Genomic DNA, 141,076 nt, shown 5'->3' with positions numbered 1-141,076 from the left:
TTTTCATGAATGATTTTGAGGAGATTCTTTTTCCATTGGTATGAGGTTTTGAACCAAGTGAGATATTTCTATGGATAAGTTCCTGCATTTGTTTCAATATTGAAGAAGTATAGGAGATCCATGACTGGTACTTCTATAGCATGATAACAAACTGTGGAGAGACACCATAGAAACCATAATTCACTTTCAATTTGTGGATGGGTAGGGAAAAGGTGATAAATTAAGTACCAAGGGTAATCTGGATAAAAGAAATTGGATGGATGGATAGTGAGAAAGTCTGTTGGATAGTTGCCAAATAATGAAACATCATATTTTTGGCAAAATTGTCGACCTGTTTGGTTATGAGATTTGTGGGAAGGTCTGGTGGTGAGGGAGGTTGCATAGGGTTTTTTGAGGACGAAGAGACCATGAAGATTATAGGAAGATTAACTGTTGAGGTGAGGAGGACAATAGGTTAGTGTTTTGGTTGTGGCTTTGACAGTCTGGATAAGAAATCTGGGATGAGATTTCTCGTTCCTTTTATATGCTGAACTTCAAAATCATATCTCCTAAACCATGATTTTAACCTTAATAATTGAGGTTCTGGTAAGGTCTTTTGGTTGGACTTAAGGATTTTTAGAAATGAAGAATTATCCATCCGGACCGAGAAGTATTGACCAATCAGGAAAAACTCAAACTTTTTTATCCCATATTTGACTGCCAGAATCTCTTTATATGTTGAATGGTAATGCTTTTCTGATGGAGAAAATTATCATGACGCATAACCACACAGTTGTTCCTTATTATTGAGATTTTCAAGAAGAACGGCCCCCCACGCATGATCGGATGCGTTAGTCTGTAGGGTAAGATTTCCTGTAGATGGAATCGTGAGGGGTGGAGGATTGTGAGCCAATTCTTTTAGTCTCTGGATAGCTATAGTCTGTTCTGTTCCCCAAGGGGGAGGGTCCTTTTTGAGCATTTTGGAAAGATGACATGTGTAACTGGATAGGTGTGGTATGGCTTCCCTGACATAGTTGAGTATCCCAAGAAATTTTTGTATTTGCTTTACAGAGAGATTCTCATCTGGAAAGTAATCAAGTTCTTTTGTCAAGGAACTCTATCTCTTGCTGGTCAATAATACTTTTTTTCTCTGACAGCATGATTCCATACTTTTGGATGATAGCAAGAAATTGTTTCAGGAGTTGATGATGTTCCTCAGCTGTCTCTGAGAATAGGAGAATGTCATCAATGTAGATAAGGGAGGAGTAAAGGATAGGCCTAAAGATTTCTATCATTATTTTTTGGAACTGAGAATGAGCTTTTTTTAGCCCAAAAGGCATGACTGTCCATTGATATTGGGCGTTTGCGATACAAAAAGCTGTTTTGTATCTTTCTGATGGATGGATACCCAATTGCCAAAATCCAGCCTTGAGGTTAAATTTTGAATAGAATTGGGCCTTTTGAATTTGGACTTTTAGGTTCGAAATGCGAGGAAGAGGAAATTTGTTGTCTTGTAAAAAATGATTCAAAGGCTTGTAATCAATAACAAGTCTCTTTTTCCCCCTTAACTTTTCAGATCTTTTTTCCACATAAAAGGCTTGACAGGCTCATTGTGAGGTTGTGGGCTCAATAAGGCATTGTTGTAGCAAAGTCAAGCATTCTGATTTGGCAAGGGCTAGATATGTAGGAGACATTCCTAGATGGGTGGCCTTTGTTGGGCTGATGTCTTCATTGAGCTTGAAAGAGAGGCTGATATAGAACTGGGGATTTTTCCACAAGGGTAGAGGGTGTTGGAAATGTGAATGGGATTCTGGACAAAAAGGAAGGAATTTTTCTTTATATTACAGAAATTGTGGTTCTCTGTTTGTTATAGTGAACAAATTAGAGGTATCTGTGTATGGACGAAATTGCCTCTTGAACTTTATTATATTGGGAAGAATCTGAAGCCTTTGAGCTTAATGATAAACATCAAAACCTATTAAGAGGTTTTTGTTTGGGAGATCTGAGCCAATGATGTGCGTCCATACCACGCAATCAGGAAAAAATTGTATCCCGATTTTTTACTTTGTGATCAAAGTAGTCTTGAAAGTTTGGCCATTTGCTGCTCTGAGGAACTGAGTATGAGATTTTCAGTATTCTGATGGGAGGACTTCAGAGTTCATCATGCTTCTTTGAGCTCCAGTGTCAAAGAAAACTATAAATGGAACAGGTTTTGCATACTTTGAAGGCAAGACTTATATAGGAACATAAGGAACTGGAGGAATTTTAGTAGCAAGCTGAGATAACTCAGGAGTTGGAAATGGAGAAAAAGGGTATTGTATCACATTTTTCAGAATGTCTTTTTCTTCTTTTGATGAGAGACTGATCATCAGAATTGGAATTTCATTATCCTCAGAATCTGAAGAGGACTCTTCTGAAGACTCAGTAGAGTCTTGATATTCTCTTTCTATTCTAAAGAGACTCTCTGGAGTAAGATCGTCTTGTTCTGATAAGAGAGACTCAATATCTTCTTCAAATGATTCTAGTAGAGACATAGACATGCTGACTTACTGTATCATCCTTGCTGACTTTTCCGGAATTTGAGGGCAATCTTTAGCGTAATGCCCCTTCTTTCGGTAGATGTAGCATCTGTTTGATTTATGGCCTTGATTCCCCTTTTTCGGGAAGTATCTGAATCTTTTTACAGGTGGTCCTTTTCCTCTGAATTCTTTGCTGCTGATGCGAGGGTATTTTTGGAAATGGTGTCTGATTTTCTTCTTGTGACTGGAGCAGACACAATCAGAGGCCTTGCATTTAATTTTGAGGTGGCTTTTGTTACAGGCCTTTTGAACAATCAAGTCTTGTTGAGACAGTCTTCTGAACAATTCTTGCTGGTCACATAATCTCTTGATAGAGGAGAGAGTGAACTGCCAGATTTCTCAAGAGTAATGGAGGTGATTGGTTTCTTTGTCGCGGCGATCATGTTGTTGACTTCTGGTTATGTCTCATCTGGTAATGAGGTGATGAAAGTATATTTCAATGTATCATCACCGTTGTGCCCTCCAATGACATAATATAACTTGGACATGGCAGAATAATGTCTTTCTAGATCCTTGATCTTCAACGAATAACATTTTCGATCAAAGTATTCCTATTTTTGCTGTCGTATAATTAGATCATAACTTCTGAGGAACTGATTATGGAGGACTGTGACCACAGCTGATGGAGTTGGCAAAGTCATAAATTGGAGTCTGGTATACTCAGGCTGTGACTGGAACCAATCCCTTAAACTTCCTGTGAATCTCATAACAAATTCAGCAAGAACCTTTTTAAGTGTGGCACCATCAAAATTCATTTGAAGATCAATCCATGCCAAAAATTCAGAAAGCTTATCTCTCCATTTTGATGGAGGCAAATCATCAAAGGTGAACCAAGGTCCCATGCTAGTTGTCAGTTTTGACCTCGGGTATGAAGCTCCATTAGGAACAAAATATGATTGTGCATTCTCCGGGCCATCTTCAGGCTCCACTACTTCTGGAATGGGTTCAGTAGTAGAGGTATTCATGAGAATTTATGTGATATCAGCCATCTCAGAAGTATTTGAGGAAGAATCAGAATCATACGGGCTGATGAGTGATTGGTCTGGCAATTTATTTTCTTTAGAAACTGTCTTTTGTTGGGTTATGGAGCCTTTTGGGTATAGATGTGAGAAAGTACCAAAGGGTTGGTAAAGAGTTCCTTCTTGTTCTGGCTGTGGGAGGAAAGGAAATGAAGAATAGTATGAGGGGGCAATTGCAGAAGATGTAGAGGCTGGTGATGTAATGGAAGGGATTGTAGAAGATTGATCTTTTCTAAGGTCATGTTCAATTTGATCAATCTGTCTCTTGAGCCTTGTAATTTCTTTTTCCTTCTGGATGAAAGCTGGTGTAATCGGTTGAGGAACTCAAAGCTCTCTATCCAAGGCTTGATATTTGGCGGTTAGAGAAGAATATAGTTGGAGTACTTCTTGAGAGAAAGTGTCCAACTTCTGGTCCAACTTATGAGCCAAATGAAGAGCCTGATCCAATTTTCCATCTATCTTCTTTAGATAAGAATTTTGAACTATGGAGTTAGAGGTTTGCCAATTTAGGACTTCTTCTGGTGGAGTGAGAGGCTTTATGGATCCTGATGGAGTAATCCTTGAGGGGAGGATCTCCGATCTTTTATTTACGGATTTCCCTAGGGGAGGGAAATCTTCAGGCTGGAAGATGAAACAACTTTGGATTGCCTAGGGTGGTTGAACTTCTGATAAATCATAATGAATCTCCTGTCTGCAAGTAGTAGAAGGCTTTTGCCAAAAACAATTCCCTTTTGGGCCAAGAGCACCTTCATCTCATCAAAGGTGATGTCAAGGACAGCCTTTCCTTCTTGTGCAAGAAGTTCTAAGGCTTCCTTATACATAGGAAGAGGGGCTTTACTCTGATTTTCCTTTTGTTTCTTGTGGATGCCAATCCAAGGACCGTCTGGATCTCGGTCATCTGGCCTTGGTTCCATGATTGAACATGGAGTTTTTGGAGACATGACTCTTGGAGTTTTCTTAGAGTGTTGAAAACATGATTCAGCAAAATCGAGATCATCTCTGTAGGTGCATCCTGATTCACACATTTCTAGGTCGAAGCATCCCTTAATCCTGGCAGTATAGATATGATGTCCAGAGGACTGAAAAGAGTGAATATAGATCTTTTCTCTAGGTCTAGACACAGGCTGTATCATCGATGCTTGGAAGATAGAAGGAGCAGAAGAAGATTCTTCCATTTTTGTGAAAATCGTTTTCACAGTACCATCCTTTTGGTTGACAAAAAGAGGGTCAGTAGCCTGAACAAGCTTGGCCTGAGATGCCTGGAGTTTCTCATAATTGGTCACCCATTCAGTTGGGATTAACTTCTGCAGATCATTTCTTTCCAGCTGCCTTGGGGCCTGGACTATTGTAGGTATTTGACCAGAGTCCGCCATAATAAACAAAGCATCAGAAGAGGCTTGGAAGCCTGGGATTTGTAGATTAAAGGCATGGTCCTGTAATCTGTAGACAATCTGATGGTGCAGGATCGCAGAAAGAGCATCGGTCACTTGATTTGCTCCAGTGATCTGGACTTGGACCTTGAGTGCAGTTGACAAATAGGGATCATTAATAGATAAGTTAGAGTTGGGGAAGAAAGTCAGAACAACACTTTCAGTGTTAAGTGTTGTGACTACAGTCCCGATTACTGCATGCTCGTATCTGAGATACCTGGTATCCAAAAGCGACATACGGGCCGTAACAGGTAAACCTATCCTGCCATGATATGAGAGGACTAGTCTAACAGCTCCAAGATGGAGATGTGTGTATCCTTGTTTCTTCCATTGTTCTATAAAGGAAATGGGAATCTCAAGAGTAACATACTGCTCCTGAGTGGTAGAAGTAAGAGAACATTGTGAAAGAGAGGAAGATTGAACATACTCCTTAACGGATAAGGGTTGTTTGTGGATGATTTGGTTGAAGGTTTTTCTGACAAAGTTCTGTTTCTTGAAAATGTTATAGGGGTTGATAATGGGTACAAGAGTATTTTCTATTTCTTGGGATACTCAACTATGTTAGGGAAGCCATACCACACCTATCGAGTTACACATGTCATCTTTCCAAAATGCTCAAAAAGGACCCTCCCCTTGGGGAACAGAACAGACTACAGCTGTCCAGAGACTAAAAGAATTGGCTCACAATCCTCCACCCCTCACCATTCCATCTATAGAAAATCTTATCCTACAGACTGACGCATCCGATCATGCGTGGGGGCTGTTCTTCTTGAAAATCTCAATAACAAGGAACAACTGTGTGGTTATGCATCAAGACAATTTTTTCCATCAGAAAAGCATTATCATTCAACATATAAAGAGATTCTGGTAATCAAATACGGGATAGAAAAGTTTGAGTTTTTCCTAATTGGTCAACACTTCTCGGTCCGGATGGATAATTCTTCATTTTTAAAAATCCTTAAGTCCAACCAAAAGACCTTACCAGAACCTCAATTATTGAGGTTAAAATCATGGTTTAGCAGATATGATTTTGAAGTTCAGCATATAAAAGGAACGAGAAATCTCATCCCATATTTCTTATCCAGACTGTCAAAGCCACAACCAAAACACCAACCTATTGTCCTCCTCACCTCAACAGTTAATCTTCCTATAATCTTCATGGCCTCTCCATCCTCAAAAAACCCTCTGCAACCTCCCTTACCACCAGACCTTCCCATAAATCTCACAACCAAATAGGTCGACAATTTTGCCAAAAATATGATGTTTCATTATTTGGCAACTATCCAACAGACTTCGTCACTACCCATCCAACCCAATTTCTTTTATCCAGATTACCCTTGGTGCTTAATTTATCACCTCTCCCCTACACATCCACAAATTGAAAGTGAATTATGGTTTCTATGGTGTCTTTCCACAGTTTGTTATCATGCTATAGAAGTACCAGTCATGGATCTCCTATACTTCTTCAATATTGAAACAAATGCAGGAACATATCTATGAAAATATCTCACTTGGTTCAAAACCCCATACCAATGGAAAAAGGATCTCCTCAAAATCATTCATGAAAATAAATTTTTCAGAGATAATGACTTCAAGGCTTCAGGATATCATGCCATCTATATTCTTCATAGGCCTTACTTTAAGCTCTCAGAAGACACTTATGCCACCCAAAACATCTGTCATTATTGGAGAACAATTGAAATGCCCTTACATCTTGCTCCTCCACCAATAACAAGGGATTTAAAGCTCACTCTACAACTAAGAAATGATTTAGGAAGGACCGATGTTTCTACACCACTTGTCTGCACTTACAATGGATATCTATGGATTGAACACTCCATTATTGAACAATCCACTTTTCCTATACTACCAACCCCACTAGATGATCCGAGTCTGACCACTGAACAACAAGATGTCATTATGCAAGATTCTCAACCTATGGATGATGATAGTGGTTCGTGAGCTGGCGATGACAGTGGATCGTGAGCTGGCAATGATAGTGGTTCGTGAGCTGGCCATAAAGACTATCTTTCTCCTTAATAATTCACAATGTAATAAAAATATGAGATTTCAATTTCATCTTTTTCGGTGTATTATTTTTACTTTTCTGCATGTGATATGTATTATTAGAGATAGGTCTTATCCTTTTGTCAATGAGAAATCTCATCTTTTCTTTTTAGGAAAACATGTGTAAAAGATAAGATTCCCACCTTATCTTTTCTGTCTTGTTGTATTTAGACTTCTCTATATAAAGAAAAGTCGAGACTAATGGAAGGAGGCAAGTTTTCCTTTCATCTATCAATAAAATATTCTTCTTACTTCTCATGGCTTTCTAAATTCTTCATCTCTTCTTCTTGATCCATTGACATGGTAAATTTATTCTTTGCGATCCGTTCTTCTATAATTCAAAAGGATAATTCATAAAGAATCCAAAAGAAAGAGGCCTCTCATGGCAAAGGTGCCTCTATATATATATATATATATATATTCTCTGAAAATGTATAATAAAAAATTAATAATAATATTCTAGAAGATGAGCTTTGTTGAAGGGTAATTGAAAGCGTATGTTGTGTGGCACTGTAATATAAAAGAAAGGGAAACTCATGTTGTCTCAAAAAAAGAAATATATGATTCTAATTCTAGAGACAAATGCTTATCAATAAATTTTCTTGGACAGCAAATTTCCATTAATTGCAGAATTTGGCATGCAGCTTCCTTTTGGCAAAGAAATAAACACGGTTGAGTGTTCCTTTTAAACAATACGGAAACATATCATAGAAAGAAAAGTTAGACAGTGACCCAAATTGTTTTTGCAAATTAGCTAAGCTAAAATGGGATTTTAAAATTCGTTTGGAAGTTGGAAAATTCTTTTGAGAGGGAAAAGAAAAGGAGAGTCACATGGAACAATCTCTTTCATTAAATATTTCATAATCTTTCCCCACTCTGGAGCCGGACATTTGTGGGCCAAAATTTATGTGATCTTGCCGTGTATATGGTGGATCAGATAAGTTCCTAAATTGGTCCACGTGTTTTTGTGTTTGAAGTTCTCAATTTAGTCATTTTCTTTTCTTTGTTTTCTTTTCTCTCTGGTTGCTTGCATGCCTCTGCTTGTAACTTTGCTTCGTCCAAATGCATAGCAATCAAGCAATTAGCTGTATATTTATATATATATATAAGAATTACTTTTCCTTTTCCCTTTCCACACTTCTTTAGCTGTAAATTTGAAAAACTCTTAAGAAGTATATTAATTCCATTCTGTTGGGTTCTTACATTTGGAACTAATCGTACGTCTATATCTTAGAATTATTTGACTGTCAATATCTTGGGTTCATTCGCACATTTAAATTAAATGCATTTTCTTCGATTAAACACATATTATATACCACAACATGGAGGCTTTGTCCATTCCCCAACCATATATGGATTGATGATGTTCTTTTTCTATTTTTCTTTGGTTGGAGAGTTGTGCGGGGAAGTCAGAGTTTCTCATTTATGGGTGCATTTTCTCATGTTTCACTTGGTTTGCCGAGTTATGATGAAAATGTAAATGTAAATGTTCATGATGGTTGAAACGTAACATATCTTTTTCCTTTTTTAACAAAACAAAATTGCTGACTGAATTTATATAGGGATTTAAATTGGCAATTCCACGTTCTTGATTATATTTAAGCTGTATTCTTTTTTTCTAAAAAATTGTTATATTAGTAAGTGATTGGAATAAATCTTATCACTCGTCCAAATTCTTAAGAAACAATTAGGATGTGACCTAATTTATGAGGAAGTATTGAGATTATTCTCTTTTCAAGAATTTATTATTTTTATGATTGTGAATATAAATTATTGATTATTTCATACTATATATTATACGGACAATTGAATTTTAATGAATAAAATTTTTTTAAAGAAAAAACCTTTAAAATAAAGAAAGAAAGAATGAGGTAGTGGGTTTTGAGGGCCCAAATCTAATTCGTCTGAAGAATTGCATGAAAAACTCCAATTTTGTTTAACAGTTTGAAAGTTGAGGATTGGGCTAAGATTTTATGGCCTATTTCCAGGTGTCTCAATTCTCAACTAACTAAAGCCTCATACTACTGATTCTTATGTCAACTTGGTCTAGCTGAAGAATATGAAAATAAAAAGATTGGAATGCATTGTGGTCTCCATAATATAGCCTAAGCCTTCATGTCAAAAGGGGAAAAAAAGAGAAGGACAATGGGTTTGATCGCGCCCACTTCTTCGCGGGAGATTCAAAAGTTTTGAACAAGAATACATCGTAGATGCATCATTTTCCAGAAAGCATTGAAAGGTAACCATCTTTTCAGTGCCCAGGTAAATCCATGCATGCTGTTGTAATGATCAAAACCCACACTTTCATGTAATATATAATTAACTCATCCCAGCGTCTAAATCAAACTTGATCAAAAACTGATATCAAAACCCACGATTCCACTACTAACTAAGCCTTTCTTAATTACAGAACACCATGAAAAGTAGAGCCCGCAAATTGAGTTGGTGGGTGATAATCAAATCATATCAAAATACGTATAATATTTCACCACTTTCATATTGAAGTATTTATTGGATTTCGTTATAAAAAATTTATTAAATTAGAGTAAATTACTTTTTTTATAGATATTATAAAATTTATTACATATGTTCGTACATAATATGATAAAATAAAAATAAAAATAATATTACATTATAAAAGTGATGAAAAATTTAAATTTTTTTATTTTAAAAAGACAGTTAATATGAAATAAAAAATTTCTATGCATGAATTGTAATTAAAAGGAAAAGAAAAGAAATAACTTGATCTTTAAATATATTTAAAAAAATTGACTGTTCTTTTATCTTTATAATTTTAATAAGAGTTCTAAATTTAATTCCTTCTTTGTAATGCTTATTGGCATGCACAGTGTCAAGTTTTGGCACATCACTAGAATCCTTGTAAGAATCACAACTAATGGTCATATACACATTTATCAATTATTATTCTGACTTCTTGCCTTTTCCAATTTACCCAATTGTAATATGGAGGGATAATAAATAGATCCTTATTATTATCTATTTTACTGTTAGACCCGTTGATTGTAGAGAAAAGGGTCAATCATTTTTAGTCCACTCTTTTCTTATGAGTTTTCTTTTTCTTCCTTTTCTGCTCAATGGAAGAAAATAACAGATGATGGTAATGGTAGCATAAAGAGAGCCAGCCATTAATGTTGCAACTAAATGTAAACTTAGGATTCCTGTCATAAATTTGGAAGAATGCTTATGTTTATATAAACTAAAATTAATATGAACATTTATAGGACTATTAAAAATAAATTAGTTAAATATAACTATAAATTTATATAAACTATAAAATTTAACTTTTCTTTATATATATATAAGAAAAAGTATCAAAAAAGTAAATGATTATGAATTATTTTATAAATTGAAAATTTTCATTATTTGAGGATTATAAACTTTTGTAACACAATTGTAGAAATATATATTTTTTAAATTTCTTCACTTGTATTTAATTATATTTGGAGATTGAATAGAATATATGAGTAAAACAATAATCATTAATAAATTGATTATAATAATAAAAAAGTCTAGTGATGTGGAAGTCATTTTATACGAATAAAATATGAATAACTACATAAGTAGAATTCTGAAATTGTTGCATTTTTACAATTGGCTTCAATCTCAACTTTAATTTAATTAAATCTCTCGATTTTAAAAATTATTATTTAATCCCTTCAATAATAGACGTTATGCGTATGTATTTTACGTCATCTAAAAATGTATAAATTTGAATAAAATAATAATATGTTTAAAATATAAAATAATGGCTAAATACAAAAATGACCCTTAAACTTGTTTCATTTTTGCAATTGGCCCTTCAAACTCAATTTTGATTCAATTAGACTTTTCAACTTTATAGGTTGTTATTTTTAACTTCTTCAATCACAAATGTTATGTACATTTATTTTACGCCATCTAAAAAAAGCATAAGTTCAAATAAAATAATATACATTAAAAATGTAAAATAAGTAAACAAAATAAAAAAGAAAGAGTAAAATAATAAATTTTAGTTCTTAAATAAAACTTGTCATTTTTGATATTTGTTAAACATTTCCTTATTATGGTTACTGGTGTGGACATAGCCTGTAACAATGAAAGAAGTACTTGATAGTAGAAAAGTTGAAGGATTACAACAGTTTATTTTAGTCAATTGAAAAAATATTTTTTTATTTAATTTAATAAAATTAATAAAATAATTTTAGACTAATGGAACATATTTTTTACAAGAGGTTAATCCAAAGAGCTTAATTTCCACCTATGAATGGTTTAAATATAACAACTCGTGAAGTTCATATGCCCAATTAAATCAAAGTTGAGTCTAGGGTAGGACAAGTTTAATAGTTCAATTATATATTTTACACCATAAGTAATGTCATTAGTGAGAATATTAATTTTTTATCACTACCATTAGTGGAGTGATTAAAAATATCAACCCATTAAATTGAGAAGTCCAATTGAATCAAAATTGAGTTCAAAGTGCCAATTATAAAAATGGAACAAGTTCAGGAGGTTATTTATGTATTCAATCATAAAATATTTATGTGAATTAGATATTATAATTAATGTAGTAGTTTATTAATCATGAGTCATTAGATACATATACAAATTTTTAAATTAAAATATGAAATTGAGTTTTTCTATGAAATCAAATAAAAAATATATTTTTTATATAATTCTTATGAAAGAGAGTAAGAAAAAGAATTTGGAGTAATTAAATAATTGAAAGAAAAATTATAGAAGTCTTTTATAAAAACTAGATTAAATTTATAATTATAAGAAGTGGATTAAAAATCTTAGAATAATTTTTATGATGATAGGATGAGAAAAATAATTTAAAATAATTAAATGGTTGAGTGTAAAATTATAAATTTTTTAATGCTAATTAATATATATCTTTCTAGAATAGTTAATGCACTTCTTTAATACTCATACAATTATTATATTTTTAGTAGTTTTTTTCATATGAATTGTTAAACTCGTCATAATTTTTAAAAAATATAAATTTAAAACCATAAAAAATTCATGCAAAGAGAGAGAAAATAAGTTACAACTTTACTTTCATATATATATATATATATAGATTATTAGATTTGTTTTTAATTCTTTCATTTTTTTTCTATTTTAGTGTTTGAATTATTCTTTTATTCAATAACTCTATCAATTTATATATACACGATATTTATTTCAGATGTTGGATTTAGCTGTTGTTTTTCACTGAGTGAAACAACAATTGATAGTTTCAATCAATTGTTGATTATATTAACTCTATTTTAGAGCTTTTTTTATCAGCACATAGCTGGTTTTTCTTTTATTTGGATACTATTATTCTTATTAAAATTTATTAATAATAGTTTATTTTAAGCTAAGCTCATATAATAAAAAATTTATATTTTATAATAAATAATTATTATTTTAAAATTATTCTTAATAGTTAAATAGTTATAATTATTATTAAAATTTAACTTTAAATTTATACTTTTAAAATAATTTTTATAAATATTTTTAATAATAGATACAATTGAACTAAAAAATTAATTATAATATTTTTAATTATTATAAGTTATTTTTATTAATTTGTATCATTGAATATAATATAATAAAATAAAACATATTTAACGATAAATTATTACTTTCAATTGTCATTTATTAGCCACCAGCTACTAACTGCATTGATCAGTCAAACCAAACATATCCATATTATGGTATTTCTTAGAGATTTTAACTTGTAATAATCTAACTCATTTTACACATAAAATAACTTAAATATCTTTATTTATCATTACTTACAATTTTTTTATTTTTTTCTTAATTTCTCTTTTGCCTTTTATCTATTTTCTATTACATCTTCTTATAGCATTAAATAAAATGTTGGATTAATATTTTAGTTTTATTCATTTTTTAAATATTAATCATCATCTTTTTATTTTTAAAAATTAATTTTTTAGAACATTTAATAATTTTCTCTTTATTCTCTTATTGTTCTGAGGTAAAAGAATATGTTTTATTTTTATTTTTTGAGGTGAATGCACACAAATAAAAGAATAAGTAAATGATATTTATTTTTTTAATTTTTATTTGAATAAATGAGAAAAATAAAACAATTATATATTTTTTAATATCTTGAGAAACAAATGAAATTTTAAGAAAATAATGTTGAAAATAGATAAAAAATAAAAAAGAAAAAGAAAAGATAATATTATTTTTAAGAAAAATATTTAAGTCAATTTACTATTTAAAATAAGTCAAACATGTACTTTAACTTGTAAAATCGGCTAAAGACATTGTATTGAACATTTTTAGTTGATTCAAATAACTAATTGTATTAAAAAATAATTTAGATACTAAAATAGAAAAAACAGAAAAATTAAAACACTAAATTTGTATTTTTTTTCTATTTTAATTTGAAGTTTGGGCTTATAATTTAGACTTATTTATTGTAAAAATAAAGTTTGTTATAGTTTTAGTTATTCTATTCGAAATAATACGGAATGGTATATGATAAGATTTTCAGTATTAAAAATCAATGAGATTCAAAATTCTACTAACTAATTTCAGCATCGTAGGTTAAAAAGATGCCTAACGATCCATAAATATTTTCGATTATGAATAATTTCGATTTGATTTCTCAATATGATTTGAGATTCCTAAAACCCATGCTTAACCCTAATAGAAAGTCATATATTTCGGTAACAGTTTTAGGTTTCTAGTGAACCAATCTATTACAATTAAGTATGAAATGTGAAAAAATGTGTGGGTATTGCATCAAAATCAACTTTAATAATTGCTATATGTATACATGTCATTATGTGCATGATATAATCAGCATTCAAATATAAACCAAGAAAAGAAAAGGGTAATCCATTGTTTCAATTCAAAGGCCATGATTTTCTTAAGACAACACGGTACCAATGTCATTACATGATTTACAGATCCAGAAATCCTTTCCAGTTCTGGAAGACTAAGCGGAAAGCATTGAAACAAATGTAAACTGTGCTCATAGTCGAGCAAAATCTCCGCTAACAGTTTTTGACCTTCCAATCAAATCTTCCATTTCTTACATAAATTTTCTATGAACAATCATTTATGATTATTTTGTTCTTGGAAAATTTATATATATAGTTGAAAAATAAAATCTTAAACTCGATATTTGAATATTATGCTACTTTAGATTGGTCAAGATTCAAACCGTCACTCCCATGATTTTATGAATAATTATAAAGCAACCCTTCCACTGCTAGCTACTTATATATATATATATGTATGGTGGGTATGCTGTCCCCTTCGTGCATTGATAATTCAGTGTTTACCTTTAAAAATAAAAATAAAAATATTTCCTTTCACCTATTCAATTAATTATAAGTTTGAGTGTTTCTTGATAGTTGATATAAATAAATAAATGTAATTCATGTTAAGACAAATGGGTGGCCTTTCCATTTTTTATTTTTGAAAAGAAACTAGTTCATTAAGAAGCAAAATGTTAATTACGACATGAAATTATGTTTACATTTTTTAAACATAAAAATTCTGCATTTTATTGGCAAACTTAATAAAAAAACTGGTATTGCAATTGCCACCTTTTTGGATCATTTTAAAACAATTTCATAAACATAATGCCACCAATAACAATCTTATGTGGATCATGATAAATTTATTTAGAGTCGAGGAACACTTTTGTTTAAATAGCATAATGTGTTTCACATGCAGGCTTATGATACTCTTCAAAGCAAATTGTTTAATAGGGGTTTGAAATTTCTAGAAATTGCTTCACAAGTTCTCCCACCATATAACTTCATCAACTGAAGCTACAGTCTCTGATTTGCTTTTTTTTTTTTTTTCTAGAAAGAAAAAAGTACGTTATTATATTCTAGACCTATGGACTTGGGTCAATAAACACATTTAGGCTAGCTTTAATGTACTCTTTTTTTGAAAAAAAAAATAAAATGAAAGTCAAACCAATCATGGTTTGCTCCATTATCTTTTTAATATGTTCCCGTTTATGACCTCTTTACTCTTGGTTTTCTTCAGTTTTTTCAGTGACTTCACCGTTATGTTCTTTGAACCAAATATTGCTAAAGAGTTGAAAGGAAAATCAAAGGAATTGAATAAATAAATTAAAAACCACAAAATAAAATGTGAGGTGTAGTAGCCATACATATATATGTGACTTTTCAATTGAATAGATGAAGATAAATGGTTGAAATGAAAGTAAAGGACGGTAGGAAATTCAAGACATGCATAAGGATTTTTAACTAAAAGCATGAAAAAAGAAAATCGATTAAAGATTTCTATAAACAGAGAAATTTGATTAAAGATAAATCGTTTCATGCATAATAAAAGTTTTCATTTAATGGTAGACATGTCACCTGTCAACCCTTTGTGAAGTCAGTCTGCTTTTATATTATTTATATTAACCAAATTAAGTTTGATTATTCTGGTCTAATAAGCTCGTTTACATGAGCAAATTAAATTAAATATATCTTCTTACTAAATGTAGCCTGTAGGTGGCTGTAAAGCTGGTGCATGTGGGGAGACCGGAGTCTGGAGTCTTGTTCAATATTTTTTTAACGAGTTCTTTGTTCGCCAAAGGGCAAAACATCTTTCTTTGCCTGGCTCCTGCTTTGCAGGCAACTTCCTGATTCTAAGAATGATAATTTATTAATCAAAAGCATAAGGACATTGCAATTAAGCTTTGATGACTCATCATCACAACACGACACTACTCGCAAAACGTCTGACTTATTCAAATCCAACATAAACACTTCCAAACATGGCTAGATAAGATATGATCATATGCAAGAGGATTTGTTAAAGAAATTTTCTCCAATTGTATAATCATGTATTTCTTATTTTGTACATGGAACTGTAAATCATATGTGAAATTAATTAACTCTTTTCTCTGTAGAAAACTTTCTTCAAAGTGGAAAGTCCCCTTTCAGATAAATCAAAATGGCCTTTTGAGGTCCTTCAAATCTGAAGAATCAATACACTCCAGTCTCTCTCTATAAGGATTCAGCAGCTTCAACAGTTCAGTTGCTTTCTCCTTTGTTCTCTCACCACAACCAACTTGCAGCAGCAGCAATAGCTTCTGAAAAGCACCCACTTGAAGCGCTTCAGGAAGAACATTTCCCTCCTTCCTCTTCTCATTCTTGCAAAGCTTCCACAGTATGGAGACAGAAAATTCTGTTGCCAATTCTGAAACTCTGTGTATCTTTTTGACAAGAACTGGGATTGTTAGAGAATGATCATAAGCTTTCTCTCTCCCCTGATCACTGCAACAGATTCCATCGAGAACGCCTAGCGCCTTTTCGCAAATGCTCTTTTCGGTATCTACAAGCATTTCCATCAGAAGTGAGACTATACCCATATCTACAAAACTTGAAATGACTCTGGCATTTGTAGGAGTTGACATGGCCATGTTGTAAATGATCACCAATGAAGCTTTTGTAGCAGTAGGGCAAATGGGTTCCTTAATCAGCTTAAACAATGCTTCTGCACCTCCTTCAATACCTGATAAAGCCTCCACTTTCCTTTGGTCCAACGAAACAAGTTCTTTAAGCACCAAAACTGCGTTTCTTCTTCCAGACAAAACTCCGCCCTTCAGGAACCACACTAAGCAATTCATAGATGCAGACGATCCAAGGTAGCCCTTAGCCTCAACATCAAGAGGAAACATTAATGTCAAACATGACAAAATTTCCTCCAATACCGCAGCGTTTTCGCTGAAAGATGATGCTCTTGAAAAGACTTCAAAAGCAGCTGATAATACACTAGCTGTACCATTACTCAAAATGCATCTCTTGTTTCTTTCACTTTCCTTCAACAACGTCTTGATCTTCGCCACCAAATTTCTGCACCCAACTCGATCACCTTGATTACAAGAAGCTGTAATCCTTGACTGAATCTCCAAAGCCTCCACAGAACTTACAGGGATTCTAGGTGTAGGAATCCTTTCAATCCCAAAAGACTTATTGTCCACACACCAATCTTGAATCATTTTACGTATGGTATGATTCGGTATAGGATCAAGACTCCTCAAAACCTGAGCTGTAATAGGACAGGTAACATTCCCACCCTCGATCCACTTCTCAATACTCTGGCGATCATAAGTAATCCCAGTTGATAGAGTCACCGGATCTTTCATCAAATCCAACGATATTGGGCAGCGAAAATGATTGGGTATGGCTAGCTCCATATCGCCATTTTCAACCTCTAGCCGCTCCTTCCTGGCACGGTAGGCCGCCCTTCTCTTCCTCCATGTAGACATCATTGTATCAAACAACCTTAAGAAATCAAGAAAGAGTTTATTATATGTTGTTGGTTTTTCTTGTTTATAAGTATGTGATATTTTGTAGTTGAAGAATTGAATTGGTATGAATATTGGGATAGTGTGTGTATATATATATATATATAGAGAGAGAGAGAGAGAGAGAATGACTTATGTGATGGTGAACGCGGCTGTTCAACATTCAAAACAAAAGAACGAGTATAGTTTGACAAGTAAGGAAGTTAGAAGAGATTAATAATAATAATAATAATAATAATAATAATGTAAAAGGCGTGGAGGTGTTTTGTTGATTGGAGTTTTGAAGATTTGACCATTGAAGTTTGAAATGTTGCAGGAAATTGAAGGGAGAGAGAGAGAGAGAGAGAGAGAGAGAGAGAGAGAGAGAGAGAGGTGGTGATTTTAGAAATTGCAATGAATAAAAAAGAGAATCAAAACTTTGACACTTGGAAATTAAAGCCTAAGGGCCCGTCAACGTACGGGTCGGTGTGGACTCACTGACCATCCGCATGTGAGATACGGGTTCTATTTCTTTTGTTTTGTTCTATTTTATTCAATACCTATATTTTTCATCTTTTTACAAATTGATATAAAATTGATCGAAAGGTTTATAATTTCAATTCAATAAATATTTAATTGTAATTTTAATTTATATAATCATTGAATTAAATATTTTAATTTAATTTAATTTAATTTAATTTAATAGAAAAATAAAATAAATATCTACATCATATTAAAATATTTATTAATATATTTTCTTAATTCTTAATGATAAATTTAATTAATCAAAGTAAATAAAAAATGAGTACAAACATGCAGGATATATATGGTTTGGGTTGATATTTATTTATGCCTTTCGCATGATCGCATGACAACCTGACGCGTTCCAAAGGCATATGTTGCGTTTTGATAAGAAAGTGGGAATGTATTTATTATTTTTGTGTAACGTTAACGCGGGGTTTACTTGGCATTTTTAAGTTCTCAATAATTAGAGCACTAGGATAAGCATATAAAAGAGACACGTCATCATCATCATCATAATCTTTGGTTTTTGAACACGCCTAATTCTTGCATTCACATAATGCCATATCCTAAACTTCACTTTCTTTTCTTTTCTTTTAGCTATTTCAATAAATAATATTATGAAATTGTAACGGTAACTTAAAATGATAAAGCCAATTACACTAAATATATATATATATATATATCAAATTTTTATGCACAAGTTGAAAGAAAATAGTAATTCGTTTTAAAAAAAGTATAATATTTTAATATATAAATACTTTACGTAAGTTGACATCTCATTTTCATACTATAAAAAAAATGATTTGAACAAGTATGAAAATGACTACAAATAATCAACGTATCAATTTCTTCTATACATACAAAAAAAGATATGCAATTTAGGAAACACTCTATTAATAAATTATTAGTCTAACATTTTAAAATATTTCTATTCCAAATTTTCAATATATACTTAATAGCGATTGAATTTGTTTAAAGTGTAATTTAATAATGCGTTGACAAATTTTTATTATTATTTCAAGAAATTTATAAAAGAATTACTAAAATTAAATATTTAAAATACTACTACTTTTTATAAATTCAAGATTCCTTCCAAATTTTATTACTTTTTATTTAAATGATTTATAATGATTTTATCCTAAATCATGTAGAAAAGTTTAAACCTTTCTACATGAATATAGAGGGGAAGTTATTCAGTAAGCTAGTATGAGAGTTCATGATAATGTGTGGGGCTTAGTTGGGATTATTATTGGGCATTAAAATATAAATTTATATTTAATAAATTATTTTTGAAATTTTCTTATCAGATTTTTTTGAGATAAATATTAATTTTCAAAATTGAGAAAATTGAAAGAATATTCTTTTATCTAAAAACACTTTTACCAAATGTAATTCCAAGTATGAATGTAGCAGAGTATTGAACACAGGCTGTTCCTTATTGACTAAAATCCAAATAAAAACTTGGTCCGATTTGAGTGCCTGCCTGCCTGGCAAATAGCTGAAGGGCAATAAAGCTGTTTAGAAAAAAATAAAAATAAAATTCAATGCCTTATATACGAGAGATAAAATAATTGAAGGGTATAATATTTAATATGATGATTGACCAAACGACTAACCAAAGAATAGCTCATTGAACCCAAGTCCAATAAGAGTTGCTAGTTCAGCCTTTCAGGTTTCAAACAGACTTGACCCAAATTTAATTCAATTAACTACACAAAAGTATTTGGTTTAGCAAAATTTATTCGGTGAGAATTTAGGATTTGTTTTAGTTATGTTGATTAATCCAATTGATAGCACCTGGCTAATATATATTAATTGATTGTTGATAACTGGTAATTAGATTATTTAATAAAATTTTATTAATAGTTGTTGTTAGTACATTGAATAATTATTATAAATGTATAATTTAATTTTAATTTATTTTATCAATATTACTATATCTAATGATACAATTTGATAAAATAATTTATAATAATTAATAATATTATAATTAATTTTATTTAGCTCAGTTGTATTATTATTAAAAATTTTAAAATATATATATATTAAAATTGAAATCTCATTAGTAAAAATTTCTAATTTCAAATACTATAATTATAAATATAACAGTTATTTAAATATTAAGTATAAATTTTAAAATAATAATTTTTTATCAATTAATTATAAAAAATTAATTATATGATGTAAAATTAAAATAAGTTATCAGCACTCAATTTTAATAATAATTATATTACTAAATAAATAATAAAATTAAATTAGCTATTAAGCAATCAGAAAAATTATAAAATAGAATTATATAATTAGCAACTGATTGAACATTAATCAATTATCAATTGCAGATTATTTAAGTCTTATCAAATAATTTTTTTTTAATGAGAAATATTTACCAGCTGCTCGAAACCTCTAAACTAAACAGCCCTTTAATATCAACTATTGACAGCTTATTAAACTAAAATACCAATTAATATGATCAATTCCTTCAGAGATTTTGGCCAATTGATAATATTATTGTTATATACAATATAAAATTATCCTATTTCTTAATTATTAAAATTATCTAATTTCAATTTTATAATTTTATCTATATTTTATTTTTATTTATAATATATTTGATAATTTTATCTCTATTTTTTCATTTGAATTTACATGTTTATTTTAACTTATCAATTTTAATTAGCATTTAGAATTAATTTATATAAAGTATATATAAATAAGGAAAAAGAATTACTAAACATGCATATAAAGACATCTTTTATATTATAGTATTTTCTATGGTTGTATATTTAATTCGTATTTTTTTATATAAATATTTACTTTTAAAATATTTTTTATATTTATTATTAGTATTGTAGTTTAAATATAAATTATATCCATATTAGTCATTTTGCATATTAAGAATAATGATTTAAAAATATTTATAAAATACTTATACGAAAGGGGTCTATATCTTCATAATAATGAATTATGGAAAACTAAGGAAAATTTTGGTTTTATTTCAGTACGTGAGTTAAACATATACATAGTATTTGGTTAAAATTCATAAATTTTATAAAATTTATTTATAAATCTAAAATTTATATACATTAAATGAAATAAAAGTTAATTTAGTATTTCATATAACCAAATTTATATGAAATTTGTTACAATTAAATTAAATTATAATAAAATAGAGAAAATTTTCAAATGAATTTCACGTTAGTAAGTCAATATACATTCTATTTTACTAAAATATATCTCTCAACTTTATTAATTTCATTTTTTTTCATGTTATTTTTTCAAATAAAATGAATTCTTTTAAGGATTTCAACCAAATATAACAATAGTATTGAGCTCGACATTTCGAGATCGAGATCTTTTATATTTAAATGTGTTAATTTATTTTCTATTATATACATAATAATAATTTATTTATTTCTTTTAATACATTATTATTATACTAACATGTTAACTATATATATTTTAAAAAAATAAAAAATAAAAAGTTTGATTCAATAATTTTGGCATCTTTATAGCAATTGAATATTTTGACACATTTTATTTTCATTACTTGGTCATGATACATTATTTCTGCAAAAATTCAGTCTCCCTCTTGTTCTCTTTTTCTTGCAATAAATTCATTGGAAAATCTGATATGTATAGTGGGAATGTTATAACTCTAAAACCGAAGGATGTACCAAATACCAATTTGAAGAAACCATAATCCCTCTTTGATTTGTGTAAATATATGTCTCAAGATTAAATCAAATTTAATATCAAGATTCTCTATAGAACTTTTTCTTTTTGGATCAACTTAATTGCATTACAGTAAAGAATTATTTTTAGAATCATAGAGATTAGTGCCAAATTGAGTGATCATTTTGCAGCATTAGTTTTATTTTTCTTCAAGCCTTACCCTTTTTTGAAGCAACTTTTATTTATGTAATAGAATAGAATAGTAACTTCTAAAAAAATAGAATAAATAGAAATAAAATAATTATTTTAAATAGATCTTATTATACTTTTTAATTTAAGACTATAATAATTAATTTTAAATAAAATTATATTTAAATAGCATACATGTTATATTGGGCTATGTGTCCCTTCCTATGTGGAGAAACCCATAACTATGTGTTATTTGGCTCAAAGTTAATAACTTCCAAAAGAAACTTATTTGTTGACTTTTGATGAGCAACTCACGAGTAAAAGTGGGCAGCAAAAAGGGTTTTGATTTTGCTGAGTGAAAAAAAAAGGTGAGATCAATAAGTTTTTGAGAGGAAAAACAGAAAGTTCAAGGGCAGCCCCTATTCACAACACACACTCTTAAAGATTATCTACAATCGAAGCTCATCCGTGGTTCGATTTTGCTCAAATTTTAACTGCACGTCTAGGTCATCAGGAGCTTCAATTTGGACGGCTTGATTGTCATTTCGTGCTTCGGATAGTGAGATATGACTGCTGGACAAAACTCTATATTTTGGTGATATCTTTCACTTCTCTCTCTTTCATATGTTGCTAATTATGGTTGTCTATTGTTGGGTAATTTGAGTACCCATTTGAGATTTGGAATTGGGTTTGTGTAATCTTCCTTTTATCATAATAAGAGCAATTGGGTGGACTCCTAATCGTCTCGTGACTTTTACTCTTCACATCGAAGGGGTTTTTCTATGTAAAATCCTTGTGTCTTTGCTTGACTGTTTCTATTGTCCAATTGATTATCTTGTTGTGATTATCTTACTGGGATTGTGATTATCTTGCTGGGATTGCGATTATACTTGTTGCGGTGATATTGTTGGAGAATTCTGATTTTGGAAGATAAACATTATACTGGGCATTTGTATTTGTGTTTATTGATAAACAAACTAGTAGCAGGGAGGAGTATTATCCCAACATTCTAGTATCAGAGCCGCGGTATTTTTAGTTGTTTTCTCTATGGATTCTAGCAATATAAACACTAGTAGAATGATTAGTTTGAACGGTACTAACTATCATCTTTGGAAAAGGAAGATGAAAGATTTGTTATATGTAAAAAGTTGGCATTTACCTGTGTTTAGTACTGAGAAACCAGAAGGTAAAACTGATGAGCAATGACAATTTGAGCATAAATAAGTTTGTGAGTGTCACGACCCCACCCGTGGGCCCGTGACCGGCACTAGGGAATGGGTAGGCTTAAGGCCACCGAAACCCGTAGTAAGCCTGACACTCACTGATTTAAACAAATCTCAACTCAAATTTATATTATTAAAACCATAAATTATCTTAATAGTTACACTTTACAAAATTACTTCGGTCTACCAGAAAATACTAGGCGAGACCCGAAGCTCAGAAAATTTACAACTGATACATATACTAATTACTACTGCGGAGAATCTAAGATTTACCATTTTACATACCAAATCAAATACTTCACCCGATGATGAAGGAGTCGGGTTACTGAATAAGAGTCGCGAGAGAACTAACAGTCACGAATCTGAAAAACAATAAATGGAGACTGTCAGTCTCGAGAGTGAGTTAAAATCATACATCTAAAACAGTTTCAAATATCTCAATGTCACATTCATTTAATTTTAAAATAATTAATAAATCACGCGAACCATACGTGTCATGTTAAAACATATGTGTCATGCCATGCTTAAACAAAATTTATTCCACATGCAACGGGATGATTACTTCAGAACTCTAATCCCAACTCTAAAATCTCGATTATTTCAACACTTATGTCTCAACTAACCTCAACTCTATCATCTCAAACCTCTCATTCCAATAGGACTGGCGCCCAGAGAGCAAAGCTCGACCAGGGACCTTACCTCCAGTCCGGTCACTTAACTCTCAGCCTTAGCCTTTTGGCTCTCTTATCCAATAAGACTGGCGCCCCGAGAGCAAAGCTCGACCAGGGACCTTACCTCCAGTCTGGTCACTTAAGTATCCAAATAAGAAATCTAATAGCCATTCGACTCTCTTAATCTAATAAGACTGGCGCCCCGAGAGCAAAGCTCGACCAGGGACCTTACCTCCAGTCTGGTCACTTAAATATCCAAATAAGCCGGCGCCCCGAGAGCAATGCTCGACCAGGGACCTTTACTCCGGCAACCACACTCTACTAAGCCCAGAGAGCGATGCTCGACTGGCAGGTAGTCCTAATCTTTCTTTCTCAAAATTTTTACCTCTTTACCTTTTTCTTATCTCTCTCATATTATATCGGACACTCATCCAACTCCCATGTTCTACCGTCCCATCCCGAGTCATCATGCAATATTAAAATTGGTAATAAAGGAAAAACATATTTAAATAGTAACTAAAAGCATCATGCAAATGATAATAATAATAATTGAATGAAAATTGAAATTGCAAATAAATATTCTCAGAGCAAATCAAATTTTATGCATGACACGTGCGTAAACGATATATGACTTTAACTCACAGGAATTAGGGCGACCTCCTAGCTCAGCTTAGGTGTCTCGGTAGGAGAGCCGGTCCGCTCGGCCGACTCGCCTCCGGCCCGCCGGAGTCCGATCGACGATCCGAACACACCATCGGACTCACAACGACAGCGCTGATGACGATCCCCGCTTTCGATTTTCCGATCTGACACCCGACCATCCGGAGAAATTTGCGGACGATCTCGACCGTCGATTCACAAACGAAGCCCGATCGCCACGAAACCGGTGCCATCGCGAAGCTTGAGCTGAGGAGAGTCGGGATACATCCTCCGATCGTCCCTCCTCCGCCGGATCTCGCCGGAAAAGCTGAAAAACGCCGGCTGCCACCATTTTCTCTCTCCACCGGATCTTCCGTTTTCGGCCACCACTGGCGTCGCCGCTGCTACCAAAGAAAGCTCTCGTCGAGAGGAGCCGATCGCCACCCAACTCGGCCGCCAACAACGCCGGAAACACGCCTGGAAGCTGCTGCCACACGCGCGATTCCCGCCGCCGCTGGAGCTGCTGCTGCCATCGCCGCTGCGCTCGCCAGCGCACGCCGCTCCGTCGGCCAACGCTCCACGCCTTCGACGGTCGCCGCCGACGCCTGCAACTTCCCCTTCTCTCTCTTCCCGACGCCGCACTCTCTCTCTCTCTCCTCCTTTCTTCTTCCCCGACTTCTTTTTCTTTCAATATCGACATTAGGCCCCCGAACTTTTCCTTATTACAATTTGGTCCCTCAACTTCCTTAATTACTTACAATTTCATCCTGCAGAATTTAAATTTGACCCCCAAACTTCTTTTTAGCCTATCAATTAAGCCCTTAACTATTTAATTTGGGCCAAATTAGAATTACTGAAAATACACAATTACAAAAATACCCCTGACCGACATATTTATTTACGAAAATACCAAACTCACAAATTTCCATTAAAACCCCATAAAAATAAAATTATACTTTCAATCCTTATTCCAAAATAAATTTCCAATTTAGTCCTAACACACAATTAAATTAAATAATCAATTTTTCCAAAATTCTTTTATAAACACATCCTTTACAATTCTACCATAATTTTCCAATATATAATTTTACTTATATAAATATGCATTTGGAAAATTTGAATAACCAAAATATAATCATTTTAAATTAAACCCAATAATAATGAGGCTAAAATTAACTTAAATAAAAACTCATTATTAAATATATAAAAATTCCGGGTGTTACATTCTCCCCCCTTAAAAAAAAATTAGACCTCGAATTTTAAAAGAAAAGGGCTACACTCTAAGACCCGAAACTAATTAGGAACCTCTCATCTCCAACCCTAAACTTTTCCCGGCAGAAACTAACTAAACCACAAGACTCATCGACAAAACCCTTAAACAAAACTGGCGAACTGAAAATCCATGATCCTCACTTACTACTCCCTCGGAAACCAAATCTTCACTTGCTTCCACACACTAAGGGTCCAACACGAGCAAAGATCGAAAATACACTTCCTCAAATTTCAAACTTACAAACAACTGGATTTAACCTCGGAGAACATTACTAATACTTGGCGTAAGTCCAACTTACATGCCACCTCACCAACTGCCGACAAAACCAAGGGTCTCCACACAAGAAGGGCCAATTCGATCCCGCCAAAAATCCACTCACCAAGTTTCCTTCCCAATGACGCGCCCCCGCACGCATGTGAAAAATCCTTAACATCTACATCACATCATCCTCGACATAACATCCATCCGATCGCATCAACCGACACAACCATGCCATCCCTGACACAAGATTCCTCCTTGACTGAAATCCAAAAGCGTCCTTTATTATCTAACATGGGGCCTATGACTCCACAAACTTACTCTCACGAACTCACCGTCATCCAGAGAATTCTCAAGCTAACACTATTTACTTTGAAAAATTTACTTATTTATTTACTTTATAATCATCAACGATAAAAACTTTATTATCTTGAAAATACTTTTACAAAATCGTAAAATCTCTAGCCATTTTTCTTTATATAAAATTCTACAATATCGCGCCAGGGTGATGATGCCCCCTATCACCAAGGGTTGCGAATGCACGAATGTATGATGCATGTCCTAAAATGAATTTATGCATGCCTAACGTTGAAATGCCATAATGCATTCTTACGGGCGCATATTGTATTTTAAAACACTTGTTCTACTTAGAAAAATAAATAATGTTCGCTTAAGTTTCTCTCGGATTCGAGCGTCCGAAAATACCGCCACCTTTCTTAAGCTTCTTACAATCACCAAAACTCAACCATAGAGCTCGACATCTACTCGACTTCCCGTGCACTACTTTCGGTAGCTACTCAGTAAGACGATGCACGATGCGATGACGAGGCGAGCTCATGACATGACTGCAACCACGCTCTATACTAAAACAGATCGCGGTGCCCACTATCGGAAACAACAAGACAAACTTGATCCTAACTCAGCATTGCGGGAAAAATCTTAACTTAGGTCGAAGGAAATCTAAACCTAAGCTCGATACCAACTTTGTCACGACCCCACTAGTGGGCCGTGGCCGACTAGGGAATGGGTAGGCTTAAGGCCACCGAAACCCGTAGTAAGCCCCGACACTCACTGATTTAAACAAATCTCAACTCAAATTTATATTATTAAAACCATAAATTATCTTAATAGTTACACTTTACAAAATTACTTGATTCTACCCGGAAAATACTAGGGCGAGACCCGGGAAGCTCGGAAAATTTACAAACGATACATATACTAATTACTACTCATGGAGAATCTAAGATTTACCATTTTACATACCAAATCAAATACTTCACCCGATGATGAAGGAGTTCTTGAATAAGAGTCGCGAGAGAACTAAGAATACGAATCCGAAAAACAATAAATGGAGACCGGTCTAGAGTGAGTTAAAATCATACATCTAAAAACAGTTTCAAATATCTCAATGTCACATTCATTTAATTTTAAAATAATTAATAAATCACGCGAACCATACGTGTCATGTTAAAACATATGTGTCATGCCATGCTTAAACAAAATTTATTCCACATGCAACGGGATGATTACTTCAGAACTCTAATCCCAACTCTAAAATCTCGATTATTTCAACACTTATGTCTCAACTAACCTCAACTCTATCATCTCAAACCTCTCATTCCAATAGGATCGGCGCCCCAGAGAGCAAAGCTCGACCAGGGACCTTACCTCCGATCCGGTCACTTAACTCTCGGCCTTAGCCTTTTGGCTCTCTTATCCAATAAGACTGGCGCCCCGAGAGCAAAGCTCGACCAGGGACCTTACCTCCAGTCTGGTCACTTAAGTATCCAAATAAGAAATCTAATAGCCATTCGACTCTCTTAATCTAATAAGACTGGCGCCCCGAGAGCAAAGCTCGACCAGGGACCTTACCTCCAGTCTGGTCACTTAAATATCCAAATAAGCCGGCGCCCCGAGAGCAATGCTCGACCAGGGACCTTTACTCCGGCAACCACACTCTACTAAGCCCAGAGAGCGATGCTCGACCAGGGCAGGTCCTAATCTTTCTTTCTCAAAATTTTTACCTCTTTACCTTTTTCTTATCTCTCCTACATTATATTGGACACTCATCCAACTCCTATGTTCTACTGCCGTCCCATCCTGAGTCATCATGCAATATTAAAATTGGTAATAAAGGAAAAACATATTTAAATAGTAACTAAAAGCATCATGCAAATGATAATAATAATAATTGAATGAAAAATTGAAATTGCAAATAAATATTCTCAGTAGCAAATCAAATTTTATGCATGACACGTGCGTAAACGATATATGACTTTAACTCACGGGCGACCTCCTAGCTCGGCCTTAGGTGTCTCGGTAGAGCGAGCCGGCAGACAGATCATCAAGACGCCGGCCGGCCGACTCGCTTCCACGGGAGTCCGATCGACGATCCGAACACACCATCGGACTCACAATGACGCTGATGACGATCCCGCTTTCGATTTTCCGATCCGACACCCGACCATCCGGGAGAAATTTGCGGACGATCTCGACCGTCGATTCACAAACGAAGCCCGATCGCCACGAAACCGGTGCCATCGCGAAGCTTGAGCCGAGAGAGTCGGGATACATCCTCCGATCGTCCTCCTCCGCCGGATCTCGCCGGAAGAAAACGCCGCCACCATTTTCTCTCTCACCGGATCTTGGTTTCGGCCACGCTACTAAAAGAAAGCTCTCGTCGAGAGAGCCGATCGCCACCCAACTCGGCCGCCAACAACGCCGAACACGCCTGAAGCCGCCGCCACACGCGATTCCCGCCATGGGCTGCCGCCATCGCCGGCTGCCAACAAGACGCCGCCTCCGTCGCCAACGCTCCACGCCCGGCCACGCCTGCAACTTCCCTTCTCTCTCTTCCGACGCCGACTCTCTCTCTCTCCTCCTTTCTTCTTCCCCGACTTCTTTTTCTTTCAATATCGACATTAGGCCCCCGAACTTTTCCTTATTACAATTTGGTCCCTCAACTTCCTTAATTACTTACAATTTCATCCTGCAGAATTTAAATTTGACCCCCAAACTTCTTTTTAGCCTATCAATTAAGCCCTTAACTATTTAATTTGGGCCAAATTAGAATTCGAAAATACACAATTACAAAAATACCCCCGACCGACATATTTATTTACGAAAATACCAAACTCACAAATTTCCATTAAAACCCCATAAAAATAAAATTATACTTTCAATCCTTATTCCAAAATAAATTTCCAATTTAGTCCTAACACACAATTAAATTAAATAATCAATTTTTCCAAAATTCTTTTATAAACACATCCTTTACAATTCTACCATAATTTTCCAATATATAATTTTACTTATATAAATATGCATTTGGAAAAATTTGAATAACCAAAATATAATCATTTTAAATTAAACCCAATAATAATGAGGCTAAAATTAACTTAAATAAAAACTCATTATTAAATATATAAAAATTCCGGGTGTTACAGTGAGTTTATTTGTCAATGGGTTGATGATAATGTTCTTAACCACATTAATGATGAAGTTCATGCAAAGTCTCTTTGGCAAAAACTTGAATCCCTTTATGTAACCAAGTCTGGCAATAATAAATTGTACTTGATCAAGTAGTTAATGGGGTTGAAGTACAGGGAAAGCAAGGCATTGTCTGATCAGTTGAATGATTTTCATGGCATTATCCAGCAATTGTCTGCCATGGAAATAAAATTTGATGATGAAATTTAAGGGCTTTAGTTGCTTGGCACTCTTCCTCATTCATGGGACACTTTCAAAATGACACTTTGTAATTCAGCACCACATGGCAAAGTCAATTTGGATTTTGCTATGGTTGGTATCTTGAATGAGGAGATGAGAAAGAAATCTCATAGTGTATCACCTTCTTTCGAAGAAGCTTATGTTGCTGAAAATAAGGGGAGAGGTAAAAATAAAGGTCCTAGTGGCAGAGATAAGAGTAGGAGCAAGTCCCATAGGAGATACAAAAATTTGAAATGTCATTATTATGATAAAACATGTTATATTCAAAAGTACTGCTACAAGTGGAAAAGAAAGAACAAGGGTGGCAATGGCAAGCAAGATCAGAAAGATCAAGATAATGATGATCGAGCTGCAACCGCAACAGTTGATGATCTTATCATTGTACATGATGAGAGTTTTGTGAACCTAGCCAAATTTGAGACAAGTTGGGTGATTGATAGTGGAGCCTCACTTCACGTGACATCAAGGAATGAATTATTCACGTCTTATACGCCAAGTGGCTGTAGGGTATTGAAGATGGGTAATGATGGTTTGGCTTAAGTTATTGGTATTGGAGATGTTTGCTTGGTGACTGACATTGGAGCGAAGTTAGTGCTTAAGAATGTTCGACATGTCCCAGATATTCGATTGAACTTGATCTCCACCGGCAAGCTCGATGATGAAGGCTTTTGTAGTACCTTTCATAGTGGTCATTGGAGACTCACTAAAGGTAAATTGGTGCTAGCTCGTGGGAAGAAGCAAACAAGCCTGTATTTGTTGCAAGCCACAATTTCCACAGATAGTGTTAATGTAGCAGATGATGATCTAACAAAGTTATGGCATAAAAGACTTGGCCATATGAGTGAAAAAGGGTTAAGTTGTATGGTCAAGAGGAATGCACTACCTGATTTGAAGAGTGAAAAATTGAACAAGTGTCCATATTGTTTCACTGGAAAATAAAATAGAGTCTCTTTCAAGAGACACCCTCCATTGAGAAAATCAAGTTTGCTTGACCTTGTTCATTCTGATGTCTGTGGTCTTTTGAAAGTTAAAACTTTTAGTGATACACTTTACTTTGTAACCTTTATTGATGATTGTTCAAGAAAGTTATGGGTGTATGCTTTGAAAACCAAAGATGAGATACTTGATGTGTTCAAGCAATTTCAAGCTTTGGTTGAAAGGCAAACCAGTAAGAAGTTAAAGTGTCTCCGTTCTGATAATGGTGGTGAGTACATTGGACCGTTGGATGACTACTGCAAGTCATTGGGTATTAGACATCAGAGAACATCCAAGAAAACTCCATAGTGAAATGACGTGGCAGAAAGAATGAACAGAACTTTGTTAGAGAGAATGAGATGCATGCTTTCCGAGGCAAAGTTACCGAGACACTTTTGGGATGAAGCTTTATTTGCTGTTGTTCATGTGATTAATATGTCTCTTTATGTTTCTTTAGATGGTGATGTTCCAAACAAGGTTTGGTTCGGCAAGGAGGTTTCGTATAATCACTTACGTATCTTAGGGTGTAAGGCATTTGTGCATGTTCTGAATAATGAAAGATCAAAGTTGGATTCTAAGACTCGCCAATGCATTTTTATGGGTTATGGTAAAGACCAGTTTGGCTACAGGTTTTATGATCTTGTAGAGAAGGAATTAATTCATAGCAGGGATGTAGTATTTGTTGAAGATTAAACTATTGAAGATATTCGAAAGGCTCAAAAGACTACATCTCATAATGGCTATGATCTAGTTGATTTGGATGTACCTCCTTTGAGTTCTGCACCTACACTAGCTGAGGAGGTGCAAGGTAATGGCAATGAAGCTAATGTTACCGAGGTACATGATCCTGTTAATGATGATAATGATGATGCTATTGAGATTGATCATTATGGCTCTCCTAAAGTTCAACCAGATCCTGTGATACGGTCTACCAGAGACCGAAACCCTTCTATAAGGTACTCTTTTTCTGATTATGTTCTCCTAACTGACGGGGGAGAACTTGAGTCTTTTGGTAAAGCTATGGATAGTGATGGCAAGCAGTGTTGGATTGATGTAATGGAAGATGAAATGAAATCATTGTATGATAATCACACATTTAATCTCGTGAAGCTACCAAAGGGAAAGAAAGCTTTGAGGAATCGATGGGTTTACAAGCAAAAGCAAGATGAGAATACAAAGAAACCACAATACGAAGCTAGACTTGTTGTTAAAGGTTGGAATTAAAGGAAAGGAGTAGACTTTGAAGAGATTTTTGCACCGGTTGTTAAAATGTCTTCCATTACAGTTGTTTTGGGTCTTGCTGCTAGTCTTGATTTAGAAATTGAGCAGTTGGATATGAAGACCGTCTTCCTTTATAGTGACCTTGAAGAAGACATTTACACGGAACAACTAAAGGGCTTCAAAGTCAATGGCAAAGAAGATTATGTGTGCAAATTGAAGAAGAGCTTGTATGGCCTAAAACAAGCTCCGAGACAATGATATCGCAAGTTTGACTCCTTTATGGGGGTGCAAGGCTACAAGAAGACTTCTTGTGATCATTGTATTTTCTTGAAAAAAGTTTTCTGATAATGACTTTATCATTTTTCTACTTTATGTTGATGACATGCTTATTGTTGGGCAAAATATGGCTAGAATTGTCAGTTTGAAGCAACAGTTGCGTAAGACTTTCTTTACTAAGGAACTCGGGCCAGCAAAACACATTTTACGCATGCGGATCATCCCTGATCGAGGGGCTCAAAGGTTGTGATTGTCACAAGAAGCATATGTCTAGAAAGTGCTTTAGAGGTTTAGTATGGAGAAAGCAAAACCTGTGAGTACTCCTCTTGCTTTATATTTTAAGTTGAGTACTCAATAGAGTCCTTCCACCACTGAAGAGAAGGAAATTATGCAGTATGTCCCTTATGCCTCCGCCATGGGCAACTTAATGTATGCAATGGTTTGCACGAGGCCTGATATAGCTCATGCAGTTGGTTTAGTTAGTGGATTTCTCTCTAATCAGGGAAAAGAGCATTGGAATGCATTTAAGTGGATTATGAGATACCTATGAGGCACTACAGATATGAAGCTTTATTTTGGAAGTGACAAGGCTATGCTTGTTGGCTATTCATATTATGATATGGCGGGTGATATTAGCTCTAGGAAGTCTACTTCGGGTTATATTATCACTTTAGCATGGGGAGCAGTATCTTGGCCTTCTAGGTTGCAAAAATGCGTGGCATTGTCTACTACTGAGTTAGAGTTCATTGCAACGTCAAAGGCATGTAAGGAATTGCTTTGGATGAAGCGATTTATTTGTCAACTTGGATTTACACAAAAGAGGTATGTGTTGTATTGTGACAGTTAAAGTGTAATTCATCTTGCTAAGAATTCCACTTCTCATGCTAAGTCTAAGCATATTGATATGAGGTATCATTAGATACGTGATGTTCTTGATTCTAAGTTTCTTGAGCTTGAAAAGGTTCACATTGATGATAATGGTTCTGACATTGATGACTAAAGCATTGCTAATGGGCAAGTTTGAGAATTGTCGTTTGCTTGCTGAAATGGCAACCACCTCTACATAGTCGAGATGGGGAGATTTTTTTGGACTATGGGTCCCTTCCTATGTGGAGAAACTCATAGCTATATGTTATTTAGCTCAAAGTTAATAGCTTCAGAAAGAAGCTTGGTTATTAACTTTTGGTGAGCAACTCACGTGGGTGAGTAAAAGTGGGCAGCAAAAAGGGTTTTGATTTTGCTAAGTGAAAAAAAAAGGTGAGATTAGTAAGTTTTTGAGAGGAAAAACATAAAGTTCAAGTGCAGCCCCTATTCACAGCACACAGTCTTGGAGATCATCTTCGATCGAAGCTCATCCGTTGTCCAATTTTGCTCAAATTTTGACTGCATGTCTGGGTCATCAAGGGCTTCAATTTGGACGACTTGATTGTCATATCGTGCTTCGGATAGTGAGATATGGCTGCTGGAGGAAACTCTGTATTTTGGTGATATATTTCATTTCTCTCTTTTTCATATGTTGCTAATTATGGTTGTCTATTGTTGGATAATTTAAGTACCCATTTGATACTTAGAATTGGGTTTGTGTAACCTTTCTTTTATCATAATAAAAATAATTGGGTGGACTTCTAATTGTCGTGTAACTTTTACTCTTCACATCGAAGGGGTTTTCTACATAAAATCCTTGTGTCTTTACTTGACTGTTTATATTGTCCAATTGATTATCTTGTTGTGATTATCTTGCTGGACTTGTGATTATACTTGTTGCGGTGGTATTGTTGGAGAATTCTGGTATTGGGAGATAAACATTATACTGGGCATTTGTATTTGTGTTTGTTGATAAACAAACTAGTGGCATGAAGGAGTATTATTCCAACATGTTAAAGATGTATGTAGCATTGGTGACAAGGGACAACTCTCGATAGATAGTGGTGATAGTGAGTGATAAATAATATAAAATAATTTTAAATGATTAAGATATACAATTAAAGAAATATATATTTCTAAAATATAAAATAATTATTTTTTAATTTGTCATGAAATAAGTATTTTATAAGTTCTATGAATAATAATTTAATTGAATAATTATTATTTAGTTAAATTTGAAGCAGAGTTTAAAATAGATATTTAACGGTATAGTTTTTTACTTAATTAAGTTTGTTATTAATTCTTTTTAGATATTCTAAATTGATAGGAAATATTTGTAATTTGTATTTTATTTTCATGCATATTCTTATTTTTAAATTTTTATATAAAATTTCATTTAGCTTTTTTAATTTATAGAAAGGCCAAATAAACTATAAAATACACAATAAAAATAAATTTTATTATTTAAAAAAAGATAGATATCTACTTCACGTGATGGGAAAGAGATCACCTGATGATCATGTCTAGTTACTTCACATGCCCATGCAAAAACATATCGTTGACATTATTTTAATTATTACTTAGATATTTGTCAATATAATTCTTTTGGCAAAAAGTATATAAAACATTTGAATTTTCAATCAAAATGTAATTAAACTTCAAAATAGCTGAATTATATTCTTAAAATTTGAAAATTCTTAAAGCTAACTATATTTATTTTACCTTGTAATGGCATAAAGCCTCAACTAGTTTTAGGCACACTAAAAGATCGCTTTCCGACTTTCTCTTTTACATATGAATAATTTAGTGAGATTAAATCATATATATATATATATAGATTGTTCCAATTTATTTGCGATATCATAATCATAATAAAATAATAATAATCTTATTTCTAAAAAAAATTATAATAATACTGGTTCATTTTTCTTTCCCCTTTTTAATTTTCAGAAATAAAAAAAAATTACCATAATTGTCCTAGAGTTCGACAAGAGTTGTTGATTTTGGAATATGGCCTATAATGTTGGAGGCATACTTATGTTACCATGAGACGAGTATGGAAATATATCAGAAGGCTTTAGATTAAAAGCATGAAAGCTCTTCATTAGGCAAAACATGGAGAATGGGCTCTCTTTCCTACAATTTTCAAATGAATTTCATGGTTGCTATGCAAAATCAATTATGCAATGAAGCATTATTTACACGTAACAAGGAAAAGGTAGGGTATTCAAGTCACAAATCTATATTAAATTTTTTAGTTATTTAAGTATAAAATAATTAAAATATATGGTATTTATTTACCATTTAAATGTAATACACCAAGTAGTTAAAATATAAATTTTTTGGAAAGGAATTGACACAAAAAAATAATAATTTAAATGACCCTATAAAGTAACTTGGTCAAGTATAATATGTTATAAATATTTCTATTCTTCATTCTATAATAAGCGTCATTCTAACAAAAACTATTTATTTAAATTAAATATTATTACTAATTGCCTCTTTTCTAATTTTTTATAATTCATTATGACAGGAAACACTAATAGGATAAAAAAGAAAAAGTTAATAGAGAGAAAGACATTATGAGATTTTTTTGAATAAAAAGTGCTTTAATTATTTTAAATTAATTTCTATTATTTAATTATATTTTAAATTAATTTATATTATTTATTTATTTCTTAGTTTTTATATGTTATACTAGATATATCAGAGATATTAAGTATGAAAAATTATCCATATAATTATAATTTATATAATTAAGTAGAATTTATATGTAAAATCATTGATAATTTAAATTAATAGAAAAATATATAAAATTAATAGATTAATTAAACTAGTATGACTTAGTTACCTATAAATTTAATGAAAAAACTTTATAAGCATACTCTAGCAAATACCATCAACTTTAATGAAATTATTCTGAAAAGGAGAAAAACAAAAACTTGATGAAATTATCTTTAATCAACGAAATTAAATTTCAGTAGAGACCTTAAATAGGCATTGAAATTCTCTTCCAAAAAAGAAAGAAAAAAGTATTAGGGTGGTATTGTACACGCGCAGCGACCGGAACCAAAACTTCCAGTATGAGTGAAGAAACGCCATTATCCTTCGCCCCGCCTGCAAACCCTAATTAATCTCCATCATTTCTCCATTACTATCGTCCATGAAATTCCCTCCTCTCATCATTAAGTACTCACATTTCATCAGCGTCTAGGGTTTTCAAATCCCCAAATTTAATTTTTTTCCTAAGAAACAAATAATGTCTCTCCCTCCTATAGATTGTATATACGTCAGAGAAGATTATATTCGCGAATGGAAAAGCGGTAGCTCTAGCTTTCGCGTCCCTGACCCCGTCCCTATGCTTCGATTCCTTTACGAGCTCTGCTGGACCATGGTAATTTTAAATATACCTATCTTTTTTTTTTTTTCAAGTCCACTTTGTTGTTTGTTTGATTTTGTTGAAAAATTTTAGGTTCGAGGAGAACTGCCGTATCTGAAGTGTAAAGCGGCTTTAGAGTCTGTAGAATATACAGAGAGTGTGTCTGCTAGAGTGTTGGCTTCCACTTTTGCTGATATTGTTACGCAGATGGCTCAGGATGTCAGTATTTTTTTCTGGAATGGTTTAGTTTTTATTATTATTATTATTATTATTAGTAGTAGTAGTATTATTAGTATTAATTTTTTGTCCTTATGTTACTGTTCTTGCAGCTTACAATGCCTGGAGAATACCGAGCTCGGCTCATAAAGTTGGTTAGTATCCATAAGTTCAAATAAAGATCTGATTTTGATTTGCGGTTGTTAAATGTGTTTTTGATTAGGTTATATATGCTGGTTTGATGATATATAGCAAGTTTTAATGATGATACAAATTATGAACTATTGATAGAACTCATAATATTGAAGGATTAGAATTTCAACTTTTGCTAATTATATTAGTATGACTCTACTTATTGTTGATTGGAAGCATTTGAAATGCCAATGTCATGGGTATTTGCTACTTTGTGAATTAGCTGGTTTTCTTAAATTCAATGTTTCCTACAGGATGTAATAGTATTCTTTCGTAATTTAGTCAGTCTTCTCTGTTATAATATTTGTTTGATTTTCGTAATATGCTTATGTTTATTACTATATCCATTTGCTTCTTTATAGGCAAAGTGGCTGGTGGAATCTTCACTTGTCCCATTGAGGTTTTTTCAAGAGCGTTGCGAGGTAAGTTCTTGTTTATTTAAGAGGGTTTAGCATTTTTCTTCTGCTCATACTTCTTTTGTCTCTTGAGAAATAAATGTTACATTTTGCTGTTCTTACTGTTCAGGAGGAATTTCTCTGGGAGGCTGAGATGATAAAGATAAAAGCGCAGGATTTAAAGGGGAAAGAGGTACTTGAATTTCACAATTATTACTAATATTAACACCTGGGATGTCATTCTCACCTGGACTCCTGCGATAGATATCAAGTTGGCAAACTTCTTTTATGGTCTTTATTTAATTTAAATCCTTATTTGTCTATGAATATCCATTAAGATTGATTTTGATTCACCATATGTTGGGGGAATATAGACTCTAATTAGGAGTTTACCATGTTTTCTAGACTCTTATGTTCCCCCAAGTAGGACTAAAAAATCACAGAGTTTAGTGAGTAGTACTCATTGTTTCATGTGCAGCATTAAAATTGTAAATTGGCTTTTCTTGTCATGTCAGCTGACATTATGATACTTCTATTTAAAAAAATTCTGATGTTCCCTTCCTGCAATGATTTTGATATACTGTTGATGTTGGTTTCAGGTCAGAGTAAACACTCGTCTACTTTATCAGCAAACAAAATTTAATCTTGTCAGAGAAGAAAGTGAGGGCTATGCCAAACTGGTATTGTATTCCTCTGTTCTAATCTTTTCTCTCTGCTTTAGTTCCTCTGTTTTAATATCATCTCTGTTTGAATATTTTCTTTTCAAGTGATTAACCATCCTTTTTGTGGGTATACTTTTTAAGTGTCAGATAGCATCTAATTTTGTGTGATTGTTGGAAGGCATTTATGTATTTTCTCTCATGTCACATGTTTATTTAATTTGGAGGCTTTTTTGTTTTTTCTCTCACCTCTTTGAAGCATTGGGAGTTATTGACTAGAAGCTTGCTTTCTTGAACTTATACCTACAAACCAAACATAGTTTGCCAAGTAAAAGCATTATTTTCCAATTGATGGGCTTCTATCTTCTTGCAGCCTATATATAAAGTAAATAATTACATGAAGAATTTTGATTAAAAAAGCATTATATACCTGGCAAATTTTGGTACTTTGGTTTGCCAATTTTACGTCATTTCTAGTTTCTTGGAGGTTACAATTTATGTACCGTTTCTTTATGGAAAACTTCTTGTTTAAAGACTAATTATCTATTGCCAGGCTTGGGGTTGTAAGTTTTTGAGGCAATATACATAAACTCTCAAAAATCAAACACATAGCCAAAACACTCTAGATTCCTACCTAATCTTTGATTCAACCTCCTCTTTTACTCTTGAGACTCCAGGATCTGCATAATATGTTGACAACTTGAGGGTTTCAAAACAATCATATCATCATATATCTTTTTTTTCTTCTAATTCTAGAGTCCCTACAGTGCTTAGTTTAAGTTGAAGTTCACTTTCAGCTTTTCTTTTTCTTTTTTCTTTTAAAATAGAAACTATACGATGCTATTATTAAAAGCTATTCCTTGGGCTTTTGATTTTATAAATATTAATTTTTAATTTTTTTCATAAATTAATAAAAAAATTAATTTAATTCTTTTTAAATGGCTCCTGCTTATATGTTATTTTGGCTATTAATAATGTAATTAAGAAAAAAAATATATTGAGTACCTCATGTGAAATAATTAATAATTAATAATTATATTAATGTTTTATATATTACCAATTAAATAAATTATGTATCTAAGTAATAGTGTTGGATGCATCCAAGAGTATAAATGGAAAATATTTTCCTAATTGAAAAAAACATTTTCAAGAAAAATAACTTTACTACAAATGCTTTCCACTCATTTGTATTTTTATTTTTATTTCTGTCTATAAAGCAGTACTAAAATAGCAACATGTTGCTGCATGTCAAATTTCATCATGCAATATATTTTGATCTTTCTTGTTGTTCTATAAAATTCTGTTCACATAATGTATTTGGTTTTGGAATTATGTGTACTAAGGGTTTCATATAGATTTGCTTTTTATCAGCATTTTGATGCAACAAACAAAACATTGTAATAGGATTTCACTGCACGGGGCCAATTGAATTTATTTTTGTGCAGGTTACCCTTCTATGTCAAGGCTATGACAATGTAAATTCAAATGCATCAGCAGCAACAATAGGCATCATTAAGGTTTTAAGTTGAACTTAAATGTCTGTCCAGCTTGTGTTAGGTCATATTAATTTCACATTCTCTTCTGATTAATGCAATTTCTGCAGTCATTAATTGGGCATTTTGATTTAGATCCAAACCGTGTTTTTGATATTGTAAGTTGTCTCTCTCTTTCATAATTCCTTATGTGCTGTAGTTTTTAAGTATTTGATGATCTGAGACTAAGTGTGGGTTGCCATTGTTTCCAATTATTAGGTTTTGGAGTGTTTTGAACTTCAGCCTGACAACAACATTTTTTTGGACCTGATCCCTATCTTTCCCAAGGTGTGCAATATTTTGGTTGAGGTTGGATGAGTTGTTTGCTGAGCAACAAAGTTATAGAAAACCATTTATTGCTCTTAACTTATTCCTTGTTTGCAGTCTCATGCCTCACAAATTCTTGGTTTCAAGTTCCAATATTATCAGAGATTGGAAGTAAATAGTCCTGTACCGTTTGGGCTCTATAAGCTTACTGCTTTGCTGGTGAAGGAAGAGTTCATTGACCTTGATAGCATGTGAGAGTGGTCTTTTCAAGCTTTTATTTTCATAGTAATTCTTTTTATTGTAAATTGCTAAAAACCATGCTGACAGTTGTCAAAATTCTCACATAACTTATCTCTTCGTCAAAAGTGAATACATAGTCCCTGATTTTTAGAGAAATATACACTTTAGACCTTCATGTTTTAAGATGAATCAACATTTTAGTCCTTTGACGCTTGAGGGAATAAAAGCTATTATGTTTGAAATGTGAGGGACTAAAATGATATTTTCATTGGAGAACAGTCAGGGACTATGGAAGTTAGTAATCAAGTGTGAATTTCGTCCAATGTCAGGGTTTCTTTTGTAATTCACCCTTCTTTTTTGCTGTGTGGAATTGTGTGCTGCAGTTTCTGTTATAGCATTTCCATTTGATGTTTCAATAAGTTTTGACTGTCACAGTATTTTAACTAAATAGATAAGTTGCGTTAAGTGAACTTATGGATTAGGCCTGATCTGAATGTTTAAAACCTTAACTGATTGTTATTAATTTGGATTTGTAATCATCACTGAAATTTTACATTTGAGAGATTCGTTTTTTTTATGGCTGTGAAGTAATATACTCTTGCAGTGAACTATGAATCTTTGCAATGTGAACTTTGATAAATTTTATGTTACAATCCATTTATCTCTTTTAATGCCATTCTCATAATTTTTAAATCAAACTACTTTTTCAGTTACTATCTGTACTAGGCAGGTTGTAATAACTTGGTCATTAATGAATGAATGATGCCATCAGGTAGTTCTGTATGAGATGGAAAACCTAGTACCTAAGGGGATTTCTTTACAAGGTGAAGTACCACATAATTTAAGGGCATTTACATATCCAAAATGTGTTTTGCAACTAGCCAAAATCTCAAAAAGACAAGCTGCATTATCGAACATGTATAGCGAGAATATTTTCTCCAAATGGTCTTCTTGCTTAGTTTGTTCTCTTCTCTTCTTTCCCTCAAATTTTAGTTCTTATACAGGCGAAGAATTTATCGGTAGAAATCTATGAAAACTAATACAGTTGGGAATATAAGGTGTCTTCTTCTTAATAATTTCAAGTAAAAAGGTGAATGTTAACATGTTGAGGTTTTCAAATCTTAGTGGATGCCAGTGAAAAAGCTATCTGAACCCTTTTAATTGAAGCGTGTACTAGAGTAAGCAGACTATTTTTATACTGCTTAATGGGTGAACTAATGGACACAGAATGATGCGATCCAAATTTGTTACCATCCTAAACGATTTGGAAGGACTTTCCCTTTCTTTTTTTGGGCATACACATTCTTATAATTGTCTTTAAGATTTTCCACTTCTCTCTTGACTTTAACTCACATAGATCAAAATTTCATACTTTGGCAGCTATTCTCATCTACTTCCTAGGGATGATGAGGCCTTTGAGCATTATGTTGCTTTTTCTTCCAAGCGCTTGGATGAGGTATAATATACTGTAATGCCATACTTGCTATAGCTTTTGTTGTCCTTAGTTAGTATTTTTTAAGTTTGGGTATGAATATTTTGGTGATCTGGATGTTTATCCAGAATTCTTGCATAGAAGTGCTTGTGGGTTAACCTATTATAATTCTCCAGGCAAACAAAATCGGAAAAATAAATCTGGCTGCTACTGGGAAGGACCTCATGGAGGATGAGAAACAAGGAGATGTTACAGTAGATCTTTTTGCCGCTTTGGATATGGAAACTGATGCTGTAGCTGAAAGGTTATCAGAGCTTGAAAACAGTCAGACTCTGGGCCTGCTTACTGGTTTTCTTTCTGTGGATGACTGGTAGGTGTAATGTTAAAAGTTTTCTTTTTCAAAACTGCTGAGGAAGTTTCCATTGGTTTGCTTATGGTTTGAGTTGGAGCAATTTCACTTGTTTTCTGCTTAGATTCTGATTAAGAATTCAGCAATCTCCTGGTATCAGTTTCTTGCATGTTTCATATGTTACAAGATGATTTTAAATTTCAAATTTTTTTTAGACACAATGGATGTCTAAGTTTGTTCAAGGCATAGTTGGTTTAAAATGATAAGTGAGAATTTAAGACACATATATTCAAGATGCAAATTGTTCTCTTGATTCTATGCTAAACTCAATTGATATTTGCACACTATTAGAGGACCTGCGGGACAGGTTAAGAAGGCTAATAGGTTCATCGGTATTGACTGATATTCATTGGTCTAAACAAAAATATGTATCCAAGCAATGCTGGAATAATTTATCAACTTTTGCCTTCTAAGTTTTCCTCGTGCAACCATTTGACTGGTAAAATGGACTTATTATCCAAGTTTGTACAAATAATCGTAATGAATGTTCATATGATTGATTGTTGTTTACATTAGCAATTTTCTTCATGCCAACATTGATTGGCCCAGTTAATTACAATGAGATGTTTATTTTCCCAGTATGATGCTCTATGCTACATATCTTTTCTCAGGTTTCATGCTCACATATTGTTTGATCGTCTCTCTCTGCTAAACCCCGTGGGACATGTGCAAATATGTAAAGGGTTATTTAGGTAAATTGGTCATTGTTCAATTCACTATTTATCCATCTGTCTAGTGTGTAAATGGCGTCTCATGGCTACATCGAATTCATGAATCATGCTAAGATCATGGTGCCACTTTTTTTTGTGGTTATCCAACTTCAGATGTCAGCCCCAGAAATGAATTTTCTTCATTATTATTCTTGCAAGTGCAATATCATCACTATTAAAGGATGTATGGGTGCTATCATTTTGTAATGCTGCCATTCATATGCTCAGGCTCATTGAGAAGTCAATCTCAGCAGCTTATGATATCATTCATCAGACTCACGTCCAAAATTTGGAGTCTTCTTCAGGAGTTGGCTGTAGTTCTATGGACACCAGCATTGCACTTGCCCATAGGTCCGTCATTGATCTACCCAAGGAGCTTTTTCAGATGCTAACGACTGTTGGACCTTATCTCTATCGTGATACAATATTGCTGCAGAAGGTACATAATTTTAATAAATTTGTTAAATAAACTTCTTTTTTGAGATACGAGTTTAAGACTTCTCTTATTTTAATCTTCCGTTTCTTCATGGTTAGGTTTGTAGGGTATTGAGGGGTTACTACTTGTTTGCACTCGAGCTTATTGGTGGCATTGATGGAGGTACAAGTAAGGAATCTGTTTCTATGGGAAATCCTCGTGTTCACCTGAGAGAAGCTAAGTCAAGGGTAGAGGAAGCATTGGGGACATGTCTACTTCCTTCTCTGCAGTTAATACCTGCAAACCCAGCAGTTGGGCAGGAGATATGGGAAGTGATGAGTCTCCTTCCATATGAGGTTGGTCTTGCATCGATTTGGCCGAGTACTTTAGTTTTTTTCTTCTTTTCTAGGTAGACTTGCTTGGCAATCTGGCTTGATGAATACTATGTGTCTAGGTGCGGTATCGTTTATATGGTGAATGGGAGAAAGATGATGAACAGAATCCAATGGTTTTGGCTGCAAGGCAAACAGCAAAAGTATGTAAAATATGCATCCTATCTGCTGTTCATGTTGCAAGCTTTATGCCTTTAGAGCACTGTTTCCTACTCTACTCATTAACTTGATAATCTTTGTTACTCGGGCTCATCTTTCAGCTGGACACCAGAAGGATACTGAAGAGGCTTGCAAAGGAAAATTTGAAGCAGCTGGGACGGATGGTTGCAAAACTTGCTCATGCAAATCCAATGACTGTACTTCGAACTATTGTTCACCAGGTGCTGTCTGTGACACAGCAATGATTATTCTTCTTATTTTTATATTTTATTGCTCTGGCTTTCATGGGGAAGGGACATTAATTTTCTTGAAATATGGTATACAGATTGAGGCATATAGGGATATGATTGCCCCCGTTGTAGATGCTTTCAAGTATTTGACACAGGTGAGGAACCTGTTTTCCAATTCACAACAAATTTCTTCTTCTTTATTTTATTTGTGTTTTAAAATAGCGTTGTATTACTTGTATTCTCTCTGCCACTTGAAGTTTTTCTTACCTTCCCCATGAAATTCCAGTTCATTTAAGTTGATGCCTGTTTCTCCATTACAAAATCGAATTTGTACTTTGGCTTAAATAGTGCTGGTCTCTAAGATGGAAATACCCTTGTGAAATTGTCCTTTTGGGTCTGAGAGTATGTAGAAGTTGGAGGAAAACTAGCCAAATTTAATATTGTATTAGTATTCTAGAAAGATCAATTTGAATCTGGGAAAATCTTTCACTTACTAAATTAGAAAGATTTTCTTATCAATTTTAGTACATTAAGGGCTTCTCAATTTTGGCTCCTGTAGATTACTGTGTGTTTAAGATAAGGTATTTTTTAAGACTTGTCTGATCTAGAACAAAATTGTTTAATGATACTGCTATGATGTTAAGTTGCAGGATGTGATTTGGTTTTGTGATGCTTGCAATAGATAACATCTTAGGTCTTTGTGGAAGTTTGCCAGTCATAGTTGTCCTTTTTATTTTATTATGGTTGAAATTCTTGGCATGCAGCTTATTTTGATAGAATTTGGAATTCTTTGGAATAGGCTGCTTGAGTCTTTGCATCTTATTTGTTAATGTCGTTCTTTGAATGCCTGATTTTACTTACAGCTTGAGTATGACATCTTGGAATATGTTGTGATTGAGCGCCTGGCTCAAGGAGGTCGTGATAAGCTGAAGGATGATGGGCTTAATTTGTCAGATTGGCTTCAATCATTGGCTTCATTTTGGGGTCACCTGTATGTGAAATTATCGTATTTTCTGAACTCTGCATTCTTTATCTCACATTATTACTTTTGTTTGGAGATGTCGATGTATTAAACTCATTGCGCTTTTAATAAGTCTACTAGATCTGCTCTTATTAACTCGCATTATTAGAAGTAGTTTGAAAGTTAAAATGATACAATTGATCTGCACAGGGAGGTCTCAATTTCAGTTGTCTCTTACCTTCATCACATGCTCTCTGATAAATTTTATTTGCGCTGAATTTGTTGGCATTCTATGGCGCATGTGGTTGCTGGTTTCCTGATTGCTTTCCAACCTATGTCTGCTTATTAAGTAACTTTTCTGGGTAGTTTTTTCCTAAAACCATTGATATGAAATGCATGGAGTCAATATTTTGATAATTGATTGATTCTATTAAGGATTTTAGATATTTCTTGGGATGGTTTACTTCAGTTTCCGGGATGCAGATTTAGCCCAGCAAAAGCAGGATAACTGGAGCTGAGGTGTGGGGGGACATGCTGATTTTTCTGAGTCCCATTTTGCAAGGCCATATTAGTTCGACAATTTGGTTTGGCAATTGAATGGGCTTCAATCAGAGAACTTTATGGAATTTCATAACAGATTGAATGACTGGTTGACTCTGTGGAAATGATACCTGAGGTGGAGGGTTGGTTGGAATTGCAATATTCATTGTTGTCACTGACAGCATTCTGTTTTCAAGTTTGGTATCTACTGGGTTTAAAGTTGGGGTTTTCAGCTTGGCCAGCTAGATGAATGATTATTACAAAATCATATGTTCCTTTTCCTCATGAAAGTAGAAATTTCTGCGAAGGGGTGTCATTAGGCAGGATTGCGTTATATAAGTTTTACATAGATCCTATATCTTCTTTTTACTCTGAAGTCTTTCATGCTGGTTACTTTATAGTTGAGAGAGGTACATCTCGAAATATTCAATTGAGGTTGAAATCATTACCGGGTAGATGGTTGATTATTTGTGATTGAAAGGAGAAAGATTTTGTTTTACCATGTGACTTGGGAGGTCGATGTCATATACTATTATGGTAAAGTGGCTAGAACAAGCATGTTAAATATGAAGCAGAACAAGTGGGTGGGAATTTTAGAATGAGGGTTGATAGTGGAAGCAGGAGAAACGCTTTGAATTGATCAGTGTTTGTGATAGAGGTATGATCTACTATTGGTGGAGCTTTGCCATTTGATTGTATTTTTTGACTCATACGAAATGATATGAAATGGTATCCTTGAAACTTTTTGGCTGTGTGAAGAGCTTAGTTTTAGGCTGGAAGGTCAGTTTAGATGTCGGTTGTTTCTGGGTTTAATAAACTTTTGCCAGCTTGCTCTTTCATATCGGTTCTTTCAGTTAGTGTCTTTGATCTTATGTATGGGTGGAATGATACAAGATATGTATGTTTTATCGGATCTGATGTTACTATACTATCTCCATCAGATGGCACTCTTCTATCATGAGATGTGGTCTAAACAAAATGAGAGGTCAATAAGCAATTCATTTTGGTTGTAGCTGCATTAGCTTGTTGTCATGGTGGCTTTTGGGTACTTCAAGGTGCATTGGGTTCTTCCTATATGGAGATCCATCGGCAGCCATTGTGCAATGCCATAGATAACTTGCAATCTGTGGAAATAAATCAAATTCTGTGGAGGTGACACTTGCAATTGTTGTCAAAGCTCTCATGGTCGCCAGGGCTGTTCAGTTGTACATTCATTGGCGTAGTTTTCATTGGAGTCCAAAAACTTTTTGGTTTGTGTTTATTTAATTTCTTTCTTTTTGTTTTTTCCTTTCAACTTTTTTTTCTTTGCATAAGTTATCATGCCATGCACATGTAGTGGACCATATGCGTTCAACATAGAAAACACATGTAATGTATGTGAAGTGACATCTGATACCAATAGATGCTTTGTTTAGAAGTGTCTGGAGGGGAAAAATATTTTATTATTCATCTTTGCTTAAATGATCTGGAATGTTTACTTATTCTTTGGTGTGTTTGTGCGAGTAGTTTCCTTATTCATAGGTGTAACTGTCAAGGAAGGTTCATTGAGTGGGTTTGCCTGGCTAGCTGATTCAGTTTTGCATTGACTTGATATGCTGATATGGACAAGCTGACAATGGCTGATGAGATTTTCGAGAACATAGCAGGAAACAACATGTTTGCACTGCGAGTTTAGGTAGAACTGAGCTATGAGGATTTTGGGATTACTGTTATGAAAGTGATAAGTCATGAGAAGCTGCAAATAGTGCCCATTGATGATAAGTTACAAAAGGATTTGTCAATGTGGTTGGCCTTCTCCATGCGGATCTAAGCTGTAAAATGTCCCCTCTTAATCTCGTAGAGGTTGATGGAAAATTTGGTATAAACAGAAAAGAGGTGGTTGTTTAACTTACCTGAGTTAATTTGTGGCTGAGGTTTTTGTTCATGAGTGAGGTGTCGAGGAAGAGTGACTCCTGCAGTAATTTTGGTTCTTTGACTTCTTAGCAACAATAAGTTGAAGAAATACATCTTATGGCAGGGATTATTGCACGGTTTTACTCTTTTGTGCTCTGGTGGTGATCTGTGGTAATAATTCACTTGTTGTTCAAGTGTTAGTGCTTTTATGGTGGCAGGTGGCCTGGGTCATATAAAGTTTGTTTTTTCCAATTTATCGCTGGGTAATTTTTTCCTCAAGCCGCACTTCCTTTTTTTCTTCTTCGTCCCTTCTTTTTCCTAGTCTGTTCCTTTCTTCAGTCAGAACAGATATCTACTAAACGTTTTATTATCAATGTTTCTGACACTGGCTATCTTTTCCAAAGCTAAATTGCTGAAGTAAAATTTTTGCTGCTCTTGGTCACAGGTGTTTGTTTTGGTTGCATTATCTTTTTCTTCATCCAAAGTTAAGAGTTATAATTTCCAAACTTTTCTCCTCGCTTCTTGCTATCGTTCGAGAATTCTGCTTTTGATTGATATCTATTTCTGGTCCCTTACAACTCCTAATTATGTCTTCTTTATTCCTTCTCTGGCATATGTCCTCTCCAATAAAAGAACTGGAGTTCTTTTTATTATGTACCATGTAATGAGTTGAGCAATTCTGATGAGTGAAACACGCAAGAAGGTGAAGATGGTGTATTGATATTGGTGAGACGTGCCGGGTATCTTCATTATGGTTGTTGGCCACCGAAACTGATTGTGAATACTTATCCATGAGCAGATAATGTCAAATCGCCTGGGAATGCATGAGCTTTGTTAAACATGGTGAATATTATCAAGGAAGACATTTTTTGGTCACCATGCTGTAAGGGAGATCTTTAGTTCAGGTGTGCAGCCAGCAAAAAATTGGTGAGGCAACCATGGAATTTACAAATGTGAACACTAGGGGAGGAGTGAAGGGTGTGGTTGAGTAACGGTTGATGGATCACTTTTGGTTTGGTTATTACTTCCATTTTTGTCAATGGTTGTACTTGTTAAAATTTCTTTTTGTTTTAGGTTTGGATTCTTGATGAGATTTTAATTTAGTATTACTGAATTCCTTACATTAAGGTTTATCTACACCTAATGGATTATTAACAAACTTATCCTTGTCCTCACGGTGGGCCATTTGCAGTTTCAACTTGTATTTTCTGTAATATGTTCCCACCTTTTTTGATTGGCTACATTTTTAGACAAAATATGACGGTACTGTAACGTGCACTTTGTTGTAATCTGAATTCCTCGACTTGTCAGATTTGATTAGCATATGCTGGATAAACTGAATATTGCGAAATGAAACTTAACTTTAATGGGATCTGCATATCCCCACTCTCTTAATTTGCTTGGCCAAGAGCCTTCATAAACTAGAAAATGTGCCATCATAAACTAGAAAATGTGTCATGAGGATGGATGTATTATTTTCTTACGTTGATGTAAAGCATTGGATTTGGGATTACTGAGAGAGCATCCTAGTCTGCTGCCTGGTTAATGAATCTGGCAAGACCTACCTTAAACCATTAAGATTTTTTCTTTTGGTTACAATCCTTAAAGATTGTAAATGCTTTTGTGCTTTTCCACCCTTTTGGAAAAGTTTTCAGAGTACTAGGTACCAACTCTTCCTGGTTATCAAGCATCATCACCTGTTTTATGTAAGCGGTGTTGTTTGTTTTGTAAACCAATAATCTGCTTGCTTATTCCTGGTTATTTATATATTGAGTTTACCCAGTTTGAAAATCCCATTGCTTTTGCTATCTTTCTTCTCTCTGTGGAAGTTATCATCAACGTGGTTGCTTTCATTTATTGACTTGTTTGATTCCTTTGTTCAAGGCATGTATGGGATTGCATTCTGTTACATTTTCTTTGTAGTTTTAAGTGGAATATTGAGCTTGAAAAGTCTTTGTTTAAGTTTAAGAATTACATTTTGGCTTTATTGTTTACTTTGCGAAACTTTATGAAGATTTTGCTTGCTTCAGGTGCAAGAAGTATCCATCTATGGAACTGAGAGGCCTTTTTCAGTATCTTGTCAACCAGCTTAAAAAGGGTCAGGGAATTGAGCTTGTACTTCTACAGGTAGTATTCAAATGTGGATATCATGTTGTTTTTAGCTTCTGACTGGAGTCACAAGTGAGTAATTAATGACTAATATTTATTATTCATCAGGAGCTTGTTCATCAAATGGCTAATGTTCAGTACACGGAGAACCTTACAGAGGAACAATTAGATGCGATGGCAGGGAGTGAGACACTCCGTTATCAGGCTACTTCTTTTGGAGTTACACGAAATAACAAGGTCTTGAGATTCTCTTTTCTTTTTTCTTTAACACTGTTTTGAGTAACAATATTATACTGTGATTCAGTTAATTGATTATTTAAATGGAGACACCTGCATCCTGCCTAGTTAGCTGCCTGATACTAATTTCTCTATATCTAAACTTGTATTTGAACCAAAGATTACTGGACCTATGGATCTTCTTTCAGATAAACAATAGTCTTTGAAGATATGGCAACCTACTGAATCATATGATTTGAAGTGTTCAATTGCCATGCTCACATTCCGGTATCTCCATTCAAGATTGGTATTTTAGTGCGAAGTGTGGAGTCAAGTAACTGTGGACACTACGCTAAACTGTGGACGTTTATCTAAGGCTTGCTATGTACAAGTATTAAAAAGGCTGCAAATGATATCTCTCTTACCTTTCTACCCTAACCCACCTATATACTCTTACAACTGATTCACACCAACTGACATGAATGCTATGAGATTAAGCTATGCAGCCATTGGTTGCTAGATTTCTGTACATTATCTCTTTCCTATTCATCCTTTATTTGTTCTTCCTATAGTTCGAACTATCGAATCTCTATTCAGTTGACTATTCACAAACTGTAGCATTGGTTGCTGCTGCCAAGAAAATTATTGGGATGCTGATCCCTTTGGCATGAGTTCTGAGAATTGAGATGTCAGCTCTTGTTATGGTGCTTGAGTACTTGAGTTCTAAATTTCAGATCAATATATGCAGGCTTTAATCAAATCTACTAACAGGCTAAGGGACTCCTTGCTTCCTAAGGATGAACCGAGGCTGGCGATTCCTCTTTTGTTACTTATTGCTCAACACCGTTCTGTGTAAGCTATTCTAATCTTCCATGAAACTACTTGAAGTAATTAAGACTTTCTTCTCAAGATTTTCTGCTTATGCTTTGGCTGTTTGACGTTTTGGTCATTGGTATGGATGAACAATGAATTTTTTCAAACATCTAGCTGTTAAAGAATTGGTGTTACCTACAATGTAATTGCGTTAATGGCCTTAACAAGGTGTAACAGTCCTTTTTACCTGTTTGCTTATGTTGGGACCTTTTTTCTTCCCCTAATGCTTTCCTCTTTTTTTGGATATTGTTAAAGAGGCTTTGTTAGTATTTCTGTTCTTCTCGCTCTCCGTTTTGTTTCCTCATGTGATAATTTGTTTATATAGACATGACCCTGTGTTACCAATATTTCTTTGACTTAATTTATCCCTCCATGCATCAGACCATGTTAATAGCAGTGAGGAAACGAGTGACTTACAATTTTTTTCTTTTTCAATTTGGCCCAATAATATCTTTTACTTTTCTGTGAGCTATTCTTCTTTCCAGACACTTGGCATGATAATTTAGCACTTGCTTTTGTATATTTAGTATCTTCGGTTGAGATTCTATTTGAATCTTTTCCTGCAGGGTTGTCATTAGTGCAGGGGCACCTTACATTAAAATGGTTAGTGAGCAGTTCGATAGATGCCATGGAACTCTTCTTCAATATGTAGAATTCCTTTGCAGTGCAGTTACACCAGCCACTGGTTATGCGAAGCTGATTCCATCTCTCGATGATCTTGTTCACCTTTACCACCTTGATCCAGAGGTCTCTGCCACTCTTCTCTCTGATTTTGCAGTGTGTGGACACAACAAGACATAATTATTTGTATTTGTGTTATGCTTACCGTCCATTTGCTTCATAAATTTTACTTACTGTTAGCAATGTCTTCGAAGTTTACTTTGAACTTTCGATTGATGCCACAGTTAAAATGTGTATTGTAGTTATCAGTGTGCTTCACTGTAATTTACTCTATTACTTTGCACATTGTAGGTTGCTTTTTTAATTTACCGCCCTGTGATGAGGCTCTTCAAGTGTGTGGGAAATTCTGATGTTTTCTGGCCCCTGGATGACAATGATGCTGTGAGCACTGTAGATTCTGAACAAACAGAAAGTTCTGGCAATGTGATTCTGGATCTTGGCTCTTCTCAGAAGCCTATAATGTAATTTTGTTGCCAGATTTCCCTTCATACGCTATTATTGGGAGGAATAATTAGAAGAGTGACAATGGTTATATGTAAACTCTATGCAGGTGGTCAGATCTTCTTGAGACTGTGAAGACAATGTTGCCATCAAAAGCCTGGAATAGCCTGTCACCTGATCTCTATGCAACATTTTGGGGCCTCACGTTGTATGATCTGTATGTTCCTAGAGATCGTTATGAGTCTGAAATTGCGAAGCAGCATGCAGCTCTTAAAGCATTGGAAGAGCTTTCTGATAATTCAAGTTCTGCAATCAGCAAAAGGAAGAAAGACAAGGAAAGGATCCAAGAATCTTTAGATCGTTTGACTAGTGAACTCCATAAGCATGAAGAAAATGTTGCTTCAGTTCGCAGACGACTTTCTCGTGAAAAGGATAAATGGTTGAGTTCCTGCCCCGATACTCTGAAAATCAACATGGAGTTTCTTCAGCGCTGTATTTTCCCACGTTGTACTTTCAGTATGCCGGATGCTGTTTATTGTGCTATGTTTGTGCATACTCTGCATTCGCTGGGGACCCCATTTTTCAACACAGTAAACCACATTGATGTTCTGATATGCAAAACTTTGCAGCCTATGATTTGCTGTTGCACTGAATATGAAGCAGGTAGACTTGGGAAATTTTTGCACGAGACATTAAAGATTGCTTACTACTGGAAGGTAATTTATTCCTTTACCCTGTGACTGCTGTTTTCTGTTTATGTATTCTTTTAGAAATACCTCTTCATCAGAAAGTATATTTCAATTCCGATAAGAGTATGTATCAACATTGAACTGAGCGTTCTCTCATTTTTATCCGTCTATACCACATTTCGTACTTTTCAATTGTTGATACTAAGCAATGGCTTATCTCCAGAGTGATGAATCAATTTATGAACGTGAGTGTGGGAACATGCCAGGCTTTGCTGTGTATTATAGATTTCCAAACAGCCAACGCGTTACATATGGCCAGTTCATTAAGGTGAGTTCTCAGGCATTAAATGTTTTAACATCGATTTCTGTTAATTTCTATTTCCTAAGTTCAAGAACTCTTCGAGATCTTGCAAGCTGAATGGGAACTTTTAGGTGGTTCTGATCTCTTCCTTGCATCTAGTTATATAAATGCTGTTTAGTTCTGTATCATGATTGTTGATTACTCAGCTTGAAATGTAACTAATATCTGTATTTAAGCATTTTGTAAGCTCTGGAAACCTAGTTACTTTTTCTTACCTTTCTTAACCCGTAACCTTGTTAAGTTTTGTCAAAATGGCTGCACTTTTTGGATATGGACTTCACGTGGTGAACCACCTTCTTGTTTCATTGAGCTAAACACCTTACTTATTTTCTTTACAGTTTATCTGGGCTTTATGATCCCCTCCTCTTGTTCATCCATACTCTTATTTTGTTTCTCCATCTTTTCTCTCCTGTTTTAATCTTCCATTTGAGTGCATATGCAAAGTCATTTGTGCCTGTTCATACTGTTTCTTAGATTTGCTATCTTCTTCCAGTGAGTTATGCCTGAAGATTGAATTTTTTTATTGGGTGATTATTGAATGTTTCTTCTTTCAGCTTAAAGTACGTACTTTTCTGCTTTATTGAATTATTAGTTGAGGGTGCATGGCAGATATCCATTCTCTGCTTTATTTCTCTTCTCAAAGACTGACCCATGATCATTTCAATTTGGTTAGTTTGAATACGGATACTTTGTTGTCTTATTGTTGGATAGATGAATTTTGCTGTTAAATCATTTAATATGAGTCCAGTTCCTTAGTTTCATCTCTTTATTAGTGTCTTTTGCTTGTTTCTGTTGTTAATTTTGCAAGAAATCATATTGTTGTCCGTATTGTACATGTATCATGAAGTAATACATTCGTGTATGTAAATTTGACCGTCTGTGTTTTCTGGGTCTCATCATTGTTTGAGTGCTGTTCTTCCGATAGGTACACTGGAAATGGAGTCAAAGAATCTCACGGTTGCTGATTCAGTGCTTGGAATCAACTGAATACATGGAAATTCGGAATGCACTTATTTTGTTGACAAAGATTTCTGGTGTTTTTCCAGTTACTAAAAGGAGTGGGATTAACCTTGAAAAGAGGGTAAGCGATGTCAGGAAAAGTTGGCTTTTATTTATATATTATTACAGCCTAATCTGTACATTCGTTCCCTTCTTCCTCTATGTGTTAGGTAGCCAGAATTAAAAGTGATGAAAGAGAGGATCTTAAGGTGTTGGCAACTAGTGTTGCTTCAGCTTTGGCTGCTAGAAAGGTTTGTAGTTGCTGCGGTAGTACATTTACTTTTATTACTATTAGTTTCTTTCTTTTCTTTTTTTTTTCCTTCACATATGTTGCATGGGTATGTTAATAATTGGACTTGGTTTTATAACTTATTGCATATGTTCTTTCTCATGTAATTCTTGTATGCATTAATTTGAAGATCATAAAATGTTCTACCTAGACTCATTATTATAAAATATTGAAGTACAACTTCAATTAATAATAAATATTAAATGGAAAATAAAATTGTTAATTAAGTAAATACATTTTCTTGAAGTATTGGTTTCAGTTGATATGTTGATAAATCGGATTTATATTGTGAATATAAAATAGAAAAGTTTGATAAAAGCACAAAGGAAAACAATACTTTTTTTTTTTTCACATCCTTAACTAAATAGATTGAAATGATGCTTTGCTATAATTTCAAATTAGCTACTCAAATTATTTTTAGCAGTTCCTTTTGGTATTATTTTAATCGTTTCCTTTTGCATTACCTAGGTTTTATTTTTAGTAGTTTTTTTTCAATAGGTTTTAATAGAATTCTCTCTTCTTTTTTTTATTAGAACTTCTATTCTACCAAAGAAAACCAACAATAGGAATGCCATCTTTATTTGCTATTACATTTTCCGCTTTTTTGTTTTTCTTTATACAATTCAATGATTTAGCATGTAAAATGTAAAATGTTTTTCATTTAATAATTTTTTTTTATCTTATAATCAATGTTGAAAATCTTAATAGAGTTGGACTTTTACCGTTAAGACCTGTACTTAACGAATTATTAATATTATCTCTTAATAAATTTAATTAATAGTGACCAAATTAAACAATCGGTAAGACCATTTCAGTAAATTTGTCTGTCCCCATCCCTTTTGCACTTTTATATATATAGTGATAAATGTTAAAGGTTCTTCTTCTCTGCAGCCTTCTTGGGTCACAGATGAAGAATTTGGTATGGGATATCTTGACATAAGGCCTCCAGCTGCTTCAAAGTCTGTGTCTGGTAATATATCTGTTGGCCAGAATAGTTCTGGCCTTAATGCCTCTCAGGGCGAATCAGCTGGCGGACGAGCTGTTAGCACTACAACTCAACATGGAGATGTTGGGAATTCGGCCAAAGAACATATTTCTAGAGCAAAACCTGCAGATAAACAAGAAAGTGTGTCATATGTGAAATCTGATTCAGTAAACCAAAAAGTAAAAGGTGGATCACTGGTGATTCAGTCAGACCTTCAGTCATCTGCTGCTTTAGTTACTGGACAAGCTGGAGCATCAAGATCAGCAGAGAATCAAAAGCAAATGAGTGAATCGCCAATTATAATACCAGATGCCCCAAAAAACTCTGCAGAGTCTGAGGTATTTGGTTGATCATGTGCAATATTTTATTGTTTTGGTTGACTGGACTTGCAAATAGATTGACATCCGTAAAATAGATAGCCTTTTGATTACCAAACATTCACCATTGAAGACCACCGATAGAGGCTCCTAAAAATACAACAATAAAAAATAAGAGGGAACATCTGCTTAATGCTTCTTTCTTATTTACTTCAATTTGGTTCCTTATTTTTCAATTGAGACGGATTCTTTTTTTTTTTTTTTTTGAAAAGCTTGTAACTCAGCAATTATCTCATATGGAATCTAATGTCATTCAGTTTACGCATCACAAAGGGAGTTGGGTTGAGCTCCAAACATGCATGTGCATTTAAGTATGCCGTCACTTGGAGATATTTAAGGCTGGAAGAAAATATTTCTCTCTTGAAGCTATCTCTGCATTCTTTTATAATTCTTACAGCTAATATTTGAAGAGATCCTCTCATTATTCATCATTCTGTAGTTAGGTAGCTTTGGATTTTTATCCTTACAGCGCCTGGATGTAGATAGCCTTTTGGAGGTGTCAAAAGATGCGATAAATGTTTACTGCTTTGAGAGAATCATTATGTGGTACTTATTGTTAGTGTTGTTTCCCTTATTTTTGTTGGCAGTCAAAAGCTTCAGGCAAACGGGCAATGCCTGCTGGATCAGTCAAAACGCCAAGACAAGATGTTGCAAAAGATGACTTAAAATCAGGAAAAACAGTGGGCAGAGTTCCTGTTGCATCCTCCAGTGACAAAGATATGCCTTCCCATTTATCAGAAAGCAGGCTGGGAAATGGTACCAATGTTTCTTCCACAGGCACTTCCAATGGTAATGCCTTTCCAGCATCAACTAAAGGCTTCAATTCATCTACACGAACCTCTGATGGTCATGGTAGTGAACTAAAGGCAGATGGAGCAGCCAAATCAGTGGTAAAAGATGATGCAACTGAAGTTGGTGATGTCCAGAAGCCCCCTTCTCGAGTTGTTCATTCTCCAAGGCACGATGGTTCCTTCGCATCATCATCAAAGTCTAGTGATAAGTTACAAAAGAGAGCAAGCCCTGGGGATGATCCCGACAGATTAAGCAAACGCCGAAAAGGTGATACTGAATTGAGAGATTTAGATGGTGATATTCGATTCTCTGATAGAGAGAGGCCTATGGATTCTCGGTTAGTTGATCTTGACAAAATTGGAAGTGATGAACGTGTACATAGGAGCATGGATAAACCTTTAGATAGGTCAAAAGATAAAGGTATGGAGAGATATGACAGGGACCATAGAGAAAGATCAGAGCGACCTGATAAATCTCGTGGAGATGATATTTTAGTTGAAAGACCAAGGGATAGGTCAATGGAGCGATATGGAAGAGAGCGCTCAGTTGAGAGAGGGCAAGAGAGAGGAGGTGCTGATAGGAGTTTCGACAGATTCTCTGACAAAACAAAAGATGAAAGAAACAAGGATAAAGTACGCTATGGTGATACATCTGTAGAAAAATTGCACGATGATCGATTTTATGGGCAAAACTTGCCTCCACCACCACCCTTGCCTCCTCATGTGGTTCCCCAGTCTGTTACTGCTAGTAGAAGAGATGAAGATGCTGATAGAAGGATTGGATCTGCCCGGCATTCTCTAAGGCTATCTCCAAGGCACGATGAGAAAGAAAGAAGACGCTCAGAAGAAAATTCTTTGGTTTCACAAGATGATGTAAAACGCGGAAGAGATGATAATTTTCGTGATAGGAAGCGAGATGAACGAGAGGGATTGGCAATGAAGGTATGTATTAGCTTTTGGCTTCTGTTTATATTTTGAATTATTTTCCATAATTTGACACGTGATAAGGTTTTTGTCAGATGTCTAATGCTCATTATTACCACTCTATTCTCTCCTCATCTCGTGGATTTACAGGGAGGGTAGTTTGATTACTTGCTAGTTTTGTGTTAGCTTTAATTCAATTGGTGTTAAACCCATAAAGCAAAGAAGTGATATGTTAATTTTAATGGTATCCTTGATTGTTCTTGTTATTGGCTTGTGAAATGTCTAAATGTAGATGGAATAAGAGGTCAAATGTGCCAGATGAGATGCCTAGATAGGGCCACAATGTCCATCATGCCATTCTGTCTGAGATAGCCTCTGCTGCATCTTAAAGTTTGCACACAGAGAAAGCTTGTTGATGTTTGGTTTCTTCTACTTTCTTGTTTGTGTTTCTGAAAAGAGAAATCTGAAATGGGCTGCAGTTGCTAGATTTGATGAGTGAACTTTTTCTGGCACCATAGTAGCCAAATATCTATTATGGGATTAAAAAAAGTGTTTTTTTTGGCTTATCCTTGACCTGCAATGAACAGGTGGAGGACAGGGAGAGGGACAGAGAGAGAGAAAAAGTCCCTTTGAAAGATGACATAGATGTTGGTGCAGCCTCTAAAAGACGGAAACTTAAAAGAGAGCATATGCCATCAGGGGAAGCGGGCGAGTATTCTCCAGTTGCTCCACCACCTCCACCTCTAGCTATCAGCATGTCACAATCGTACGACGGAAGAGAAAGGGGAGATAGAGGAGCCTTGATTCAGCGTGCAGGTTACTTGGAGGAACCTCCAATGCGAATTCATGGTAAAGAAGTAGCTGGCAAGATGACTCGTCGTGATGCTGATCCGTATCCTCAAAACCAATTTTTAGGAATGCATTCATGATCTAGGCACTTCCATCATATATTCCTAATTATGAATATCCCATGCGGTTACTGTTAAACTGTCTTCATGAGTAATGGTCTATTTTCCCGGTTTGCTGCATATGGTATGAGATATTGTTTGAAGAATAATGTCTAGCACGCAGTCAGTTGTTTCGCAAACCTCACTGCCTGAGTTAGGCAATTATTCAAATTCTTAACAATGAAGGAAAATCTAGATATTAGCACCAGATTAATGCTGTCTTCTAAATGATACAAGATATTTTTGAATACATTGTGCTTAATGGGAAAGTATGGCTGATAATGTTTATCCTTGTTGAGAGGAGTCGGGTTAAGTCTCATATTACTGCACTATGCAAATGTAAATTTATAAATTTTATGTTTTCTCAATAAATTTTTTTGTAAGTCATTACATATATGTTAGAAATGATTTTTAGAAATTGTAAGTCCTTAATCAGGAAATAGGATGTATGACCGAGAATGGGATGATGATAAGAGGCAAAGAGGAGCAGAACAGAAGCGGAGGCACAGGAAATAGTGTCATGGACGGCGGATGATGATCAACAGCTGAGACTTAGTGCGATGGACAATGGAGTGAGACTTGCTGATTAATTAAATTCATCAAAACGGGAACTTGAATTCTCATTGATATTTCTCTTTCCTGCTGACTTGTAAGAGACTAGCTCTTTATATTTCTTCTTTTTAGGTTTTTACTAGAATCTTTGATGAAATGGAAAATGAGATTGACATCCATTTTGTATAATTGTGAGTACTGTATCATATTTATTAGATATTTTTTCCCTTTCAAGTCGAAATGAAAAATGTAAATACAAATTTTGTACATGGTTGGTTAGTTGCTATTTTAGTCGTAGTTTTCGAAGGCACGATTTGTGCTAACCCTGCTTCTTCGGGTATTGGATTATAGATTAAATATAAGAGAATTGGCCAAGTCGAAATGATGCTATATAAATGATTATGCTCATTTAAATTTTGAAGATTATCCTGTGCATCCTGTCGCCCTTTAAATGATTAAATAAATTGTCATATTCTTCTCATAAAACATAGTATATAATGTATCATTGTTAGTCCAATTAAAAACCAAAAGAACGTATTAAACCTCTATTAGTAACACCGAAAGCAACCAAAATGAATTGAATCTCCCTCCATGTCCTAGGTGTTGATATTTTTTAACTGAATCAGCTAATTCCCCTGGTCTTGCGGCAATAAAATATATTCAATTAGCCAACATTGATCACAATCCCCATGGATAACGAGGATCACTTGCACACCATCCATTGCAATTTTGCCTGTAATTATTGGGCTGACAAAAAGGATTCAAAGCAGGAGGAATATATACCTCTACTTGCCATTGATTGATATCTTTTTCTTTATTTCCTTTCTCAAAATCCTCTTCTCTATGCCCATCTTCATAGGCATTGCTAAGGCCAATATAGCATTTGCAGAAATTATAGTTACAAGGACAGCGAGAAAGGTTCAGTGAGGCATCAAGTAACACTTCCCAGTTGTCATTTTCTTCTTCTTCTAATTGAACCAATGGTGCCATCATCTCTCCCTGTTCCTCATTAAGATTTTCTTCAAATTTCACCCACTTGTAATTAATGCTTGCTGCTAAGTTATCTTTTGTTACAAGTTGCTTCTCCTTTTCATCATCTTCACTTGAACTTAATGATTTGCTAGTCCCAACCCATGATGATGGTGTAGTAGCAGAGGATGATGATGATGACTCCGTTAGCTGCCACATGCCATTCAAGAAAGTCTCGAGAGCTCGAATTTGTATATCTGGAATTCTCTCAATAAAAGGGTATTCATAAGAGCCACACAGCCCTTTTTCCCTGCACCATTCGTAGAATTTACATAGCTCCTCAGCTTGCGATGCTGCTTTCTTGTAAATACCGAAGGACAAGATACAGCTCCTATATGGCAATTGTATCAAGTTATCCAAAACCAAGACTACTTCTCTTCTAAATGTGGAGTAACAAAGAAAACTATCCCGAATAATATGTTTCATTGCAGATTGCACAATGAAGCTTCTTGCAGCTGCTCCAGTTGGCCTACAATCCATCACTCGATCTATTAGGCTCTGAAGTTGTGGTAGAACTTCAAGCAACCTGCCCACTTCTTTTATTTGATCATACAGGCTGTTAATCATGTTCACTTCTTCTTCCTCGGAATTGGCTTCCTCGTCTTTTACCTTTCTGTCCAAGGAAAAGCAAGCAAGCGCTTCGTCGAGTAACTGAGCATATGACCTAATAAATAAGGTATAATCTTCAGGATTAGACGATGAATTATCGCGAAATTGACATGGGTAGAGAGCGATCAAACCGTTTGATCTAGCCCATAAAAGTTCAGCTCGAAAAGGACTATGCTCAGGTAAGGACCTAAGCAAGCGATGGAGAAGGAGGAGGCATTTGAGGGCAACTTTCCAGCAACGAGTTCTACCGAAACGGCGAGTGAAGCAAAGAGAAAAAGTGTGAAACGAAGTGGGAGATATTGAAAAGATCTTCAAGAGCTGATGAATGTATTTTTCGGGCAATGGCAAGTCATCAGGAGAAGTTGCTTTGATAATAATAAGATCAAGATCACAAAACCCTCCAAATGTGGCTATTTTTGCATATCTCACAGAGCTTCGCTCTTTTAGAGCACAAAAAACTCGCCTGAATCGTCTGCTCATGTTTAGATATTGAGAGAGAGAATGAGAATGGATACGGAGTTATAGGAAACGAAGGGATTATAGGCATAGAAAACAACGAGTATGCAATGAACTGGTAGTTTTTTGGCTTTTGCAAGTTTATAGCTGTACTGTCACGGCTTTTACATAGTTTATTAATCAAGTTTCTTTGGAATGGTCGAACTTACAATTTCTATGGAACATTGCTCTTCTTTTTTCCTTAGTAATACAAAAACTAAAGACTCACAGGAAAATGGGAAAAACTAGGACTCCAAGTCTCCGATCTTCCTAATTGCCAAATTGATCTATTTCCAATCTTGTTATTTGAGAATTATGATTCTACAAACTATGAGGCTAAATAACAAGAAACCTATTATTCTTTCCTCTCTATCTCTTATCTTTGCATACATTTGGTTTAAATTTGACAGTAATCTAACAGAAAATTTAACAGTTTGTGTAAATATAAGACTATGGCATTGGTCAACCCCACCATTGAATATACAATAAGGGAATATCAACTTTCTGATAGCAGGTAGTGTTACAGTATCATCAGCTAATATATTTTTTTGTTTTATTATTGTTATACTAAAGGGATTATTTTTCTTTTACACCAAACACACTTGTCTCTACCATATAAGACCCCGACTCCATAGTAGAGGATTCATTTAAATTATGAAAAGAAAATATGTATATATATATATATATATATAGAGAGAGAGAGAGAGAGAGAGAGAGAGAGCTCAGTAAACAACTATATTATCGAACTCATCTGATTTGAATTCGATTATACAAGTGTGCACATAATCAATTCAATCAAAAAATCAAACCGAACTAAAACAAGGAAACTGAATAATTGAAATCTCCTAAAGATCGAACTGAACTTTGAAGATGAACCAAGCTGAACTTGGTTTACTGTTTTTAGTTTTATTTAATTAGATTAAGTAGTAATCATTATATATATTTGTTATATTTATTGTAAGAATATGCTCATATTTAACATAAATATTAATAAAAATAGTTAATTGTTATAAATTAATTAAATAATATAAAAACCCTCTAAAGTATCAAATTTCATACCACATATATATATAATATTTAAATAATAGATATTAAAATTTTGGTTAGTTTGTTTTCTTATTATTTTTTTAGCGAAAACTAAAATAAAATTAAATTTATTCAAAGGTGGTTTAGTATAAATATTGAATAACAACCGATAATTTATCAGTTCTCAATAGTTATCTTAAGGTATTTTATTCATCTTTTTATACAATAGCTAGAAGTTGTTAGGATATCCAACAACTTTAATTTCATCAATACTTCTTAGTTTTAAAATGAATAAATTAAATTAATTTTTTTATTATTTACTTATTTTTTAATTTTAATTTATAAAATCTTAATCTAAATTATTTATAAATAAATAATAATGTAAAGTATTTTATATATTTTTAAAAAATTAATTTAATATTGAAATAAAATATTTTTATTTTTAATAAGACTCTTTAAAAAAAAATAAATGTGACGCTTTAATAAAATAAAAAATAATTAAATTAATATCTATATCAATCATTAAATATATAAATAACAATAACTATAAATATTTTATTAAATATAATAATTAATCAATTCTCAACTATCGTTATCAGCTGCCAATTATCAACAACAGCGGCAAAAAAGGATTTCAGTTTAATAGTTTTTAATTGTAATTTATATTTATAATTGGCAGCCATTAAATGAGTTGGCATTTGAATAGCATATCCAGTTCTCTATCAATGTTGAAGAGATGTGGGAGTTTGAGTTTCCCGGCCACCGCGAGGTAATTATAGCTCTAAATTTTCTTGGTGGTACAATTTTCAAACCCCTAAAGAAAGAAGAAAAATGAAAGAAATTAAAATCATTCTATTTATTATAAGAAATTTGGAGGAAATATAGAAAATGTTGTTGAAGAATTGAAATGTTTAAAAATAATAATTATTTTTTATTAAACTTATATAATTAACTTAATTTGATTGAAAAAACAAAAAAGAAATTAACTTTTAATAAAGACGAAAGGAAAAAGTGTATAATGAGTCAACATAAAACCCATTTAATAGTATCAATATATAAATTGCTAGTTTTTCAAATTAAGAATTCAAATATAAGGGCTAATAGAAAGAAAGAAAAAAAAGGGTATTATTTTTGCACTTATACATTTGTCGGCTTTGTTTGAATATATTAATTATTTTTAGATTAATAAATTTGAAGGTCTTCATTATTCATAAATGTAGTCAACTTGGCATAATTCATCAAGTTTCCATATACTTTTGAAAATTAAAATCCATAGAATCTCTTTTTCTTTTATTGTTTAACAATCTAACATTATAGGGAATTTACTTAGAATACTTTAGAGTATGATTTTCATTTCCAAATTCTGGTTGGTAAAATGTTAATTGGATCAAACTTAATTAGCATGAGAATTCAAAGTTGACCTCTTGATTTAGAATCAGTTCTTAGTTTATTAAAAGTTACGTTAGTGAGATTTATTATTGCTTAGTCCGGTCGCTCGCAATTTATTGCTAGCTTAACTTGTAATTTGAATTTTAAATTATTTTTTCGATCCGAATTATATTTATATTTTATAAATTTTATTTATAAAATAAAATTTTTCATTATGACACTAAAAAATAAAAATAATGAAGTTGAAATTTGAGAGATCAATTTGATATTTGCCTTTTTTTTTTTTTTCCGTCCGGATCAGATTCATCAGTATATTTTAATATCAATTGTATAATAAAGTTAAAAGATCTTATTAAAAAACAAAAGTATAAAACGAAATAAATTTTAAGAAACATTAGGGTAAAATACTGTTGATTCCTTTTCATCATGAATGAACACTTCAGAAAAGAAAAAGAAAATACAATTCTTCTTCTTATTGGTAAATTGAATTCACTGTTCAATTCTTCTTATTGGAAGATTGGAAAATACAATCTTCCTAAAACCAAATGGAAAAGCAAGATTCATATTTAGCAATCTTTTTCTACAGGTCAGGAATAGTTTTATACTTAATTGCACTCAATTAACCATCAAAAAGGTAAATGCTAAGAAAAAAAGGAATTGTTGCTAAATATCTATATGTATAATCAACGTCAGATTAAAAAAACAAAAAAAGAGCCATCACAGATTAACAAGTCAACAAGTCATTGCGTCAACGCACCACGCCCCTACCACCACCAGGAGCAGCCATTAAAATACCTTACAACAGCTCACAATTCACACCATAACTAACAAATCAAGAAACCAGAAACCTGAACAAATGTCTCTCTTCTATCTCATCTTTGCTCTTCTTCTCTGCACAAACCCTTTACCTTCTCTTCAACAAAACAACAGCCTCACTTCTTTTTCCTCATCAAACACTTCATGGCTCCCAAATCAGAACCAGATTCTCCTCTCCCCTAACTCAACCTTCGCTGCCGGTTTTCGCCCACTTCCCCGTTCTCCAAATCTCTTCACTTTCTCTATTTGGTACTACAAGTTGCCAGACAAAACCATTGTTTGGTCAGCTAATAAAGACTCCACTCCACTTTCTAGCAGCGCTTCTTTAGTCATTTCCTCCACTGGCGAGCTCCGTTTAACTAATGGTTCTTCAGGAACAAACCTGTGGCCTGGCAATCAGACTACCGCAAACTCAAACTCTACTTCACTTTTTCTACAGGAAATTGGAAATCTCGTTTATGGCAACTGGGACAGCTTTGATTATCCAACCCATACCTTCTTGCCGACTCAGAACATAACAGGACGTACTAAACTTGTCTCAAACAACGGTAAGTTTAGTTTTTCGGATTCCAAAAACTTGGTCTTTGATCTTGATTCTGAAATTTATTATACAGCCACTAGTCAATTTTTACAACTAAGGACAGATGGTAGTGTGGCTCAAGCAAATGGCTTTTCAATCATTTCTGCTGATTTTAATCCTAATCAGACTAGTGATCCCAAGCTTCGGAGATTGACTCTTGATGATGATGGTGTTCTAAGAGTGTACAGTTCTGATCAAAGTCAGGATCAATGGTTTATTGTTTGGCAAGCAGTACAAGAGGTCTGTAAAGTTCATGGGACTTGCGGGCCTAATGCTATCTGCATGCCTGAGGACTCGAATTCTAGATCTTGTGCCTGTCCACCAGGATTCAGGAAAAATTCTACAAATTCTGACGCCTGTGACAGGAAAATTCCGCTTTCCGGTAACACAAAGTTTCTTCGGCTTGATTATGTCAATTTCACTGGTGGGTTAGATCAGTCGAGTTTGAGAGTCGGGAATCTCTCAGTTTGTCAATCACGTTGTTTGAACGACCGGAAATGTCAAGGTTTTATGTTCAAGTATGACGGCCAAGGGTACTGTGTGCTTCAGCTTGAAAAGATGCCATATGGTTATTGGTCTCCAGGCACAGAAACTGCATTCTTTTTGCGTGTGGATATTAAGGAATCAGATGAGTCTAATTTCACTGGCATGACCAGTGTGCTAGAGACAACATGCCCTGTTCGAATCAGCCTTCCTTTCCCACCTGAAGAATCCAATACTACAACAAGAAACATTGCAATTATATGCACATTATTTGCCGCCGAATTGATTTCTGGGATTTTGTTCTTTTGGGCATTTCTAAAGAAGTATATCAAGTATAGAGACATGGCTAGGACTTTAGGCCTGGAATTCCTCCCCGCAGGAGGGCCTAAGAGGTTCACGTATGCGGAACTCAAAGTTGCAACAAATGACTTCTCTAATGCTAATGCTATTGGGAAAGGTGGATTTGGTGACGTTTATAGAGGAGAGCTGACCGATAAGCGCATTGTTGCAGTCAAGTGCTTGAAAAATGTCACTGGTGGTGATGCTGAGTTCTGGGCAGAGGTTACTATTATAGCCAGGATGCACCATCTCAATTTGGTCAGATTATGGGGCTTTTGTGCTGAGAAAGGGCAAAGGATTTTAGTTTACGAGTATGTGCCTAATGGTTCCCTTGATAAGTACCTTTTTCCTGCGGGTCAACTTGCATCATCAGGATCTGAGATGGAAATGGGTCCGCTGGCTATTGACGGGCCGAAACCCATACTTGATTGGGGAATCCGATACCGGATTGCACTTGGTGTGGCAAGAGCAATTGCATACTTGCATGAGGAGTGTTTGGAGTGGGTTTTGCATTGCGATATCAAACCTGAAAATATACTTTTGGGCGATGATTTTTGTCCAAAAATATCGGATTTTGGGTTAGCCAAGTTGAGGAAAAAAGAAGACATGGTAAGTATGTCTCGGATCCGGGGCACTCGCGGGTACATGGCGCCAGAATGGGTCAAGATGGATCCTATTACTCCGAAAGCCGATGTGTACAGTTTCGGAATGGTGTTGTTAGAAATTGTCACAGGGTCGAGAAATTTTGAGATGCAAGGTTCTATAATGGACAGTGAAGACTGGTACTTCCCTAGGTGGGCATTTGACAAGGTGTTCAAGGAAATGAAGGTAGATGACATTTTGGACCGTAAAATTAAGCATTGCTATGATGCTAGACTGCATTTTGACATGGTGGATCGTATGGTGAAGACTGCAATGTGGTGCCTTCAAGATCGGCCGGAGGCCAGGCCGTCCATGGGGAAGGTTGCCAAGATGTTGGAAGGCACTGTGGAGATGACTGAACCAAAGAAGCCTACCATCTTCTTCTTAGGGGATGAATAAATAACTTGTCTAAGCTTCATGTTTGTCACTTTCATTTTGTGTTTCTTGTGCTTTCATGTCTTTTTTGTTTGTGTATGTACATCATTAGGACGATAAGGGAAAGGGTAAAAGGCTTTTTTACTGCTCCTTTTATTTGTCAAATAAAGCCAAAGTTAAAATCTAAAAATTTATTAGTTGTTTACCTCTATCTTATAGATGTTATTATTAATTTATAGACAAAATTTAACAAATTTTCTCAATATATTATAATTATTTGAACATTTAAAAATAACAAAATATTTAAAATATTTTTCTGATTTTATTAATGCAAGTACATATACAATTTATGAATTTTATATAAAATTAAAACTTGATATACTATATTTTAGCATTAAAAATTATTATATAATTAGTAAACTAATTTATTAATTAATATAATAATAATATAATTAAAAAATTATTTTCTATAACTAGATCATCGTTTAATAAAAAGAGTAACTTTCTCATTGATATAAAACATATTGTCAAAACATATATATAAAAAAAATATGTCTTAATTTATTAATTATATATATAACTAATATACTACATATTAGAATTAGAAATTATTATATAATTAAAAATAATTTATTATAATTAAAATTATATTTAATTAAAAAATTATTCATTCGTTAGTAATTCAGTATAAAAATTATTAAATTGCAAGTTGTATATATTAAAATAGTGACATATAAGAAAATTTAATGTTTCAACATTTATGTATGTGTATAGATTGTCCAATAAAATAAATGCCATCAAGTATAGTAATTATAATGTTTGAATTGGACTTCACTTTTTCAGACAAAGACTTTGAATTTCATAGAATGCATTTTTGGAATTAGAATTTCATCTACATATTATTTAAATGCCTTAGGTCACTATTGTATTTCCCTTTAACCTATGATTATTGTGGGTGGTCCACCTATAATGGGCATTTATTTTCCCCGTTTTCTTTTCTACACTTTTCATTCTTTATCATTTTAAATATTTACTTTTTATCTTATACTTTCTGATATTAAAATTTAAATTCTTGTAATTCCAGGAAGAACAATTATGAAATTGAGTAGGAAATTTTTGTACAATATACTTCTTATAATTAGTATATTTGATGAATCAAAAAAATTAGTAACTATTATTATTAATTTATCAAATATAAAAATATAAAATTAATGTATTAAAAATAAATTGCATATAAATTTAATATTATAAATTACTATATAATAGAAAATTTATTATAAAAATGCAAGCTAAATATCAAACTCTAAAATAATTCTATAATAATTACATTTTCTTTTAATTTAAAATATAATTTTTATTTTATTTTATTTTTCGATAATAAATAGATAGATATTATTTTATACAATAACTTTTATAAAAATTATACATGATAATTTCTAAATTTTTTTGAATTTACTATTAAGGATAAGTATTATATACAATTACAAACACTTATATTTTCTTTAAAATTTATATATTGTTCTATTTATATAGAAACTTATTTTGAATTTTTATCTTTTAGAATTTAAAAATTAAAATTTTAAATAAAATTTCATTTCAACAGAATATATAAATTTTAATTTTGAAATTAATTTTACAAAATTGTACAGTTCTAATAATGTAAGAGATAATAATACTTAAATGATTAGTACTTTTCTATTATTATTGAATAAGTAAATTATTAATTATCTAAGAAGAATAATTTTATAAAAAAATTTAATTAATAACCAAATTTATAAAATTATAAATATAAAACATATGACTGTATTTATATTTAATATTATAAATATATTGATAAATATTTTTGATGTAATTAATATATCAATTAATAAGCTATTTTTAATTAACAAATATAATAGAAAATATTGTTTTAATTATATTTTTATGTTTATTAATAAGTTAGTCTTTTAATTATAATTTTAACCGATAACAAAATTTAAAGTTTTTATTAAATTTATTTTATAATAAAATAAGTAATGAATATAAAGAGTGGCAAGTAATTGTGAGGAGGTGGATGATGGATGATTAGTTTTTCTTAATCTTAGGAAAAAGGAAAATTTAAAGTTACAGCGTAACGCAGATTGATAAAAACTGAATTTGGAAAAAGAAGATTCTCTCACCAGTCACAGCTCAGCCTCAAAAATCACCACTTTGGTTACCATAAACCTTACTATATAAATACCCATTTCTTATGAATACTTTAAAAGAAGAAAAAAAATAAAATAAAAAGAAACACTGGACCTTTCTCTTATATCAATTGATCCACCATGGCGTTGAGATCTTCAGGTAGGAAACTCTCGTTCGAAGTCCTAAACGAAAGTGAAAGCAGCTCTATTTATGGGCTTCACTACAAATCAAATACGGATCCGATTGATACAGCTGACAATAAAGTTAATCGTAAAAAGAAAAAACACAAGAAAAAGAAACATCATTCTTCCTCTATTATACCTGAAGAGCATCCGATCCATGAAAACAGCTTCTTCCCCGATTCAAATTCCATTCCCAATACCACCATTGAAAACGGAAGCCTGTATTTGGAGAATATTACAACAAGCACCAGTAGTTTTATCGGAGGAGGAGGAGGGAGTGTTGTCTGTACGGTAAGTGATGTTCCGGAAATTGCGAGTGTATTGAGGCAGAGAAATGTTAGTAATGGCGGAGGAGGAGGAGGAGGAGAAGAGTTGGCTTCTTCATCGGAGAAGGCGAAGGAGAGTGGAGTGGAGGTGAATTCACCGGAGGAGAAGCAATGGAGGAGTGAGGGCATTAACGGATTTCAAATTCCAAAGTTGGAACCAGCGGAATCTCTGGATTGGAATCGTCTCATGGCTGCTGTGGATCCTAATTGTAAGTAAACCTAAGTTTTCTTATGTGATGATTAATTTGATCTATACAGACTTGTTAGTTATGCTATTTTAATATTGGCTTTATTGTTTAGTTGAGAATTCACCAGGGAAGTATTTTATGGAGGAGATGCGTAAAGGAAATGCATTAAGGAGCACAACAACTCTTGGCAGTGAGAAAGAAAGGGAGAGAGTTTATGATACTATCTTTCGTTTGCCTTGGAGATGTGAACTGGTATTCTCAGCTTTATACTGATTGTTAATTCGTTATGTTATAGTTATACTATGATGTTTGATTAATTGCAGTGCTAATTTTGCAGCTTATAGATGTCGGCTTTTTTGTGTGCTTGGATTCATTTCTATCGCTGTTAACTATCATGCCAACTAGAATTCTCATCACCATTTGGAGGTTTCTCAATACAAGGTCACTGCTAGACTCTTTCAGACTGCTTCTACTTTTCCGTTGTTCGTTTTGTGGATGAATTTAAGAGCCAAATTTGTAGCATATTGTGTCAAAGCGTATGTCTCCTTTTGTGCAAGCAGGTTCACCTTTCTGCTAATTGATTCTTCTTTTACTAGACTTGAGGTTTAAAAAAAGAAATTATGGCTGTTGGTATGTGATAGCAACAACATGTCCTTGTAGGTTTGACTTTTACAACGTTTCTGACTTAGTGGTGTGTCTTTTGAGATGGACTATGTGCCAGAAAATGTCTGTGGTTTTCTAGTGAAAACGTGATTTGGGATTGAGAGTATGTTACCTTGAATATGGATTCAAATCCCATATTTGTTGGATTGGAATCATTGGGCGCTTTTGGAATTTAAATTGCAAGTCTATACAATGGTGTCATTTTGGACTTGGTTAGCTGGTTCAAATATTTAATGTCTTCTCTGGATTCTATCTGTTGTGGAAGTAATAGTGGTTAAGATCTGTTTCCTTTATCATACTTGTAAACTTATCCTATCCACAAACACATGCATTGGGTTCTTCTTGTTCTATTTATATTACAGATTTGTGGTAGCTTGCAGTTGCAATAATGATAAAATAACCTAACCATGTTTGTGGCAGGCAGTTCAAGAAGCCTTCTGCATCAGAGCTCTCTGATATTGGTTGCTTTATAGTGTTGACTTCCGGTGTTGCACTTTTGGAGCACACAGGTACAGGAAAATATACATTCTTGTGATATTTTTGTCATTTGTATATCCAATTTTTACAACTAGTATTCTTAAGGCAGAATAGGATTTGGATGCTGAGTTCTGATTATTGTGTTATCTTTAATGCTTTCATTTTCTCAGATATCAGCTTAATATATCACATGATTCGTGGTCAAGGAACAATCAAACTCTATGTAGTTTACAATGTTCTGGAGGTAAGCATGCAAAGTAACTGATATGAGAATTGTTAAAATTCAACTTGACATTGATAGTTCTGATGAACATTATGTCATGGCTGGTTCTGTAAACTTCCCTCTCGAGTTGTACTTATTGGATATGTTGATCTTGATTTTCGTGCTGAAACTTATGCAGATATTTGATAAACTATGCCAAAGTTTTGGTGGGGATGTGTTGCAGACTCTATTTAACTCTGCAGAAGGTCTAGCTAGTTGTTCAAAAGAAAATATGAGATTCTGGATGTGGAGATTTATCTCTGATCAGGCTTTAGCTATGGCCTTTTCCAATATCCTTAATATTGCATTGATTTTATTGGTGTCATTATTTTGTCACTCTCATTTTGTTTCCTTGACAATCCTTACTTCTTCATTCATTCATTTTATTAGCTCAGGCAATCACTTTGTCGACTTGTATTGTTGCTCATAATAATGCCTTGATGGCTTTGCTGGTATCCAACAACTTTGCTGAGATAAAAAGTAATGTCTTCAAACGTTTCAGCAAGGATAATATCCACAGTCTTGTGTATTCTGGTGAGTTTGCAATCTTGTACCTCTCATTTACAGTTCTCTAAATGATGAATGAATCTGTTCTCTGTCGTCAATTTGTTGGATAGGGCCTTCGCTGCCAGTTTTAGTCAATATTTTAAATTCATGGGAATGGAGATATGTTGGTGTGACATCTGGTATGGTGATTACTGTTGGCAGATGCTTCCCTCGGTCAACGACTCCATTAGCTAATCTTTTCTTTTTTCAAAAGGAAATAATAAACAAAGTATGCAAATTGCTGAGACTCTTGTGAAGATCTTAAATTATTTTCAACACAGTTCTGGAATTTTTCTAGTTCACTATTAATCTACCAAACTTTGATTTACCATGTACCATCAACACAAACGCTGCTGGATCTATGCATGTCTGCTATTATACAACTATAGAAGATTTTCAGAGATGCACATTTTACTGCTGTCGGATCTGGAAATTATTTTGGAACAGGATTCTTAGTCATAGAACTGCATTTGCCACCCATGATGATTTATATGCTTTGAGTATCACGTTGACGCAATAGTAATTATCTACTGCATCATTTTCCTTTGGCTGATTATGCTTAGAAAGCTAAGATGCCTTTCATTGTCAAGGGTTCATATGTCAATGACTTAATGCAAGTGAGACCTAATTGAAAATTATTATTACATGTATCTTTTTGCTCTGAAAGAGTTAATTCTTACATTGCTACCTCGTCTCCTTCATTTGGAGTTTAGTGTTTTCAAGGCATACAGGGTTTATCCAATAGTTGTAGAGAATTTTATCAAACTAAAATTAAAGGAAGTTGATAATTGATATAGAGGCCCTGTATTATGTTTGGAGTGAATGCATATTTCAGTCTACAGCAGGTTAATTTACGCTTTAATCATCAGATTTGCTGATTTCATAAACAGGCACATCTTTATTCAAGTATATGATATTAATGACCAAGTACATCAAAAAAAATGTCTTAAAACGTTATGACTGACATAGGTCTTGCATTTTCTTGCTTCCATTTGTGTATGGAACTGATTCCAGGTTTGCATTTGCCATGAAAAGATAAAGGAACTAGTTGCAAATCCATCATGTCCTTCATGGCATATGACTTCAAAACTTTCCATTATTTCTGTTAGTATGGCTAGGAATTCATGGAGATGCAGCTAGAGCATTTCAATTTGTTGCACTTTTTTCTCTGGTGCAATTATGTAGTTCATTCTGTCTAACATACTCATATGCCATTGCTTATCACCAGATTCAGTAGAGAGATTCCACATTTCAGCATTTCTCTTATTTGTCTTGGCTCAAAACATTCTGGAGGCTGAGGGTCCTTGGTTTGAGAGTTTTCTTTCTGTAAGTTAAGTCGAAATATTTTTTTACATGCATCATGCTCTAAAAGGAGGAACGGAAGATAGAATTATTCCTCACATGTTTCACTTATATTCTTATATTTCTTATTTAAATTCTGTAGAATGCTCTGATGGTTTTCTTCTGTGAGATGTTAATTGATATCATAAAGCATTCATTTCTTGCCAAATTCAATGACATAAGGCCCATTGCATACTCTGAATTTCTTGAAGAGCTTTGCAACCAGGTAAGTCCATGTACAATGTTTCCCTAACCTCATTTCCTTCCTTTTTAGAGTATTATCCTTATATAGAGCCATTCTATTCTAACTCCCTTATTAATATTCTGTCTACTTTTTAGAGACACAAACTTTGTCCTTCGTTCTGTTTTTCTTCCTTTATGTGAATATCGTAGCTGACCTTTTTTAATCGGGTTATATGTTTATTGCAGACTTTGAATATTCAAACCGAGGACAAGAAAAAACATCTCACTTTCATTCCTCTGGCACCAGCTTGTGTGGTAATACTTATTAAAAGCTTCTATACTTGCTGTTTATTGAGGCACTTGAAATGCTTAGATGAGTAGGACTTGCTGTGATTCCAGCAGTTCTAGACTTGATGTGCTGTTAATAAGGAGAATATGGCAGTCTTATTAGTGCTCTATGATTTCTCTGTTTTGGAGGAAAGGTCCCTGTTCATATATATATATATATATATATCTCAAAATGCTCTATATTACATTAGAAATGTCATTGGTTTACAATGTGCTAGCTGTATGCTCATCAACTAGGGGGTCTAAAATGTTTTCTGGATTATGCTTGCTTAATTTGTTGGCTTGTATTTAGAAGATTTTAAAACCCATTCTGAATGGGTTTCAGGTTATACGAGTACTAACTCCAGTGTATGCTGCTCACCTTCCCTATAGTCCTTTTTCATGGAGGTTCTTTTGGATCCTCCTCTTGTCTGCCATGACCTACGTAATGCTAACAAGTTTAAAGGTGATGATTGGCATGGGACTACAAAAGCATGCGACCTGGTATGTGAATAGGTGCCGAAAGAGAAAAAATCATCTTCACAGTGACTAATGGTACAAATAGCAAAAGCAGAATCACTTCATAAACATCCGGCATTGTTCATCTTGCTTCTGAAGATCATTTTCAGCTGGAGGAAACCTCAGCTCGGAACATCTGCAAGAAGTCTTTCTCCTGCAGTTGGACATGTAACGAAGTGCAAAACATCTTCGGACTGCTTAAGCTAGAGGTACTGACTGTCTAGCCCGTTAATTGAGTTCCGTGGGGGGTTTTCCCTGCAATTTTGTTACAAAGAAAGATCATTTTGTTATTGATACAGAGGGTACAATGATTAACCTAAATCTACGATGTATAGTTCTCTTCTCCAAATGCTTATAAGGTAAAAATCATTTTGTTCAGATGTATGGGACAAAAAAGAAAAGGATAGTTACTCAGTTTTATGTTTATACGGAAAATTATGCTTGCAATGATTTCCGAAGTGCAGATTTAGATCAGAACCAATTAGTTTAATTGAACTTGAGATTTTATTACTTCCAGGTCCAGGGAAACCGGCTAGTAGTCTGGTAACCTCATGGTCAATTGTGTATTTGTTCGTGTTCTGCAAAGTATTTTTATTTAAGTTACTATTGTTATTTTTTGGAGCCTAGTTAACGAATTTTTTGTTACAGTACTTAACAAATTAGCAACATAGAGATTGTTGAAAGAAATTACTGGTGTAAAGCTATCTTACAATTTTTATTTTTTTTTAAAAGTGAAAAATTGGAGAAAAGCTTTTCTGTATTTCTGAAAAAAAAAAAAAAAAAAAAAAAAAAAAAAGAATAAGGTAGCATTTCATTTTCTTCTTTAATTTGCTCAGGTGTGGCACAGATGGAGACAGATGCGGACATTCGTTGAATTTCTCAAATCAAAGTCAAATTATTATTTATTCCCCTTGGACTTCTTTCTGTTTTTGAGAAGAAACTCTCCCATTCTATAAAGATAGTTCCCTTTTGTTTTTTAAGTTAAAAAAAAAAATTTAGTTGAATAACTAATGGTGCTTTATTTATTAATATAAATATCATCATTTAAAATCAAATTTTAACTTTATTATTTCAAAATTATAGATTTTTATTGAATATGTTTATGAGTTTCAATGTTATTTGAATCTCAACAATAATAAATTATAGAGTAACAATGGATGAGTTGAAATAAGATTAGTATGAATAATTTACATTTAAAATGTCTGATAATAGTATTTCAATGAAAAATAGTAAAACTAGTGGCATCAACTTCTTAAAAAACTCGTGGAAATTAAAAGTTGACTATTTTCTTTAGCTGAAAGAAGTATTCACATTTAGGCTTTAGTGGCATTTTGGTAATAACCTCACCAATTCTATCATGCTTTTTATATTCTATTTTCACTTTATTTTAATCATCATGGGATCAGATTTCATTTGATCATCTAATGGTTGTTATTTCTAAACCAAAATCATGATGAAAGAATATAAAATGCTACTTAAAAAATAGCAAGATATTCCGTGGACCATACAATGAGGCACTTTTTGTTTTAAATTCTAATGCTTATACTGAGAAATTGTTTTCAATTAGATGGAAACACTTCAATTCATAATTTTGCGGCTCAGCTTAGCTTAATAAGCTAGATTTGATATCCGCATTATGCAATGTGTTGTGTATTTAATACACGCATATAGTTTTTTTTTTAAATATTCATCTTCTATTTATATTAAAAACAGTCAATTTTAATGATATGAACAATATATAAACTACTTACCCAATTCAAATTATTGACAATAATTTGTACGTGGGTCATTGTTATAACAGATTTAAATGTCTTATCTTTTTATCAATTTTTATTAGGTAAACATTAAATATGATAGTATTTTTCTTCTAATTTTACTGATTTATTTTAAGAAACGAATAAAAAATAATTGTTTTTTTTTTAATTATATAAGAAGAGAGCCTCAAAGTTGAGATCTTGTACATTGAAAATGAAAGGTTAATTTTTCTTTTCTTTTTCTGTAAACAAAAAAAAAATGCCTTCGTCCCATAAAAAGTTCAAAACAAATGAAAGACATAGAATAAGATATGTGATTATGTTAAACTGATAACTAATTGTTCATGAAAGAAATATATCAGACAGCAGGTATAATGCCAAAACTCATAAATGCTCGGCAAATGTCAGTAGTGCAACGATTAAAACATGAACCAATTTAGTCAATAGATACATGTAAGCAATTACAAACTCAAGCAAAATATTTTGAAAAAAAAAAATGGCTTTTTATATGTCTCTATATTAAATTATAAATAATTAACATTCTATTTTAATTTATCTTAAAATATATATATTCAATAATACTTTCTATTTTTCGCTCTAATTGATTTTTTATTTATAAAATAAAAAAAAATAAACAAGGAGAAAAATATGACTTTAAAAAATTTAAAATATATATATATATATATATATATATATATATTATAATATGCTTGAAAGCTAGCCATTTAAGAATTACTTTTTCTCTCCTTAATTTTAAAAGAGAAAATATGATTCTTAAATTATTTTTAAAAATATATATATAAAATAAAATATATTAAAATATTAATTTATATATATATATTTATAATAAAAAAATAGTAATTTAAGAACTTGCTAGGATCCTCTTAGAAACTTGAATTCCTCAGTAAAACCTATGCCCAAAAAAGTAAAAGCAAAATGTATTTTAAGTTCTAGAATTTATATTTATATTTATATTTTTATTTCATTAAAGTCTTATATTTTTATTTTTATTTTTATTGAAAATCTAATAGTTCTTAATCACAACAAAAATAAAAATATAAAGGCTCAACAATATAAATAAAAATCTCATATATAAAAAGTGCTAAATAAAAAAAATAAAATCTAAAAACTTAATAAAATAAAATTAAAATATTTACAGACTTGATAATAGATTATGCCGAAAATAAAGATATGACCACATGATGTGGCATGCATGACATATCATGAAACCCAATCTTTGCAAGCTATCGTGGAACCACCCTTCACTTTCTCTTCTCTTTATGTACTTCACATCTCACTCTCTCTCTCTCTCTCTTTCTCTTTGGTTAATGGAGACTGAATAATTTGCAGTACAAATTTGATTTTCTTTTATTAAACTTTAGTACATCTAATGTATAGATTGATTGTTAATGGCTTATAAATGGAAGATGAGTCCTTCTAAATATCATCAAATTGTTTTTATGTTATTAATAACTTTTTGCAGTAAGAATATTTATACAATGAACACTCATATAATATAATAATTTTAAATGTGTTAGCTTTTATTTATTTGTTTTGCTTTGAGTGGTCAATTTGTATTTTTAGAATGTCTCTCTCTCTTTCTCTCTCTCTCTCTCTCTCTATATATATATATATATATATATATATATATATATATATATATATATATATATATATATGTTCCTGAGTTTATATCAATTAGTCAATTTAACATTTTATGAAATTTATTTTTTTTAATATCTAAATACTTTTAATTTTTAATTTAATCTAACATGCACTCAAACTTTATTTTTTTGTAATATTTAAACACCTTTATATAACACATATATATGTATTAAATGAAAACACATGTCAAAAAAGTATTAAAATATTACAAGAAAAGCAACTTTAGGTTCCGTCATATTAGATTGAAAATTAAAGAGTTAAACAGACTAATACTATGTTTGATTTAAGTCCATAAAAGAATTCATTTAATTTAAAAAAAATATATGAAAGAAAAGATAAAATAGAAATGATAAAGTTGAAAAATAATATTTTAATGCTATAAAATGTATTGATTTATTAATATAGAATTCATTTGAAATTTTATATGTTTTATTAAAATTTAATTTAGCTATATAATCAATTCCATATAAATTTGATTATGTAGAATATTAAATTAACTTTCACTCAATTTAAAATATATAAATTTTAAATTTATAAATAAATTTCATAAACTTTATAGAGTTCAACTGTAAATGATTAAAATGCAAAACCACCCATATGCATTTGGCTTTTTAGGATTAATGAAATTTGTTTTATTAGTGTAATGATTTCTTATGATCTCTTATCTGGAAAAAAAAAAAAAGGAAAAGTTAAAGAGTTGTCCATTAAAAATATTTTTTTTTGTGGTAAATATTTATATTTTCTATCTACAATATTAAAATTAAAATTAAAATTAAACTTTTTCTTAACTTAAAATTAGAAAAAGAAGATAAACATAAGGAAATAACCATTTAAAGAAATCAACAAATGATAAGAGATAATGTCAAGACATGTAACAATCATTTCTGGATTTGCTTTTCTTATTATTATTATTATTATTATTATTATTCTGTTAATTAAATCTTGAGAAATTTCGGAGTAAATATAGGGGTATTTTGTGCTATAAATTCTTTTATATCTTTTCTACTAAAGATGGAAGTCTTTTCTAGAGCACACTCTTTTTTCTTATAATGTTTTTTTTTTTCTTGTTTCTTTATAAAGATCTTCATTATGTCCCCATAAAGTCAAAAATATCCCTGTAGTTGCTTCTATCCTTTTGGCAATTTTCAATTCAAAGGACATTGAAGACATTTACCTCCCATGATTAAGGGTAAATTATGATTTGCAATCTGTAAAGTGCTGACATATTGGAGAAACTTGTGGCCCTAAAAAAACAAAATCTTATTTGTCAAACAGCAAAGATTTTTTTATATATAATATATTGGAGCAGCTTTTTTATTTTATTATTTTAATAATTAGGCTAAACTATAACTTAATTAAATGATCTAACATTATATTTCTTTGTTCCTTCCTTTTGTTACATCAAAATGTTTAAATAGAAGAGGAATGATATTTTTTTCATACTACAAAATATATATATTTAAATTTCATAAAAAAAAAGGTACATTTATAATGAGAACAAGAATGTTAGTTAGATTTTATAATTTTTAAAATATTCAAACATAGAGTTGGATTCACACTGATAAATATTTACTATTCTAATGACTTTTTATATAATTGATATTTTTAGTTGACAGAAATATTATTATTTATTTACTAATTTGCACTCTAAAAAATGATTTTTAATTAGATATATAATTATTATATATTAATTAAAAAAATTAAATACTATGGATCTCACACTTTTTATTAGTTTTATTTTATATATAAAAAAAATGAACTTCACAGAAAGATATAGAAAGTTAAAATTTGCCAGTTTAGGAATGGTGAATTAGTGCCAAATTGAGTTTGATTTTTATTCATAATTAATTGACTGGCTTACCTTAAGTGGCTCATGCCAATGCATGAGAAAGCTCACAATTTCATTAGCTTACAAAGACTGCCATATATGCGGAATTTATGTTTAATTTGTGAAAAACCTAATTTTGATAACTAATATATTTTTATTTTTCATTTCTAAAATAATTAACAGAGATATACATTCACATTCCCGCCGTTGGTAGGCCACTTCTTTATGCTGAGTACTGAAACACTTCTGCTTCCTCAGACATTTCTCTTTCTCTTTCCTTTTCTTCTTTTTTTTTTTTTTTTTTTCATATTGAAACTTTCCTTATATCATTCCTTCATCAATATTTGAAACCCTTCTCTTCTCTCCCTTTCTCGTTTCTGTTATTCAGAATTTCTGCTTTTCTTTATTCACTAATTTAATTGAACAACTCATCGTTACACCAAGAACAGCTTTCATCTCAAATCAAGAAATGGTATGATCCTTTTCCTTTTTAGTCTATTATTTGAATCAATTACTGTGAATGAATGGTTGATTCTTTGTATGTGTTTTGAGTTTAATTTACACACTAAATACTCAAATTGTAAAAAAGAAAAAGAAATTGTATAACATCAGATATGTACTTTGTTTTTTATTGATAAGTTTTTATAAATTTGAGGTGTGTAGTTGTTGAATTGGGTGCAGGTGGGATGCAAGTATTACATAAAGAAGAAAGAAGATTGGTTAAGTGCATTACTAGAAAGCAAGTTCTTTGATTCTTGTGATCATCATCAAGAACTGAGAAAGAATGAGAAAAACGTCTTCTGTATGGATTGTAATCTTGAGTTTTGCAGGCATTGTGTGAAAGCTCACTGCCTTCACAGACAACTTCAGATCTGCAAGTATGTTTATCATGATGTTGTTCGCCTTCAAGACATTCAGAAGCATCTTGATTGCTCTAAAATCCAGGTTTTTCTCATAAACTAGTTCGAGATCTTAAATATGTCTACAAATTTGTATTAATTTGTTCTAATTTGAGATCTTAATTACATACAAGTGTTGGTGAATGTAAATGATTCTACTAGTACGTAATTCAGATACTCTCTGTTGATGAGCATTAAATCCTAAATCTGTGCATTCATCTACCTAATTGATTGGAGTAAAATTCCTCTTGGTTTAATAAGTTTTTTCTAATTAGTTGCATTCTTGTTAATTACTAATGCTGATGATGGGTCGATCATCATGGTTTCTGAAAGTGTTTTTTTTTTTTTCCTTCTTTTCAATAGACATACAAGATCAATGGAGAAAAGGCTGTACACTTGAACCCCCGGCCGCAAGCGAAAGATGCAAAACCATCAACCAAAGCAAAATTTGGTGCTGCTTGTGAAGCATGTGGAAGATATCTTCAAGACTTGCCTAATCGCTTTTGCTCCATTGCATGCAAGGTACTAAAGATTTAAAGATAAATTGTTACCCTTGTTGTTGTCAAATTGCAAAGAAACGACAGTCGATTATGTAAATATTTCAGGTTGCAGCAGTTTCAGTGAAGCCAAAAGAAGAAAATCATAATAGAACGATCACATTCTCAATTCAAGAATTCCCTCATCTTACTTGGAGAGAAAACTACAATCAAGAAAGACAGCATTCGAGTGAGAATTACGAATCATCCTCGCTTTCTTTGACTGATACGTCTGAGGAAACAACTCGTGGATGGACGAGGACGATGAGTTCAGCACTGAAGCCAAGAAGACAATTGCGCAAAAGGAAAGGAATCCCTCGAAGAGCTCCTCTTTGTTAATCCCAAAATTTAACAAATATTATACAATTTTGGCTCCAAATGAAATTTTAATAAGAAAAACCACAGCAGCTATAATAATAATCTTTTGCTTTTGATGAACATTTTCTGAGAGGTTGTACAGAATGAGTTGGTGAAGTATAGAAAATGGATCTTCGTGTATCTATCTTGATGGAATCTGATGAGTTTTTTAAATTAATCTTGATATGTTTTTCTTTTTTTCTAATTTTCTGCACCTCTTCCATACTATCCTTCACTTTCTTGATTAAATGAATCTTGGTTTCTTAGTGTGCTGGCATATGTGATGTCTTTTCTATCCTGTTTCTTGTTAAATTAAAAAAAAAAAAGAATGAGAGTTTACAGTGAGTTAAAGCTGCTCACAGTTGATCTGAATTCCTTTCATTCTCAATCTGTTAGGCCGTCAATAGATTGCGAGGCATGTCGCAATCTTTGTCAGATAGGGAGCTGTGGTGGGAGTCACATTTTGGTATTTTTCTTTGTTAGTTGTAAGATTGGGACCCTCTTCTCCATGCGTTATGGCAAAAATGTTTTGTTAATACTGTTTTCTTATGAATGTGGCAGACATAAAAATAAAATTAAAAATTAAAAAGCCGCCAAAAAAGTTGGTTTTTGGGGATTGTATAGGAGTTATTATTTTCAAAGAATCCTGTGATTAAACAATAGTGTGAATAGTTTAAATACAGAGCATATAGCAGATGCATGATTTTCATGTTATTTCTTATTATTGCGTATTTAGTCTGACAGTACATATATAAAAATTTTACATTCATTTGTACCTCAAAAGAAATGAATTGTAAGATTATGTCCAAACCATTGTGTTTCTTTTAATTCTCATGTTATGTTATTATATAACAAAAGTTACATGCTTTTAAGAGATTAAGGTGCTCTTTTTTTTTTCTTCTCTTATTTTTGGTGGTAGGCCAATTAGATTAGTTGTTGTTGTCATTGCTCGGCTCGAGTGCATCTTTTTGTTTTTCTTTAACATTCTTTTTAGACTTACTTTTATGTTGTTCTGAAAAAATAATTAAAGTTAAATATCCATTCTTTTGACAATTCAGAGGGTAAATTTATGTTGCCATTAGATAACTTCATATAATAATAATAAAAAAATATTAAATCAATAAATTTCGACACATATTAATATATTATTATATTGAGCGTAATATATGAGAAATAATACATTCCAAATATTTTAAATTTCACATGTCTCCTATGATCAGCATCTATTATTTCTATCCCAATTCTTCTTTGTATATAAATGCTTACTTTCGCAATGCAATTTTGACTTTATTCCTCGTAACAATTAAAAATATTCACATTCTTTTTTCTTTCCTCTATTGTGATTTGCAGCTAATTAATAGTTTCGTCTGTCAGGCCATAAATAATATATAAATGGAATAAAATTTTAGAAACGTGAAAATGATGAAGTGGCATGTGTTTGTGTTTTGAGTTTGGATTGAAAGGATAAATTAAAAGAAACGACTGCCTATAGACTCAACACTTCGGTCACCTCAAAGAGCGACACTGCCACTTATTGAAAGCCCATGTAGACCCAACCTAAGTCTGGAATCATAGCCAACGATGACTCAAACTTTTGTGGGTTTAAGTAGCAAATTGCCCCCCAACTTCCAACAGAGTTTCAAATTGCTTCAGAATTAATATTATGGTCCAATTATTCTGTTTATTTGCAAAAATGGCCTCTAATCAGCCTTCCAATTACTCGCATGCATGTTTAATAATAAAAATTTACAATATTCATTATTTAATGAAATTGAAAATAAAAAAATTAAATAAAGAACAAGAAAATAAGGATCTATTTGCCTTTTTTTCTTCCTTAATCTCTTTGACCTTCATCCATAAGTAAAACTCTAAGAATGTCAGGCTAAACGTGATTAATTAGCTGCTTAAATTGTATTTTCTAATTATAAAAGATTCAGTAGGACCCAAAAGAGAGCGAGAGAGAGGAGAGATGTACGTCGAAATGAGTTCGATAAATTAAATCGCGCGAGTTTGGGATGGATTGTTACAGCTACTACTAGATGATGATGGCGCCATTCAACAATGCATAATCGATGATGACGAGTTTGGCCATTTCACTCAAAATCATTCAAATATCTAAATTCAAATCAAAGTTGTGCTTCGGTCTTAATCTCATTGCTATTTGTATTTTTTCTTCAGTCAATTTTCTAATTTCAAATCAAAGTTGTTTTTCAGTCTTTAACTCTATTTTTATTTGTGTTTCTTCTTCACCTTATTGTTGTTTCTTTTTATTATTTCTATCGCTGCTAATGATTCATTTTTGTTATTTTTACTGTCGTTGATTTTTGTTATATTTTATCGTTGTCGTCGTTGTTGTTGTACGGTTCAGTGGATAGAAGAGTTAGGCGGTTTTTACAAAGATGAAGTTTGTGACAATGACATTATATTGTGACTTTTTCTACGGACAAGTTAGAGACGAAGCAAAGAGTAATTAAAGAAGATGGAGGAAGATGATGGAGTTGTGATGGTGTGGTGGAAATATGATATGAGAAAAGAAAATTAATGATTGCAGTAGAATTAAGCTGACGATAGATGAAGAGCAAGCGATGAAGATGGAGATAACAGTGTTTGTGATGACGATATTCTTTCTCTCTCTCTTTTTTTTTTCAATTTTTTTTTAATTCTGTAATATTTTTAATGAAATTTTATACCTATTTTATATTTAATTTTTTTATTTTCTTTCTATACTTTTGAAACATGAATCAAATTATTTATAATCCAAACCTTTTATGGGTTTGTATAGTAATAATCTTTCTTTAAAAAAAAGAGGGAAAGATTACATATGAAAAATACAAGAAATTGAAATTAGTATTGTTATATATTCTTTTAAAGTTGAACTGAAAAGAATTTTTGTTTTATACTTGTTATCAAACCTAATGCTTAGCATTTAAAATTGCCAATTTTAACACTATATTTTAATATTAATTTTAATTTTATCCTTCAGTAAAATTATCTCTCAAATTTACTAACGTGGCATGAATTCTGACGACAGTATGAAATAATTGAGTCAATATTGGGGTTGTTGACTCATCTCATCTCATTACTAAAATATTTTTGTGTAAGCATATAATTAAATTGTTCTTTTCTTGACTTTGAATTTTTATTCAGTCCTCCTTTTTTTATTTTTTAAAATTCAAACCACATCTATAAATTTGCTTGATAATTTTATCATATGCTAAAATTAAAATTAAGGTTAAAATTAAAAATTAAAAAATTTGTGCTAGATTTAATAAGAAAATGTGCAGTACATGATATTTTTAATATGGCTTACTTGCCCATAACTATATGTGAGATCTACTTTATAAATTTTGGGTGAATCAACCAATTTATTTGATGTGTGAAGCAATTGGGTCAAAGATTTTTATTTTAGGGTGATTTGAACCCAATGTAACAAGTGTAGAGGGCAACCAAGTCTGTGCACATGTAGGCAAATCAATTTGTAATATATTTTTACCATCCTAAAATATACTTGACTTTCAATTTACATATAAATTAAAAAGATTTCTATAGTTATATTTTTATCAAAATATTGTTCAGCGTAATAAACTATTCGCACTAATTTAATTAAATTTGTCAAGTCGTCTATTTGCTATCTAATTTATAATTATAGCAATGCAAATTAAAAATACAGTATTACACTGAAAAATTAAGAATATAGATTTAAAATATATAATTTCAGAAATTATATTAATAAATGAATTACATTCTTAATCATTAGTTATTTAACTAATAACTAAAAAACAAATACAAAAAATTTTCAAAAAGGCATAAGTAAATAAAAAGTAAAATAATTTAGCATGATCAATCTAGGCCTAGCTGGATTAGTAAGGATTCTTGCCTTTGGAGATAGAGGTCTCGAGTTTGAAACCTTCCATCATTTTCTGTGGAGTTTAATTTTTTACGGAATAAAAATTAGAAAATATGCAATTTATAATAATCAGCCTAAAACATTCTTTATCCCTCTAATACTGATAATTAATGTTAATCATATCTAACGTGACGATCACATAATAAAAAATACCACATAAGTGAAATACAAAAATAATTCAACTCATATAACACACGCCATTAAAATTTTAATGAAGTCAGAAATGGATCAAAATACTTATACTCGGTCAAATTGATCGCTCTTATTAAAAGGGAAAAGTCAAACTTGCAGCAACATGCAAAAATTTGAGTTTTTGGTGACGTTGGACCTTTTATTCCCGTCAAATTCAACACAGGTTATTGTGTAGTATTTTGAGATTATTTATGAGTTTACAATTTAATATATCTTTGGAGAAAAAGAAATGGGAATTATAAGCCTAAATAAATAGCAGAAGCATTGCCAAATAGAAATGGGAATTATTCGTTTCGAGGTGAAGACAAGGAGTCGAAAGCAGCAAGAATATAAATAGGAGCGGACAAGGTTAAACTTGAGTTCAGGCTTTTCGGCTGGGCAGGCTAACAACGTATAGGAGTAGGAGTCCAAATTGTCAAATATATATGGGAATGCAAGAATATACATTCCAGCTGATTAGCTTAAGCTTGCACGTTTTCATGAGCTTGGATTTGCCTATCTCATCCAGGCCCAGCTGGTACGAGTGTTGTTGCCACCGACAAAGCCAGGTCAGATTCATCATATTCTATCTATTACTATTATTGAACATTTTATCTTCTGGATAATATGTCATTGCTTGCAATTATAATGTATTTGTTAGCTAATAAAGAGTATCTGCAAATCGTTATGCCTCAGAGGGAATTGTGTTTCTAACCTTACAAAAGCCTGGTAACTAGATACAAACTGCTTCTATAAACAAATATAACAACGGGCATTCGTGCCAAAGCTTTTTAAATAAATTAGCATCCTATAACCTGAGATCTTGCAGGATCTCAGATAGAACCTGCAGACACCTGTTAATAAAATTGTGATACATTAAACTGTTCAAAGTTTTAAAATGCTATAAGAGCCGTCTTTGAAGGAGCGAATAAAATCTGCTGCATGAAACACAAGATGGGAATCATTGAGGCCCAATATCATGCCTCCTGCCAAATCTGTTTTTCTCGGCGGATATGCATCTTGCAGACGACTTCTTCATCCTGCAATTACACATACGACATAGAAACAAAGTAGGAGGAGAAGCATCATCCTTAATGCTGTTACACCTAGTATGCTGCCAAACATGGCAAGCATCACAGGCCACCATTCTTTCCCCATCATCATCCTTTGCCCCACACTTACAATCCACAGTCCAATCATTATCCCCACCCTGATATCTCAACTTTGTATCTAAGTCCAGACCAGACCCCCTCACCCAAACCTTCATACCATCCTCCAGCCCACACTTGAGCAAATCTTGGCCCTCCTCTCTTGCCACTAATCCCCCAATTTCTATATCATTGACTACAAAATTGTCCATTACACAATATGTGTCCCTTAATGCACATTGCACTGTCAATTTAAGCTCAAAAACTGTTGCACATTCCGGAGCCATCACTGGTTCACCTGGTGGCAGTGGCCAAGTTAGCTCATTTGCCAATTCATCATAACTTGGCCTTACCTGGCAAATTAGCGTCAGTAATGCATCCTCATTACTGCTCTTATATTGCCACTCCTTAAAAAAATGCTTACAGTCTAAGATCACTCTAGCAGCTATAGCAACAGCATGATAATCAGGGTAGCCCAATAAAACATTCTTGTACAAGAAGAGTAAATCTTTTCGAACATTTAGTCCTAGTTTTAAAGTTGAAATATCAGTGTGTGATTGTGCTTTCTTTTCGAGTGTAGCTCCATCAGAAATATCTTCAAGTGAAAATTCTAACAACTTGCTAACTGGCTTGTTTGCACGAACAATAACTTGATTTCCCACAATAACCTTATCAATATGCTTAAGAACAAAATCAATCAAACCAGTGTCACCAATATGTTGTCTAACTGCGTCTCTTAAGTCTTGGCGAAGCATCCTAGCTCCATGTATTTGCAAAATTTGAAAAATCACTTCCACTACCCGCTCAAGTCTTCTTTCAGGCCATCTGGCATCCAGTTTAGCAACAAAAGAAGCAAGTGACTTATAATCACTTGGATAGCTGGGCAAAGAAGCTTTGGGTTGATTGGTTGTTTGATCTCTTGATGATTTGGATGAAAATGAAGCCAATGCAAGGGCTGTTTTCCTTTGAATAAGAGGTTTAGACTCGAAAGCAAGCATAAAATAAAGCAAGTCACTAATAGTAACCAACTGGGTCTCACTAATATCACTATAAGTTTGAACAATTTGTCCAATCAATTTTCCTTGTTTTCTTTTACTAAAATCAGTAGTAATCTTACTAAGCTCTAATGAACTAAGAATTTCAATAGCTCTATTGTATTCGTGCTTTCTAACTCCAAAACTTCCACGACATAGCTTATAGCCCCATTTACCAAACCAAGAACGCCCATATGCAACTCCATTAAGCAATCTCAAGTCCATAGATCCCTTCTTTGACAAATCATGCACTGAAATGTCACTGTAACACCAATCAAAATGTTAAAATTAAAAAATGAACTCTATACTTTAGCCAGGGCTATGAATTATCAAGTTCAAGCCACAGTAGGAGCCCAATTAACCAAAATAGAAAAAAGAGAGAAAGAGAGAACGGGAAGTCTGATTGTGAAGGTAACTAATTAAAGAAAAATTTTACTGTACCGGGTTTTGAGACATGCACAGAGATGATCCCAGAGGCTCATGAGGTCTTCTCCGTTGAGATAATTTGAATTAGATTCAATCTCGATGCAGAGCAAATGACCAAAACCATTGCAGTGAATAACACCGTGTAATAAATGGTTTTCTTGCTTAAGTGAATCTTTCTTTAAAGGCTTGTTCCATTTATCATCATCAGGAACTATTAGATGATAGTTTCTTTTAGAAACAAAATGGTGACTCCATCCTATTAAAAAGAAATTAAAAATCAATACCCCCCAAATCCTGATAATAATAAAAGGCAATCGCAGGAAATTCATAATAGAATGAAGAAATCATTTTTATATGTTACCAACGAATCTACAGAAGTCGCAGAGAGGCTGATGCTGAGAAGAGGAAGAGTTATTGATGAATTCTTCGACGATGTACAGAGGGAAAACTACGCCGCTTGATTCATTGACAAGTAAAGTGCACCAAACAGGATTGGTTCCACCAAGTTTATAATCTTCAGAGTCTGAGCACCGTTTTAGAAACTCTTTGATGTTGTCGCGAAAAGAACGGGAAAAGTCCATACTGGAATCATCGATGGAGGAGAAGCGAGAAGTGCAGATGATCTTCTTTGGAGTTCGTTTTCTTTTCTTGCAAGCTTCAAATACGGTTATCGCCATTTTGGTAGTGAGAGGAGAGTGAAAGAAGAAAAACTATTCAAGAAAAAGAAGAGAAGTAGAAAAGGGGGATTACACGACTAGTCCTTCCTATTTTATAGGCGGGAGAACTTACATGGGTTGGGTTGGGTTGGGTTGAGAGCAGTGGTATATTTGTAATTGTAAGAGGAAAGGAAAAGTAACTAACTTGATTGTTGTTGCTTATTGCGGTTCTCTCTCTCACGTTTTTTGAAGATTGTTGTGGGCTCATATTTGGCATCTTTTTTTTTTTTTTGAACATAGGCATTTCTTCTGTTTGGTTGCTGGGAAAACCCTCAAGGATGTTTGTGAATTTTACTTTTCCTTTCTTAATGTCCACTTCTGATCGTTCCACCTAATTTGGGAACAATATATCCTGGTTCAGTGAATGACATGTAATTTAAACATATGTGGGTGAGGTACACGAGTATGAACTAACTCAAGTGAAGCGTCTGACTTGGTTTGATATAAGCAGCAGGGAAAAAATCATTAATTACATAGCAGTAACCATCGCCTATGAAGACCTTTACAAATTTCATCAGCATAACAAAACCATTAGACCAAATAATATTGGAGAAAACTTCTTGTAAGAGGAGAGATTACATATTATGTCATTGCTTGTATTGTAATGCATTTTTTAACAAAAATGGTACATGCAATTAGTAGGCGCTGCCTGAGAAAGAATAGTGTCTCCAACTTTGCATAAGCCAGGTAAGTGGTTACAGACTCTGCCTCCGGCCATTTATGGACGGAAACAAGAGGAGTTTATGCTTAGTTGGAAAAGAATCAGATATCTATAACCTGCTTTTTATTAGAATATAGAGAGCTCTTCATTTGCATTTCTCCAATGTCTTGTGATGTATGAGTAGTCAACGGTAGTGAACAAAATGTGAGGTTACAATCCATTCTTCTGATCTGCTAGCTTACATACTGTATCAGCCACTCCATTGTCTGTCAAAGTAAATATTGTGAACAGACTAATCAAAACTAATTTAACAATTACATCTACAAGCACATGCTATAGGAATTGTTGTAAAACTTTCCAAAAACTTTTTCAGGAGATGATAGAATGATATAAATTAATGGCATGGCTTTTTGTCTTTTACCTTTATGCATTCATGCAAGTCATTTTCTTTTGTTCTGATATGAACCTGCAAAAACGCTGGACTAATTAAGATCTTAAAGCACACTCTAATGCGAGGATCGAGTCCAAACAATAATGTCTTCTTTGTAATGCTTTTTCAGCTCTGTTTTAAAGCTACTGATCACTGGCTTTAAAGGCTTTGGCAATGTGAATGCTTACCTCAATGACCCGTTGGTAAGATTCAATTTGCTCGCTTTGCAGAGAAGCCATAATGACAAGCCCTGCTGCAACTGTTGAGGGCCAGTGCCGAAGATGCTCATGGTCTGACAGTGCTAGCCTTGCCAAGTATCTGGCCCTCTTCTCTATCGCTGCATCAGCTCTAGCAGCCTTCAGATAGAACCTGTGAGTTACAATGAACTACTATGAGAGCCATCTTAAAAGTGCAATACAAATATGCTATGTAAAATACAAGATGCAAATCTAAATAATATGTATTAAAAAGCAATGGAAATTACCACATGAAGTTGTGGATGGTGGGCAAGTAGCATTGGAAGTCGAGAACCTCCTGCACCAGCCACTCCATGGCAACCACTTCTGATCTGCTGTATACATTGCTCTCTATGTGGAAGTTCCTTCGCTTCACACTGAAATATCCCAGTAACATTAACCTTGCATAAACTATGTCTGTGTTCTTCAAAGTGAGAGTGTGTGGCGTGATTTGGCTAAATAAGTAGAGCATCAGAGAAATGGATTGATGTTTAGTCCTGATGTCACGCCTTAGCTGGAATTATCAAATTCATTTGAGCTTTATCTCATTATCACACAAGTAAATCTAAACCAATAAACTAAGGCCAATCATGAGTGCATTATATAATGAACAGTTTGGCAATATCTGAAGTACTTAATATCCCTTTCCAGCTCCAATTGAAATATGACAATTAAAGTTTATAGTGATAATTGTACAGGAATCATGCAACTAAATAAGGCAGTATCTTTTTTACATCCCTTAATATTCAGCGAGATAGTGCTGGTAACCGAATGAGGTAACTAAAGAGAATTACCGATTGCAGAGCTGATTTTCTTCAATTCTCGTGGCCAATGTAAGACAGGCTATCCCAACAATCTGAAGGTTCCTTACGTTGCTAAAATATCCTTTGCTAAAGAACCTATCCAGAAGGCTAACTCCAAGGAACAATGTCTCATGTTGAAACTCCATGGCAGTTGACTGCTGTTTTATTCAAAGCGTACATCACGAATGAATTTTTTTTTTAAAAAAGGATTTGTAACGTACCCCAATACAGCATTGAGGAATAAGGTCAGCCAATGCACATGCAAATGTGAAACGAAAGCATCGCGAAAGGACTACAAAAACGAAAGACCATTTTCTAGCCAATAGAAGAAGAAAAGATCAATCCATATATACTAGAACTTGTCTACAACACTGTTACATGATACAAAAAGTACAGACCAAAAGATCTTGCTGCGCTGACGTGTCACAAATTTATTTCATATCCTATTTTAATATAAATTATAACTAAAGGAGTTGCCTGTTTCACGATAGCTACGGCGACGATGAATAAATAATAAATTAAAATCAAACGCTAGAAATTCACCTCGACGATCCAATGGACCATTTGTAGCCGTTGCTGGAGTATGAGATCACCGTACTCCGTCGTGGATCGATACAACTCGACGTAGTCATGCAAAAATAGTTGCCTTCTCTCTCTTCCCCGTAACAATTGGTAGCTCTCTTCGTCGTCCTCATTTTTTAACCTCATAAACTGATAAGTATTTAAAACATATAAAAGAAGTAAACAAACTAATTAGGCACTGTTTGGATGCACTGGAAAATTAATTACTTACGCTATGGCTTTCTGCTCCAATAAGTGATCTTATCGTGTCTGGAGAAACACTTGATCTTAAGAATTGACATCGAAACTCGAGCAATAAAGAATAAGTACGTGATGGCGGAGCATCATCAGATGATTTCTCGGAGAACTCACTTCCGGAATCAAGGAAAATCGACGGCGTATAATCATCTGAAAACTCTCGGCCGTCCGATGAACTCTCCGGGAATACTTCAAATTGAAGCTCAGAGAAAGCTGTCCCGTGACTAGAAGAGTAATCTGAAACGACATCGTCCAAAGAGAAATGCTCAGCGCAAGCAAGATCAGTTTCAGATTCTAAGCTCTTTGACTTTTGTTCTACTAAAGACTCGTTAACTGAAACTGCTTCGTTTTTTGAAATTTCAGAGAGCTCTGTTTCAACGATTGATTTGTTTTGACTTGCTTTAGAAGCAGTAGAAAAGATGTCATCGGACACTTTCCTAACGAAAACAGCAGAATCAATTACTCCAGAATTTGATTCAACACATGAAGAGTCGCTCACTTCAGCTAATTCATTTCCTTTCTTCGTCTCGTTTTGCTGCTTATAGTAAGATCTCGTGATTCTCCGGAACGGCACGTTGCTTTCTAGTTCAAGTGATTTTCTCTTCTTAGCATTTGATTCGACTGTAACTCTGCTTGAATTGCAAGACACCGAATTCGACGGAGAGATCTTATGGCGGAATCGCCAACAGCGTTTGCTTCGCGGTTTCTTCGTGATGTGTGCCTCTGGTTCCATTCTTTTTTATTTGAGTTTCATTTTTTGAGTTCAAAATTTAATTGCGGAGAGAGAGGAAGTGATGTTGAAGGAATGAGTGTGTAATGCAGAGAGTTGAATGAATTCGGTTAGTTATGGAAGTTAAGGGAGTGAAGCAGTGCGTGGTGGTGATGATGATGGTGTGGAAGGAGTTTTCCTTTTATACGATGAGCGTGGGCCCAGTTTCTCACACACGCTTTTGTTTTTCTTCTTGTAGTTTGTTTGTTCTTAGTTGTTGATGGTTATTTTAGTGTAAGATAGAGCGAGGTATACATACATCAGTATATAAAATGAATCTCCACCTTTTAGTATGAGCCTTGTGGGGAGAGGCTTCATGTGGGTTGACGGTTCAGATGAGTGTATGTAGACTAATGGAATATGGTTTAGTGGATTAACGGCTCAGATGAGAGTATGTAGACTAATGAAGTGAGAGAAATCATATCGATTCTCTTTTTGCTTCCTCGATTTCATGTCACTCTTGGATTGCTGTCGTCATCACTCATCAGTCGAGATTAATTTCTTCATCTGCCAATGGGTATGAATTTAAGATTGAAAATTAATCAAGTTGTTATTTTAAAGTTATCTCACTCGGTGTGACTTTAAACGACTCTCATTTCTTTTTTCTTTCTTTTTTCTGATGTGATTTTTTAAAAAATAAATTATTTTTAAAAATTTATAAATCTTTCATAATTAATAAATTTATAAATAATTTTTATAAATTTTATTTAAAAATATCTTTATAGGCACTAATACATTTTTAATAATTTTTATAAATTATTATTTATTATTATTTTATTATTTAAGAATAAAATAAATTATTCTGTTTTTGTTATTTTTTTATATTTACTTTAAATAATATTATCATATCTGTGACTTTATATATAAATAATATATTTTATTTTATTGTCGTATTAAATTTATTTTCTTAAAATATTTTATTTCATGGTCCCTTTTCTACCCAATGACCATCGCCATTCTTCAATCTATGGATCTCATTTTTCCTCCTCCTAACCGAAGCCATTTTGTGAAAGAACTTCGTATTTGCGTATCCCTCTCTATGCCAAAGTTGTTTAGCTCGCTGCCTCTAGAAGGAATAGTAATCATTCTAAACTCTACCCAACTCAGACGACACTTCACTAAACTCCTTCAATCCTTCATCATCTGTTCTAGCTCGTAGCCGACCCATCTCTCGCCTAAGCCCTTCCATTATATACACAGCCATTTGTTTTCTCCCTTCCCCACTGCAACAAGGACTTACTAGTATTACTAATTCTTCTCTGAATTGAAACACCCACCTCCTTATTCCAGCTGTCCCTAACTACCTCTTCACTTTCACCATAGTTCGTCCAAAGGTTCTCAAAACGGAAGCGTTTTGAAGAACGAGTACCCTCAACACGATATAGATGAAGGATAATAGGAAAATGATCAGATACAACACTATCCAAATGAACTACCCTTGCATCTTTATGTCGAGCCACCCAATCACCATTACCCAACATCCTATTTAATCTCTCTTGGACCCATAGCCCACTCTCTCTTCCCCTTTCCCATGTAAAAGGACACCCTTGGAAGCCCAAGTCCACAAGCCCAGAGTCCCAAACAGCCCTTCTAAAGCCTTCAACTAACCAATTTGGTTGGGCTACCCCACCCCTCTTTTCTCTATGATTCAAAATATCATTAAAATCACCCATAACAATCCAGGGGGAATCATTAATAGAAGCAAGACTCCTTAATAGATCCCAGTTATCTTTCCTTCTATTTCTACAGAGAGCTACAGGTAAAAAATAATTAGTAGAATTTAAATTAAGGCAGCCATGATTCTAATTAAAATTTTCACCATTAGTCTTTTCTTAAAATATATATTAATTAGTGAATTATTAAATTACTCAATCACATCAATGCAATTAGTAAAAATATAAGCGTAAACTTACACATCTCCTCCCTCCACATTTCTGTGCATACTATACAGATATAACAGTTTCTTGTAAATTCTTTTTTTAGCCACTTCTTTTACTTTTTAGAGGATAATTAGCATGAAGACAATCAACATTTTCTTTTATGAAATTGATAAAATTTGAAGGGGTAATTATTATTTATCCTTATTTGTCTATATTATATTAATTATTTTTTAATATGTAAAAAGAATATATTTTTTTCTTTTATTTTTTATAATTTTATACTAAGAAACCCTTAAATCAGTATTTCCCTTAAACAACCATTAACTAGGTTTAGTTTTACGAAAATTTACCTATTAATTTTTGATATAATATACAAATTGCTCTTTATAATTTATTTATTATACTAAAACTCCAGGGTCTAATTTTTATATAAAAATTGATTTTAATATTTATAAAAAAATAATTAATTAATATTCTTTAATTACTCTAATTCTTAGCATAATCAAATTATAGTAAAATCTAAATATCTTAAAAGTACTTATATTAATTAAAATATTAAAGATTCATATAATTTAATTTTAAATTATTAAAATAAAATAAAGAGCATTATTATAATAGAATTGTAACTTTGATAAGAAATTTGAGGATCAAATTATATTTTTTATCAATTTCAATCTTTATTTACATTGTCTTTCAAAATGCAAGGAGATTCTAATGCAGAAATAAAATATAGGAGGTAATTTATATATTACACAAAAAATAAGAGGCAAAGAGTATAAAACCAAATCTAATTAATAATTTCCTAGCAAAAGTTCTAACGGAAGAGATTTTTAGTATAAAATTATAAAATAAAAAAATATATTTTTTAAATATGAAAAAATAATTAAAATAATATGAAAAAATACAGAGATCAAATAGTAATCATCCTAAAAATTTGAACTATAATATCTATTTGTATTATTATTAGGCTAATGCACTATATAGAGTAATTAGTACTTTCAATTCCTTTTATGTTAGCAATAAATATTATCGAATTGTACCAATATATTTCCTAGAACATGGTCTCTTGTCCATAAAATTCATTGTGATCGAAGAAAGAAACAATATTGTCTAAAAAGGAAAAATAAAATATTAAAGAAACTGAAATACATAGAGTACAATGTAGGCCGGGCTAAAACAAGCCCAAACGATGAGGCGTCAGTTTTAAAATCCACAAACAAAGAGGGCAGAAAGCTAGGGTTTTGTGGCGGTGAGAGCGCAGACTTGAAAATTTACTATAAAACTGCCGTTTACTCGTTACTCTTCGGATCTGTGCTCTGTTATTCACTTAGTCGAAGCTCAAAACCAGGTGTGTTTCTCGGGCTTTATTTATTTCTTTGATGTGTAGCGATCTCTTTGTTGTATTATGATTATGGATGTCTCTAATGATGATGTTTAATTTGTAAAACTTTCGTTCTTCTGAGAAATTACATTGCGGAATTATAATGGAGACCTGAACTGAAGAGACATCCTTTTTTACTTTATTTTATTTATATATTTATGCTTTTCTTTTTTGTTTAAAAGGTCTGATTAGCATCAAATAATTTGTTTTAAGACTAGTATTTAGAGATCTTAATGTTGCCTCTGATGATGATTATGATTATACTTTCGTTCTTCCGAGATGCTCCGTGCGGAAACATTTTTTGGAGACCTGAACTGAAGAGGCTCTGAATTGTTTATTTTTAGTTATTTTTATTTGTTATCGTAGACATTGAAGATCTTTGTTTACTCTAATGATGTGTTTTGCTAAAAACTTTCGTTCTCCTGAGCTTTATTATTAATGCTGAAAAAACTTTAAGAGACTTGAGCTGAAGAATTCAAAAAAGAAGATCTTCAATTGTCTCAGTGGGATCACTTTTTACTAGCTATCTTACTCCTTGTGTGGAGTACCAACGAATATCGGCAAACGTATTAAAGTGTGATATTTAATAAATAAAACACAGCCTTCCGACATGTTTCGGTTCATTTGATATTTATTCTCTTTCCAAAAAGCCTTTTGATATCACATTGTTAAATCTGAGTCTTTTCTTGCTCTTGTGTATGGCGCATTCATCATACCGCATCATGAATTTTTTTAATATTATGGATTTTTCTTTTAAATGTTTCCTTGGTGCTTATCAAGTGATGTTATGCTCGTGCCATTGTGATGATTGATATTTAATTAATTATCGCGATTCGTTGATCCAGGAATTTTGCTGAAGACAATCTTAAAAGGTCTCCTTTCAAGATGAGGTACTGGTTAATCAACCTATCACTTGTTTTCTTATTCCACATCTCAATGTTTGTTTGCAGAATGCTAATAATCATTTTTTTCCTGTTTTCTCTTTGCTCCACCCTCCCTTTTCTTCTTCAGTCGGCCAATGGAGGAAGATGTAAGTTGTTGTCAACCTTAATTGTTTCGTCTTAGACACTGTTTTTTCTTGTTGTTTTCCTTAATGTTATCATATGTTTTGCACCATCTTCTTGCCGATCACTATTGATTGTTTATCCTTGTCTAATCACAGCAGGTTACCAAAAATGAGGAGGAGGAGTTCAACACAGGACCTCTCTCAGTACTCATGATGAGTGTCAAAAATAACACACAGGTATATTAATTCTTATAGCTCTTAATTGTCTCATGCAGGCTACTGTTTAGGAATGCCTACTATACTGACTTGAATTACTTAAATGTCAGGATGTGTCATTTTTAATGACTTGAATTACTTAAACTTCAGGATGTGTCATTTTAAAATTTGAATTTTCTTCTCTCAATAGGTACTCATTAATTGCCGCAACAACAAAAAACTTCTTGGCCGTGTTAGAGCCTTTGATCGACATTGCAACATGGTTCTTGAAAATGTCAGGGAGATGTGGACCGAGGTTGGTAGAATTTTTGTTCCTATCTGTGATCCTATCTATATTTTATTACAGTTCTTTGTGGTTGGTAGTAAAATGCATGTTTCTTTTGCTTAGGTACCAAAGACTGGTAAAGGCAAGAAAAAGGCAATGCCAGTTAACAAGGACAGATTCATTAGTAAGATGTTTCTCCGTGGAGATTCTGTAATCATCGTTCTTAGGAATCCTAAGTGAGTGTACAGGGCTGTTCTTGAAGCTGACCAATCATGTGAGTGGATGAAGTAAGAATTATATCTGAAATGTGTATTTGCTGCTACTTATCATTGCAGCAAAACTTAACTTGGTTTTAGCACATTCCTTTGGGCTCTAAACGGAAAGGTTCTGTATTGGCTGTAAAACCAATTGCGATACTCTTGTGTCTAAGCTGTTGAGGTAGCTTTTATCTTTTTGAACACAATTGACAGGAGTAGTTAACCCTTGTGAAGTTACGTCTTGATGCCATTGTATCTGTAAATGTACTTCTCTAGTTCTTCACATGTTCTCTCTTTTTATTAGAGATTTAAATTGCCAAAAAAGCATTTCATCAATGCCATTATATGGATTTGGAAACCTAAATTAGTATAAGGTAGCAACCACCGCCTATTGCATTGGTGACCAGTTTCTTGATGCTTTTTTTGTTCTTTTTTTGTCGGCGTATCATTTAAATATTTATTTATGAGTCATGCTATTGAATTGTTTTTCTTTATCCGGAAGAACTGAATTGGATTGATTTAAGTTGATAAGGTTCTGTTTCTGAGCTGCTGCATGTCTAGATTTGCACAGGGAGGGGTGCTGAATATTTATAAGGCAGGGCAAGTTGCCGATCAAAAGGGTCTCCAATGTAATAATGAGCAGTCGTTAATTTGCCTTACAAACTTTTATATTTGAAAGAAAATGTTATTTGGATAGATGGAAGTTCGAGAATCTAAAAATGGCTGAAGTAGAAAATTAACTCATGCTAAACAGACCAACCAGATCAGTAGCACTTGGGGATGAAAATCGAAGGCTTCCGCATCCTATCTGGTAATACCTGTAAGTTGGGCAAGGTCGAATTACCAGTCCATTAATGGGATGAGGCACGTTCAGGTGCGTTCAAAAGCGGAGGGCAGGCTTCTAAGTCGGGAAGGAAGTTGGAGAATGCTGACAGCACCTTCTTTAAACAATTGCTTTTTTATTGGTCTATTTTAATCTAATTATTTGTTATCAACTCACATTTCAGTCCAATTATTTGTTACCTAGGTTAAATTTATTTTAAATTATTTTCTTAATAAATAAAAGTAAATTCACTATTTTTATTTTAAAAATATTTGGCCATTTAATGCAAGTTTTTGTAAGGGAATATTATAAGAGTGCAAAATTTCTAAATAAAAGCTAAAATAGAAATTTTGCAGAAGAGGTCCTTCAATTCTTGACAGGAATGTTAATGAAAGAGCTTTTACTGTTGGTACTGGGTACTATTTTTATTTTCCTTTCAATTTTCCTTTAACGGTCTTGTTTTATCTGCATATTTTGCTTAGGAAGTTTTCATTCCTGGTGTCCATTTCAATACTTAGTGCTAATTCTTCATGTAATTTTGCCGCGATAGTCTCAAAAAAAAAAAAAAACTATATTAAATTGTTAGGAATTAAAAAAATCTATTATTCACAATAATAAAATATTCTTAAGATTAAAAATCTGTTATTCTTAGTAATAAAATATTTTTAAAATTGACATTAAGATAGCAAATTTACTTTTATTTATTAAGAATAAAATAAGTTAGCTTATTGAATAAGTATAGATTGAAAAGTTAAATGAGGTGAAAAAATAGAAAAGTAATTGTCTAAGAAAGTAACAAAAAAGAAGTGTTGCTAGCATTCCTGCAGAAAGTTATGTTAAAAAGCTGTGGTTCAGGTGATCCCTAACTTCATGTCTGTATTCAAGCTTCCTATGGGGGACATTAAGAAGCTAGATAGCATAATATTTAATTTTTGGTAGAGTGAGGATATTATGCAAGGGCGATACATTGGATCACTCGGGTTGAATTAGCTAGGAGCAATGTAATGGGAGGAATGGAATTTTAAAGAATGGAATGGCTTAATAAAGCTCTCCTAGCTAAGCAGAGTTGGAGAGTCCTGAATGTTTAGCACTGTTTGCGGGGTAGTAGGGTGATAGGAGCTAAGTGCATGCAAAATGAGGTAGAATATCATTACGGAGTTGGGTTAGTTTGTTGGAAGGGAGGGGAGTATTGGACAGCGGCTCTGGTGGCAAATCAATTATGGACAAGGTCAAAAGTAAGAGTTGTTGATTGATAAAGAGGCAGGTTCCTGGGATATAGGTTGATTGAATAAGTCGTTTAACATTGAGACAACTCGTATGGCCATAGAAACTCCTCTTGGCAGACTGAGTGGCAGAGATACTCTTATTTGGTACCCTTCTTCCTTCGCCACCAATCTGTTATTCAACTTTAATGCTTTGTGTTTACTTTGTAGGGATGATTCATTCTCTTCAATTGCGACCATGCAAGAGCGTCCTGGTTATGCAGCAATCTTGGTGTGTTTATGGAAAACTTTAATGCATTCGTGGGTTGGTCCAATGGTAGCAAATGTTGCTACAGAAAGCCAGTCAATAAGGAGCAGGTGGTTTGTCGAATATAGCAGTCATTGTTTGATGGTCTATCTGGTGTTCCAGGGCTGCAACGAGAATGCTTGTAGATAGCTATATTCAGGCTCATCGAATATTTACAGTTCAAAAAGTTCAGCCTCCCCATTCTGAGACCGAGTGGAATCCACCCCAGAGAGATAGAATTAAAATGAATATCGATGCTTCCTTCTCTTCCACAACCCACCAATTGCTCTTACCAGTTCGATTTGTAGAGATCATAAGAGGAAAGTTGATGTTTGGATCAGTTTCAAAGTATTTCCTTTGTGATCAAGTTCACATTCTCTAAATGATGGCAGAGAGTAGATTCTTCCAACTATAATATCAAGGCAGTCCCTCAGGAAACCAAAGTTCTTGTAGATGAGATTAAGGAGATATCAGAATTCATTGATAGTTGTAATTTAATTACTGTTAAGAGAGAGCAGAATAGAGTGGCAGGTAAACTAGAACTGATTGTTTATATTTTTAAAAGTGATTGGTATTTGAGTCCTCCTGATTTTTGTAGCCTCTTGGCAGCAGATGTATCTCCTTCTATTCAATGGCACTCACACTGCTGATCAAGAAAAAATAAAAATAAAAGTAGCCTGAAGCAAGTTTTTAATTTTTGTATTAGGCTTAAGCCTTTTAAAAATGTCTCACCCTTTAGTCAGAGAGGGGGAGAAAGGAGCAGGGAAGAAGAGTATCTTTTGTAAAATAACCTTATATCAATTATTTTAGTGATGTAATAAAATTCATGGAATTAAAAGATTAAAAAAAAAAAAAAAACTCATTGTATGCTTTTTTTTTATCTGCTATTTGTTTTATATTATTAACTAATGAAAAACATATCTTTCAATACTTTTTACTCTCTAGTTTCCCTCTCTTCTAAACAAGTTGAGAGACCAAGTAAGTCTTTATCCTCATTCTCTTGCCTTTCTTTCTTCTCCCTCATACCTCTTTTCTTCTTTTCTTCTTTTTAATTCAAAATAAAACCTTATATTTTGATCAACAGATTTTCTTCATAGAGACTAACTTCTTTGTTTGAAAATATGGAAAAACAAAAGAACGGAAACTATGAGGATGGGAATGAAGCTGTGAAAGTGTTCTCTTTATCTGAAAAGAGGGAGAGCAAACTCTACAAATGACTCTTGTTTTCTTCAAAGGCTAAATTTATCCACAAAACAATCTATACAAAGAAATAAAAAGTAAGTTATTTATTTACTTTGCTCTATCTTTTACGTTTCCAAAAACAAAGGCAAGTGACTAAACTTTTTAAACTCAACCAGAAATAGTTATTTAAATTTGTGTGGGGCATTTGGCTTCTTTTGAAAAATTGAACAAGGGATATGGACCAGTTTCTAATAATGCCAAAGAATCTTAGATATCTGCTTTTGTCTATTTGTTTTTGTAATGGAAAAGTGTGCTGGCCGCATGCCAAGAAAAACAAAACAGCCCACCATTCACAACAAGTAGTGGAACTTAAAAGAGTAGGTTTTGCTTTAGGCACATGAATCTTCCCCCCACTCCCAATTTTTATATCCAACACAAGATCATAAAACCAGGTTTTGTTCTCAATAATTACTCAATTAGCATTATCCTTACAACACCCGATTTCATATCAAAGTGAATCAAGCACTGAGTTTCTCTTTTTTTTTTTTTTTTTAAAGATGCTGAAAGGTACAGGCGGGTCTCCGTACATACAGCAAAGGCGCATGCAGAATGTATTTTGCCTAAAGATTTGTGCAAAGATAGCCAAATTCTGGGAATGAAATTTCGAACCACATACCATACCAAAAGAGACTTTATAAAATGGTTAAATGGACTTTTTTGAAAAATGAAAGAAAACAGCACGCGGCTTCCACAGTCCACACACTATTTATAATTGTAGCAAGAGAAGAATTGCATTTTCTTGCCATCGTATTCTTGGGACCTCATACTGCCTACTCATATTCTTTTATGTCGTCAGTCCAAAAAGCAAAGCAAAGCATGCTTTCGGCATAACAATTCGGATTCAAGTTAAGGAACATACCCTAATTGTTGTTATCTCTGACTAGCAACCATATTTTTAGTCTCATTTCAAATAAACCTTTTTAAAAATTAATGAATTGTAAAAAGTATTAAGTCCTTTTAAGTCTTCTCAAGATTTGGGAGAGAAAATTTTTTTTTATTTTTTTTAAACATGTTTGCTTATAATATTTGCTATATACACAAAAAAAATATTACATTAGCTTTACACGTGTCTAACTCTTATTGGTGACCATACATATTCTATTAGCCCCCTTCAAGTTAGAGCATACAGATTCTGGATGCCCAACTTGGAAATGGAAGCTTGGAATAGATTTGTAGGAAGAAGCTTTGTAAATGAATCAGCCAGTTGTTTTAATGAAGGGACTGGCATAAGATTGATGATTCCATATTGAAATTTCTCTCGGATGAGGTGGCAATCGATTTCTATATGCTTGGTCCTCGCATGATATACATAATTCTCGGCAATTCTGATGGCAGACAAGTTGTCACAATATAGATTTGATGGAGAAAAGGGGAGCTGCAAATCTTGAAGGAGAAAGTGAAGCCATTGTATCTCACATGTCACTGCAGCTATAGCTCTATATTCTGCTTCACTTGAAGAGCGTGAGACTGTTTGTTGTTTCTTTGACTTCCATGAGATCAATCTTGACAGAAAAATCTGAACCCAGTGATGGACTTTCGGAATCGGGCATGAAGCCCAATCGGAATCACTGAAAGCTTCTTTGGGAAAAGTAAGCCCTATCCTGGAGTCCCTTTCAAGTACCAGAGAACTCTATGAGCTAAGGTCAAATGAATATCTGTAGGGTTAAAGGAACTGAGATAACTGTTGTACTGCATATGCTATGTCAGGCATAGTATGGGTTAGGTACAATAGCTTGCCAACTAGACTTCTATATGCTGTAATGTCTTTGAGAACCTGCCCCCTATTCTAGATAATTTCTCAGTGGATGCTATCGTGTCAGTACTGGTTTTGCTCCGAGAAAACCAGTCTCTTGCAAAAGGTCTAAAGTGTATTTTATCTGGCATAAATTAATACCGATTTTGGACCTAGCAACCTCTAATCCAAGAAAAAAATTTAGTTCTCCAAGGTCCTTAATTTGGAAAGTATCATACAGGAATCTTTTTATCTTTACAACTTTTGTCATATCCGAACTTGCAAAGACAATGTCATCCACATAGATAGCTAAAGCAATGAAATTTGATCCAGTACCTTTGGTAAAGAGAGAGGAGTCTGATGCAACCTGTTTAAACTTCTGAGTATGTAATGCAACAGTTAGCTTTTCATTTCATTACCTGCTTGCTTGTTTCAATCCATACAAGCTCTTCTTTAGTTTGCAAACTGTATTGGTCTGCGTAGGTTGAAAACCAGGGGGCAAATCCATATAGATCTCCTCTTGTAAGTCACCATGCAAAAAGGCGTTGTTGATATCAAGCTGACAAAGGTTCCAGTCCTTTGCAGCAACTATATGCCATAAGAGTTTTGATTGTGGTGATCTTTGCTACAGGACTAAATGTATCGAGAAAGCCAATTCCAGACCTTTGAGTGTATCACTTAGCCACAAGCATTGCTTTATATCTTTCTAGAGTTTCATCAGCTTTAAACTTTGTTTTATACACCCATTTACAACCAATAGTCTGCTTGTCCTTAGGTAAAGGAACTAATTCCCAGGTATTACTTTCTTCTAAAGCAGCTATTTCTTCAGCCATTGCTTGTTTCCAACAAGTATGTGAGATTGCCTGATTATAATGTTTTGGTTCAGGTAATATTGAGGTATTACATATATAAGACTGGTACTGAGGTGAGATCTTTTTATAAGATAGAACTTGAGAAACACGATGTGGTGTGGTTCTAGGTTTGGGCAAATAAACTTCAAAATCATGAAATTTTGATGGTAGGTGAATATTTCTAGCAGGTCTAGGAGAGGGTTGAGGAATAGTACCTGAATTAATTGGAGGAGACTGTATTTCAATAGTAGATGAATGAAGTGGATCAACTGTGTGTGAATCTGCCCTTTTGAAATCTTCAAGTGAACTTTCATTTTGATAAACAGGAATAAGAACATCATTGGATGGTATTGTAGCAAAAATCTCTTTAAACGGGAACTTGTTTTCTATAAACGTTACATCTCTAGAAACAAAAATGCTTTTATCCTCTAAATTGTATACTCTGTAACCTTTAGTATTTTTAGAAAAACTAATGAAAACACACTTGATTGCTCTAGGATGCATTTTTGTCATAGAATGAGGTAAAACAGAAGTAAATGCTAAACAACCAAAGACTTTAAGCTGATTATAAGAAAGTTTGACCTTAAAAAGGATCTCAAAAAGAGTAGACTGGTTTAAAACTGGTGTTGGGGTCCTGTTAATTAAAAAGGTAGCATGCAGGACACAATCAATCCAAAAATAAAGAGGGAGATTAGCTTGAATCCATAAACTCCGTGCAACAGAGAGAATATGCTGGTGTTTTCTCTCAACAATACTATTTTGTTGAGATGTATAGGTACAAGAAGTTTGGTGAACAATCCCTTTTGATTTGTAAAAATCAGTCATTTCAAATTCTTTCCCGTTATCGGTTCTAAAGCATTTAATCTTGACTGAGAACTAAGTTTCAACAAGATGTTAAAAATCAATGATTAAATGTCTAGCTTCTGACTTAAGCTTCATAGGATAAATCCATAGGAATCTGCTCTTGTCATCAACTACGGTTAAAAAATATGAATGACAACATATACTTTTAACAGGAAAGGGTCCCCAAATGTCTAAATGAACAAGATCAAAAATTGAAGTAGAAAAAGAATTGCTAACAGGAAAAGTGGGCATTTTTTGTTTAGACAAATGATAAACTTCACATTCAAAGCAATTATCATTAATCACAACATTATGAAACTTATCAAGAGATTTCATTACTTGTTTAGAAGGATGGCCTAGTCTATTATGCCACAAAGTAAAAGCAACGATATTACAACTAACAGGAAATGAATTTAAAAACTTTTCACTATCTTCTTGCTGTAAAAGCTTATACAATCCATTCACTTGCTTAGCTATACCAGTCATCTTCCAAAGTTTCATGTCGTGAATATAACAAAAATTGGAAGAGAAAATGAGAGAATAAAGGTTGTTTTTGGTTAACTGCAAAGTGGATATGAGATTAAAAGCAAAGTTTGGTATGTAGAAAACCCTATGAAGAATCAAAGAGGGTGATAATTCTACAGTGCCTATACGTGTAACATGAACTAATTCATTATTAGGCAACTTCACATATTTGTCAAAAACTTTGTAATGCCTTTTGAAAAAATTGAGAGAATTAGTAATGTGATCGGTAGCTCCTGAATCTACAATCCATTTCCTATTGTGGAATTGCTTTTACAACATAGGACAATACCTTTTTCAGTAATAGGATCGAAGACAGAGGATAAAGCATTGATATGAGAGTTGGTTGCATGCTGAGAATCAACTGCCTTTTCTTGAATCATTGACATCAAACTATTATACTGATCCCTTGTAAAAGTAATAGGACCATCATCACCAGATTTGTTAAAAGAGTTATGATTGTCATAATTCATATGATATGCCAACTGTTCAGTAGTTGAAAAATTATGATTGTCAGAAGGAAAAGATGCAACCTGGTTTGTAGAATTCTGAAAATTCTTGCTTGTTCCCTTGTATCTCGGTGGGAATCCATTCTTTCTATAACACTTGTCAACAGGATGCCCATACATTTCACAGAAAGTGCAGGTAGGCTTCTTGGCCCCATTGTTTGGAAAAATTCTAAAATTGCCAAAAAATCTCTTTTGACTATTACCAAGGTTGAGTTGTTGGTTTCCTATCTTCAGCCTAAAACCATTCATATTCTTCAAGTGTTGATTATGTCCAAGGTTAAAACTGGTTACTCTACTTCCAGTATTCATATTGAATTTCCCAGCAAGCAGTATATTTGAGTCACAAGAAACCATAACAGCACTCAAAGACCTTTCATGTTGAATCACAATAGTTGAAGATCAGAAATCCTTATAAGGTCCTCTTGTGAAAAGCGATCATATAAGTCTGCCTAAAGATCATATGCATAGTCCAGCCATATTATATTTTGCCCAATTTCTGTATTAAGGGACCTCTGTAACCAAGAAAGCAAAAGATTGTTGCATTTCAACCAAGCATTGTAAGAATGATCCTCTTCCCTAGGAACCTTAATTGAACCATTAACAAATCAAAATTTGTTCTTTGAAATCAAAGACATCTTCATAAATCGTGCCCAGCTATGATAGTTGTTGCCAATTAATTGAGAGGAGGTTAACATGAGAGCTGGATTTTCATAGGAAGTCCCATAATCTTTTTCAACACCAAATCCCCTTCTTTTCATAGTCGATTCATTAGAGATAAAAAAAAATTGTAAAATCGGATTTCCTCGGACCAAATTTGTCATAAGATTGAGATTTATTCATCTCTTTTTTCAAATGCTTAGTGGAGAAGAAGCGAACAAAGGTTTTATCACGCTCGAAAGGTAAATAGGATTAATATCGGTCCAAAAGGCCAGAATGGGGGGATCGATGGAATGCTTGTTGTCAGCATCTCTTACTGGACATCTTGCTTGAAGCTCTGTTTCCGTGTCTCCCCCAAGAGTGGAAATAGCTTCGGTTATTTCTTCAACACAGAATCTCTCGGTCACTGACCCACCTGGGGATAAGAAAGAATGGAAAGAAGCAAAAACCGCACCAATCACAGCTTCTTCACCAAGACATGTGAACAGGCTTTCCGTGCGATATCTCCTTGCTAAAGGCCCATCATTTTTATTTAGTACCAACATGCTTGATGATTTAGGTGGATGTAGTATTCACTATTCTGATAATCGATTTTAAAAGTTTGTGTAGAATTAAAATCTTCAGTAGCCATTGAAGAGATGGTGGTGGAGTATATTAGCTGCTTTAACAATTGATCATGGATCCGGATCACTGCCCACTCAAAAAGGCTAGAATGAACCCCTGTATAACAAACGCTTCTTCCGGAACTCAAAAGGCTTCAAGAAGCCAACCCCAAAATGGTCTAAAAAAGAACAACTACCGTAATAGCTATAGTTGCATCATTTGCCAAGACATATACATCTCTTTCTTTTGCAGGACAAACTGTTCCACTCAACATCCAAATAAATCCAAGAAAAGGGTTCATAAAAAAAAAAAATTCTAGTGTCTAGCAAAATGGGTTACAAAGAAACAACGTACGGCGTAATGGGAGCCTTAATAGTAAGTGAGAAACGAGCAAGGCCACAAAAAATACCGTTCATCTGGTAGTTTGCTAGCCTAGTGTGATCATACCATACAAAAATATCCAACCAACCAGTAGAATTCAAACAAAATCAAAAAATTCGTCCTACTCACCAACTGTACGATAAAATTTCCAACTCACCAACTGTTCGTCTTGCTCACCAACTCCAAGTTGCACATCAATGTTCTTGAAACAAGAAACAAAAACAGCAGCCACACTGCAAGCATTGCCGACGAAACCAACTGCACACCGTCGCCATCGAACATCAGATGGGAAAAGGAAAAAGGTAAGGGAAAGGGGTCGAAACCCTAAAGGAAAAGGAAGAAGGTAAGGGGAAAATAGTGCTCTAATACCATGTCAAGATTTGGGAGAGGAAAGAGTTTTTATTTTTTCTTAAACATGTTTTCTTACAATGTTTGCTATATATACAAAAAAACATTACACTAGCTTTACACGTATCTAGCTCTAACCATACATATTCTATTAAGTCTTTATTTCAATAGATTGTTTGACATATGCATTAAGTCAATGGGGTTTGAAGATATTAGTAAAATAAATAAAATTCATAGAATTCTGAAAATGTCTCATAAAAAAATTCTTAAAACAAAAATTGCCTTCTCTTTCTGAATATAAAAGGAATAACCAGAGTTGTGAATGTCTAAGATGTTTGTTCAACTGATGCATGAATTCTATGGCTTCCGTATTGGAATTCTTTTTCTTGTAACTTATTTCCCAGCAGAATATATATGAGAAACAAAAGTTAGTTGAATTTGCTACCGAATGAAAACAGATTACATGTTTATGATCTTCATTGGGATCAAGAATTCAGTAACTGAGTTCATAAAAACCTTTAAGCTTTTCTTTTTTCTATATATATTAATAGCATTATCCCAGTATATATCAGACTTAAAGCTTGAAATTTCGCAGATCTTCATAAACAGTTGTTACAAAATACCACCAAGTTAAAACTGATTGAAATTAACATTAGTTACGATCAACAATGCTCGCTATGCATGTGATGAATTGAAAAACATTATTCTAATGAGCAATATCTTACTAGTGCAGTCTGCTGCATGTCTAAACATATGATCTTTGGCATTGAAAATACTGTACAAGGATCAAAGACCCCATGAAAGAAAGTGATGGGAAAAAAGAAAGGTAGAAATGGATATTCAAAGTTCGGCAATAAAAGAACGATATTGCCATACTGTCGAAGAAAAATAAAGGGGAAAAAGTTGTAGTCCATGGTGCTTTTCTTTGGTATCCTGTGTCCACACAATAATGTCAGGGCGAATGGCTGGAGAGTGGACTGTGGGTATCATCTCATCTCCAATTGGACCAGTCCCACTACCCAATACCTTTCTCTCTCTCGTCTTTTTCTCCTTATTTTATTATCCGGGCGTGTGGTTGCCACGGGGAATCATCACCATTAAAAAACAAAACAAAACAAAAAACAGAACTTTTAAAGGCAGTAATGTATGAATATATTCAATTTTATGAGATGAGAAAGCAAATACATTTATCAACTATGTAAGATTTCAAACACTCTTCGTAATTTTCTTCTTTTTTTTAGTTTGTTTTTGGGAGATATTTTTCCATATAGTTTTTTATCAAGAACTTCATACATAGTTTGATATACAGGAAGAAGGAAACTTCATATAATTGCAAATTGCGAAGATTTCTCTTGCTCATACGCATACATGTACATATCAAATAAACTAAAAATCACATAACCAGAAATAGTTTCAGAGAATCAAACTTGCATATTTATGAATATTTGCGACACAGAAAGTAATCCAATATAAAAAGAAAATGCCAAAAAGAGAACAACACATATTGTATATGATTCGGTGGGTCTGCGTGCAGAATTTTACTTTTACTTCTGCATTAGCAAAAGAGGGTTTCACGGGACACATACAATTATTGTTGGCAGGTTGCCTATCTTGGGAGATTCACTTCGGTGGGGGTAGAGAAGAGAAGATAAGTCTGATATGGCTGTCTGGTTGCACCACAGTTTCCTGCTGAGAGAGGTGTGTGTGTGACATCTGAGAAATCTATTTTGTTGTTTTAGGTCGTTGTAAAGACACCTAAAGTATTGTCGGTTTAGGTCATTTCAGAGACGATTAAGAGAAATGGAACCCCTCGGGCAGTAGATAATTAGCATTTATCCAGGGTTCCATCTGTCTCGCCAATATTCAATATATGATTTCCCTTTTCTGATATAAAGGAAGGCAAAAAACCCAGAGACTACAATGCAACAATTCATTATATGATTTTCTAAACGCACTGCTAAAAATAGTATTTTGATGAAAAAGAAAAATATATATCCAATCTAATGATAAGTGTTAGAAAAGGGGAAAAAAATAAAAGAAAAGTAAAAAGCGTAACTAATGATGATGTAAAATCTGAATTCTATATCGAAGATGATGAACGAGGGAAAGGAGAAGTAATTTCTTTGAATATAGAAAGGATATGGAGAAAAGGCGACAAGATTAAGGTCTTACTTTTCTCCTCAGGAAAACAACAAAGGCTTGTGGTAAGCACGCGTCCATTTATCTGAATGTTACCAACCCATCATCACCTTACAAAATATGCCACGTTTCTTTTTACTCTTAATTTTTATATTGTTTCTTTTTCTTTCAACTTATTCCTCTCTGCTTATGCTTTCACACACTACCTAGACCTGTGCCGCACACACGCCCAATCGAATCTTATGAAGATGACTTCATCTTCAATTGAAATATTATCCTTTTTTAACTCTATATATATCACTATTAAGTACAATTGAAATAATTATCATATATATTATTATATGATCATGGATTCTCGTTTATTCACCTAAACAAATTCCATTATTTTGTTTAAACAAATTTTAACTATTAATTAATAAAATTTGATAATACCATCAATTACCAATAAATTATAATTTGAAACCAAGCAAATCTTTGGAATTTGGGAGGACAAACTACAGACACTTTTGATAAATAGAAGTGGACCCTTTTTTATGAACAATGTGGGCACTGAAATTTTATGCTTTTGTTTCCTGAGGAATCTGCTAAATAACCGGCTACCTGTTTTTTTTTTTTTTTTTTTTAAAGAAAAAGAAAAATAGAGAAACAAATGCACCATTAATACTGCAAATCCTCTACTTTCTCCTTCTATATATACCTTCTCCAATTGCTCACCCTTTCATCCACGAAAGGGGGAAAAAATATCAAGAAAGAGAGTTCCATTTTCAAGAATATATTATTACATTCAGTGCTTAATTTTGATATTAGTTACCATATGGCACAAAATGGTTATGTTGATCCAGAAAAGCAGAAGTTGCTCCTCCAAGAACATGAAGAGAAACATTTCATGTCCAGTGAGATTGTCCGCGACGTAATTATCGGCGTCTCAGACGGTCTTACCGTCCCTTTTGCCCTTGCCGCCGGCCTGTCCGGTGCCAATGCGACATCAAGTATCATTCTTGTTGCTGGCATTGCAGAAGTGGCTGCTGGTGCCATTTCAATGGGACTTGGAGGGTATGTGATTAATTTTTCACTGTCACCTAGTAACAGTTTCTTTTTGCTTCTCTTAAGATCTGAGATAAAGCATGTTTGGGAATGGTATTTGCAGGTATCTTGCGGCCAAAAGCGAAGCTGATCACTACATGAAGGAGTTAAAACGAGAACAAGAAGAGATCAATAGTGTCCCTGATATAGGTCTGTACTAATCTCCCCGATTTTTTGTTAAAAAAACCATATCTCATGTTCAAGTAAGCACTGCAAGTACTTGCTTACACTGGGTGTGTTACAAAATGCACTTGTTAATTAGTTTTTCTTTTCTTGATTATTCGATATCTCTCAGGGAATACTTAATTAAGTTTTGAGAATCTTATTAAAAAAATGCAGAGGCAGCTGAATGTGGAGAAATATTGGCAGAATATGGAGTTGAGCCACATGAATATGAGCCTGTGATAAATGCTCTGAGGAGGAACCCTCAACATTGGCTGGATTTCATGATGAAGTAACCATATATTTCTTTTAATTTATTATTTTTTTCCATGAAAAAGATTATCAAAAGAAGAATTTAAAATAGTAATGAAAAGCAATATTGTGAATGAAATGGTGCAGGTTTGAACTGGGACTGGAGAAACCAGATCCGATGAGAGCACTACAGAGTGCACTGACAATAGCCATTTCTTACATAGTGGGGGGATTGGTGCCTCTCTCACCATATATGATGTTTCCACTTGCTAGAGAAGCTATGTTTGCATCTGTTGTAATAACAATACTGGCACTCCTGATATTTGGGTTTGTCAAGGGTTATTTTACTGGTAATCAACCTTTCAAGAGTGCTATTCAAACTGCCTTCATTGGAGCTATAGCTTCTGCTGCTGCTTATTCCATTGCTAAGCTTTTCAGAGTTTAATTTCTCCTTTCTTAGACTTTGGATTTGAATGCCGTGTTCCTTTTAAGTATTTGGGCAGAGTTTGTTGTCTGAAATTATATAATAGTTGTGTGCTTTCTGAAGTCTGCGTGATTATTGTTTTTTTATTTATTATTGTTATTAATTAAACACCTCGTTCTCGTTGGTATTAACATTAATCATTTATCAATTTAGTTATAAATAGAGATATACATTAAATTGTTAAAAAATTATTCTTTTAATAATAATATATTTTTTAATAAATAAATAAAAAATGATAAGAATATCTTAAAGTTTAAAATACGATAAAAAAAAGAAAGTGATTAATAAAGAATAATAAAATAAATTATTTTTCCTAATAAGAAAAACCTTAAATCATCGTAGGCATATTTTTTTATATTAGAAAACCCGACTAACTAGATTTGAGACTCAAATTTTATATTTGTATTCATATTAAAAGTCTCGTTTTATATTTAGAAGATATAAAATCTTTGAATTCCAATATTCTCTTTTATTTATTTTTTTTTAATTTTATTAACACTTGAATTGTTTTTAAAATTGTGTCTTTCAAGTTCAGATTTGAATTATAACTTAACTAACTAAAAACATTTAATTGAGTACAAAATTTAATTTGATATTGATAATTCATACAGACTTCCATTAATTAATTAATAATAATAATATACATTACTGTCAACAGGTGGACATGTACCATGACTTGACAAATTTTCCTTTAAGAAAATATATTATAATTATTATTTATAGTAAATATAATCTAAAATAAATTAGTTGCATAGAATTTATCTTAAATTTCCATTTTTAGACTTCCTTGGTGCTTTCCATATTTATCTCAAATACAATCCATATAAGTTGATTTACCATTTTTAGTTGGAGTGATTTTCTCTAAGAGGCGTGAATTTGTTATTAGATTAATGACAAATATTATCATTTGTCAATTGGAGCAATTTTATGGATTACGTTTCTCTTATTAGTCATCCGCTCTGTCTGTCTTCTCTGCCTCATTCCATTTAAAATTTTTTATCAAAAGAAAAAGACCTCCAATTAAAACTACTAATTACTATTAAATATTATTATTTCAGATTTGATGATACTGTAAATCCAAGTCAATCGAAATTGTTGTAATGCTAAATGGCCGTACACATTATTTCATCATCCTAAATTAGTTTATTACCTTTTCTCATTATATATATACATATTTAGTAGTTAATTTAGATTAATATTTTAAAATTTTTAACATTAGAATTTAAATTTAAAATTTTAATTAAGTTAAATCTCATCTATATACTTTTGAATAATTAATTTATTAATTTCATAAATTGAGAAAAATGATTTAATTAGTTAATTCTTCTTTTTGATTACATGTGATGTTATTATACACTGAATAAAGAAATTAAAAGAAAAATAAAGGCAAGATGAAAAGAAGAACACTTATTAATTGGACTCTTTTTCTTTTTTTTCTTTTTCCTTTCCTAAATGACTCTATTACATTTTGAAGTGGTAACTCTTTCTACGAGAAGTACAAGAAAAATTATATTAGGAACCGGTAGGATACTTTATTCGAGTAATAAATTAATTAGATATTGACATATATTATAAACAATAAAAAACCTGTTCAGGAAAATAATTATTTACATCTATAGTCATAGGTGCAAAGACAAAAAAATCATATTTAAAAATTAGATATTATTATTTTATTAGTTATTTATATATACGTTACATTACCGTTAAAATTAAATTGGTAAATATAATCTAATTAAATTTTTAATATTTAATATTACGTTATAAAAAATTTAAAAATTATAAAAAAAAACTAATTATGTATAAATGTCCTTAATTTTTTTTAAATTTTAAAACTCTATTAATGCAATAATATAAATATTATTTATTAATTAAATTTAATAAAACAAGTTAATATATCAATATAATCAATATTATTATTTTTAAAATTAAAAATCTAATTTATTATTAAATATAATATTAGAAATATAATTTATGATGTTTTTTCTATATTATTGTTATCAAATTACAAAACTAATTTATTAGTTAATATAATTACTAAAATATAATTTATATGTTATTTTTTAGGATAGATGTAATATATTTATCTAATAAGAAAACTAAAACTTAATAAATAGTAAAATAATTATTTTTAAATATTTTTATTTTTTAAAATTATAAAATTTTATTAGTCTAATAGTATAAAAATTATTTTAAATATATTTAGTAATTAATTCTAATATTATATAATTTAATAATAGAATTGATATTGCTATTTTTAGGATTAAAAATTTATTATATAACTAGAAAATTAATTTATTATTAAAAATATAATTTAAGACATTTTTTTCTAGAATTAGGAATATAACTTATTAATTAATAAATTAATTAAAAAAATTATAAAATTACACATAAATTTGAATTTTATGTGTCAAAAAAATATATATGTCAAAATAAAAATTTCACTTGTCAAAAATTAAGCACATATGTCAAAAAAAATTTAAGTCTCAGAAAATAATAAATACTAGCAATTTATCCATGCGTTGCACGATCGTTATTATATTTTTATTATAAAATCAAGTTTATAGATATAATTTAATAAATTTCTTAATATTTAATAATACTTAAAAAATAATAGCAAACTAACTACTTTTAAATATTCTTAATTTTATTTAAAATTTTATTAGTGAAATAATATAAAATTTATTTATAAAATATTTATTTATTAATTTTAATATTATATAAGTTATCAATATAACTGATTTTATCATTTTTTAGAATTAAAAATTATTATATAATTAAAAATTAATTTATTAGTGAATATAAAATTTAACAATATATTTTCTATAATTAGAATTATTATCTAATTAAAAAACTAATTTATTAGTTAATATAAATATTAAAATATAATTAGTATAATATTTTTTAAAATAATTATTATCTAATTAGAACACTAATTATTATCTATTTAGAAAATTAATTATTATCTAATTAGAAAAATATTTTATTATTAATATATTATTTGTTAGGATGAGAATGAGTATTTAATTACGAATGTAACTTATTAATCATAAATTAACAGAAAAATTATAAAATTATATATAAACTTAAATTTTATGTGTCAAAAATAATACTCATATTAAAATAAAAATTATATGTGTTAAAATGAAATACATATGTCAAAAGAATTTAAGTTTCAAATATATATATATATATATATATATATATATATATATATATATATAAATATAGATAGATATAAATTGTAAAATTTGCTAAATATTTTTATTTTAATAGAATATTATTCCAGTTAGAACTGTGGAGTTGGGATAACAGTTTAGTTGTATAATTTCTAGAAATTCAAAGGCTACTTACATGAGAATGCAAAATGCTTATCAGGAATTTAGTTAGAACTCTGAAATTAAGTGCTGTGCCTATGTGTTTTCTTGATAATATTTTGGAATAGGGATAATTATAAAAATAGTATGTAAACTTATTAAAATTTAATGATTAAGTGGTTAAACTTTTAAGAATTATAATTTTATATATTAAATTAAAAAATTAATATTTAAGTATATTGAACCTGTCCTTACCTTGGGACCAAATTGGTTATTGGGCAGTAAAAATTGTAACAGGCGTGCGAGAAGCTATTTCTGTAATAGGATCGCCTTTGGTAGAGTTATTACGTGGAAGTGCTAGTGTAGGACAATCCACTTTGACTCGTTTTTATAGTTTACACACTTTTGTATTACCTCTTCTTACTGCCGTATTTATGTTAATGCACTTTCCAATGATACGGAAGCAAGGTATTTCAGGCCCTTTATAGTATAGAGAATATAGATTATAAATATTTGTAATCAACCGTTAATCGCTTTGGGGAGGAAGAATAGTATTTCATTGCTACAAATATGGATTATTGAAAAGAATAAGACATGTATTTGGATATTTCCCTTCAACTCCAATTTTTTTTTATTTTACATGAATAGTTGAAGCGAATTCTCCTAAACCCGTACTCGAAAAACAAAAAATACATATAAAATGGGCTGAATAATTATAAAAATAATATATAAATTTTTAAAATTTGAAAATTTGAAAATTAAATATTTAAATTTTAAAATTATAATTTGATATATGAATTTAATAAATATTTATAATTGAGTGTATATAGTAAGTCAACAAAAATTACAAACTTATAATCTTAAAAACATAAATTATATGCTTAATAAATTAAAAAAATAAAATGTTATTTTTTTTAAAATATCTATTTTTTAATGAATTAATACGCCCGCTCTTATTATCATAACCATACATTATTTTTACTATATTTTTATTAATTTTTTTAAAGAAATTTTTATCTAATTTTGAACAAAATCTTATTTTTTTTAATCCATTATAAACATCTAAAATAAAATCGATCATTATTGACGATGATAATTTTAACTATAATGTTAATTATTAATATATCTTTTTATGATATATATAGTATTTATTAGATTTATATATTAAATTATAATTTTTAAATATTTAATTATCAATCGTAAAATAAGTCGAAATATTGTATTTGTAATTATATATTTGGAATATGAGTTGTCAAAAAAAACATAAGAATCTAAAATATGTTTAAAATTCAAAACCAAAACAAAAAATAAAAATGGACAGTAATTCAGTCTGGGATTCACATCAGATGCACCAAAAAAAGACAAAATACGGCACTCTAAACAAAACAAAAACCTTTCAGTTATTTACATACAAACACAAACATCAATTTTTTACTCTTTCATAATTCTCTCAAAAGAAAACACCTATTTCGTAATTCTGTTAGACCAGTATCCTTGATAGTTAAAAAAATGGCAGCTACTGGTGATATCCAAGTTAACCTAGAACCAGAGAAACAATCTCTTCTCAATCAGCACAAAGAACGCCACTTCACCGCCGGTGAAATTGTTCGCGATATTATTATCGGAGTATCCGACGGTCTTACCGTCCCTTTCGCTCTCGCTGCCGGTTTATCCGGCGCCAATGCTACCTCTTCTATCGTCCTCACCGCCGGCGTCGCCGAAGTGGCCGCCGGTGCTATCTCTATGGGACTCGGAGGGTACTTTTTAACTTTTTCCTTCACTTCTCGTTTTTCATTTTTTTGTTTTTCAAAATTAACATTTGATCCGTACAGGTATTTAGCAGCGAAGAGTGAATCGGATCATTACGCGAGGGAACTAAAGAGAGAACAAGAAGAGATCGTGACGGTTCCTGATACAGGTTCTCGTCTTCTTATCTCTTTGTTTTTTAAAGAAAAAAAGTAAATCTAATTTACGGAAATTTGGAAAGTTGAGTAATGATAGGAAGTATTATTGGAATATGTAGAGGCAGCTGAGGTGGCAGAGATATTAGCACAGTACGGAATAGAGCCACATGAATATCAACCTGTTGTTAATGCTCTTAGGAAACAACCTCAAGCTTGGCTTGATTTCATGATGAAGTATGTTCTCTCTTTTCTTTTTTCTTTTTTGCCTTAATTTCACTATTACTAATTCCAACTTCTGCAGTACCTCCACTACTCGGATTAGTAGCAGTAGTCGTACCAATTTTAAAGTTTATTTTTTTACTTTCTTCACAAATGCGGAGAAGTGCAAGTGGCACATGTTCTCTAACTTTACCAGCCTTTTTCTCTAACTAGCATTCTTTTCTGTTGTCTTTTTAGTAATACCCCAATATTCTTTACTGAAAGTAAGCACTGTTTAGCTGTTTTGGAGTGTTTATATCTGCAACTTTGTCAAATTTAATTTTTTTTTTAAATATTTTTGAATAGCCTCTAGTTAACAAATCTAAGAACATGTATATAGCTCCAACAATAATACCACACAGACCCTTGCTCAAGATGATTCTCCATGACTGATAATTTGTTCAAGCTATAGAAAGCAAAATAGGACCCATGGAGCCTACTAAAATTTGGCATTAATCTCCAAAGCCAAAAGTAAAGTGGCAAACTGGCAGTCAAGTTAACGAAGGCTAGCTATCTTATATTGATGCAGGTTTGAACTGGGATTGGAGAAGCCAGACCCAAGAAGAGCACTACAGAGTGCATTTACTATTGCCATTGCTTATATTTTGGGTGGCATAGTACCCCTCATTCCTTACATGTTTATTCCAAGAGCTCAAGATGCTGTGGTTGCATCAGTCATCTTAACCTTAATCGCATTGCTCATTTTTGGCTATGCTAAGGGACACTTCACAGGTAATAAACCCTTCAGGAATGCCTTCCAAACTTGCCTTATTGGAGCCATTGCATCTGCTGCTGCATTTGGCATGGCTAAGGTTGTCCAAGCATAAATTTATGTACTCAAATTTCGACTGCCTTGATTCTCAGCTGTTCAGATCATTCTGATTTTGGATATGTCCTTTTTAATCATATTTACTTTGAATTTTGATTTCGTATTTTTGCGATCATACTGTTCTTAATGGGTTTTCATATACATCATGCGGCCCAACATCTATGTCTAAGTTTCCCTTCTTTCTGAACATAATTCACTTGTGCGTTGTGTATTATCGTAAATGGCTAAATGCTCATATTGAAGAAAATTTGCTCATCTAAGCTAACAAAAATAACCCACCCACTTTGTTGTATCCTAGCTCGAATGTATTCATTATATTATAGGCGTAGTGACTTAAAAATGTTCTTTGCATATTTTGACAGTTTTATTCATTCTTTTTTATTTTAATAAATTTAGTCAAAATTGAAAGAAAAATACAAAACTCGATACACAAAACTAAAAGCTAAAACAATAGGAATCTAATAGATCGACTTCAAATGATAAGAATTTATGAATTCAGATTCAGTTAATACTTATTGCTTTCTTTTATATTAGATATAAATGGAAGTATCATTGCCATTATGACCACTCTCTTTTATTTTTTTTTAATATCCGGACAAACACAAATTAAGATCAAACTAGAAGAAATGGGAAAAGAAATAGAATCAAAGAAAATATTCAGATAATGAAGGATGATAAAAAAAAAAAAAAAAAAACCATTTTCTAACAGTGAAAGCACAAGAAGAAAAATCTAATTATTTTGTGACTGCTCCTTCTAGTGAGTTTAAATACTTTTATGTTCTCTTCATGGGAAAAATGGAAAAGGTAATAAACGTCAATTGATGGCAATTAGTCCATTAGTTTTACTTTATTTATATGATGAGCATTTAAATATCTAAATGTTTATCTTTTTATGTTTTTTTTTTTTTTAAATTAACCTTTAAATTTTGTCATTTATATTTACTCTATAATACTCTTTAATTACTTTAAAAGAAATTCCTTAAATCAATACTTAAAAGGATTGAGCAAAAAAACATGCAAATTCTTATTTAATCATTAGGTTAATAGTTTTTACTATGTGTATTTACCACGTCATATGAATTTGTCATGTATATTTATCACGTTCCACAAATTCTAATTAACGTGGGCCATTGGATATAATTACCAAAACGTTTTCGGTTTTAACTAAATTTGCAAAAGATTTAGAGAATCAGACAAAATCATTAAAACATGCAAAAAATATAGATTGCTTTAAGAAAATATGTTGTATCTATGTAATGTTCATTTTCTACAATTTAATTCTAGTTTTATATATCTTTGAAGCTAATTTATTATGTAATGCTATTATTGTTCATTTGGGCTGTAGGCTTAATGGCCCATGCCTGAGCTGTATGGCAGCTATGTTGGGAACGAGCTCCAGCTTGACCTTTAGCCCTGTGAAGCTCGAACTTTTATGTTCTTTGGAAACATGCATAAATTCAGGGCGAATTTAAAAACTTGATCAATCGGAGTGCCAAATCTTTTTTCAGAATACATCAAGCTAAAAGAAAAATATGATGATTAAAATTAAAACTTAAAAATGCAAGAATATATAATTAATAGAAAAAACAGACAATTATAAAAATTTTAAGCTGATAATACTTTTTCTAAAAATTATCTAAAACTTTCATAAATAGAATCTGCAAACAGGACTGCATATTCATGTCACGTGCTTGCACAGGAGGGAGAGAGAGAGAGAGAGAGAGAGAGAGAGAGGGAGAAGTGTAGGTAACCCTTTCAAGACTTTATATTAATTACACTATGTATTAAGCAGAGTATGTTCACCGCAAATAATTCCATTCTCATGGGACAAAATAAAACAATGTCCAGAAACATCATGCTGCCCCACCAAAAATCTAGTCACTGGAACAGAAATAAACAAAAGATCAGCATCCAGAAATTGAAACTTAAGCTAAGCTACTTCCATGTTCACAGAGGTAACAAATATATAAGATCACTCCATCATAAATATTTTAGACTTCCTATTATGCTTTCAATATGTTGGAGAAACAAGAAGAGAGAGAAGAGAACCTACTTACATTGTTTACAAATGATTGGTCTGTGCAGGAACAGATGAGCATAAATAATACTTTTTAATGTGCTTTTCTACTACAGACTATTCTTTTGGTTAATTTCTGATGTCAAAAGAGCCATCTTCTTGGTTACAATTTCCAAGTTCTGAGACTTCCCTGAATGATTTTCATAATCCATTGATTTGCTCTCCAAGCTCTGGTACTTTTCTATATCTTCCACTAAAAATCCAAAATTTTCAGATTCATCCAATTGGTCAACCTGGTTTCCAGAAGCTGCTATCCCAATTTCATTTTCAGCATCCGCATCTCGTTTGGATTCTTCAACATTCTGTGAGAAAGAACTGGCTAAAAGCAGTTGTTCCCATGCACCATCATCTGGAAATTCTGGTAGAATAAATGGGGCAAGCGTTTCAAAAGAAGACAAATTCTCATCCATAAGTAATTTCATAAAATCAGGACTCAGGAAAGAATCTTTTATCCCATCAGGAAAAGGGTTAGATTCTTGTGGGTTTTCTGAAACCATAGATGCAGGCATCTCTTCTATCGGAGGCTGGTAATTTACTTCCATAGGTGTAAGCATCTCATCAATTGGAGGCTGGTACTTTACTATCATCCTACCAGAAGCCCATTGTTCTTCATCTGCACCCTGTTCTACTATGCTTCCTGGTTCAGCCATCCGCCAATTATTTTCTTTTGGGTGAAGCAGCTGAGCCAGAAATCCTGGGCTTTGCATGACCATGACTAAGAATGAAAGCATCTGCTGCTGATTTTTTTCCATTCCTTGAAAACGATCTCTCAAGAGGACCAATTTATTGTCTGTATTTTCCTGATGTTGCCTAAGCTTAATTAACTCCTGCATTAGTGCATTTTTGCTGGTCTTCAGATTCTCAATTTCCTTCCACAGGCCCTCATTTCCAATTTTGTCACAGGACTCAACTGCGTTGTCCTGCTGCTGCAATGATTTTCGATTGTCTGCGCCCTGAGAATTTTTCCTTCTGCAGATATTCTTTAACAAATGTTTTTTGCCTCTGATAAATCCATCATTTGCAAATTCCCAACGGTCTGTATCGGTTTTCCTGAATCCCTGAAAAATATTTATGGTTAGTATATCTTCATACAAAAATGTTAATTCAACTTATGGAATCACACACAGCAACATATTAAGATCAAAAGAACAAAAGGACATATATAACATTCAAATCACTGTATTCACTCCCAGTTTGAAAGGCTGTCATGGAATTGGCCACTCTAAGAATTCAGACAGATATCAACAAAAAATACCAATATTATCATATGTTTAGGTGAAGACTAGAAAGTACAATATATTACACGGAGGATTTAATGACAATATGGAAAGAAGTGGCAGAAACCACACTACCATAATTTACTAGAAAAATAACCCAAGTAAATGTTTAAGGCCCTCTGTTTCCTTCCACAGCATTAAAGGAAAATGCTTCACAAAGATGATCCTATGCGCTAAATAAGGCCCTTGATAAAAATTTGTTAACTAAGCTATTCAATCCAAGATCCAACCAGTTAGTTAAACAAGAATTACAAGAGAATGTCTATCAATACTCTACTTCTAATAGCAATACCAGTTGTTGAAAGCCATGCATAAGTTCTTAACATATCTCTTAAAGAGCACGAATATGAGCATAATTTACATATTGGGTTCCATTTACATGGAAGAGAAGCTTCTCAAACCACCATTTCTATACGAGAAAATCTCACTCATTAGTCTGTAATCAGCACTCCAGATAAAATAATTTCATAACAAAATTCTTTGATGGAGATAAGATCAATACTTATATACCAAAACCAAAAGAAAAGCTAGGCAAGCCACTAGTACACATTTCATATCGGAATTCTTATTAGAAAATATATTCAATTTGATAATAGACCTAAGGCAAAAATTGATACCTCGCACCAACACCCAAGAATTTAAGCTACTCTAAGAGTAGACAAACTTATGAAGCCACAAAAACTGATACAATATTAACGCAATACCAAATTTTCTTGAGTTTAAATATGTAAAAGTCCGATTTCCATTTTGACATTTTCAAGAAATCTTGTACACCCACTTAGAAATTTAAAAACAAAAATAATCAGAAACCCAAGAATCAAACAGACAAAAACACCAGGCCAGAAACCAAGAAAACACAAAAAATAAATTAAAAATTCATGAAAATGAAATAAACCCATTAAAGAAAGACATAAGAGAAAATGAAAAAAATAAATAAATAACTCACATAGATATTGAGCTGCCTTATGAAACTTGAGAAATTGTTGTGCTTGAAGTACTTAGGAAGCAATTGAATAGAAAATTGAGTCATGTCCCATATAATAAAGTTATCATTATCTTGGCTCCAAGAAATGATGGAGTTTGTAGAGTCATCATCCACCATTTCATAACATTTCTTGAGAAAAGGAGCCACTGATGATAAAGAGCCATCTTCTCCTGATTTCACCATTGGTTAAAAGAAATTGCTTGCAGAACTCGTAAAATCGGAGATATTTTCTTCTTTTTGAATCAGAAAGAACCCAAAAGTCATTGGAAGTTGCAGAAGAAAAAAAAATCAAATTGGAGGGTAAAAAGGGAATATGATGAGTTGTAGGGATTGCATTGGCTTTCTTTTTCTTTTCCAAAGGCAGTACAAGACTTTTCTTTTGCCGAGAGGAAAAGATCTTTTCTTGGTGGGTTCCTACTGTGAGATAGTTATGAGTTCGAATTAAACGATGTCGTTTTTCGCTCGTGAAAAGTGGGAAAAGATACACTTTACTTTTGGGTTAAATTCCACTCTTGGTCCCTCGATTTAAATAACAGCGAAGTCCTTGGGAAAAGAAACACTCTACTTTTGGGCTAAAATCCAACGGAATCGTGTCCAATTTGACTCCCACAATCAGATTCATCCATTTGGCCTTTCTGGAGATTTTAACATCCAACCAGTCAATTTTAGTCCATTAACTCTATTTAGAAGAGTGCGGGACACCATTTACAAAATAGCTAAACAATAACTGTACATCTTAACTTACCCTAATACTCTTTGTTTTTAATTTTTGATATCTTTTGTTAAAAGATCCATGCTTGAATTTCAGATTATCTTTTTCTATTTCAAACTTTCCTTTTCTGGCTCTTGTCAGTCTGTTTTTTAAGTTCTTGTATTTTAATTTCTTTTATCATAATCATCTTCTCGCCCATCAAATGTCATACAAAACTATAAGGTTTTAACTTATCAAACTATATTTGCTCACCGTATGAGTTTTTGTTCGAAGATGCCAGCAGTAGCAGTAATAGATTTGTGTTTTATATTTGTACAGGCCTTGTTCTCTTCTTCCTCCTCTTCAGTTACAGTTACTATTCAAAGAAAACGCTTTAATAATCACCTAAGCAAAAGGTAAGCAATGCCGATTTGCAATCTAAAGAAAAAAGAAACACAAAGATATGTTTCTACTGAAGAATATCAGAAGGTGAACGTTGAATCTAATATAGAATTGAGTAGAGATGAGAAAAAGGATTAATGGTTTTGCTTCTTGTTTGTACATGAATGAACCAAGTCTTTAAAAAAAGAGCAAAAACTAATTAACAAACATTTTAATATGTGTAAAGAATTTTAATAAAAAATTAATGAATAATAAATATTTATTTATATATATATATAAAGAGAGAGAAAGAGTTTATATAAAAAAAGTAATATGTGTAAATAATTATAAGGAATATAAATTCAATTAATTTTTTTATATTTTATATTGTTATTTATAATTAAAATTATATAGTAATTACGCAGTACACAATTCAATGAATGCTTGGTCACTAATTCTAAATTCAATTATTATTACATATTTGTATAAATAAAATTAAAAAATAAATAGCTTTATAATTGTATATCTTTCATGATTATAATATCTCATTTGATCGGTCCAAATTATGTATAGATATTTAAAGGTATTTTAAAATTTTAATGATATATTTCTATATATAAAATGGTGAAAATATGTGGTTTTGCCTCACTTAAGCTTAATTGTCTATTTTCAGGAATATTAGCAAAAAGAGGAAAATATGGAGCTAAAAGAAGCTTAATGGGACATATTCGTGTCAAGAACCAAGATTAAGACGCATAGACTGCTAATTATAAGGCCCAAGGGATATTTTAGTCATTTTGTATAATTATTAGGATTTATATTATGAGTTATTTATGAGATAGTATTTGGTGGAGATTAAGATACTTAAAGTCTTATTTATTAGATAGACTTATATTAATATACTCATCTCTAGAAAGATTTATTTAAAGGAGGACTCTCCTCTATATAAATCTCTGAAAAACCCTAAAGAAGAAAAAAAGAAGGAGGAGGAAGAAGGAAGAAGGAGGGGAGTTTTCTCCTACATACTATCTACACCTGCCACCATTATTCTCTCCATAATTCTCTACAGTTTTCCATAAACATATAGTTTTAGTTTTCATTACTCTTTTTAGGATCTAAGGAGCTTTTCAAGAAGTGGAGACTGAGGACCAATCTTCTTCCTACTTGAAGAAATTCTTGATCTAGAGGGAATTTTTACCTTTTTATGTCTTTCTATTTAATACTATGATCATTGGGTTAAATATGTTAGACTAGTTTTCATAAGTGTTTAGTTTAGTCTTTTTACTTTTGTATGAACCTTGTTATTTATTTATTTAATAAATGATTTATTTATCTTCATATCATTATTAGTTTCAGTTATTATTGTTAGTTAACCATCATATTAATTTAGCAATAGTAATTGTTATGAAAATCTTTAAGTTTAAAAGTATTAGAAACATCATCTTTACTTTAATCTATGTTGGTATAAGAAACCTAGGTTGCATCATTAGCTTGAGTGACTTATGGAAAAAGGCACATCACCATCCCATTCATTAGATCTAGGCTTAAAGTAAAACAAGGAGATTACTAAGTAAATGGCTAGATTAAATACTATTTTTAGAATATAGTTTTAGATCATAAGCATTTGCATTGCATATTTATTTATTGTTTAGTTATTTTACTTTATGAATGTTACCTTCTCAACATACTGATTTAGAGTGTTTAGATTTACTTTTATTATTTTGTGTTGATAATTAGTGTTTAATAAGTGGCCTCATAGTTCCTTGAGAGATCGACCTCGTGGTTAACTTACCCTTACTAGAGGAACGGTTCGTGCACTTGCGAGTACTAAAAAAGACACATCAAGTTTTTGGCGCCGTTGCCGGGGAACTTTGTCCAAATTTATTATATTGATTGATTATCAAAAGTGTCTTGTGTTTGTTAGTTTGTTTTATGTTTTGTGATTTATTTTGTTTATGTGTTTTTGTTTTGTTTGTTTGTTTTGTGTTTTCTGATTTGTTTTGTTTATGTGTTTTTATTTTGTCTGTAAATTTTATTTTTAAGTTTTTCTTTTAATATGAAATTTTCTTTTGTTTTGTATGCTTAGTAGGAAACAACTAGAAGAAGAATCAAAAGAAGAAGTTGATATCATGGCAAACCCACCAAGAGAAATAGGAGTTGAAAGATGAATGGCAATGAAAGATTATGCACTGCCTACAATTGGTAACGCTACTTCATGCATAGTTCTAGGTGATACATCTAGGAATTATGAACTTAAGAGCATTCATTTTAATATACTTCCTTCATTTTATGGTATGTCTAGTGAGGATGCATTAACATTCATTAGAGAATTTTATGCCATAGTTCATACTTTTCCATTATCTGGACTTAATGAGGATCAACTAAAAATGAGGTGTTTCCCTTATTCATTGAAAGAAAGAGCAAAGGCTTGGTTAATGACCTTGCCTCCAAATTCTTTGAGAAATTGGAATAAAATTTATCAAAAGTTTATGAGTAGATTTTACTCACAACAAAAAACCAAAGAATTAAGAGGTGAAATTTTTAATTTTTATCAAAAGAATGCTGAATCTTTTCATGAAGCATGGATCGCTTCAAATCACTTTTATTACAATGCGCACACCATAGATTCCCACTTCCAATAACTAACCAATCATTTTATGATGGGTTGACACACCAATATCAATGTATGCTTGATAATGCAGCTAGGGGTGCTATGTTAGAAAGGACACCTGATGAGGTTTATGACATCTTTGAGATGTTAGGAGCCAATTCTCAACAAAAGATTGTGAGGACAAAGAGAGTAGAAGTAAATGAAGTAGTAGCTAGTAGTGAGATGATAATGCAATCGGTTGAATTGACTAAGCAAGTTAAGATGCTTACTTCAACAAAAAAACTCACCAAATAATGAGGTATGTGGTATTTGTGGTATTTATGGTCATAGTGCTAATGTTTGTTCATCTTTTGATAATTACAGAGGAAATATGTATGACCAAACAAATTTGATGGATTCTTACCAACCTATGCATCCTATGAATGACCCTTATTCCAACACATATAATACAGGTTGGAGAAACCATCCAAATTTTTCTTGGAAATACAATGACCAAAACGCACCACAATTATTGAGAAATTAAAATCAACCTCATTACCAAGACCAATATTCTCAATTCCAAAGGGACTCCAATCCTTTCTTTCAAGATCAAGAACAAACTTTTTGATCTAATGAACAAAAGAAGCCAAGTTTGGAAGAAACACTTCAATCATTTATGATGGCTTCTCATGATAGGATGAAGAGGAATGAGAAAAAGACAGATTCCATTGAGGCTTCACTAAAATGTTTAGAAGCTCAAATGGAACAAATTATTGAAGAGCTCAATAAAGAGAAACTATCAAATCAACCTGAACAAGCCAATTCCATTACTACTATTAGAAAATGTAAGGTTGTCGATAATATTGCTATGGAAACTGAAAGGAATTCTTCTTCTTATGTAGGTACACCTAAAAATGATGGATTAGTTTAAATCAATAAGGAGAGCATGCAAAAGGAAGAAAAAATAAAGTCTAATCTTAGGCTTGAAAAGAAAGAAAATGAAGCATTTTCTGGACCTGAATTTCATAAGACAGCTCAGCCTTATAGACTACCTATTCCTTTTCTAAACCAACCAAAAGAGAGCAAAAAGGATAATTTTTTTTGAAAATATTGAGATGCTCTATAAAATTAATACTAACTTAGCTTTATTGGATGTTATTAGGAATAAACCAGCTTATGCAAAATTCTTTAAAGAGTTGAACACCAACAAAAGACGATATGCGGACAACGAAAAAGTACAAATAGCAAGTGTAATGCTTCAACATCAATTGCCCTTTAAGATGAAGGATCTTGGTAGCTTCATCATTGATATTACAATAGGTAATAAAAAGCATACAAAAGCCATGTTAGATTTGGGAGCAAGCATCAACTTGATGCCTTATTCGATTTGTGAACAACTTGGCTTGAGAGAGTTGAAGCCTACTACTATGTCTCTACAATTTGCTGATAGATCGATAAAATATCCTAGAGGTATAGTCGAAGACTTGCTAGTATAAGTAGGTAAGTTAATAATTCCTATTGATTTTGTAGTGCTTGACATGGAAAACACACCAATAAGGGATAAAGAGCAAACTATACTCCTTGGTAGACTTTTCATGGCAACTACTAGAACTGTGATTGATGTGCATGATGGAAAACTTACCATGACAGTTTTAGGAGAAACTGTGGAACTTAAAGTGTTTGATTCTCTAACTTTATCTCCTAAATCTACTATCGATAAGTGTTCATATAATTATTTAGATTCTCTTATTTATGAACAATTATATAATGATATTCCATTCTAATTGACAAGAGCTTTCCTAACACTTTCGATGTTTGCATTAAAAGTACGAAGCCATACTTGAAAGGAATGGCTTATGACAAAGAGGTGGAGTGTGCAGATGAACGCCCACCATGAGCATAATCAGGAATGTTTAGCTATAGACAATAAACTTATCAATTGTATTTTTATTTTTATGCATTTAAGGTATTTTTTTCTTTTTTTTCTTTTTTTTTTTATTTTTTTTATTATTTTATTTATTTATTTATTTATTATTTTTCTATTTTTTATTTATTTTATGTCTATCTTGTAGGATTGTATTTGATCCCCAAAAGGCAATATGTCTCCATGAGAAGCAATTAAAGCTCGAAAAAAAATTGAGCGAGCCACGTTACGAGCGAATTTTCACACGGGCCATAAAGAACTAAAGAAAGACGACACGGGCCGTGAGGCGAGACAACGGGCCCGCGGCGGGTCACGGATGCTCCTCGAGAGCCATTATGTCGCCGCCGAAGCCGCGACCTCGCGGGCAACCAGGGCCACATGACAGCGAGGCCTGCAAACATAGGCACGCTGGCCAACGAGCGGGCAGCCCATAGCTTAACGACAGCAAAAATTAAAATAATTAAATCCAAGAATTGGGATTGATTATGAATTATTTTTAGTTAAAATACCCTTTTTTAAAATTAAATATATATTCATCTCCTCCACATAAATAGTCATATCATTGATTTAGGACTTTATTTTAAATTTTATTCTAGAATTTATATTTATTTATTAGGACCTAACTTTTAATTATCTTAGGATTTAGTCTTTCTAGTATGTTTAGGATAATTTATTATTTTTAATTCTTTATTATTTTTTTTAATTTTTTATTTCTTTATTTCTTTTATAATTATCAATGATGTGTGTTCAAGTGTGCTTCAAAGGTTTGGATGGTGGAGATTGGAATTCAAGTTCATGGCTTACTATGCATTGCAAAATTCCAGGGGAGTATTCTATATTTTTTCTCTCTTTTTGTTCTTTATTTTTATATATATAATGACATTGAGGACAATGTCAAATTTAAGTGTGGGGGAGGAATGGAAATAGAATATTACTTCGATTAAATTTTTTATGTCATGCCATATGAGAATTAGCAACTTTGTTTAATCTTTTGCAAAATTTTAAAATTTTCCACTCAGCTTTTTCTTATTGTTCTATATAAGAGTCGATAAAAGAATGCTATTATATTAAGATTCTTGAACTCTTGAGTTAGTTTTTAACATGTATAAATATGAACTCATGAGTTATTTGCACTTAAATGATCAAGTGTTCAACTTTTGTATATGGACATGATGAATAGTTTAGCAACATTCAGCATGGGTATGATTAGAAGTGTATGATTTAGATTATCATTTTCTTGTTATTAAATTGGCTTGCCTAAGTTTGTGAGATATGATATGGGCAAGTTTAAAGCTCTAAGTTTAATAACTCTACTCCGCTAATTTTAGTTGCTTAGTAACCAGGGATCTTCATGACCAATGTCGATTTTCGCGTAAAAAGGCAATTAAGATTATGAGTATGCAAAGCATCTTGATGTATGTTTTGTTGAGTAACTAGGTGCATTCATTACCCATGTTTGTATTTGCATAAAAAGGCATAATATCTCAAGAAAGAAAGAAGTACCCCAAGTATCAAAAATTAAAATCCAAGGGGTATAAAGAAAAGAAAAAGTATAAGAGCTTCAAAAGCAAGTAATAAATGCCTTTTAATCTCTTGTTTTTTAATGAAGGTTTTTTCTTTTTGAATAAGGTTATGATAATTTGGATTATGCATCATAGTTGTATCCTTTGAAGATGAGTTAAACTATTTGTTGTGAAACAGGTGTGAAGGATTGGATGCTTGAGTCTTTTGATTAACAATGATTGAGTTTATATTTTTAAAGAAAATTATTATGACTCAAATTTTCTTGGGTTGACATGATCTTTGCATTAGTGAGATTCTTTTGAATAATATCTTTAAGCTGAGTAGGGATGTTTTTCATGATTTTCGCAAAAGTTAATTCTCAGTTGCTATTTACTTGAGGACAAGTAAAAATTTAAATTTAGGGGTATTTGATCGGTCCAAATTATGTAGATATTTAAGGGTATTTTAAAGCTTTAATGATATATTTCTACATATAAAATGGTGAAAATATGTGGTTTTGCCTCACTTAAACTTAATTGTCTATTTTCAGGAATATTAGCAAAAATAGGAAAATATGGAGCTAAAAGAAGCTTAATGGGACATATTCGTGTCAAGGCCCAAGATTAAGACGCATAGACTGCTAATTATAAGGCCCAAGGGATATTTTAGTCATTTTGTATAATTATTAGGATTTATATTAAGAGTTATTTATGATATAGTATTTGGTGGAGATTAAGATACTTAAAGTCTTATCTATTAGATAGACTTATATTAATATACTCATCTCTAGAGAGATTTATTTAGAGGAGGACTCTCCTCTATATAAATCTTTGAAAAACCCTAAAGAAAAAAAAGGGAGGAGGAGGAAGAAGGAAGAAGAGGGGGAGTTTTCTTCTAACTACTCTCTACACTTGCCACCATTATTCTCTCCATAATTCTCTACAGTTTTCCATAAACATATAGTTTTAGTTTTCATTACTCTTTTTAGGATCTAAGGAGCTTTTCAAGAAGTGGAGACTGAGGACCAATCTTCTTCCTACTTGAAGAAATTCTTGATCTATAGGGAGTTTTTACCCTTTTATGTATTTTTATTTAATACCATGATCATTGGGTTAAATATGTTAGGCTATTTTCGTAAGTGATTAGTTTAGTCTTTTTACTTTTGTATGAACCTTGTTATTTATTTATTTAATGAATGATTTCTTTACCTTCATATCTTTATTAGTTTCAGTTATTATTGTTAGTTAACCATCATATTAATTTAGCAATAGTAATTGTTATGAAAATCTTTAGGTTTAAAAGTATTAGAAACATCATCTTTACTTTAATCTATGTTAGTATAAGAAACCTAGGTTGCATCATTAGCTTGAGTGACTTAGAGAAAAAGGCACATCACCATCTCATTCATTAGATCTAGGCTTAAAGTAAAACAAGGAGATTACTAAGTAAATGGCTAGATTAAATACTACTTTTAGCATATAGTTTTAGGTCATAAGCATTTACATTTGCATTGCATCTCTATTTATTGTTTAGTTATTTTACTTTATGAATGTTACCCTCTCAACATACTGATTTAGAGTGTTTAGATTTACTTTTATTGTTTTGTGTTGATAATTAGTCTTTATAATAAGTGGCCTCATAGTTCCTTGAGAGATTGACCTCGTGGTGAACTTACCCTTACTATAAGAACGGTTCGTGCACTTGCAAGTACTAAGAAAGACACATCAAGTTGAAGATGCCGGCAGTAGCAATAATGGATTTGTGTTTTATATTTGTACGGACCTTGTTCTTTTCTTCCTCCTCTTCAGTTACAGTTACTATTCAAAGAAAACGCTTTAATAATCACCTAAGCAAAAGGTAAGCAGCCGATTTGCAATCTAAAGAAAAAAGAAACACACAGATATGTTTCTAGTGAAGAATATCAGAAGGTGAACGTTGAATCTGATATAGAATTGAGCGGAGATGAGAAAAAGAATTAATGGTTTTGCTTCTTGTTTGTACGTGAATGAGCCAAGTCTTTAAAAAAAAGAGCAAAAACTAATTAACAAATATTCTAATGCATGTAAATAATTTTAATAAAAATTAATGAATAATAAATATATATATATATATATATATATATATATATATATATATATATATATATATATATAAAGAGAGAAAGAGTTTATATAAAAAAATTAATGTGTAAATAATTATAAAGAATATAAATTCTAATAATTTTTTTATATTTTATATTGTTATTTATAATTAAAATTATATAGTAATTACGCAGTACAAATTCAGTGAATGCTTGATCATTAATTCTAAATTCAATTATTATTATTATATATTTGTATAAATAAAATTGAAAAATAAATAGCTTTATAATTGTATATCTTTATAATATATCACTCTTGAAATATGAACTGTAAAATAAGTATCGAACCAATTCAAGTTTGGAAAACAATTACAATATAAAGGAATACCACAGCTCCCATCCTCTTAGGGTTGGGCTTTTGAACTTTGTTCCTATGTCTTGACAAAAAGATTTAGAAGAAAATCTACTATTGATCCCATATCACTAGACCTATTCATGGGCCAGGCTTGGGCAGGCTCGGGCCGAGTCTGACTTTTTCAATAAGCCCGAGCCCGAAGATTTTTTAATATCTCTCTATCCAAGCATGAGCTTGAAATTTTTTAAAAAGTCCGGCCCGGCCTGGCCAACTATTAAACCTATGTTCCTTGGCCGGGTCTGGGCAGGCTTGAGTCGGGCCTGGCCGACAATTCAACACAAATATTCAAAATTTAAACCCAATAATCATGTTCATCATGATAATAAAGATACAAAAATCGATTAATATTTTTAACCATCTAAATAAAATTCCAAAAACTGAAATAAAAGAACAACAATATGGATGAAAATTCCTTCAAGGCAAATTCACATTTCCTACAAAACAAAAAATATTTAAATTAATAAATATTTTATATAAATAAAAATAACTAGTAAGCTAAATCAATATATAAATAATAAACTTATCTAAAAATACATATATTATTAATAACAACAAAACTATAAACATAAATAATAACTAATTAAGTGTAATAAGGCATTTAATTATAAATTGAAGGTCATAGGTTCGAGTACTAAGTATGACATATTTTTTATCTAACTAAACTAGACATCGGACCAGACTTGTACATAATAAATTTTGTCCAAGCCCGATCCGAAGAATACGGGCCTGGGCAGGCCGGGCGGGTACCCAAGCCCATGAACAAGTCTTCATATCACTCACCGAAAAAGTTGAATCAATTAACTCGCTACTTGTAGTTATTTTGCTTTTAACTAAATTCAAATTTAATTTTATTATTTTTTAATTCTTATTATTAATCAAATTAATTTAATTTTTAATATAGTATTAAAATCGGTCTGACTCAATAAATTTTTTAGATTGAATCTAAACTAATTCTATACTCATTGATTTATTTAATTCACACTTAGATAGGTATTCGATTTTTTATTTTTTCTGAATTAGCTTTTTGCAAATAAAAGAAGAAAAAGATTGATGAAAATGGCTGCAGCTGGTGAAAAAGAATTCTTTTAATATTATTTGAACTTTGCAACACGATATGCTTTTTCTTTTTAATCAAAGCAACACGATATGATTTGCGTGTTGAAGTATATTATTCTTAAATTTTACGTAGATCTTAACTTTAGTGTCTTATACAGACATTTGTATAGTCGCTTCAAACAATTCTAATTACCATATTAATCAGTTCTACGATATTTAGAATTAATGCATTAAGAAACTAACGAACAGGGTAAATGACGCATACTATTATCTTTTTCCAAATACTCCTCTTCGTTGTCCACTAACATCCAGTGACGCAGACAATGCCATGGCTTTCCCATTAGACAAACAAGAAAACAAAAGAGAAAATATCACGGCTTTATCAGCTCTTGTTGTCATTATATTTTATATACTCATGACACGTGCTGTTGGAATTTTGTTGGCGTTATTAAAACCCCTCACTCTGGAGAAAATAGATTCTTCATCAAACAGTTGCTCTGCAAAACTTTAATTTTCTCCAAAGTAGAGGTTTTTGAGTTTTAGGTATGAACCCACTTCCTCCGAAAGGGATCCTCCAGAGCCATGCTCTTGAAAAGGTTTGTATAGAACTCTCTACCCTTTTAATTTTAATATTCAGCGGTTGGTTTATATGTTAAAATAGCGGTTTGTCAAAGTTTTTGAGATTCTTAAATTTTTCAAACATTTATGTAGAAAGAAAGTATTAAATATGAAACAAGAGTTTTTTTAAAAGAAAAAATTTAAAATTTTTCACATTTCAACCTGCAGATGAGAAATGAAATTAGTTTTTTAAAAATTTAATAATTGATAGTATTATTAGTTTATTAACTATGAAATTCAAAATGGTCGATTGTATATATATATATATATCATTTTAGTACATAATTTAAGGCATTAAACAATTCGATGCACAGATTCTCTTTGATATGGATTCTATATTTCTTAAAATACATTAAAAGTCTGAAAGTTTTGTGGCAGTACATCTATGAAACTAGTATATATCCTAGAGAGCATGAAGAACTCAAGAATTTACGGGAAACTACAGTGGAGAAGTATGGCAGCAGGTAACTAGTATATGCTTGTTATTTTAGTCCAGTGTTTGATTTTGTTATTTTCTTATATTTTTTTTAGGAAAAAGGAAATAATAATAAGTAGTTAGATTAATAAACCGTTGAAATGCAGGAGCATCATGTCTGTGCCAGTAGATGAAGGGCTATTCATAGCAATGCTTGTGAAGATCATGAACGCCAGGAGGACATTGGAAATTGGTGTTTTTACAGGCTATTCTCTCCTTGCCACAGCGCTTGCTTTGCCTGATGATGGCCAGGTCTGCGCTCAGTCTCTTCATATATATATACACACACACACATATATATGTATATTGTTCACATTTATTACAAGAAAGTATTCGTTAATTAGAATCATTAGAGGATTAGCTTTTGTATTAAACAGGTAACAGCAATAGACATAGATAAAGAAGCTTTTGAAGTTGGATTACCATTCATCCGGAAATCAGGCGTAGAGCACAAAATCAATTTCATCAAATCAGAGGCCAAGTCGGTACTAAGTGAATTATTGAGTAATGTAAGTTTCATGCTCTATTTTGAAGTAGTTGTGATTTGCTTCAGGTTGTGGGGTCTTCTGACCCTGCATTCGCCGACTGTATTGACATTTAGAAGTTTTCTGTTTGACCTTGCATTAAGTGGTGATATATGTAAAGCAGGATAAGCCCAGGGAGGAATATGATTTTGCATTTGTGGATGCTGACAAGCCAAACTACAAACACTACCATGAGCAATTGCTGAAACTTGTTAAGGTTGGAGGAATTATAGCGTATGATAATACCTTATGGTTTGGTTTTGTTGCGCAAGAAGAAAATGCAGTGCCAGAGCATATGAGGCATTCAAGAAAAGCTATACTGGAAATCAATAAGTTTTTAGCTAATGATCCTCGCATCGAGATCTCACAAGTTTCTGTTGGGGATGGTATCACTTTATGCAGGCGTCTTTATTGAGAGTTCATCCGTTTTGGACTGAAAAAGTTCCAAAAACTGTGTTTGTAAATGTAAGTTGTATGATCAGTAGCTTGCTTTGTGAATTTGGCTTTGTTATTAGTAACATATCCCATTAATTTGCAGTTAACTTGCTTTCTGATGCCTTTTTATCATTTATTAAAACACTAGGGGAGTTACCAGCAAGTGTGGACTTCATTACTTGACTGGTGATAAACAAAAGACTTTGAGAGCCTTGATGAGGTAGTTTAGAGCTAGCAGTAGAGATGCAAATTAGTTAGTTTAGGTTCCTGTGAGGCATAATTAATCCTCGTTTTCTTTCTTAATTACTCAATAGCTATGTAGAGTTGGGATTTGGATTTTTTCACTGATCCTTGTCATTGATCTCCGCTAATTGATTATGCATGGCCTTAATAAATTTTGCCGTCTCTTGCAATGATTCCTCCATCGCCTCTTTGAGCTTGTTCAAGGCAACGCAATATGCTTCCTGCTTGCCCAAAAAGATAAAAAGTTTTGAGCCAAATGCCATACAATCCTACAGGAAAAGGTAAATAAAAGAGAAAAAGAAGACTGCAATTGCTAGTGCATAATTTTTTATTCTTCTGTTTTTGCTTTAGAATTTTATTACTGGAATTTAAGCAGAGTTGAAGCTGGAGAAGTAAAGGAACAGCCTTATACCATGAAGAGACTGAGGTCGGAAGATCCTTTTTTGGGACTTTGAGGTTCTACGTTTGCTTGTTGTTTCGGATCAACATTTGCGATTTCACCTAAGCCCACCTGTCATCAGTTTTATATTAGCATAAAGAGAGAAGAAGTGTTCCTATGTTCTTGTCTCCCTATCCGCTGATCTGGTCTGTATCAGCATTTTGGCCATATTTGCATCTACTTTGTTAACATGTCTGTTAATTCAAGAAATTTGATTGGATTTTATACCATAAAAATAAAACATATTTCTTATCTTTCTGTAAAACTCCAGCTGGACTAAATTTCTACTTTAGCTTATAATGGATTTCTTTTATCTAACTAATTGGATAACGTCCCATTAGTTCTTATACACGCACGATCGTGCGAAGAAGAAAAAGAAAGGAAGCAAATTAAATGAAAGTAAAAACAATTGTGAAGGAATAAAACGTGCAACATTAAATATACCTTGAGGCAGTCGATATGTGTCTCAACTAAAAGGGAATACAAAGGATGCCCTAATATTCTCTTCTGTATCTCTTTTTCTTCTTCTTCTTCTTCTTCCTTTGCAGCCCTCGAGCTACCATTTTTACAGTGTTTTTCGTTCTCAGTACTTTTAACCTCCATCACTATCTCTCCCTCTGCTTCCATCTATGTCCAAAATACTAGAAAATGGTAATGGGTATTTATATATAAGCTAGATTTGGTGACAAGTATAGTTGCATAATTTTTTTAGAAGTAGAATATCTCTCTATATATTTCATGCCTGACCCAGAGGATTTTGGATATCAGAGAAGAATCCCAACCTTTGTCTGCTTCCTCTTTTTTCTGCCCCAAAGGAACTAATCAAGGGTTTCCTTTTTCCCATTCCTCGATTAATGGATGGCATGCAGTTGATCGTTTTTGCTTCCATTAGTACTTTTCCTTTTCTTTTTTTCTTTTTGGTTTTAAAGCAAAGGAGGCCAAATGACCAGTGAACAGTAATATGGTAACTATTTCTTTCCGTTATGTAGTAAGGGTATTTAGAAATTATCTGTCTTTTTCTTTTGACGTAGACATTTTAACTATTTTCTGAGATCCCAAGTTCTGTTTTACCTTAGATAATTTTTATTTTTAATTTTTTTTTTAAATATTTTAGTAGAAAATTTATTAAATTTATAAAATAATAAAGATTAGCTAACTAGAGAATTTTTAAGTACGATTACTATCTAGATTATTTTTATTTTATCTCGCCTTTAGTGAATGACATATGTTGTTAATATTTTATACATATAATAAAAGAATTATACATATATTAGAAATTTTTTATTTAATTTAAACGAAATTTATTTTAAATAAAAAATAATTAATATATATTTATTAAATTTAAATAATTAAATATATTTCAATTATTTAATATTAAATAATTATGATTCACACTCTTATTTCATTTATCCAACAATACAACAATGTTTAGAGAGAAAGAAAACTATTATTAATAATAAGAGAAAGAAAATAAAACAATGTTAGAAGACCAAAGCAAAGTTCCACAAAAGAAATTCCAGCTAAAGGCTAAGCATAGAGAAAGTGCAAGAACAAGTCTCATTCTCCTCGCTAACTCTTTGTTTGCTTGGAAAGTGAGAAAATAAAAGAAGAAGTAAGATTGAATTTGATTTTTCTCACGTTAAGAAGTGGATGGAAAACAAAGAGAGCAAGGAAAATAATATGTACTTTTCCTAATATATTTCTCTCCAAATTGAAGAAAAAGTGGAGAGAGTAAAAGAAAGATGTATAATAATTTAAATCAAATTCTAGAGATAAAAGGTTAAAATAATTATAGATATTGATATATTTTTCTTTTTTCATCCATTTTTAAAATTGTGTATTTAATTAAAAATTTTAAAAATATTTATAGATTTCTTTTAAATGAATTACTTTTAAAAAAATTTTGAATTTTTAATGACTTTTACAGAGTTTATGATTTAATAAATAACTTTTACAGACTTTACATAAAAATATTTTTATAGACATTGGTAAATTTTTATTGATTTTCACAGGCTATTATTTAATTATTAAAAAATAAATTTAATCATTTTACTTTTATTATTTTTTTCATTCTTTTCTATTTACTTTAAATATTATTTTCCATATAATGCAAAATAATAGACTTTATTTCATTGTTGTTTTAAATTCATACCAGTTTTAAATTTTTTTATCTCACAACATGAATAATTTTTTTATCTAGAGAATAATTTTTTTTAAATGAAATTATCATATATTACGATTTGTCTCAAATTAAACCACCAAATTCATGTCATAATCGTTATATTTTATTTATTAGTTGTTTGATAAATATTTAAACTAATAATAATCACACTTACTAAATTATTTGATAAATACTTAACTGACAATTATGCTCACTAACAGAAAAAAAAATATCCAAATAATCTTCCTAATAAAATCTAGAAGTCTATATATATCGTGGAGTTGTTTGCTTAAAATAATTCATTAAATATTCTATTTTAAATTCATATTTTGTATGAGGCTCTTTTAAAATTAAATTAAAAAATTTTAATTAATTTTTTGTATGTGTGAGTACAAGAAAATATTATTAGTAAATAATTTTTAACTTCTAAAGTTTCATATTTCTTATATCTTTTAAGATAGAGAATATAGTAAAGAGAAATAAAGATATAATACATAAAATTTTGAAAAAAAAAAAAGATGAGTTTGTATTCATAACAATGCATAAAAAGTCATTGAAAGTATATGAAAGTTCATATTTATAAAAGTTGACGACTTTTTAAGTACTAGCTTACTTTTAAAGACTTTATAAATATTGTAATTGAATACTTTATAATTTAAAGACTTTTTAAAAGTCTTTAAAAATCTATATTAAATATCATATGATTTAAATAAAAATTTTCAAAGTTATTATTGAATACATCCTAATTTTTAAACTCCATCATAGTCTTTAAAATTCTTAATTGAACACACCCTCTTTAGATTCTCAAATAAGAGAATATAAATTTATTTTTATTCCCATCTCTTTTATTTTCTTTCAATTCAAACCACAAGATAGAATTCAGAACTACATAAATAATTTAGTATTTTCTATATTATTTTAAGAATAATATTTTTTTTCTTTTTAATTTTAAGAAAAGAGAAAAGAGCTTTTAAATTATTTTTATTTTTATTATTATTCTGTTAAAAAGTCGTGTTCTTCTTTTTTTTATTAATAAAAAATTGAATATAGAATTAAACAGAAAGTTAAAACGAAATATTAACAGAATTTCTATTAAAATATTAATAGACCGCTTTGAAATAAGTTAAAACGAAAAAAAAAAAAAAGAAATCAGGTGCCAGTGTAGTAGAAGAAGTATATCTTAAGGTCCAATTTTTAGTTAATTCCTTTATGAAGGCCACACAAAAGGAATAAGGCGCTGATGAAGTAATACTGTTCATGCTGTAGCAGTAGAAGGTCAGGTCTCCTCCCGTGGAGATGTTGGCGACCTTGCATTCATTCATGGCAGATGAATCCAAAATGTTTTCTTTACGTGTTTCCATGTATTGCAAAAGCTGCACGTTTAGGACTTGAGAGCAGCTTTTACGTGCCAACAGATTTTACTATTGAGTACGTAATAAATTATGTAATGAGATTACCATTTTCTTTTTTGCTTTGAACAGAATAAAGGACATATAGAAATAGTTAGAAGAGAAAGAGAAGAAACAAATAATTTAAACTTTTATTGAAAAGAGAAAATTTTACGAAGAGATATAGTAGGAAAGATATCTCAAGCGATCAAGTTATGCTTATTGAAGGCATGGTCTTAGAGACTGCACAAGTTGGATTGCTTGTGCAGGCTTCTCATCACTGATCAAGGGTGAAAGGGAGCAATATTTTCTGCAAAACAGGAAAGGTCACTTTTACCTTTCCCCTCTTAGAAAGTAGCCGTTAGACATATGTAAATATCAATATAAATTCTTCAATCAGTTGTAAATAAACTCACAATTGTAAAAAAATACTCATCACTGTTTTATCAATACAAGTTTATACAAACTTCTTCACATATTTCATTAATTTTAATGCAATCGTTTATTAGACATGAGACTCTAATAAGAGGTTCATGACTCCTACAACAATCAGGGTTGGATTGGTTTCTTTATTCATAAAATTGTGAATGTCTTTAATCTTTTTTTCTTTCTGTAGTATAGTACAAATTCGAGTAAAATCATTATTCAGAAAGACAAATTCAGAGAGAAACGTCATATACAAGTCTGTCAAAACAATCTTTGAAACATAAATACATGGAAAAATGAGAACCCAAACATAAAAAGATCCCATGGCTAGAAGTCTAGTTAGCATCTTTCCAAGGTAATGGTCGATATTTATTTTATTTTTTTATTGCCACGAATTAAAGTATAATGAGTGGATGATGACTGGTTTCCCATTGAATTGAATTACCATTGCTTGCTCTATCTATATGAGGAAGATAACATATTTATGTTGTTCAAAATAAACGAAGTATTACAATTGACCATTGTGCCGTTGCCATCGCTACATATCCATAATCTAATCATCCATCTAATCCCAGATGTTTAATTAACTAATTAAAACAACTCTCTAGCTAATAGCAAGCAGAACCATGCTGCCTCAGCTCCAATGAAATTCATTTGAATGTATACTTCTGAAAGTGATGATTATTTGTTGTTTTGGATTGGTGGGATTAACTGTTTCTTTTCTCTTTTGCACTGTTTATTATTTAAGGTTTCTGGTTTTATGTCACCATAATTAGGTGGAGGAGAATTAAGGTGTCACTGGTGTTGCAGGGTAGTTGTGGGTTAGTAGACTTAATTGTTAGGGGATAAGATATTAAATAAGAATTGAGATTTAGAATTGGGTTTTGGTAATTAATCCAACTCAAAAAGTAAAGGGAATTTTTCTATATATATGCTCATGAGATTCCCAATCATATTCAAAAGTGGATGACTTGGCTATGTTCATCACTTTAAGCTTGAAGACAAACTAATGGAATTTGTTAAAGGGTTCACATGCATGCATGGACATCCACTAATTGAGTGGCGTGGGAGTCCCTTAAGTAGCATGTAAAGAAACATATCAAACTTTGATCATTTCAACGGTTGCCTTCTAACTATATAAAATAGAATTGCTTATAAGTTGCTTCATTTGTACTGTGTTATTATTTTTATCATTAGAGGGGCCTCTATCAATTCATTCTAGTCATTTTTAATAGTGGCAAATTAATTTTTTTTTTTTCAAGTTTAATAAAAACCAACCAGCACATATAGAATGACAACTTGAATTCGGATGAATAATGTATCTAATCCAAATGTTATTTCTAAAACTTTTATAAATCTTATTAATTATTTCATAGATAAATTAGTACATGAATTAAATAGCTTATCTCTCAGTTGTTGTTGCTAATATTATTGAACATAGTGTCAATTACTTTAATAATGAATAAGCTATTTGAAAGTATTCTCAAGCAATAAATTTAAATTTTATTTATATGGGATATTTATCGCCTGAACTATGATGTAAATGATAATAATCAGATATCACAAGGATCAGATGGAATAATTTATTTTTCAATTATGAAAAGAAAGAGAAATGATTACATGGGTGAATCAAACACAGTCATCTCCCAATGCAAAAGGGTAGAGAAGAGAGGTGAAATGTGTCCAATTCGATAAAAGCTCAAAAGTAAAAGCTTCAATTCAGTGATTTGGACGTAAAGTTAATGCCATTATCATTGTAATATTTGCACGCAGCAACGCGAAACCGCAAATTCTCTCTCCAGCTCAAAAAAGAAAAGAAAAAGAAGAAGAAGGTTTTCCTTTGCCAAATGCAATTATATGCGTCCAAATCCTGATTTGATTGGACGACAATGAAAGTTTCCAGTGGAAGAGCGTGTGCACCCTAAAATTAAGAAGTAACGAAGAAGTTAATGGCCCTTCGTAAATCCTAAGGGCCACAGTTTACTGCTTCTTCCTTTTTAAAAACACTTGAATCATCTTCCAATTAATATTATTTACGATTCATGGGTTTAATTTCAAATCATAAAAATATATATATTATTTTTTGATTTGTTATAATATATTTATCAAATTTAAATAAAAAATTTCTAAAAATATAACCAACTAAACTTTAAATAAACTAGTTGAGCATTCGGGTCTCTTTTCGGATTGTTTCATTTGGTGGATAGGGAGCAAGAGTTCAAAACTTTGCAACACAAAAAGAGATCAACAAGAGAAAGTCGAGGATTCCGACAATACACTAAAATCAGGAGAAAAGGAAAAAGGAAGAAGCAACTTTTTGAATATTAGTGAATAATTTCAATAAAATATTGTTATTTATCTCAAAAATATGTTCACACCTTCAATGGCATTACATACTAATATATTAGTTGTAATTATTAATTATCAACTTGGGCTGTCTAGTCTTCACTTGCATTTCAAAAGTATTCATTTATTTTGTTTCTTTTGCTATTTTTCTCAAATAATTATAATTATAAAATATCAAAAAATAGTATATGGAAGTAGTATCATATAATCAATTATTATTTATTTACTCAATAAATAAATAACAGATATATTTGTTTTCTATTTACTTATTTATTTCTTTTTTTATTCATATAGCTATAATGCTTCTAACCTATATTAATTATTTTCCTATTATCGGCATT

General features: G+C 32.3%; 15 protein-coding genes, 1 long non-coding RNA gene and 3 other non-coding genes across 26 annotated transcripts; 11 read left to right on the top strand and 8 right to left on the bottom strand.

Annotated features, from left to right (window-relative positions):
* Positions 1-15,713: 15,713 nt before the first annotated feature.
* Positions 15,714-17,461, bottom strand: LOC8272298 (U-box domain-containing protein 21). Its single transcript, XM_025158854.2, has one exon. The coding sequence runs from the start codon at positions 17,342-17,344 to the stop codon at positions 16,019-16,021; it is 1,326 nt and encodes a 441-aa protein (XP_025014622.2). The 5' UTR covers positions 17,345-17,461; the 3' UTR covers positions 15,714-16,018.
* Positions 17,462-35,880: 18,419 nt separating this feature from the next.
* LOC8272297 (THO complex subunit 2) lies at positions 35,881-58,396 on the top strand. Its single transcript, XM_015724404.3, has 32 exons — positions 35,881-36,268; positions 36,347-36,472; positions 36,583-36,624; positions 37,024-37,083; positions 37,187-37,249; positions 37,656-37,736; positions 39,161-39,232; positions 39,319-39,366; positions 39,467-39,535; positions 39,632-39,765; positions 41,135-41,210; positions 41,363-41,556; positions 42,207-42,287; positions 42,534-42,744; positions 42,840-43,076; positions 43,175-43,255; positions 43,373-43,492; positions 43,597-43,656; positions 44,365-44,492; positions 48,926-49,022; positions 49,113-49,241; positions 49,969-50,072; positions 50,660-50,840; positions 51,066-51,235; positions 51,325-51,931; positions 52,128-52,232; positions 53,191-53,346; positions 53,435-53,515; positions 54,445-54,876; positions 55,503-56,648; positions 57,218-57,522; positions 58,021-58,396. Exons 1-32 carry the CDS (start codon positions 36,134-36,136, stop codon positions 58,091-58,093), a joined length of 5,604 nt encoding a protein of 1,867 aa, XP_015579890.1. The 5' UTR covers positions 35,881-36,133; the 3' UTR covers positions 58,094-58,396.
* Positions 58,397-58,692: 296 nt separating this feature from the next.
* On the bottom strand, positions 58,693-60,285 carry LOC8272296 (putative clathrin assembly protein At2g25430). Its single transcript, XM_015724399.3, has one exon. The coding sequence runs from the start codon at positions 60,245-60,247 to the stop codon at positions 58,808-58,810; it is 1,440 nt and encodes a 479-aa protein (XP_015579885.1). The 5' UTR covers positions 60,248-60,285; the 3' UTR covers positions 58,693-58,807.
* Positions 60,286-63,267: 2,982 nt separating this feature from the next.
* LOC8272295 (G-type lectin S-receptor-like serine/threonine-protein kinase At5g24080) lies at positions 63,268-66,117 on the top strand. The gene has a single exon (XM_002527488.4). It carries the CDS (start codon positions 63,534-63,536, stop codon positions 65,934-65,936), a length of 2,403 nt encoding a protein of 800 aa, XP_002527534.2. The 5' UTR covers positions 63,268-63,533; the 3' UTR covers positions 65,937-66,117.
* A 1,853-nt stretch (positions 66,118-67,970) lies between these two features.
* LOC8272294 (protein POLLEN DEFECTIVE IN GUIDANCE 1) lies at positions 67,971-73,542 on the top strand. The gene is made up of 11 exons (XM_015724409.2): positions 67,971-68,795; positions 68,887-69,026; positions 69,112-69,215; positions 69,858-69,946; positions 70,085-70,158; positions 70,316-70,466; positions 70,543-70,710; positions 71,951-72,048; positions 72,167-72,289; positions 72,493-72,561; positions 72,920-73,542. The coding sequence occupies exons 1-11, from the start codon at positions 68,219-68,221 to the stop codon at positions 73,124-73,126; spliced, it is 1,800 nt and encodes a 599-aa protein (XP_015579895.1). The 5' UTR covers positions 67,971-68,218; the 3' UTR covers positions 73,127-73,542.
* A 4,834-nt stretch (positions 73,543-78,376) lies between these two features.
* LOC8272293 (protein RGF1 INDUCIBLE TRANSCRIPTION FACTOR 1) lies at positions 78,377-80,335 on the top strand. Of its 2 annotated transcripts, none has more exons than XM_048373714.1 (4): positions 78,377-78,811; positions 79,003-79,284; positions 79,602-79,760; positions 79,844-80,335. In XM_048373714.1, the coding sequence occupies exons 1-4, from the start codon at positions 78,809-78,811 to the stop codon at positions 80,111-80,113; spliced, it is 714 nt and encodes a 237-aa protein (XP_048229671.1). In that variant the 5' UTR covers positions 78,377-78,808; the 3' UTR covers positions 80,114-80,335. The 2 variants fall into 2 exon arrangements, with proteins under 2 accessions (XP_048229671.1, XP_002527532.1); XM_002527486.4 differs by having other exon boundaries at positions 78,386-78,811; positions 79,021-79,284.
* Positions 80,336-84,467: 4,132 nt separating this feature from the next.
* On the top strand, positions 84,468-87,881 carry LOC125370206. Its single transcript, XR_007216145.1, has 2 exons — positions 84,468-84,778; positions 87,193-87,881. It is a non-coding gene; the product is annotated as an uncharacterized LOC125370206 (long non-coding RNA).
* Positions 84,947-87,494, bottom strand: LOC8272292 (PHD finger protein At2g01810). The gene is made up of 3 exons (XM_002527485.4): positions 87,179-87,494; positions 86,833-87,073; positions 84,947-86,653 (listed from the first exon to the last, which is right to left on the bottom strand). The coding sequence occupies exons 1-3, from the start codon at positions 87,492-87,494 to the stop codon at positions 85,171-85,173; spliced, it is 2,040 nt and encodes a 679-aa protein (XP_002527531.1). The 3' UTR covers positions 84,947-85,170.
* A 305-nt stretch (positions 87,882-88,186) lies between the features above and the next one.
* On the bottom strand, positions 88,187-91,508 carry LOC8272291 (cyclin-SDS). Of its 2 annotated transcripts, none has more exons than XM_002527484.4 (7): positions 90,457-91,508; positions 90,207-90,374; positions 89,655-89,821; positions 89,109-89,237; positions 88,813-88,993; positions 88,616-88,660; positions 88,187-88,460 (listed from the first exon to the last, which is right to left on the bottom strand). In XM_002527484.4, exons 1-7 carry the CDS (start codon positions 91,213-91,215, stop codon positions 88,428-88,430), a joined length of 1,482 nt encoding a protein of 493 aa, XP_002527530.2. In that variant the 5' UTR covers positions 91,216-91,508; the 3' UTR covers positions 88,187-88,427. The 2 variants fall into 2 exon arrangements, with proteins under 2 accessions (XP_002527530.2, XP_015579887.2); XM_015724401.3 differs by having other exon boundaries at positions 89,655-89,818; positions 90,457-91,507.
* Positions 91,509-92,426: 918 nt separating this feature from the next.
* LOC8272290 lies at positions 92,427-93,183 on the bottom strand. Its single transcript, XM_015724398.1, has 2 exons — positions 93,165-93,183; positions 92,427-93,004 (listed from the first exon to the last, which is right to left on the bottom strand). The coding sequence occupies exons 1-2, from the start codon at positions 93,181-93,183 to the stop codon at positions 92,427-92,429; spliced, it is 597 nt and encodes a 198-aa protein (XP_015579884.1).
* A 1,128-nt stretch (positions 93,184-94,311) lies between these two features.
* Positions 94,312-96,539, top strand: LOC8272289 (small nuclear ribonucleoprotein Sm D2). Of its 2 annotated transcripts, none has more exons than XM_002527482.4 (6): positions 94,312-94,479; positions 95,358-95,402; positions 95,524-95,542; positions 95,678-95,755; positions 95,925-96,029; positions 96,123-96,539. In XM_002527482.4, the coding sequence occupies exons 2-6, from the start codon at positions 95,398-95,400 to the stop codon at positions 96,237-96,239; spliced, it is 324 nt and encodes a 107-aa protein (XP_002527528.2). In that variant the 5' UTR covers positions 94,312-94,479; positions 95,358-95,397; the 3' UTR covers positions 96,240-96,539. The 2 variants fall into 2 exon arrangements, with proteins under 2 accessions (XP_002527528.2, XP_015579896.1); XM_015724410.3 differs by having other exon boundaries at positions 94,328-94,479; positions 95,675-95,755.
* LOC112536206 lies at positions 94,549-94,638 on the top strand. The gene has a single exon (XR_003080257.1). It is a non-coding gene; the product is annotated as a small nucleolar RNA Z159/U59 (small nucleolar RNA).
* On the top strand, positions 94,751-94,836 carry LOC112536205. The gene has a single exon (XR_003080256.1). It is a non-coding gene; the product is annotated as a small nucleolar RNA Z159/U59 (small nucleolar RNA).
* Positions 96,540-109,094: 12,555 nt separating the features above from the next.
* On the top strand, positions 109,095-110,458 carry LOC8272286 (vacuolar iron transporter 1). The gene is made up of 4 exons (XM_002527479.4): positions 109,095-109,468; positions 109,563-109,648; positions 109,838-109,952; positions 110,060-110,458. The coding sequence occupies exons 1-4, from the start codon at positions 109,230-109,232 to the stop codon at positions 110,355-110,357; spliced, it is 738 nt and encodes a 245-aa protein (XP_002527525.1). The 5' UTR covers positions 109,095-109,229; the 3' UTR covers positions 110,358-110,458.
* Positions 110,459-114,905: 4,447 nt separating this feature from the next.
* Positions 114,906-116,804, top strand: LOC8272285 (vacuolar iron transporter 1). 2 transcript variants are annotated; one of them, XM_015724402.3, is made up of 4 exons: positions 114,906-115,467; positions 115,543-115,628; positions 115,740-115,848; positions 116,402-116,804. In XM_015724402.3, exons 1-4 carry the CDS (start codon positions 115,220-115,222, stop codon positions 116,697-116,699), a joined length of 741 nt encoding a protein of 246 aa, XP_015579888.1. In that variant the 5' UTR covers positions 114,906-115,219; the 3' UTR covers positions 116,700-116,804. The 2 variants fall into 2 exon arrangements, with proteins under 2 accessions (XP_015579888.1, XP_002527524.1); XM_002527478.4 differs by having other exon boundaries at positions 114,915-115,467; positions 115,734-115,848.
* Positions 116,805-118,442: 1,638 nt separating this feature from the next.
* Positions 118,443-121,428, bottom strand: LOC8272284 (heat stress transcription factor A-8). Of its 2 annotated transcripts, XR_001535835.3 has the most exons (3): positions 121,002-121,427; positions 118,759-119,836; positions 118,443-118,582 (listed from the first exon to the last, which is right to left on the bottom strand). XR_001535835.3 is itself a non-coding variant. In XM_002527477.4 (2 exons), the coding sequence occupies exons 1-2, from the start codon at positions 121,221-121,223 to the stop codon at positions 118,829-118,831; spliced, it is 1,230 nt and encodes a 409-aa protein (XP_002527523.1). In that variant the 5' UTR covers positions 121,224-121,428; the 3' UTR covers positions 118,682-118,828. The 2 variants fall into 2 exon arrangements, 1 of the variants encoding a protein (XP_002527523.1); XM_002527477.4 differs by lacking the exon at positions 118,443-118,582 and having other exon boundaries at positions 118,682-119,836; positions 121,002-121,428.
* A 3,205-nt stretch (positions 121,429-124,633) lies between these two features.
* LOC112536204 lies at positions 124,634-124,740 on the bottom strand. Its single transcript, XR_003080255.1, has one exon. It is a non-coding gene; the product is annotated as a small nucleolar RNA R71 (small nucleolar RNA).
* Positions 124,741-132,118: 7,378 nt separating this feature from the next.
* Positions 132,119-133,839, top strand: LOC8272283 (caffeoyl-CoA O-methyltransferase). Of its 3 annotated transcripts, none has more exons than XM_002527476.4 (5): positions 132,119-132,276; positions 132,677-132,762; positions 132,881-133,025; positions 133,151-133,282; positions 133,422-133,839. In XM_002527476.4, the coding sequence occupies exons 1-5, from the start codon at positions 132,226-132,228 to the stop codon at positions 133,710-133,712; spliced, it is 705 nt and encodes a 234-aa protein (XP_002527522.1). In that variant the 5' UTR covers positions 132,119-132,225; the 3' UTR covers positions 133,713-133,839. The 3 variants fall into 3 exon arrangements, with proteins under 3 accessions (XP_002527522.1, XP_015579883.1, XP_025014624.1); XM_015724397.3 differs by having other exon boundaries at positions 133,419-133,839; XM_025158856.2 differs by having other exon boundaries at positions 132,123-132,295; positions 132,673-132,769; positions 132,884-133,025.
* A 223-nt stretch (positions 133,840-134,062) lies between these two features.
* Positions 134,063-135,215, bottom strand: LOC112536203 (protein KNATM). Its single transcript, XM_048373556.1, has 3 exons — positions 134,859-135,215; positions 134,388-134,486; positions 134,063-134,244 (listed from the first exon to the last, which is right to left on the bottom strand). Exons 1-3 carry the CDS (start codon positions 135,039-135,041, stop codon positions 134,074-134,076), a joined length of 453 nt encoding a protein of 150 aa, XP_048229513.1. The 5' UTR covers positions 135,042-135,215; the 3' UTR covers positions 134,063-134,073.
* Between the last annotated feature and the right edge of the window lie 5,861 nt (positions 135,216-141,076).

Source organism: Ricinus communis, chromosome 5 (assembly GCF_019578655.1).
Source record: "Ricinus communis isolate WT05 ecotype wild-type chromosome 5, ASM1957865v1, whole genome shotgun sequence".
Lineage (NCBI taxonomy): Eukaryota > Viridiplantae > Streptophyta > Magnoliopsida > Malpighiales > Euphorbiaceae > Ricinus > Ricinus communis.
This window is presented reverse-complemented; position numbering and strand designations above follow the sequence as displayed.

Bases quoted from the DNA above. Each gene is read 5' to 3' on its own strand.
- LOC8272296 (XM_015724399.3), bottom strand. From the start codon at position 60,247: ATGAGCAGACGATTCAGGCGAGTTTTTTGTGCTCTAAAAGAGCGAAGC.
- LOC8272286 (XM_002527479.4), top strand. From the start codon at position 109,230: ATGGCACAAAATGGTTATGTTGATCCAGAAAAGCAGAAGTTGCTCCTC. The intron at 109,469-109,562 runs GTATGTGATTAA...TGGTATTTGCAG, and splicing joins ATTTCAATGGGACTTGGAGG to GTATCTTGCGGCCAAAAGCG. The intron at 109,953-110,059 runs GTAACCATATAT...GAAATGGTGCAG, and splicing joins TGGCTGGATTTCATGATGAA to GTTTGAACTGGGACTGGAGA.
- LOC8272295 (XM_002527488.4), top strand. From the start codon at position 63,534: ATGTCTCTCTTCTATCTCATCTTTGCTCTTCTTCTCTGCACAAACCCT.
- LOC8272298 (XM_025158854.2), bottom strand. From the start codon at position 17,344: ATGATGTCTACATGGAGGAAGAGAAGGGCGGCCTACCGTGCCAGGAAG.
- LOC8272297 (XM_015724404.3), top strand. From the start codon at position 36,134: ATGTCTCTCCCTCCTATAGATTGTATATACGTCAGAGAAGATTATATT. The intron at 37,250-37,655 runs GTACTTGAATTT...TGTTGGTTTCAG, and splicing joins AGGATTTAAAGGGGAAAGAG to GTCAGAGTAAACACTCGTCT. The intron at 42,745-42,839 runs GTACATAATTTT...CTTCATGGTTAG, and splicing joins ATACAATATTGCTGCAGAAG to GTTTGTAGGGTATTGAGGGG.
- LOC8272289 (XM_015724410.3), top strand. The intron at 95,756-95,924 runs GTATATTAATTC...TTCTCTCAATAG, and splicing joins GTGTCAAAAATAACACACAG to GTACTCATTAATTGCCGCAA. The intron at 96,030-96,122 runs GTTGGTAGAATT...TCTTTTGCTTAG, and splicing joins TCAGGGAGATGTGGACCGAG to GTACCAAAGACTGGTAAAGG.
- LOC8272283 (XM_025158856.2), top strand. From the start codon at position 132,226: ATGAACCCACTTCCTCCGAAAGGGATCCTCCAGAGCCATGCTCTTGAA. The intron at 132,296-132,672 runs CCCTTTTAATTT...GAAAGTTTTGTG, and splicing joins GGTTTGTATAGAACTCTCTA to GCAGTACATCTATGAAACTA. The intron at 133,283-133,421 runs GTAAGTTTCATG...TATGTAAAGCAG, and splicing joins TAAGTGAATTATTGAGTAAT to GATAAGCCCAGGGAGGAATA.
- LOC8272293 (XM_048373714.1), top strand. The intron at 79,285-79,601 runs GTTTTTCTCATA...TCTTTTCAATAG, and splicing joins TTGATTGCTCTAAAATCCAG to ACATACAAGATCAATGGAGA. The intron at 79,761-79,843 runs GTACTAAAGATT...TAAATATTTCAG, and splicing joins TTTGCTCCATTGCATGCAAG to GTTGCAGCAGTTTCAGTGAA.
- LOC8272284 (XM_002527477.4), bottom strand. From the start codon at position 121,223: ATGGTGAAATCAGGAGAAGATGGCTCTTTATCATCAGTGGCTCCTTTT. The intron at 119,837-121,001 runs GTGAGTTATTTA...AATATTTTTCAG, and splicing joins TAAGGCAGCTCAATATCTAT to GGATTCAGGAAAACCGATAC.
- LOC8272285 (XM_002527478.4), top strand. From the start codon at position 115,220: ATGGCAGCTACTGGTGATATCCAAGTTAACCTAGAACCAGAGAAACAA. The intron at 115,629-115,733 runs GTTCTCGTCTTC...TGGAATATGTAG, and splicing joins CGTGACGGTTCCTGATACAG to AGGCAGCTGAGGTGGCAGAG. The intron at 115,849-116,401 runs GTATGTTCTCTC...ATATTGATGCAG, and splicing joins TGGCTTGATTTCATGATGAA to GTTTGAACTGGGATTGGAGA.
- LOC8272292 (XM_002527485.4), bottom strand. From the start codon at position 87,494: ATGGCGATAACCGTATTTGAAGCTTGCAAGAAAAGAAAACGAACTCCA. The intron at 87,074-87,178 runs GTAACATATAAA...TCTTTTTAATAG, and splicing joins CGACTTCTGTAGATTCGTTG to GATGGAGTCACCATTTTGTT. The intron at 86,654-86,832 runs GTACAGTAAAAT...TTGGTGTTACAG, and splicing joins TGTGCATGTCTCAAAACCCG to TGACATTTCAGTGCATGATT.
- LOC8272294 (XM_015724409.2), top strand. From the start codon at position 68,219: ATGGCGTTGAGATCTTCAGGTAGGAAACTCTCGTTCGAAGTCCTAAAC. The intron at 69,947-70,084 runs GTACAGGAAAAT...TCATTTTCTCAG, and splicing joins TGCACTTTTGGAGCACACAG to ATATCAGCTTAATATATCAC. The intron at 70,467-70,542 runs ATATCCTTAATA...GACAATCCTTAC, and splicing joins TTTAGCTATGGCCTTTTCCA to TTCTTCATTCATTCATTTTA.
- LOC8272291 (XM_002527484.4), bottom strand. From the start codon at position 91,215: ATGGAACCAGAGGCACACATCACGAAGAAACCGCGAAGCAAACGCTGT. The intron at 90,375-90,456 runs GTAAGTAATTAA...AATACTTATCAG, and splicing joins TTGGAGCAGAAAGCCATAGC to TTTATGAGGTTAAAAAATGA. The intron at 89,238-89,654 runs GTAATTCTCTTT...GGGATATTTCAG, and splicing joins GAAAATCAGCTCTGCAATCG to TGTGAAGCGAAGGAACTTCC.
- LOC112536203 (XM_048373556.1), bottom strand. From the start codon at position 135,041: ATGGAAGCAGAGGGAGAGATAGTGATGGAGGTTAAAAGTACTGAGAAC. The intron at 134,487-134,858 runs GTATATTTAATG...AACTGATGACAG, and splicing joins CACATATCGACTGCCTCAAG to GTGGGCTTAGGTGAAATCGC. The intron at 134,245-134,387 runs GTATAAGGCTGT...CTTTTCCTGTAG, and splicing joins CCGACCTCAGTCTCTTCATG to GATTGTATGGCATTTGGCTC.